The sequence below is a fragment of the Ranitomeya variabilis genome, chromosome 4 (assembly GCF_051348905.1).
Source record: "Ranitomeya variabilis isolate aRanVar5 chromosome 4, aRanVar5.hap1, whole genome shotgun sequence".
NCBI lineage: Eukaryota > Metazoa > Chordata > Amphibia > Anura > Dendrobatidae > Ranitomeya > Ranitomeya variabilis.
This window is the reverse complement of record NC_135235.1, coordinates 24,316,186-24,460,364: the sequence shown is the minus strand read 5'-3', so window position 1 is coordinate 24,460,364 and position 144,179 is coordinate 24,316,186. Positions and strand designations below refer to the sequence as shown.

The 144,179-nt window shown below is 45.4% G+C and overlaps 1 protein-coding gene and 1 non-coding gene across 2 annotated transcripts; one reads left to right on the top strand and one right to left on the bottom strand.

Moving 5' to 3' along the window:
• Positions 1–31,877: 31,877 nt before the first annotated feature.
• Positions 31,878–140,222, top strand: LOC143767548 (alpha-2-macroglobulin-like protein 1). The gene is made up of 35 exons (XM_077255957.1): positions 31,878–32,056; positions 32,253–32,439; positions 54,314–54,473; positions 54,554–54,606; positions 57,344–57,364; positions 57,912–58,071; positions 60,189–60,273; positions 60,879–60,981; positions 61,701–61,818; positions 95,278–95,387; positions 96,543–96,707; positions 97,298–97,522; positions 98,808–98,871; positions 101,611–101,756; positions 102,792–102,929; positions 103,263–103,424; positions 106,437–106,530; positions 107,296–107,401; positions 108,361–108,586; positions 113,788–113,917; positions 114,876–114,997; positions 115,104–115,155; positions 118,935–119,024; positions 120,137–120,313; positions 120,400–120,481; positions 121,867–122,023; positions 124,241–124,315; positions 124,574–124,736; positions 127,923–128,113; positions 128,188–128,403; positions 130,371–130,483; positions 131,412–131,502; positions 136,546–136,614; positions 137,839–137,944; positions 140,036–140,222. The coding sequence occupies exons 1-35, from the start codon at positions 31,878–31,880 to the stop codon at positions 140,080–140,082; spliced, it is 4,383 nt and encodes a 1,460-aa protein (XP_077112072.1). The 3' UTR covers positions 140,083–140,222.
• Positions 139,165–139,271, bottom strand: LOC143770833 (U6 spliceosomal RNA). Its single transcript, XR_013214746.1, has one exon. It is a non-coding gene; the product is annotated as a U6 spliceosomal RNA (small nuclear RNA).
• Positions 140,223–144,179: the final 3,957 nt, after the last annotated feature.

Genomic DNA, 144,179 nt, shown 5'->3' with positions numbered 1-144,179 from the left:
GTCTGTACTGCTACATACTTAGGCAGTTAACTGGTTCATGCAGCTTTACATGAACACCCAAGCCTTACACTATGGCTGGTCCAAATAACTAAAGCAATTGTTACCATCCACCTCTTGTGTCTCCCCTTTTCCTCATAGATTGTAAGCTTGCGAGCAGCAGGGCCCTCATTCCTCCTGGTATCTGTTTTGAATTGTGATTTCTGTTATGCTGTAATGTCTGTTGTCTGTATAAGTCCCCTCTATAAGTTGTAAAGCGCTGCGGAATATGTTGGCGCTATATAAATAAAATTATTATTATTATTATTATTACTGCCCCCTATGTACAAGAATATAACTACTATAATACAGCTCCTATGTACAAGAATATAACTACTATAATACTGCCCCTATGTACAAGAATATAACTACTATAATACTGCCCCTATGTACAAGAATATAACTACTATAATACTGCCCCTATGTACAAGAATATAACTACTATAATACTGCCCCCTATGTACAAGAATATAACTACTATAATACTGCCCCTATGTACAAGAATATAGCTACTATAATACTGCCCCTATGTACAAGAATATCACTACTATAATACTGCTCCTATGTACAAGAATATAACTACTATAATACTGCTCCTATGTACAAGAATATAACTACTATAATACTGCTCCTATGTACAAGAATATCACTACTATAATACTGCCCCCTATGTACAAGAATATAACTACTATAATACTGCTCCTATGTACAAGAATATAACTACTATAATACTCCCTTATGTATAAGAATATAACTACTATAATACTGCCCCCTATGTACAAGAATATAACTACTATAATACTGTCCCATGTACAAGAATATAACTACTATAATACTGCTCCTATATATGAGAATATAACTACTATAATACTGCCCCCTATGTACAAGAATATAACTACTATAATACTGCTCCTATGTATAAGAATATAACTACTATAATACTGCCTCCTATGTACAAGAATATAACTACTATAATACTGCCCCTATGTACAAGAATATAACTACTATAATACTGCCCCCTATGTACAAGAATATAACTACTATAATACTGTCCCATGTACAAGAATATAACTACTATAATACTGCTCCTATATATGAGAATATAACTACTATAATACTGCCCCCTATGTACAAGAATATAACTACTATAATACTGCTCCTATGTATAAGAATATAACTACTATAATACTGCCTCCTATGTACAAGAATATAACTACTATAATACTGCCTCCTATGTACAAGAATATAACTACTATAATACTGCCCCTATGTACAAGAATATAACTACTATAATACTGCCCCTATGTACAAGAATATAACTACTATAATACTGCCCCTATGTACAAGAATATAACTACTGTAATACTGCTCCTGTGTACAAGAATATAACTACTATAATACTGCCCCTATGTACAAGAATATAACTACTGTAATACTGCTCCTGTGTACAAGAATATAACTACTATAATACTGCTCCTATATACAAGAATATAACAACTATAATACTGCTCCTATGTACAAGAATATAAAACTACTATAATACTGTCCCTATGTACAAGAATATAACTACTATAATACTGCCCCTATGTACAAGAATATAACTACTGTAATACTGCCCCTATGTACAAGAATATAACTACTATAATACTGCCCCTATGTACAAGAATATAACTACTATAATACTGCTCCTATGTACAAGAATATAACTACTATAATACTGCTCCTGTGTACAAGAATATAACTACTGTAATACTGCTCCTGTGTACAAGAATATAACTACTGTAATACTGCCCCTATGTACAAGAATATAACTACTATAATACTGCCCCTATGTACAAGAATATAACTACTATAATACTGCTCCTGTGTACAAGAATATAACTACTGTAATACTGCTCCTGTGTACAAGAATATAACTACTATAATACTACCCTCCTATCTCCTACCCTGGAATAGCCACTGCACCCCTGAATCCCATGTACTTCTTTCCCTCTGTTCTAAGTGGTACTTTGCTGCTTTTTCCCTGACTTTTAATTCCTGTATCATTGTGAAAATTTTCTGACTGCATATTGACATATCTGTGCTCCTCACACCCAGCCCCACCTTTTGATCTTATCCTGCCTCTGTCTCCATCTTTGGTAGTCAAATCTTGTATTAACTGCAATCTGCTAATTGTCCCCTGCTGGGGACTTTCCTCCTCCTCCTTCCTCCCCTCCCTGTTTCACATGGCTTCATTTCTTGGTTATTAGAATGGTATAAGTTGCATGGAGCGGGTCAGTTCTGACTTTAGTCAGATATGACATAATTTCAAGTGACATATTTTAAGTGTATCATCTGAAATATACCAGAAATCGGCCAGACGGTAAGACTAATCACTGTATTCCAACTTAACGTTTCTTCCCTGCTCTTTAACCATGCTCACATTTCCCCCGCCGCTTTTGCTCCACTAATCCTCACTCTCCTCCACTAACCCCATACCCCTGCACCCTCAAACCACATAACTATCTCCCCCTCTCTCTTACCCCCCCCACCTCGCTCCATCTGCAGTCCTGCTTTCTAACCTCAGACCTCTGCCACCAAAATATAATATAAGCCAATCACTCTCCTTCACCCACCTGCTTCTTTCTCTGCTTATTCTCACTGGCGACACATCCCCCCAATCCTGCCCCCCCCGCCTCATTCATCACTAATCCTCACCCCTATCCTCCTCACACTATGAGAAACTATCGCAACCCCTCACACTTAAAATCTTTGCCACTGACCCCTCCCCCCTGCTTCCCCTCTCTGGGGCACTTTGGAATGCCCGCTCTGTCTGCAACAAGCTCCACATGGTCCATGATCTCTTCACCTCCCGCAACCTTTCCTTTCTGGCCCTCACTGAGACCTGGCTGACGTCCCCTGACACAGCCTCGCCTGCAGCACTGAGTTACGGTGGCCTCCACTTTACCCACACTCCTCGCTCTGGCAATAGACATGGTGGAGGAGTGGGTATCCTTCTTTCTAAAACTGTTCCTTCAACCCTATCCAACCCCCACCCTCCCTTATCCTCCCTTCTTTCGAGGTTCACTCTGTCCGTATCTACGCTTCCTCCAATCTCCAAATGGCTGTCATATATCGACCACCGGGCTCAGCCACTGCCTTCATCGACCAATTCTCCACCTGGCTCCTTCACTTTCTCTCTTCTGACATCACCACCATCATCATGGGTGACTTTAATATCCCTACTTGCACCCGCCAGCCAGCAGCCTCCAAGCTCCTGGCCCTTACTTCATCCTTTGGACTCACTCAGTGGTCCCCCACAGCCACCCATACAGACGGACATACTCTAGACCTCATCTTCACCTGCCTCTGTTCTACTTCCCCCTATGTATAAGAATATAACTACTATAATACTGCCCCTATGTATGAGAATATATTATAATACTGCTCCCATGTATGAGAATATTACTTTTATAGAATTATACATAGGAGCAGTATTATAGTAGTTATATTCTTGTACATAATGGCAGTATTATAGTAGTTATAGAATTATACATAGGATCAGTGTTATAACTACTATAATACTGCCATTATGTACAAGAATATAACTACTATAATACTGCTCCTATGCACAAGAATATAACTACTATAATACTGCTCCTATGTACAAGAATATAACTACTATAATACTGCCCCTATGTACAAGAATATAACTACTATAATACTGCCTCTATGTACAAGAATATAACTACTATAATACTGCCCCTATGTACAAGAATATAACTACTATAATACTGCTCCTATGTACAAGAATATAACTACTATAATACTGCCCCTATGTACAAGAATACAACTACTATAATACTGCTCCTATGTACAAGAATATAACTACTATAATACTGCCTCTATGTACAAGAATATAACTACTATAATACTGCCCCTATGTACAAGAATATAACTACTATAATACTGCCCCTATGTACAAGAATATAACTACTATAATACTGCTCCTATGTACAAGAATATAACTACTATAATACTGCTCCTATGTACAAGAATATAACTACTATAATACTGCCCCTATGTATGGGAATATATTATAATACTGCTCCTATGTATAATTTTATAACTGCCATAATACTTTGTACAAGACTATAACCGTGACTATAGTATACTATTGTAAAAATACCTAGATGCTGTAGATAGAATGTCATATGATTCTTTAACCTCTTTCTGACATCGGGCGTAATAAAAAATACACCGATGTTGGGTCTCCCCCAGTTTGGTGCAGGCTCCGGCAGTGAACCCACACTTTTCCGGTCAGATGTCAAATGATATATACAGGTGACATTTGCCCGCAACAGACGCGGGTGGAATCGCGATCGACCCGCGGTTGTTGACCCGTTAAATGCTGCTGTCAATCTCTGACAGCGGCATTTAACTCTCGTTTCCGGCAAGTACGTCGGAAATTCCGCTCATTGGTGACCGCATCACATGATCGCGGGTCACCGATGGGTCGGCATGACATCCAGACTTCTCCAGCAGACTTGTATGGTTGTCACAGCCAGATTGCTATGGGCGCCCTGTGGTCGGCGCTCATGGCAAGCCATGATCTGATCATCACCTGTATGTAGAAGAGGCGATCGGGTTATGGCAGCTTCTAGTCTTTCATGGAGACTATTGAAGCATACCAAAAGTTTTAAAAAAAATGTAAACAAATATTTTAAAAATAATAAAATATAAAAGTTCAAATCACCCTCCTTTCGCCTCATTCAAAATAAAATATACCCATATTTGCTATCGCTGCATTCAGAATCGCCCGATCTATCAATATGAAAAAAGAATTAACCCGATCGTTAAACCAGAATTGCACTTTTTTTCAATTTCACCGCAGTTGGATTTTTTTTTCCCGTTTTCCCAGTACACGATGAGCTAAAACCAATGGTGTCGTTCAAAAGTACAACTCGTCCCGCAAAAAAACGAGCCGCAACATGGCCACATTGACCAAATAAAAAAAAGTTATGGCTTTGGGAAGAAGTGGAGCAAAAAATGAAAATGCAAAAACAAAAATACCTTTTTTGTTGTTAAGGGGTTAAATCAGATTCTTATGTTAAATACTTTTTTATTGCAAGTTATTATCTGCTTTGAACAGTAATGTGGAAACGTTTTCTGCAGAAGTGTGTAAAAAAAAAAAAAAAAAAATGCTGTAAACCCATACGTTTTCAAAAATACAAGTGTTAGCAGTTTATTTTTTAAAACAGGAGCGCGATCCCGGGAAGTCTTTGTGGTTGAGATATGGACGCATCATCCACACGAATCAAGTAGGAGGGCGGCATCGTGAGAAGATGGGAGACGCTGGACTTGGATCTGCAACACCCATTGGCCCGTAGGTGAGTATAATAAAGGTCTTTTTCTTTTACAAGTCGGGTCGAGGACAGATATACAGTATAACATTATATATTGCTATATATGAGGCCTGAAAGGTGTTAGCCAGATCTTATATCGGCCAAATCTAGTGTCAAGTTCCCTTTAAACACTTTGCATGCTCCTCTGGGAAATTAAATATACAAATTGTCTCTTCATATTTCATTTCCCAGAGGAGCATGGAAGGTGTTTAAGTCTCCTCATACTGGCATGCCAAACCTGGCATGTCACTCTCTACAGGGAGAAATCTTACCTTTTACATCCCAGTCTCAGCCTCGCACCCAGCGAAATCAGGTTTCATACTTTGCATTGACGAGGGGCAATACCCCTAAACACCGTGCCTGCAAATTGAGATTCTGATTTGGCTTTTATCAGAAGTCATAATGCAAGGCTTGTTAAAGGGTTGATAACGACTTGTAGGATTGCTACTTCCAATAGGAGACACTAGAGTTTAAGTTCTCTTCCTCTCTGAAGAGACGATTTGCATATTTAATTTCCCAGAGGAGCATGAAAGGCATTTAAGTCTCCTCATACTGGCGTGCCAGACCTGGCATGTCACTCTCCGCAAGGAGAAACCTTACCCCTTAACCCTTTCACGACATGCGCTGTACTATTACTGCGCTTGTCGTGTCTCCCCCTTTGATGTGGGCTCCGGCAGTGAGCCCACATCAAAGTCGCGGCATGTCAGCTGTTGTGATTCACCCGCCGCTATTAACCTGTTTAAATGCCGCTGTCAAACGCAGACAGCGGCATTTATCCGGCCCTTCCGGCCGGGTGGCCGGAAATGACCTCATCGCCGACCCCCGTCACATGATCGGGGGTCGGCGATGCATCAGGATGGTAACCATAGAGGTCCTTGAGACCTCTATGGTTACTAATGCCGGCCTGCTGTGAGCGCCCCCCTGTGGTCGGCGCTCACAGCACACCTGCATTTCTGCTACATAGCAGCGAACATCAGATCGCTGCTATGTAGCAGAGCCGATCGGGCTGTGCCTGCTTCTAGCCTCCCATGGAGGCTATTGAAGCATGGCAAAAGTTTAAAAAAATGTTTTTAAAAATATGAAAAAAATAAAAAAAATGAAAGTTTAAATCACCCCCCTTTCACCCCATCCAAAATAAAACAATAAAAAAAATCAAATCTACACATATTTGGTATCACCGCGTTCAGAATCGCCCGATCTATCAATAAAAAAAAAGCATTAACCTGATCGCTAAACAGCATAGCGAGAAAAAAATTCGAAACTCCAGAATTACGTTTTTTTGGTCGCCGCAACATTGCATTAAAATGCAATAACGGGCGATCAAAAGAACGTATCTGTACAATTGTGGTATCATTAAAAAGGTCAGCTCAAAACACAAAAAATAAGCCCTCACACGACCCCAGATCACGAAAAAATTGAGACGCTACGGGTATCAGAAAATGGCGCATTTTTATTTTTTTTTTTAAGCAAAGTTTTGAATTTTTTTTCAACACTTAGATAAAAAATAACCTAGACATGTTTGGTGTCTATGAACTCGTAATGACCTGGAGAATCATAGTATCCAGTCCGTTTTAGCATTTAGTGAACCTAGCAAAAAAGCCAAGCAAAAAACAAGTGTGGGATTGCACTTTTTTTGCAATTTCACCACACTTGGAATTTTTTTCCCATTTTCTAGTACAAGACATGGTAAAACCAATGATGACTTTCAAAAGTACAACTCGTCCCGCATAAAACAAGCCTTCACATGGCCATATTGACGGAAAAATAAAAAAGTTATTGCTCTGGGAAGGAGAGGAGCAAAAAACGAAAACACAAACACGAAAAAGGGCCGCTGCATGAAGGGGTTAAATCTTCAGAAGGAAATTGAAGAGAACTTTAGCAAGTGAGAAAAAGAGATTTCAGCCATCAAAAAAAAGAAATATATGAGGGACTTGCACAATCCTGAAAAGAATCGGGTGTATTGTTGAAAGCAAAAAATAGTGCCCTTTCGGCATAGATCATCTTCCATGGCCTCTTTTTCATTAGAAAATTCACAGTCCACTATCTCAAGTGAAAAAAACTAACCAATATCCATCCAGGAGTGGGAAATGTACAAAAAGACTCAGACAGTGATTCAATATAATGATGATACACCATTTGAAAGGTAAACTTGCCCCCTTCAGCAGGAAAATAGCCACACAAACCACACATCCACGATGTCATCACAAAATACAGTTTAAAGATTAATTTTCATAAACCTACAGTAAGGAAAAATGACCTCCAGGTGGCATCACACTACCCCAAAGCACAATACCACAAAGCTGCTGACAAACATCACAAACAAATCCTAACATTTGCCTTGGGAGCCTTCCAGCTTGCCGAACTCCTTGCCTAGCCGATTTCAAGCACATTGGAGGATTGCACACTTCATTGCAGGTGAGTCACATATGCAAACACGTTTGTAAACATGCCTTGCCTATTCAATTGCACACTTGCTCCTTTTATACTCCACGGACACACATAAATGATGCACCATTTCAAAAGTCAAATTACCTGCAGGTGGCTTTTGCCTTGGGGTCTTTCCAGCTTGCCGAAGTACTTGCCCAGCATATTTCAGGTGAATCACGTATGCAAACACATTTGTAAACATGCACTGCTTTTTCGGTGATTACTTCGCCCCACACACGCAAATAATACACCATTTGAAAGGTAAACTTGCCCCCTTCAGCAAGAAAATACACAAGCAAACCACACATTCATGATTTGATCAATAAATACAGTTTAAACATTCATTTTCAGAAACCTGCAGTAAAAGCAATAACCTGCAGGTGGCACCACAACCTCAAGTTGCTCCGTTTATACTCCACCGACACACACAAATGATATACCATTTCAAAGGTCAAATTACCTGCAGGTGGCATTTGCCATGGGGGTCTTTCCAGCTTGCTGAAGTGCTTGCCCAGCCTATTTCAGGCAAATTCGAGGATTGCACACTTCACTGCAGGTAAGTCACATATGCAAATACATTTGTAAACATGCACTGCTTTTTCAGTGATTACTTCGCCCCACACACACAAATGGTGAGTCACATATACAAGCACATTTGTAAACATGCACTGCTTTTTTTGGTGATTACTTCGCCCCACACACACACATACACCATTTGAAAAGTAAACTTGCCCCCTTCAGCAAGAAAAGAAACAAACAAACCACACATTCACAATTTGATCAATCTATACAGTTTAAACATTTATTTTCAGAAACCTGCAGAAAAAAAACAATAACCTGCAGGTGGCACCACAACCTCAAGTAATTTTTTAGCCTCTACTTATCAAACCAATTTATTGTGTTACCAATCTACATATATAAATACCTCTGTGATCATCATCTCATTAAATAAATTAACATTTGACCAGTTTGATTTTCCTGAAATTACCTGCCCCCCGACAACCAATGTGTGAAAATTTCATACGGGCCGACTAGTGATTCAATATAAGAAAAAAAAGAGTAATCTTAAGAATGAAAATCCTCAATGTTAAGAGTAATAATATATCTAATGTTGTACTTACCAGGGATCGAATTGAAGTTCTCAGTTTGGACTTGTCTTTCTCACCTACATACAAATGACTGTTTTTTTTTTTTATAGTAAAGGATCTTCATTTTTTTTTTGCTCATAAAGTGGCATTTTAAAAAGATATTTGTTTCTGGAAAACATGCTGAAGGAACAAATGGAACCATCTTATAGGAAGTATCCGCAGCATTTATTGTCTAAATCTTTGACATTTCTTCAGTTTTCATCTAGATAAAACTCTTTGTTAAATTGGTTTCAGAAGATCTTATCGGTATTTCTAAGAGTATACAAGGGGCAATTGTACAAATAATCATCACAAAGCCCTTAAAGAGCTACATTTCTTATGAAAAGTCTTGATAACTAGATGGTGGCCCGATTCTAACGCATTGGGTATTCTAGAATATGTATACGTAGTGTATAGCACAGCCCAGGTAGTATATTGCGCAGCCCACGCAGTACATTGCGCAGCCCACGCAGTACATTGCGCAGCCCACGCAGTACATTGCGCAGCCCACGCAGTGCATTGCGCAGCCCACGTGGTACATTGCGCAGCTAACGTGGTACATTGTGCAGCCCACGTATATTGCGCAGCCCACGTAGTACATTGCGCAGCCCATGTAGTACATTACGCAGCCCACGTTGTACATTGCGCAGCCCACGTTGTACATTGCGCAGCCCACGTTGTACATTGTGCAGCCCACGTTGTACATTGCGCAGCCCACGTACTACATTGCGCAGCCCACGTACTACATTGCGCAGCCCACGTTGTACATTGCGCAGCCCACGTTGTACATTGCGTAGCCCACGTACTACATTGCGCAGCCCACGTACTACATTGCGCAGCCAACGTACTACATTGCGCAGCCCACGTAGTATATTGCGCAGCCCACGTAGTATATTGCGCAGCCCACGTAGTATATTGCGCAGCCCACGTAGTATATTGCGCAGCCCACGTAGTATATTGCGCAGCCCACGTATTATACTGCGCAGCCCACGTAGTATATTGCGCAGCCCACGTATTATACTGCGCAGCCCACGTAGTATATTGCCCAGCCCACGTAGTATATTGCGCAGGCCACGTTGTATATTGCGCAGCCCACGTATATAGCAATGTGGGCATGATATCCCTGTTAAAAAAAAGAATTAAAGTAAAAAATAGTTATATACTCACCTTCCGTTGGCGCCTGGATCCAGGAAGTGGTTATCGACGCTTGGGATCCGCCGAAGCTCCGCCGAGTCGCTGCCGCCGGCTGCCATCTTCCTTTCTCAGGATGCATTGCGAAATTAACCAGATGACTTAGCGGTCTCGCGAGACCGCTAAGTCTTCTGGGTAATTTCGCAATACATCGCTGGGAATGGAAGATGGAGGCCGGCGCCAGCGGCTCTGCGAACTACGGAGGGTGAGTATAGCAGGTTTTTTGTTTTTTTTAAATTATTTTTAACGTTACATTTTTTTTACTATTGATGCCGCAAAGGCAGCATCAATAGTAAAAAATTGGGGACACACAGGGTTAATAGCAGCGGTTACGGAGTGCGTTACCCGCGGCATAACGCGGTCCATTACCGCCGGCATTAACCCTGTGTGAGCGGTGACCGGACAGCGTATGCGGGCGCTGGGCAGTGAGTGCGGGGAGTAAGGAGCGGCCAGTTTCTTCCGGACTGTGCGCGTCGCTGATTGGTCGTGGCAATGGTCGTGGGCGTTTTGCCACGACCAATCAGCGACTTGGATTCCATAGCAGACAGAGGCCGCGACCAATGAATATCCGTGACAGAAAAAAAGCCAGACAGAAGGACAGACAGACGGAAGTGACCCTTAGACAATTATATAGTAGATGGTGATAACGTTGTGATATGGCCAATAAAATGTATGAATGTGGGATGTGTTATGGACCTGGTGGTTAGGAGCACCCGAAATGACCTGGTGGTTAAAACCGAAAACTTGGGTCAAGCTCTGAGGAGGTGGAAACTCTACTGACCGCAATCCCTAATCCTATCACACACACTAGAAATAGCCGTGGAGTGTACCTAACTCTCCCTAGATGCCTCTTCACAGCCTAAGAGCTAACTACCCCTAAAGATAGAAATAGAAGCCTACCTTGCCTCAGAGAAATTCCCCAAAGTAAAGGTAGCCCCCCACAAATATTGACTGTGAGTTAAGAGGAAAGTAACAAACACAGGAATGAAACAGATTTTAGCAAAGGAGGCCGAATCTTCTCTAGAAAGACAGAGGATAGGAAAGGGAACTATGCAGTCAGTATTAAAAACTACAAAAACCACGCAGAGTGTGCAAAAAGACCTTCACACCGACTCACGGTGTGGAGGTGCAGCTCTGCACCCCCAGAGCTTCCAGCTAGCAAGGAAATATCATAATAGCAAGCTGGACAAAAACATAGCATGTACTGAGAAATATATTCAAAAAACCAATGAACAGCAAATGGACAAGCAAGGACTTAGCTTCTGCTGGAGTAGACAGGTCATCAGAGAAATCCAAGAGAGATCTGAACCAGTACTGAGACATTGACAGCTGGCATGGACTAACGACCTGGGCAGTGTTAAATAGGGAAGCCAGCAGCAGCAATAAACGAGGGCAGTTGAGAAAGCCAACCTCAAAGATCAGCAGTTCCACTCAAAGCCACCAGAGGGTGTCCAAGGACAGAACTCACCAAAGTACCATTCACGACCACAGGAGGGAGCCCGAGAACGGAATTCACAACAGTACCCCCCCTTGAGGAGGGGTCACCGAACCCTCACCAGAGCCCCCAGGCCGATCAGGACGAGCCAAATGAAAGGCACGAACCAAATCGGCAGCATGGACATCGGATGCAACAACCCAGGAATTATCCTCCTGACCATAGCCCTTCCATTTAACCAGGTACTGAAGCTTCCGTCTCAAAATACGAGAATCTAAAATCTTCTCCACCACATACTCCAACTCCCCCTCAACCAACACCGGAGAAGGAGGATCAACTGAAGGAACCATAGGCGCCACATATCTCCGCAACAACGACCTATGGAACACATTATGGATAGCAAAAGAAGCTGGAAGGGCCAAACGAAACGACACAGGATTGATAATTTCAGAAATCTTATAAGGACCAATGAAACGAGGCTTGAACTTAGGAGAAGAAACCTTCATAGGAACAAAACAAGAAGACAACCAAACCAAATCCCCAACACGAAGTCTGGGACCAACACTGCGACGGCGGTTAGCAAAACGTTGCGCCTTCTCCTGAGACAACGTCAAATTGTCCACCACGTGAGTCCAAATTTGCTGCAACCTGTCCACCACAGAATCCACACCAGGACAGTCAGAAGGCTCAACCTGCCCTGAAGAAAAGCGAGGATGAAAACCAGAATTACAAAAAAAAGGCGAAACCAAAGTAGCAGAACTAGCCCGATTATTAAGGGCGAACTCGGCCAGTGGCAAGAAGGTCACCCAATCATCCTGATCAGCAGAAACAAAGCATCTCAGATAGGTCTCCAAGGTCTGATTGGTTCGTTCGGTTTGGCCATTTGTCTGAGGATGGAACGCTGAAGAAAAAGACAAATCAATGCCCATCTTAGCACAAAAGGACCGCCAAAACCTAGAAACAAACTGGGATCCTCTGTCCGACACAATGTTCTCCGGAATGCCATGCAAACGAACCACATGCTGAAAAAATAATGGAACCAAATCAGAGGAGGAAGGCAATTTAGGCAAGGGTACCAAATGGACCATCTTAGAAAACCGATCACAAACCACCCAGATGACAGACATCCTTTGAGAGACAGGAAGATCAGAAATAAAATCCATGGAAATATGCGTCCAGGGCCTCTTCACAACAACGCATTAGCACGAAGGACCTGGAACACCATCCTGACCTGCCTTACATGAGACTCCCAATCATCAGAAAAGACCAAAATATCATCCAAATATACGATCATGAACCTATCCAGATACTTCCGGAAGATGTCGTGCATAAAGGACTGAAACACAGATGGAGCATTAGGGTATGTGTCCACGGTCAGTAGACACTGCGTGTTTGACGCTGCAGCGTCAAACACGCAGCGTCCAGATGTTCCAGCATAGTGGAGGGGATTTTTTGAAATCCCGTGTCCACTATGCGTGGAAACCCGCACGCGGCTGCCCTGCGACTCCGGACATGCTGCGCGTCTTTTCAGATCGCAGCATGTCCGTGCTACCTGCGGCGACGCTGCGTCGCCGCAGGTAATATCACAGTGCCCTATGGCGAGGGGTGCGATGATCCCGGATGTGTACTGTACACATCCGGCATCATCGCGTCCCAGAAAGGGGGCGGGGCTTCGCCGCTCCAGCGATACCGCCGGCCATCCTGATCGTGGACACGCAGCCTTAGAAAGCCCGAATGGCATCACCAGGTACCTAAAATGGCCCTCGGGCGTATTAAATGCTGTTTTCCATTCATCGCCCTGTTTAATACACACAAGATTATACGCCCCTCGAAGGTCAATCTTGGTAAACCAACTAGCCCCCTTAATCCGAGCAAACAAATCAGACAACAGAGGCAAAGGGTACTGAAATTTGACCGTGATTTTATTGAGAAGGCGGTAATCTATACAGGGTCTCAGAAAGCCATCCTTCTTGGCCACAAAAAAGAACCCTGCTCCCAACGGCGACGAAGACGGGCGAATATGCCCTTTCTCCAAGGACTCCTTTACATAACTCCGCATAGCGGCATGTTCTGGCACAGATAAATTGAACAGTCGGCCCTTAGGAAACTTACTACCAGGAATCAAATTAATAGCGCAATCACAGTCCCTATGAGGAGGTAGGGCACTGGACTTGGGTTCATCAAATACATCCTGGTAATCCGACAAAAACTCAGGGACTTCAGAAGGAGTGGAAGAAGAAATTTACATCAAAGGAACATCACCATGTATCCCTTGACAACCCCAACTAGACACAGACATTGATTTCCAATCCAGTACTGGATTATGAACCTGTAACCATGGCAAACCCAACACGACAACATCATGCAAATTATGCAACACCAAAAAGCGAATATTTTCCTGATGTGCGGGAGCCATGCACATGGTCAGCTGAGTCCAGTACTGAGGTTTATTCTTGGCCAATGGCGTAGCATCAATCCCCCTTAAGGGAATAGGACTCTGCAAAGGCTCCAAGGAAAAACCACAACGCCTGGCAAACTCCAAGTCCATCAAGTTCAGGGCAGCGCCCGAATCCACAAATGCCATAACAGAGTAGGACGACAATGAGCAAATCAGAGTAACAGATAAGAGAAATTTAGGCTGCAAAGTACAAATGGTGACAGACCTAGCGAACCTCTTAGTGCGCTTAGGACAATCAGAGATAGCATGAGGAGTCACCACAGTAAAAACACAGCCCATTCTGACGTCTATGTTCTTGCCGTTCAGCTCTGGTCAAAGTCCTATCACATTGCATAGGCTCAGGCCTCCGCTCAGGACACCGCCAAATGGTGCACAACTTTGCGCTCGCGCAAACGCCGATCAATCTGAATGGCCACAGACATTGACTCATTCAGACCAGCAGGCGTGGGGAACCCCACCATAACATCCTTAAGGGCTTCAGAAAGACCCTTTCTGAAAATTGCTGCCAGGGCACACTCATTCCATTGGGTAAGCACAGACCACTTTCTAAACTTCTGGCAATACACTTCTGCTTCATCCTGACCCTGACATAGAGTCAGCAAGATCTTTTCTGCCTGATCCACAGAATTAGGTTCGTCATAAAGCAATCCAAGCGCTAGAAAAAATGCATCCACATTAAGCAATGCAGGATTTCCTGGCTCAAGAGAGAATGCCCAGTCTTGCGGGTCACCACGCAACAAAGAAATAATAATCTTTACTTGCTGAATGGGATCACCAGAGGAGCGGGGTTTCAGAGCAAGAAACAGTCTGCAATTATTTTTGAAATTCAAAAATTTAGATCTATCCCCAGAAAACAAATCAGGAATTGGAATTCTAGGCTCTAACATCGGATTCTGAACTACATAATCTTGAATACTTTGTACCCTTGCAGTGAGTTGATCCACACAAGAGGACAAACCTTGAATATCCATATCTACACCTGAGTCCTGAACCACCCAGAGGTTAAGGGGAAAAGAAAGACAAAACAAGCTGCAAAGAAAAAAAAAATTGACTCAGAACTTCTCTTATCCCTCTTTTGAGATGCATTAACACTTTGTGGCCAGCTGTACTGTTATGGACCTGGTGGTTAGGAGCACCCGAAATGACCTGGTGGTTAAAACCGAAAACCTGGGACAAGCTCTGTGGAGGTGGAAACTCTACTGACCGCAATCCCTAATCCTATCACACACACTAGAAATAGCCGTGGAGCGTACCTAACTCTCCCTAGACGCCTCTTCACAGCCTAAGAGCTAACTACCCCTAAAGATAGAAATAGAAGCCTACCTTGCCTCAGAGAAATTCCCCAAAGTAAAGGTAGCCCCCCACAAATATTGACTGTGAGTTAAGAGGAAAGTAACAAACACAGGAATGAAACAGATTTTAGCAAAGGAGGCCGAATCTTCTCTAGAAAGACAGAGGATAGGAAAGGGAACTATGCGGTCAGTATTAAAAACTACAAAAACCACGCAGAGTGTGCAAAAAGACCTCCACACCGACTCACGGTGTGGAGGTGCAGCTCTGCACCCCCAGAGCTTCCAGCTAGCAAGGAAATATCATAATAGCAAGCTGGACAAAAACATAGCATGTACTGAGAAATATATTCAAAAAAACAATGAACAGCAAATGGACAAGCAAGGACTTAGCTTCTGCTGGAGTAGACAGGTCATCAGAGAAATCCAAGAGAGATCTGAACCAGTACTGAAACATTGACAGCTGGCATGGACTAACGACCTGGGCAGTGTTAAATAGGGAAGTCAGCAGCAGCAATAAACGAGGGCAGCTGAGAGAGCCAACCTCAAAGATCAGCAGTTCCACTCAAAGCCACCAGAGGGTGTCCAAGGACAGAACTCACCAAAGTACCATTCACGACCACAGGAGGGAGCCTGAGAACGGAATTCACAACAGGGATGTTTCATCAACTTATGAATCCTAAATTTCACCAATATCTAAACCTTTTATCCTTAGCTAAGGTATAGAGTTGAATTGGACATGATTGTATACAGTGACATGTAAAAGTTTGGGCACCTCCATTCAAAATCTCTGTTATTGTGAACAGTTAGGTTGAATACGAAAGGATCTCCATAAGGGCTAAAGTTAAATACACATTTTCTTTGTGATTTAGGAAAAAAATAAAAAAAAAAAAAATAAAAAAAAATATATATATATATATATATATATATATATATATATATATATATATATATATATATATATATATATATACACATACTGTATATGTATGTATATATATATATATAATATACATATGTGTATATGTGCTGTATATATTACATTTTTTAAATTACAACCAGAAAATGGGCAGATGCAAAAGTTTGTGCACCCTGCATGGTTAATGCCCCGTAGCACCCCTTTTGCAAGTATCAGAGCTTGTAAATGCTTTTTGTAGCCAGACAAGAGGCTTTCAATTCTTGTTTGAGGGATTTTCATCCATTCTTCCTTGAAGAATTCCTCCAGTTCTGTGAGATTCCTGGGTCGTCTTCCATCCTCTGGTATTTTGAGGTTTAGCCACAGATTTTCAATGATGTTCAGATCAGGGGGACTGTGAGGGCCATTGTAAAACCTTCACCTTGCTTCTTTTCAGGTCATCTATCGTGGAGCTTGATGTGTGTTTAGGATCTGTCACAGGTTCCTTCTCAGGTATCACACAATCAACAGAGCAAGAGAATAGTGAACAATTCCAAGACCTTTATTTAGGCAAAACACGAAAGGTCCATATATACGATCCATCACACAAAGGATAAAATATTCCAGAACACGAATGCATTTCAGTAACAGGATAAAAGTCCAACAATCCAGCACAGAGGATAACAGTCCATATTCCCTTCTTTCTCTCTGATATGCTCTTCACATCATGGTTCCACATCAGGCTGATCTCTATGTCTCACCTACCTGATATTTACAAGTCTCCCCCCTCATTCACAGGCCAGGAGGGGGAAGGTCTCAGGGGCTCATTGTTTCAACAAGCTAGGTCAACATGTCATTAGCATATTAGCAAACAACATTATTCACTGACCCTTTGGAGAGATAACAATGCAGAACTGTGGGGAGAATATCAGATGGCAAATAACAAATCCTCCTACAAGATACAGTAACACCATGATAATCAGTAAAATAGAAATATACACAAAAATGATACCCACATAGGATATCACCCCATCACAGGATCATTATCCCATTTGTAGAAGCCATCCTCTTCCTCTTCCTCTTTTCATCTTCAGCTTTTTGTTTTGCAGATGGTGTTATGTTTGCATCAAGAATTTGTGGAATTTTTCATTGAATCCATTGTTCTATCTACCTTTGAAATGTTCCATGTGTCATTTGCTGCAACACAACCCCAACGCATGAATGATCTCCCCCATGCTTAATTGTTGGCGAGATGTTCTTTTCCTGAAATTCTTTTTTTTTTTCCCACACATACCTTTGATCATTGTGGTCAAAGAGTTCTATTTCACCCTCATCAGTCCACAGGACTTGTTTCCAAAATACATCAGGCTTGTTTAGATGTTCTTTTGTTTACTATTAACACTGCATTTTATGGTGAGGACACAAGAGGTTTTCTACTGGTGACTCTTATATGAAGGCGATATTTGTGCAGGTGTCTCTGAACAGTAGAACAATGTACCACAACTCCAGAGTCTGCTAAATCTTTCTGAAGGTCTTTTGCAGTCAAGCAGGGTTCTGATGAGCCTCTCTAGCAATCCTATGAGCAGCTCTCAATGAAATTGTGCTTGATCTTCCAGACATTATCTTGACCTCCACTGTTCCTGTTAACTGCAATTTCTTATAATTACATTTCGAATTGAGGAAAGGGCAACTTGAAAACACTTCGCTATGTTCTTATAGCCTTCTCATACTTTGTGGGCCTCCACCATTTTTATTTTCAGAGTGCTCGGCAGCTGCTTAAGGGCTTGTGCACACGCTGCAGATTCCATTGCGGAATTTTCCGCAGCGGATTTGATAAATCCTCAGTGCAAAACCGCTGCGGTTTTTACTGCGGATTTATCGCGGTTTCTATTGCGGTTTCCTCTGCGGGTTTTCACCTGCAGATTTCTACTGGAGCAGGTGTAAACCCGCAGCGGAATCCGCACAAAGAATTGACATGCTGCGGAATATAAACCGCTGCGTTTCCGCGCGTTTTTTTCTGCAGCATGTGCACTGCGGATTTCGTTTCCCATAGGTATACATTGTACTGTAAACTCATGGGAAACCGCTGCGGACACGCAGCTAAATCCGCAGCGTGTGCACATACCCTAAAAGAACCCATGGCTGCTGTTTTTTGGCTTCAGGTTAGAGGAGGTTGGGTTTTTATACACCTGGTAAATTTGCATCACCTGGCCTTTCCTAATGATGAGAGTGAACAAGCCATAACCCTAACAGGCTAATTAAGGTCTGAAACCTTGGTCAAAGTTATCTAAGCACACAAATCTCCAAGGGTGCCCAAACTTTAGCATTGGCCCAATTTACTTTTTGTAATTTTTAAAATGAGAAAAAAAAAACTGCATAATTTTGCCTTAAATACAGAGGAAATGTGTCATCTTTAACTCTAGCCGCCCTTTTAAATATCATTTCATGTTCACCTTGCTTAACTGTTCACAATAACAGTAATTTTGACCAGTGGTGCCCAAACCTTTATATGCCACTGTATTAAGCTCATACAACAGGCCTTCTATTCAAGAAACAGATGAAGGATTTATCATATCTGAACCTACGATCCCCATGAGTTATCTCCTTCCAAATATTCATAAGAATCCATTAAACCTTCCAGGAAGATCGATCTTCTCAGGTACTAATAATATTAGTGAACCACTCAGTAAACTGGTGGGCCACTGTTTGAGACCATGAGTGGATATTCGGCCCTCATACACAATGTATATGAAGCGCCCCCAATGGCAGAGTGGCACTCGATACCGGGTCCTTCGGTTCTCAGGGGGATGTCACGGTGGCTGACCCGGTCCGTGGCGCAGTGAAAAACGAGGACACAGTTGCAGTCTCTTTACCTTTACTGAAGGCTTCAGCATCCACAGTCCAGAGCACCAGATCACAGGGCAGACAGAGTCCGGCCGGTTTGGAGGCAAATCTAGAGTCCCCTTGTCCAGGTAGAAATCAGTAGCGTTCCACTAGCACCTTGGTGTTGTAGTACCTTATTGCTGAGCTCCTCATAAGGTCCTCACAGATGTTACAGATGTTATGTCTCTCTCTGTCCCTCAGATGGATAGGACAAACCCGTATGACCGGTGGCTTGAGGCGTTTTACAGGGAATCTATCATGCCCCAGCCTCTAAGGGGTGCCACCTTGCCTCCTGGGTGTAAGGGCGGACAGTTAACGTGAAATTAGCTGTCCTGCCGGTCTCTGGAGCAAGGCTTAAAGGATCGTTGCTCCCTCTGTGCCGGCTACCGGATTTCTGCACCTCAGAAGGAGGCAGCCTGCTCCTGGCTGATCTCCCTCTGATATCCTCTTCTTTGCTTTGCTTTCCTTCACGCTTGCTGCAATATGTTCTGCTTTCTATCCGTCTGTTTCCTAGTAGCTGCAGCACTTCAGGCCACAGGGCTCCTATGCTTCCTCTCCCTCTGTCTTCCTGACAGCAACTGAACCCTTTCCCTCCAGATCAGGATGTTCTTATAGGGGAGTTCACCTTAAACAGGCTTAGAGCTCCCCCTTTTGGTCTGGAGTGTGAGCATGTTGCATGCATTGTGTTACCTGACAAAGAGTTCCCCTTCATTGCCTCCGAACGTAACACCACTCCCCCCCTAGAGGAGAATATTACTGCAACGACCAGGACCCTGGGGCGCTGCATATACAGGTGATGCCATGCAAAAACTAAAATGTTGATATGGTATTGGTAACTTGTGATGTGGAATCGTTGTACATATCCATCAGCCATACTAACAGTATGGATGCTGAAAATCGCATCACTCAGGATCATAATCACTTGTGTATAAGAAGCAATTCTTCTCATACACAAGTTATTATGATCCGGAGATGTGCTATTTCCTGGTTACAGCTCTGGAATTTATCCTCACGCACAACTTATTTTAATTCAAATAAGTATTCTACCTACAGCTCCAGGGCACCGCTATGGGGGCATGTTATGTGCCCTCATATGCAAATTTGTTCCTGGGGCTGAGGGAAGAAAGGTTTTTTTTATCTGAACCTTCTACCTTTGTTGATAAAGTCCAATACCAGTTCAGATGTATTGATGCTCCTTTTCTTGCAAGAGACTATCAAAGAACTAGAAACCTTAAGTTGTCCTCTGACAGAGCTATCAGCTCTGCTGCACTCCCATCCTCCACACTGGTTACCAGTGACATGGAAGTTGAAGCACTATGAGAGGGCTGCAGCCTTATACCTTTTTGTAATGAGACAAATTTCACTTCTGCTGTACTGTCTTAGCTCTGCTGCACTGTGTTAGCGCTGTTGTACAGTGTTAGCTCTGCTGTACTGTGTTGGCTCTGATCTCACTACAGAACTGTGTGTGAATATGAAAGCAGTGTCAGTCATTACTTGGGTCACACTGTTAATGCTTATATCATTTAAACTAACCTGTGGAGTCTCTTTTGAGATCTATCTCCAGCCCATAGATCTTAACAGCTCATTTACATATAAGAAAAATGTGAATTTCTCTTCAATTAGAAATCAGATCATAGATATCAAAGTGTCACTTAATTCAGCTTCCTATGACCATGCCCATACAGATGCTTAGGGGGGTTGATCCTACTCGCTGAGTCCCTTTAAGCAAAATAAGACATTTTACAATTCTCACATTAGCCACTAGCTGTATTATCTGACACACATTACCATTCTGTATGCAGAATCCACCAGAGAGTCGATCTATTGCTGCCTATGTCCATGCGGCTGCTCTACAGAACAGGAAGCATGTATGATGTCAAGCGACCAGCTTTAAAATTGCAAGCGACTAAAAAATACGAAAAATTGCATATGAAAATACTTAAAAGTGAATTTAAGTTAAAAAGCTAATAAAACAATAGCTAGTCTTCTGATTTTCTGATGACACATTCCCTTTAAGGAAACACTCTAAACAGGATCATTTCCACTGGCGATAATAGTTATTTTTTTTAACAAAAGGCTTAAAGCGCTAGATCCTGGAATAATTTGGGTACTTATCCTTGGATATGGTCCACAGATCAGAGTATGAACAAAAACAATGGCACCGAGGTGTGATGAAGATTTACTAGTGTCACCTGTGTGGTATATATTATATTCACACTTGTACATTGAGAGGAGGAGTTGGGTTTGGAGCGTGTAGCAGAATGACATAAATACTGACTGACTAGCCGATGACTGAGAAGTTGGCTACTGCTACAGGGTTTGGAGATACAGAAGAAGATGCCCCGATACATGCAGTACCCCGTCCTCTTAGGATTTCTTCTAGGTTTTGTCTTGCTCCCTAGTGTTAATGGACAGGAGGAAGACATGATGGAAGAAATGTAAGTAGGTGTCTGCAACGACAGTGTCCTATTGTAGTTAATTGTTGACACACATGACTTATCCTTAAATGATCCTTAGCTACAGTCTGCATTCTACTCCAGAGCTGCACTCACTATTCTGCTGGTGCAGTTACTGTGTACATACATTACATTACTGATCCTGAGTTATATCCTGTATTATACTCCAGAGCTGCACTCACTATTCTGCTGGTGCAGTCACTGTGTACATACATTACATTACTGATCCTGAGTTATATCCTGTATTATACTCCAGAGCTGCACTCACTATTCTGCTGGTGCAGTCACTGTGTACATACATTACATTACTGATCCTGAGTCACATCCTGTATTATACCCCAGAGCTGCTCTCACTATTCTGCTGGTGCAGTTACTGTGTACATACATTACATTACTGATCCTGAGTTATATCCTGTATTATACTCCAGAGCTGCACTCACTATTCTGCTGGTGCAGTCACTGTGTACATACATTACATTACTGATCCTGAGTCACATCCTGTATTATACCCCAGAGCTGCTCTCACTATTCTGCTGGTGCAGTCACTGTGTACATACATTACATTACTGATCCTGAGTTACATCCTGTATTAAACACCACAGCTGCACTCACTATTCTGCTGGTGCAGTCACTGTGTACATACATTACTGATCCTGAGTTACATCCTGTATCATACTCCAGAGCTGCACTCACTATTCTGCTGGTGCAGTCACTGTGTACATACATTACATTACTGATCCTGAGTTATATCCTGTATTATACTCCAGAGCTGCACTCACTATTCTGCTGGTGCAGTCACTGTGTACATACATTACATTACTGATCCTGAGTCACATCCTGTATTATACCCCAGAGCTGCTCTCACTATTCTGCTGGTGCAGTCACTGTGTACATACATTACATTACTGATCCTGAGTTACATCCTGTATTAAACACCACAGCTGCACTCACTATTCTGCTGGTGCAGTCACTGTGTACATACATTACTGATCCTGAGTTACATCCTGTATTATACTCCAGAGCTGCACTCACTATTTTGCTGGTGCAGTCAATGTGTACATACATTACTGATCCTGAGTTACATCCTGTATTATACTCCAGAGCTGCACTCACTATTTTGCTGTTTTGTCTTGCTCCCTAGTGTTAAGGGACAGGAGGAAGACATGATGGAAGAAATGTAAGTAGGTGTCTGCAACGACAGTGTCCTATTGTAGTTAATTGTTGACACACATGACTTATCCTTAAATGATCCTTAGCTACAGTCTGCATTCTACTCCTGAGCTGCACTCCACTCACTATTCTGCTGGATCAGTCACTGTGTACATACATTACTGATCCTGAGTTACATCCCGTATTATACCCCAGAGCTGCACTCACTATTCTGCTGGTGCAGTCACTATGTACATACATTACATTACTGATCCTGTACTGATCCTGAGTTACGTAATGTATTATTTTCCAGAGCTGCACTCACTATTCACTGTCATTTCATACAATTTCTATATTACACCCACTTCTAACCCTAATAATTTCCATTTTTTGTTTGTTACTCATCATTCCCCTCGTAACTATCTAAACAATGCTAGCTGAATAAAAAGCCACGAGAATAGTAAATTAATTCTGCCTGCCCTTATACATTGTGAAAACTGAATATATCTGCACAGGCATGGCCGATTGTAGCTTTTTTGCTGCCTGAATTGAAAATTCAAATGACGCCCATACGTGCAGTGCAGTATAAACCAGCAGTATATGAACAAAGTTCCATGATTGTTTTTTTGGGGGGTTTCACTTTTAAAAGTATTAATTGCATAGTAAAACATCATTTTCCAAGTCAGGGCAATTATAGCAATACCAAACTTTCACTTATATTTTTTGCCAAAAAAACAAATATTTGATTTTGTAATACCATCATCACTGAAACCATTATCTATAGGTTAATACAGAGCCACCATCAGTACATGAAAACATCACCAGAGCAATCATGAGTGCATGAGTACATTACAAGAATCATCATCAGTACGTGAATACAACACCAGTACCATCATCAGTACATAAATACAAAATTAGAACCATCATGAGTTCATGAATATATCACAGAAACCACCAACAGTACATGAATACATCACAAGAACCATTATTCATCATTGAATATAGCACAAGAACCATCATCAGTGCATAAATATAACACAAGAACCACAGATGGTACATGAATATAGTAGCATAACCATCATCAGTACATGAATACCCCACCAGAACATCATCAGTACATGAATACAGCACCAGAACCACCATAAGTACATGAATATATTACCAGAACAATCATCTGTACATGAATACATCGCTTGAACCATCATCAGTAATTGAATATAGCAAAAGAACCATCATTAGTACATGACTACAGCTGCATAACCACCAGCAGTGCATGAATACACCACCAGAACCATCATCAATATATGAATACAGCATCAGAACCACCATCAGTTCATGAATATATTACCAGAACAATCGTCAGTACAGGAATACATCACCAGAACTATATCAGTAATTGAATATAGCACAAGAGCCATCATTAGTTCATGCATATAGCACCAGAACCATTATCAGTGCATGAATGCAGCACCATAACCATCAATAGTACATGAATTCACCACCAGAACCATCATCCATACATGAATACAGCACCAGAATGACCATAAGTACATGAGTACATCACCAGAACCATGATGAGTGCATGGGTACATCATCAGAACCATCATCGGTACATGAATACAGCACCAGTACCGTCATCTGTATCAGAGGCGTAGCTAGGGTTTTGGTTCGGGGGGGCGAAACTTCTGAGTGGGCCCTTAACCAGGTAACCTTGATTATAACTGGGTGACGCACCCTAATAGTGGAGGAGAACCTCAGCAGATGACCTTGCTGTTACTTTAGATAATCTCTATATAAAAACCAACATAGATATTAATGCCGTATGGTCAGTGGTAGATACCAGCCCTACAGAACATATAAGAGATCACAGCACAGTTACAGATAATGACTTACCGCTGACGTCCTTTCTGATGGAATCGTTCACTTTTCCCGTCTTTTCCATCTGGCCCAGACCAATATGACAACTTCTCCAGCCAGGACTCGGCTGCAGAGAATACAACAAAGACATATTTCACATCTCACATTCCAGCCATCATCATCTATTCCCAACCTGCACAAACTCCTCATCCTGCTAATACCCCAAATAATGAGCCGCTGCTGCCGTATGTGTCCCTATTACTGCCCCTGATACCCCAATACTGAGCCGCTGCTGCCGTATGTGTCCCTATTACTGCACCTGATACCCCAATACTGAGCCGCTGGCGCCATATGTGTCCCTATTACTGCACCTGATACCCCAATACTGAGCCGCTGCTGCCGTATGTGTCCCTATTATTGCCCCTGATACCCCAATACTGAGCCACTGCTGCCATATGTGTCCCTATTACTGCACCTGCTGTGTGGCTCTCTGTGCCCTCTAAATTCTAAAGCTCCCCTCTATAATATAGTAATGCCGGGTGCAGGTGCCCTAGAAAACAGAGCCCACATTTTGCCCCCTAGAAAGTAATATTGCCCTGTGTGCCCCTTTAATAGTCACAGTAACCTAAGTTCCCCTATAACAATAAGTGCCCACGTTACATTGAATAATGTCCCGAGTCTCCCCCCCCTGTACAACTCCCCTATACACAGTATGATGCTTTTATACACCGAATAATGACCCATCACTGTATAGTACCACCCACACAGTATACTGACCCCTTAGTAGCCTCCAAACTGTTTGATGGCTCCAGCACTGTATGATAGCCCCTTCACTGTAATCCCCATACTGTACGATGGCCCCCTCACTGTAATCCCCACACTGTACGATGGCCTCCATATAGTATAATGCACCAGATAGTCCTCAATATAGTATAATGCACTACCCATAGGCAGACTCTATAGCACAAGGTAGCACCCATAGGCAGACTCTGTAGTATAAGACAGCACCCCTCATAGGCAGACCCTGTAGTATAAGGCAGCACCCCATAGGCAGGTCCTGTAGTATAAGGCAGCACCCCATAGGCAGATTCTGTAGTATAAGGCAGCACCCTCATAGGCAGATCCTGTAGTATAAGACAGTACCCCATAGGCAGACCCTGTAGTATAAGACAGTACCCCTATAGGCAGACCCTGTAGTATAAGACAGTACCCTCATAGGCAGACCCTTTACTATAAGACAGTACCCCCATAGGCAGACCCTTTAGTACAAGACAGGACCCCTATAGGCAGACCCTGTAAGTATAAGGCAGCACCCCCATAGGTAGACCCTGTAGTATAAGACAGTACCCCCATAGGCAGACCCTGTAGTATAAGGCAGCCCCCATAAAAACCCAATAAATAAATACTCATCTGCCTTTCTCCTTGTTCCAGCGGTGCTCCGAGCTCCCGCTCATCTCCTGACAGCGGGCGCCAGGTGGTGATGTCACCGCGCCCACTGTCAGTGTCGGCTTCTGTGATGTCAGACGCTGACAGGGGGGTGATGGGAAAAGGAGCGCTGCACGCTCCTTCCCTCATCAATGCGGCCAGCTGTATCGGCTAAATGCAGATACAGCTGACCTTGCGGTGACAGGCGGGGGGATCCACTGCTGGCACCGGGCCCCCCCCGCCGACTGCTCAGGGGCCCCATAGCGGCCGGGCAGCAGAGCAGGGAGACTGATTCTCCCTGCTCAGCTGCAGAATTAAACTGTAGCGTAGCTCTGGGTGGGCCCCCTCTGAGCTCCAGGCCCAGGATGCTCGCACCCTCTGCCCCCCGGTAGCTACGCTACTGATCAGTAAAGAAATACAGAACCATCATAAATACATAACCAAAACCATCAGTACAGGAATACAGCACTAAAACCACCTTCAGCACATTAATACATCACCAGAGAAAAAGAAAAAAATGGTTTGCACTCACCAAGCCCGATAAAACAGATAAGACTTTATTAGGATATATGCAAAATGGACAAGGAGATCATGTTGACCATAGGATGACAGCTGTTTCGCGCACGCAGCGCTTCCACAGATCCCGATGATATATTTTTTTATTTTTTCTGGACATTAATACATCAACTGAACCACAATCAATACACGAATACATCACAAGAGCCACCATCAGTACATGAATACATTACCAGAACTACCATCATTTCAGGAATACATAGCCAGAACCATCATTAGCACATTAATACATAATCAGAACAACCGACAGTACATGAATACATCACCAAAACCACCATCAGAGCATAAAAACATCAGAACCACCATCAGTATATGACTACAGAACCAGAACCACCATCTGTACATGAATAGATCAATGGAACTTTCATCATTACATGAATTCATCACCAGAGAAACTATCAGTATGTTAATACAGCACCAAACTTAAAAGGGTTGCCACCTTTTAGACAATTCATATCCCCGGTTGCAGTTTGTTATAAAAAAAAAACAAACTGTGCTTTACACTTTGTCCCTGGATCCACTAGTGAGTTTCTGCTTTGTGCCTGGCGTTGGCTGCAGCAGGAATTTCAAGTTGACAGCATGACAGCTAGTCAGTAAGCTCTGTTGCTCTGCCAATGTAGATGGAACCCCCATTCAAAGCCAGGGAGCTCACCGATTGGCTACTGTGCTTTGATCTTATGTCAGCGCTTCAGCCAATTCCAGACACCAGAAACAGAAGTAGAGACTTGGAATTTTCTGAAAGAATACAGCCCCTTTAACACTGTGATCAACTGCAATGTCAGGACAGCTCCCACCATATACATTTGTATCCCATGAACCTACAACAACTAATAAGTCCTTAACAATGGTAAGGAGATACATGGAGCTGTTACCAACAGCCATCATGAGGCTGCGGACTATACAGCACCCAGAGTTCCCCACATGGTGGTCCCTCTTCATACTATCCCCCACAAGCTGTCCCTTTCTATACTGTCTGCCATATATTGCTTCTCCATATTGTCCTCCACAAGCTGCCTCCTCTTCATATTGTCCCGATGCACGCTGCCCCTCTCCATTCTGTCATGCCACAAGCTGCATAATCTTCATATTGTCCCGACACATGCTTCCCCTTCTCCATTCTGTCATGCCACAAGCTCTCCCACTACTTATTGTCCTCCACAAGCTGCCTTCTCGTCATATTGTCCCGACACACACTGCCCCACTCCATTCTGTCATGACACAAGCTGTCCTTCTGCATATTGTCCTCCACAAGCTGCTTCCTCTTCATATTGTCCTGACACACGCTGCCCCTCTCCATTCTGACATGCTACAAGCTGTCCTTCTGCATATTGTCCTCCACAAGCTGCCTCCTCTTCATATTGTCCCGACACACGCTGCCCCTCTCCATTCTGACATGCTACAAGCTGTCCTTCTGCATATTGTCCTCCACAAGCTGCTTCCTCTTCATATTGTCCTGACACACGCTGCCCCTCTCCATTCTGACATGCTACAAGCTGTCCTTCTGCATATTGTCCTCCACACGCTGCCTCCTCTTCATATTGTCCCGACACACGCTGCCCCTCTCCATTCTGACATGCTACAAGCTGTCCTTCTGCATATTGTCCTCCACAAGCTGCCTCCTCTTCATATTGTCCCGACACACACTGCCCCTCTCCATTCTGACATGCTATAAGCTGTCCTTCTGCATATTGTCCTCCACACGCTGCCTCCTCTTCATATTGTCCCGACACACGCTGCCCCTCTCCATTCTGACATGCTACAAGCTGTCCTTCTGCATACTGTCCTCCACACGCTGCCTCCTCTTCATATTGTCCTGACACATGTTGCCTCTCTCCATTCTGTCATGCCACAAGCTGTCCTTTATACTATCCCCAACATTCTGCCCCTCTTCAAATTGTCTTCAATAATCTAACCCTCTCCATACTAGCTGACTCCCCATACTGTCAGACAAGTTGCCTCTCTGCATACTGTCCTCCACATTTTGACCTCTTCATACTGTCCCTAACAAGTAGGCCCCCTCCATAACTTCACTCTCAAGCTAACCCTCTCTATACTGTCGCTCACAAGCTTACCTTCTCCATACTGTTTCTCAAAAGCTGACCCTTTCCATACTGGACAACACAATCTGACCCTCTCCATACTGTCCCACACAAGCTGACCCTCTCCATACTGTCCCACACAAGCTGATCCTCTCCATACTGTCCCACACAAACTGACCCTCTCCATACTGTCCCACACAAGCTGACCCTCTCCATACTGTCCCACACAAGCTGACCCTCTCCATACTGTCCCACACAAGCTGACCCTCTCCATACTGTCCCACACAAACTGACCCTCTCCATACTATGCCACACAAGCTGACACTTTCCATACTGGGCCACACAATCTGACCCTCTCCATACTGGCCCACACAAGCTGACCCTCTCCATTCTGTCCCACACAAGCTGACCCTCTCCATTCTGTCCCACACAAGTTGACCCTCTCCATACTGTCCCTCACAATCTGACACTCTCCATACTGTCCCACACAAGCTGACCCTTTCCATACTGTCCCACACAAGCTGACCCTCTCCATACTGTCCCACACAAGCTGACCCTTTCCATACTGTCCCACACAAGCTGACCCTTTCCATACTGTCCCACACAAGTTGACCCTCTCCATACTGTCCCACACAAGCTCACCCTCTCCATACTGTCCCACACAAGCTGACCCTCTCCATACTGTCCCTCACAATCTGACCCTCTCCATACTGTCCCACACAATCAGGCCCTCTCCATACTGTCCCACACAAGCTGACGCTCTCCATACTGTCCCACACAAGCTGACCCTCTCCATACTGTCCCACACAAGCTGACCCTCTCCATTCTGTCCCACACAATCTGACCCTCTCCATACTGTCCCACACAATCTGGCCCTCTCCATACTGTCCCACACAACCTGACCCTTTCCATACTGTCCCACACAAGCTGACCCTTTCCATTCTGTCCCACACAAGCTGACCCTCTCCATTCTGTCCCACACAATCTGACCCTCTCCATACTGTCTTTCACAATCTGACCCTCTCCATACTGTCTTTCACAATCTGACCCTCTCCATTCTGTCCCACACAAGCTGACCCTTTCCATACTGTCCCACACAAGCTGACCCTCTCCATACTGTCCCACACAAGCTGACCCTCTCCATTCTGTCCCACACAAGCTGACCCTCTCCATTCTGTCCCACACAACCTGACCCTTTCCATACTGTCCCACACAAGCTGACCCTCTCCATTCTGTCCCACACAATCTGACCCTCTCCATACTGTCTTTCACAATCTGACCCTCTCCATTCTGTCCCACACAAGCTGACCCTCTCCATACTGTTCCACACAAGCTGACCCTCTCCATACTGTCCCTCACAATCTGGCCCTCTCCATACTGTCCTACACAAGCTGACCCTCTCCATACTGTCCCTCACAATCTGACCCTCTCCATACTGTCCCACACAATCTGGCCCTCTCCATACTGTCCCACACAATCTGGCCCTCTCCATACTGTCCTACACAAGCTGACCCTCTCCATACTGTCCCTCACAATCTGACACTCTCCATTCTGTCCCACACAAGCTCACCCTCTCCATACTGTCCCACACAATCAGGCCCTCTCCATACTGTCCCACACAAGCTGACCCTCTCCATACTGTCCCACACAAGCTGACCCTCTCCATACTGTCCCACACAAGCTGACCCTCTCCATACTGTCCCACACAATCTGACCCTCTCCATACTGTCCCACACAAGCTGACCCTCTCCATTCTGTTCCACACAATCTGACCCTCTCCATACTGTCCCACACAAGCTGACCCTCTCCATTCTGTTCCACACAAGCTGACCCTCTCCATACTGTCCCACACAAGCTGACCCTCTCCATACTGTCCCTCACAAGCTGACCCTCTCCATACTGTCCCACACAAGTTGACCCTCTCCATACTGTCCCACACAAGCTGACCCTCTCCATACTGTCCCACACAAGCTGACCCTCTCCATACTGTCCCACACAAGTTGACCCTCTCCATACTGTCCCACACAAGCTCACCCTCTCCATACTGTCCCACACAAGCTGACCCTCTCCATACTGTCCCTCACAAGCTGACCCTCTCCATTCTGTCCCACACAAGCTGACCCTCTCCATACTGTCCCACACAATCTGGCCCTCTCCATACTGTCCCACACAACCTGACCCTTTCCATACTGTCCCACACAAGCTGACCCTTTCCATTCTGTCCCACACAAGCTGACCCTCTCCATTCTGTCCCACACAATCTGACCCTCTCCATACTGTCTTTCACAATCTGACCCTCTCCATTCTGTCCCACACAAGTTGACCCTCTCCATACTGTCCCACACAAGCTGACCCTTTCCATACTGTCCCACACAAGTTGACCCTCTCCATACTGTCCCACACAAGCTGACCCTCTCCATACTGTGCCACACAAGCTGACCCTCTCCATACTGTCCCACACAAGTTGACCCTCTCCATACTGTCCCACACAAGCTGATCCTCTCCATACTGTCCCACACAAGCTGACCCTTTCCATACTGTCCCACACAAGCTGACCCTTTCCATACTGTCCCACACAAGCTGACCCTCTCCATACTGTCCCACACAAGCTGACCCTCTCCATACTGTCCCACACAAGCTGACCCTCTCCATACTGTCCCACACAAGCTGACCCTCTCCATACTGTCCCACACAAGCTGACCCTCTCCATACTGTCCCACACAAGCTGACCCTCTCCATACTGTCCCACACAAGCTGACCCTCTCCATACTGTCCCACACAAGCTGACCCTCTCTATACTGTCCCACACAAGCTGACCCTCTCCATACTGTCCCACACAAGCTGACCCTCTCTATACTGTCCCACACAAGCTGACCCTCTCCATATCATTCTTCAACATTAACTCCACATGCTTCTTTCTCACATTTCTTCCCACTGTTGCACCCTTTCCCCCCCATACTACCTCCTCACACTAAAACCACCTACCCCCTCACCATCCCTCCCTGACTTTTGCTCCTCTAGAATCTTTACCATCTTGCCATCTTGCGGCACAGTTGTGACATCAGCAGCGGAGGGAGGAAAATGCCACCTGCAGGAAGACAGCTCAGACTGTCACCTAAGGCAAGATGCTCATCTCACCACATGGCAGAAGCGAGCCTGGAGGAAGATGTGGCAGATATTTATCTCAGATGATTGCCATATTGAATACAAATGTAACAAACTCTCAGCTCTGAACGATGTGAGAGTAGGCATGTATGGCCTAATACTTCTCACATCAAATACTTCTGAGGAGTCCAGTCTGGCAGCTAAACTCATAAGCAGCACACTTTGCTACAATGTATCAGCCGGCAGTCTGGACTCTTTGGCCAACAGAAGATTGAATAGACTGGATACAATTGTAGCAAACCCTCAGCTCAATTGTGTGCAGAAGTAAATTGTACAAGTTTTCAGTCTCTACTGGCAGAGAATGGGAATATTCAGTGAACAAGCAATCGGGGATCTAGAGAATGGTGAGGAAATGATACACACAGGTCATTAGAAAGCAGCAGAACCTCTTTTTAATGATCTCATTATATAGGAAAGAATTTCCCATTTAAGTGGTAATATATTCACCTCTCTGTTTTAGAAATTTTATTGTGCTAATCTCAGCTGAGCTGCACTATCCTTCCATAGAGAAATTCTGCCTGGTCCTGGAAGGGAACATTTTTACAATAAATTTAACTTTGACTGTGACCTTGGAGGTTCAAGGGCAAATATTCATATTACAGCAAAAGGATATTATAGAAAGTGGTTTACACTGTCAGGACTTTCAGGTGAGTAATTGTTTGTATATGTTACATTACTTACCATGTACTGATCCTGTGTTTCATACTTTTACACTCCAGAGCTGCACTCACTAGTCTGCTTGTGTAGTCACTGTGTACATACATTACTGATCCTGAGTTACATCCTGTATTATACTCCAGAGCTTCACTCACTATTCTGCTGGTGCAGTCACTGTGTACACACATTACATTACTGATCCTGAGTGACATCCTGTATTATACTCCAGAGCTGCGCTCACTATTCTGCTGGTGCAGTCACTGTGTACATACATTACATTACTGATCCTGAGTTACATCCTGTGTTATACTCCAGAGCTGCACTCACTATTCTGCTGGTGCAGTCACTGTGTACATACATTACTGATCCTGAGTTACATCCTGCATTATACCCCAGAGCTGCACTCACTATTCTGCTGGTGCAGTCACTGTGTACATATGTAGCGCCCCCACCGCCGCAGGGCCGAGGGGTGACCCGGTACCGGGCCTACGGGTCTCTGCTTCTGGGGTTGTCATGGCGGCTAGGCCCCGGTCCGTGACCCTGCCGTGGGGCGCACAGTTCTATAACAGGTGTGGATGACGGTAGTGGTGGTGCGGTGCAGTAAATAACGAGGACACCAGGTTGCAGTCTCTTTACCTCTTTACTGAAGATCTCTGGGTCCTCAGTCCAGAATACGGTTCACCAGGCTGCGCAAGTCCGGCCGGTCCGATGGCACCTCCAGAGCTCACTTCACAGGTGGAAATCGGTGCCTTCCTTCTAGCGCTATGTGTTGCGGTCCTTCCCTGCTGTGCTTACGGAAAGTCCCCACAACCGTTGTGTCTGTTTCTTAAGTTCCCTCACAACTCGATTAAATGATGTTCTTCTAATCCTCCGTCCCTCCCTGTTGTTCTGGTTGGGACGGCACCCGTTTGACGGGTAGGCTCGGAGCTCTTCCGGGACCCTAGAGTCGCCCCTCTCCACAAGGTGCCCCCCAAGACTTCATAGGTGATTTGTGTGAGACAGCCCGCCTTAGACTGACTGTCCTGCCGCTGTTTAGAGTATTGCTTGAAGCTGAATGTTATGATACTCCCTCGGCGTTCCGGCCACCGGTAGTGCGCCTCAGTAGGGTGTTGCTCCGGTCTTACAGCACGACTCCTACTGGTGTTCTCCTATCGCTTGATCTCGTTTCTCACTCAGCACAATCTATCTCGCTTCTAGTCCTTTCTTGGGTACCGCCGCTTCCCGGAGCAGGCGCGAACCCGTTACGTTCTTTCCAATGCCAAGCCTCTGTCAGGATCCCACCCCTGACAGAGACCCTACTGTCTCTTCCTCCACAACACCCTCTGCCACCAGGTGTTGCTTCGTCCAATCCAGTCAGCTTTCTGATCTAACTTCCTGCCTGACCCCCAGTTTACCCACTATGGTGGGGAGTGGCCTAATGAATAGCACCCTTAGCTCCCCCCGGAGGCCCAGCTGTGAAATGTATTGGTGTCTGTGATACCTGATCAGATGAACTCCTTCAGTGCCATCGGACGCACCGTAGCTCCCCATAGTGGCGGAGCCACAGTACTGCAACGACCAGGACTCTGGGGCGCTGCACTCCCCCCTGGTTAAACACAGTACTCCGGGACTGGGAAGAAAACAACAATACAAGTTAGCAAAAAGACATACAATTTTGTTGAGTGCAATAACAATAAGTATACTTTGAACAGAGCTTCCCTTTATGGGAGGTGAGGACACTTAAACGTTACAAACATGGTTAACATTATAAATTACAGGTTATAAATAACTCAAAATTGTTGAACAATAATTTAACTTTGCCTTTGAAGATATACACTCTTTATCCACTAAAGACCTTCCTATAATCACATTATAAGGTATTTTAACTTTTACATTCTCCTACTTTGGATCTGCAGGACCGCCTGTCCTATCGGCACCAGACCTACTGCCTCTCCTTTCTGTTACAGGACCGCCCCGTTCAGCCAGGGCCTTCTGCCTTTTCAACTACTATACACAGTATAGAACATAACATTACTTTCAGTTCAAGAGCACTGAGCCATCTCTACATGGCTCCTATGAGGACTCAGGGTTTACCTTCTATCCTAACTATCTGTCAACATTATCAAGCATTTTCTTTCAAACATTAAGCCTTCTCATTATCTTTCTTTCTTTCTTGCATGCATGCTGGACACCACATCTATCCCTACGGGTCCACTGCATCCTTCTTCTATCTTTCACCTTTTTCTTCTCAGACAACATCATTAACACTTCTTCACAATTAACCAGTTGAACACATATAACTTTCTTGTACAAACATTATCATCACTTTTCTCTCATCAACATTATTGCTACTTGTCTTAAGCAATATTACTATCGAAGTGCGGCAAATGAACATCCCCTTTAAGAGGGGACCAAGTCTCTGTGAGGTAGCGTATCTTCTCAAGCTACCAGTCCATACTCAGCAAAGGTTCCAGTGCGGTATCTTCGCAAAGAGTCCTTCTTTAAGTAAAACCAGTAGGGAGCGCCTTTAATAAGGTGCAAACTATATACAAGAAGTTCGGATCATGCACTGTTCATGATTTCAGCAGTTTTTTTTAAATAACGTAGAAAAATAGAAAATAACCAAAAACAATAGGGATCCCGGGTCAACAAAGGGATCCCTTTAAGAGTTTACCCTGAACGGGTTTAGCAAAATAACAGGAAAACAGCAACTATTTACAGATTCATGGTATCGAGGTTTATTCTCTTGGTAGGTTGCCAAACATCAGCTGATGGTGGACACCTCCCGACCGTGCAGGCTTCAGCCCTTGGTCCACGGCTGATGCAGCAATAGTTTGTTCCCTTTCTTTCCAGTCTTTCCATTGTAGGATCAAGTACCGCTTATATTGTTCCCAATTCAGCACGGCAATGGTGTGACCTTCTCTCCGGACTCCATCCAGCCCAATTCGGGGGGCCTCCCACCGGAGGATAACTCCCTCCGGGCTCACATCTACGAACTCCCCCGTCTGGGTCGGTGGCAGAGGTATCAGCCTCCCCGTTGCGCCGGGGGATAATACCCCTAGCCCCGCCAAGAGGAAACGGTTATTGTGGGGGCGGGGATCGATCGCAGGATCGGGATCGGTCGGGGGAGCAGGGACGCTTTCTATACCTGCGTCTGATGTGATTCCACCGATGTCGGTCCGTTCCATTAACGAGGACGCTGGAGTCGGCTGCAGCCCGGACCGCGGCTCCTCCCCGGCAGTCTCCGGATACGGCTCCGCTCCCCATAGCTCTTCTTCGGCTAGTTCCGAGATCGGGATAGGTAGGCTCAGCTCCGCTACCGGCTCCGAGGAACTCAGGTCCTCCCGCTGCGGTGGACGCGGGTCCTCTTCTGATGGATGAGGACAAGCCGGGTTCACCTCGCCGTTGTTCGGGCCCCCGCTGTTCATCGTCGCTGTCCGGCATTCGAGGGCAAGGCATGTATCTGACTCTGCCATTTCTCCAAGGTCGAGCTCCTCCTTCACCTCGTTCCCGCCATCGCAAGTCAGGGGGCGGTTCTCTGCTTTGAGGCAGGTCATCGCTTTGCAACAAGAGGCGCAGGGGGCGATCACCGTTTCTGGCGCCACTTCGGTAGTCTCCTCCCATGGCACGCCCTCCTGCTTCTCTGGTGTAACAATGGCGGCGGTTTTTGGCGGGAACTTTTGGCGGTAAATGGCGCAGCACAGTCTTTGCAACAAAGCACAGTCCAAGCACAACAAATCACAGTTCCAAGGCACACATGACCTGATTCTTCAGGCTTAAGTAGATCCTGTTCGTGACGCCAAGTTGTAGCGCCCCCACCGCCGCAGGGACGAGGGGTGACCCGGTACCGGGCCTACGGGTCTCTGCTTCTGGGGTTGTCACGGCGGCTAGGCCCCGGTCCGTGACCCTGCCGTGGGGCGCACAGTTCTATAACAGGTGTGGATGACGGTAGTGGTGGTGCGGTGCAGTAAATAACGAGGACACCAGGTTGCAGTCTCTTTACCTCTTTACTAGTGTTGAGCATTCCGATACCGCAAGTATCGGGTATCGGCCGATACTTGCGGTATCGGAATTCCGATACCGGGATTCCGATACTTGCCGCGTATCGGATACCGGAATCGGAAGTTCCAAGATTCAAAATGCAGAAATTCAGCCAATGAGAATGATTCCAAGTGTGGGCACATCCTGTTTAGCATGGAGGGCATGAAACTACTGGCAAGGCTGTGATTGGCTGCTGAAATGATGTCATGCTGCAGTTTAAAAGTCGCTGGCGCCATTTTGCGATCACTCTGCTGTGAATTCAGTTAGTGACAGGACGCTGTTTGCTGACTGAGGGACAGTTTAGAGATAGCGATTTGCTTCTTTGTGCTTTCCAAAGGCTAATTTAGCAACCGCTGTGTTCACCTACTATTCACCTTGCTTTTGCCTTGTAGCGCTGTTTTCACAGCGATCTGCAAGGTCTGTGTGTGTGTGTGTGAGTGAGTGCAGCCCACTCTCTAGTCTGAGTGCAGCCACATAGGCCATCCATAGCTGGTTGTATTCAGTTCAGGGAGGGTGGTTCATTGCCTCATACTGTTTTTTTTTTTTTTTTTTTTTTTTCAAGTAGTGTAGTCTGCTGCTCATTTTTTCAAAAAATTCCTATTAGTGTCTTTCCACCCGTCTCCAGCTAATTTGTGGAAAAACACTACATAGGATAAAGTAGAGGAGGGTTTTTGGGCCTTGCAGTGCCGTTTACGGCTGTCTGCACGGTCTCCGTGTGACTGCAGCTCGCCCTGTAGTCTGTGAGCAGCCATAGCCTGGTTGTCTCCAGCTCAGGGTTGTTCACTGCGTCATACCGCCAAATCAATTTTCATTTTTTTTCAAGTAGTGTAGTCTTCTGCTAATTTATTTAAAAAAATCCTATTAGTGTCTTTCCACCCGTCTCCAGCTAATTTGTGGAAAAACACTACATAGGATAAAGTAGAGGAGGGTTTTTGGGCCTTGCAGCGCCGTTTACGGCTGTCTGCACGGTCTCCGTGTGATTGCAGCTCGCCCTGTAGTCCGTGAGCAGCCATAGCCTGGTTGTCTCCAGCTCAGGGTTGTTCACTGCGTCATACCGCCAAATCAATTTTCTTTTTTTTTCAAGTAGTGTAGTCTGCTGCTAATTTATTAAAAAAAATCCTATTAGTGTCTTTCCACCCGTCTCCAGCTAATTTGTGGAAAAACACTACATAGGATAAAGTAGAGGAGGGTTTTTGGGCCTTGTAGCGCCGTTTACGGCTGTCTGCACGGTCTCCGTGTGATTGCAGCTCGCCCTGTAGTCTGTGAGCAGCCATAGCCTGGTTGTCTCCAGCTCAGGGTTGTTCACTGCGTCATACCGCCAAATCAATTTTCTTTTTTTTTTCAAGTAGTGTAGTCTGCTGCTAATTTATTTAAAAAAATCCTATTAGTGTCTTTCCACCCGTCTCCAGCTAATTTGTGGAAAAACACTACATAGGATAAAGTAGAGGAGGGTTTTTGGGCCTTGCAGCGCCGTTTACGGCTGTCTGCACGGTCTCCGTGTGATTGCAGCTCGCCCTGTAGTCTGTGAGCAGCCATAGCCTGGTTGTCTCCAGCTCAGGGTTGTTCACTGCGTCATACCGCCAAATCAATTTTCTTTTTTTTTTCAAGTAGTGTAGTCTGCTGCTAATTTATTTAAAAAAATCCTATTAGTGTCTTTCCACCCGTCTCCAGCTAATTTGTGGAAAAACACTACATAGGATAAAGTAGAGGAGGGTTTTTGGGCCTTGCAGCGCCGTTTACGGCTGTCTGCACGGTCTCCGTGTGATTGCAGCTCGCCCTGTAGTCTGTGAGCAGCCATAGCCTGGTTGTCTCCAGCTCAGGGTTGTTCACTGCGTCATACCGCCAAATCAATTTTCTTTTTTTTTCAAGTAGTGTAGGTTGCTGCTAATTTATTTAAAAAAATCCTATTAGTGTCTTTCCACCCGTCTCCAGCTAACTTGTGGAAAAACACTACATAGGATAACGTAGAGGAGGGTTTTTGGGCCTTGCAGCGCCGTTTACGTCTGTCTGCACGGTCTCCGTGTGACTGCAGCTCTATCTGTTGTCAGTTCAGCCCCCAAAAAAGAAATAAATAATAAAGTTCACCAAACACACCAGTTACACCACTTTACATTTGTGTAGGCCACATTAGCTCATATTAAAGTCTAGTCCACACTTTAGAAAATTAGTGTTTCTTATACCTGTTAGGAGGAGTTGCTCAGGAATAAGCACACAAATCCGTTAGTACTTTTCTGCTTATCTTTATCAGTCAACCAAGATGAAGAAGGCAGTGAGTAAGGCACGTGGGCGTGGGAGCCGTCGCGGAGCAGGGAGGGGACGTGGGGATTCTGTGCCTGCTGCCGGCACCGGTGACTCATCAGCACCCACTTTCACCAGGCAACAGTCATTCATGCGCAGCTTTGTGTCAGAGCGCCGTACACCGCTGCTGCGTGAAGAACAAATTGAAGCTGTTGTCGGATGGATGGCAGCTAATGCATCAACTTCCATTAGTGCCACATCCTCTCAGACACAGAGCACTGGAGAGCAGCCATCTGTCTCTTCACCACCTGCCAAATTGCCCAGGCAGACAGAGAGCCCAGGACAGGAGCCGTCTCTACTTCTGTTCTCTGAATCTCTTGGCTTGGAAACAGGGGGCCAGCCAAGCAGCATTGGAGAAATGGAAGAAGAGGCAGGGTGCAGTGATGCCCAACAGCTTTTTCTGTCTTCCTCTGAAGAGGCGGGTGGGCCAGTGGCTCCGGTCACCACATCGCAGGCCGAATCAGCTGATGATGACACTCAGGTGCCACTTACTGGTGCGTGCTCTGCTGCTGAGACTACCCAGGAGGAGCAGTTGGGGGCAGAGGGTAGTGTAGATGATGAGGTCCTCGACCCATCTTGGCGTGAGGGACAGGAAGGTGGTGGGAGCAGCTCTGAGGAAGAGATTCCCCGTACGGCCCAAAGAGGGAGAGGGAGGGGGAAGACTGCGGATCCTGCAGCCTCCGCTTTGGCACCCGTTAGGAGCATGTCTCTTCCAAAAGCCAAAAAGGGCGCTCCCAAGACTTGCAGTGCCTGGTCCTTTTTTGACACAGTTGCAGATGACATTTGCTATGTCAGATGCAAGGTGTGTCATCAAAAAGTCAAAAGAGGTCGAAATGTCAGCAACCTCAATACCTCCAACATGTGGAAACATGTGCGCAACAGGCACCCGGCGGAGTTAGAAAAGCACACTGAAGAGGTAGGCCAACCAACAGCGGCAGCTACCACCTCTTCAGCTTGTGTTGCCTCTTCCTCTAGCTCACACGCAGCTGGTTCGGCTTCCTCCCAGGATCGCCGTGGAAGAACCTCTGGCCCTGTTGTCCAGAGACCCGCTGTAATTCCACCCGCAGCACCACTTTCCCAGTCATCCACACACTCCCAGCCCAGTCTACAGCCATCGGTAGTACAGGCATGGGAGAAAAGGCGGCCTTTCTCGTCAAACCACCCATGAGCACAGGCTCTGACTGCAGGCATTGCCAAACTTCTGTCACTGGAAATGCTGTCATTCAGGCTGGTGGAGACTGACAGCTTCCGTGACTTGATGTCATTGGCAGTCCCACAGTACAATGTGCCCAGCCGCTTTTACTTCAGCAGGCAAGCCGTCCCTGCCCTGCACAAGCATGTGGAGGGACACATAAAACACGCGCTACTGAACGCCGTCAGTAGCAAGGTCCACCTCACCACCGATGCGTGGACCAGTCAACATGGACAGGGGCGATACCTTTCCCTCACTGCCCATTGGGTTAATGTCGTTGAGCCGGGTACAGACCGTGCGAGTGGCGCAGGACGTGTCCTGCCCACTCCAAGGATTGCAGGAATCCATTCTGTACGCATTGACTCCTCCTCTTACACCAGTTCCTCAGAATCATCGCTGCAGGAGCCGTCACAGTCCACCTCCACATGGACCCGTGATGAACGTGTACCTGTTACGACCGACATGAGCACAGCCGTGGCCAAACGTCAACAGGCCGTCTTGAAATTAATTTTTTTGGGGAATCGTAGCCACACAGCGCAGGAGCTCTGGAATGCCATCAAGCAGGAGAGCGATGTGTGGTTTGTGCCAGCGAATCTCCAGCCAGGCATGGTAGTGTGTGATAATGGCCGAAATCTGGTGGCAGCTCTGGGCCTCGGCAACCTCACTCACATCCCATGTCTGGCACATGTGCTCAATTTGGTCGTGCAGAGCTTTTTGAGGGACTATCCGGATCTTGATGCACTGCTGCACAAGGTCCGCCTAGAGTGTGCTCACTTGCGGCGTTCCAGCACGGCAAAAGCGCGCATTGCGGCTCTGCAGCGCCGACACCGCCTGCCGGAACATCGCATCATATGTGACCTACCTACCAGGTGGAATTCCACGTTACATATGTTGGAGCGGTTGTGTGAGCAGCAGCAAGCTGTAATGGAGTACCAGCTGCTTCAGGTGCAAAGAAGTCGCAGTCAGCGCCGTACAGACTTCACAACCACAGAGTGGGCCACTATGAATGTCTGCCAGGTTTTGCGTCCCTTTGATTATTCCACGCGGATGGCGAGTGCAGATGATGCACTAGTCAGCATGACTGTCCCCCTTATCTGCCTGCTTGAAAAATCACTGCAAGCGCTAAGGGATGATGTTGTGGAAGAGGTGGAGGATGAGGATTCACCATTTCCATCATCTTCTGGACAGTCAGCGCCACGTGGTTCCTCACAAACGCGTAGGCAGGGGACAGTTTGTGAGGAGGATGAGGAGGAGTCAATGGAGGAGGAAGACGTCCGTCCAGAGGAGGGAGTTACCGAATTGTCCAGTACTCAGTGTGTACAGCGAGGGTGGGGTGATGACGAGCAGGCAGAGATCACGCCTCCAGCAGGGGACAGCGTTTCTTGGGCAGTTGGCAGTCTGCAGCACATGGTGGATTACATGCTGCAGTGCCTGAGAAACGACCGCCGCATCGCCCACATTCTCAACATGTCTGATTATTGGGTGTTCACCCTCCTCGATCCTCGCTACCGGGACAACGTAGAAAGCCTCATCACACCGTTGAACCGGGAGCGAAAAATGCGGGAGTACCAAGACACACTGGTGAATTCCATCATCTTCTCCATTCCAACTGAGAGAAGTGCTGCTAGTGCATTCCAAAGCAGCTCAGTGCGTCCAGGCAGTGGTGGAGGCTCTGCACAAAGAGGGAGCAGAAGCAGTGCCTCTGCCCAAGGCAAGACCAGTATGGCCCAACTGTGGCACAGTTTTCTGTGCCCCCCACAAAAGTCTACACCATCACAGACGGCTCCAGTCAGCAGGAGGCAACGGTTCCGTCAGATGGTGACAGACTACATGTCTTGCCCTCTTGCTGTACTCCCAGACGGCTCTTCCCCTTTCAAGTTTTGGGTCTCAAAGCTGGATACATGGCCAGAGCTAAGCCAGTATGCATTGGAGGTGCTGTCTTGCCCTGCGGCCAGTGTATTATCGGAACGTGTCTTTAGTGCTGCAGGTGGTGTACTAACTGACCGTCGCATGCGACTATCCTCCGATAACGTTGACCGGCTTACTTTCCTGAAAATGAACAAGGCCTGGATCTCGCAGGAATTTGCCACTCCTCCTCCTGATTAAATAATTAGGTCACTGTATACGTTATCCAGGTCTCCTGTTGTGTTCATCTTTCTACCACCTGAACTTAAATTCCTGGGCTCCAACACCGCCAGTTGAGGCTCAGAAGTGCCGTCTGCACAGTCAAAACATACGACCCAGTGTTATTGGGTTTCAGTAACGTCAGCTGATCCCCAGCTGTGTAGCCGGCAATGTGTCATGCGACCGCCACGCTGACACAACAACTGAAATGTAAGGGAATCTGTCCCCCCCCCCCAAGGCGTTTGTTGCTGAAAGAGCCACCTTGTGCAGCAGTAATGCTGCACAAGGAAAAGGTAGCTATTTTTGTTTAGCTCCTTGCACACGCAGAACTTAACACTTATAAAATGTGTCCACTGATACCGTAAAACCGTCCCGGAGGTGGGACTTTCCTTCGTAATGTGACGCAGCACAGCCGTCATTCCTACCCCCCCGGCGCCGCGCACCGGCTCCTCAGCGTTGTTTGATTCCGTCCCGGAGCCTGCGCTGTTATGTTATCCCGTGGCCAGGCATACTTAGCGCTGCCCGTCTTCTGGCATCATTTGGTGTCAGGATGGCTGCGCCTGTGCGGCCGCGCTGGCAGAGAGCCCGCCTCGCAGTGTCTTCTGATTTAATCCCACTGGGGGCCTGGGATCCATGGACATGCGCAGTGCATATCTGAACCTCCACCTCTCACTCATCTCCCTATGGCTTCTTCAGACTGTTCGGTGTCAGCTGGTCCCTAATAGCATGCCACGGCCGTGACACCGCACAGTCTTAAGAAGCCGTAGGGAGGGGAGTGAGAGGCGAGGATATGCACTGCGCATGTCCATGGATCCCAGGCCCCCAGTGGGCTTAAATCAGAAGACACTGCGAGGCGGGCTCTCTGCCAGCGCGGCCGCACAGGCGCAGCCATCCTGACACCAAATGATGCCAGAAGACAGGCAGCGCTAAGTGTGCCTGGCCACGGGATAACATAACAGCGCAGGCTCCGGGACGGAATCAAACAACGCTGAGGAGCCGGTGCGCGGCGCCGGGGGGGTAGGAATGACGGCTGTGCTGCGTCACATTACGAAGGAAAGTCCCACCTCCGGGACGGTTTTACGGTTGCAGGGGACACATTTTATAAGTGTTTAGTTCTGTGTTTGCAAGGAGCATGATGAAAAGAGCCACCTTTTCCTTTTGCATCTTTTGTGCTGCACAAGCTGGCTCTTTCAGCTACAAACGCCTTGGGGGGGGGTTAAAGGTTCCCTTTCGACTTTCTCAGGCTTCGGCCTACATTGTGTTCCTCTGCTTTTCCACCTGTCCCTGGGCTCCAACACCGCCAGTTGCCGTCCAGAAGTGCTGTACACACAGTCAACAGTCCCTCCTCTGTTATTGGGGTTCAGTAACGTCAGCTGTTCCCCTGCTGTGTGTGTGGCAATCCCTCCAACCTCCTCCAACCTCCTCCTCCTCCACCTGTCCCTGGGCTCCAACACCGCCAGTTGCCGTCCAGAAGTGCTGTACGCACAGTCAACAGTCCCTCCTCTGTTATTGGGGTTCAGTAACGTCAGCTGTTCCCCTGCTGTGTGTGTGGCAATCCCTCCTACCTCCTCCAACCTCCTCCTCCTCCACCTGTCCCTGGGCTCCAACACCGCCAGTTGCCGTCCAGAAGTGCTGTACGCACAGTCAACAGTCCCTCCTCTGTTATTGGGGTTCAGTAACGTCAGCTGTTCCCCTGCTGTGTGTGTGGCAATCCCTCCAACCTCCTCCAACCTCCTCCTCCTCCACCTGTCCCTGGGCTCCAACACCGCCAGTTGCCGTCCAGAAGTGCTGTACGCACAGTCAACAGTCCCTCCTCTGTTATTGGGGTTCAGTAACGTCAGCTGTTCCCCTGCTGTGTGTGTGGCAATCCCTCCTACCTCCTCCAACCTCCTCCTCCTCCACCTGTCCCTGGGCTCCAACACCGCCAGTTGCCGTCCAGAAGTGCTGTACGCACAGTCAACAGTCGCTCCTCTGTTATTGGGGTTCAGTAACGTCAGCTGTTCCCCTGCTGTGTGTGTGGCAATCCCTCCTACCTCCTCCTACCTCCTCCTCCTCCTCCACCTGTCCCTGGGCTCCAACACCGCCAGTTGCCGTCCAGAAGTGCTGTACGCACAGTCAACAGTCCCTCCTCTGTTATTGGGGTTCAGTAACGTCAGCTGTTCCCCTGCTGTGTGTGTGGCAATCCCTCCTACCTCCTCCAACCTCCTCCTCCTCCACCTGTCCCTGGGCTCCAACACCGCCAGTTGCCGTCCAGAAGTGCTGTACGCACAGAGCCAAACACCTCGCCAATGTGTTAGTGGGGTTCAGCACCGCCAGCTGTTCCCCTGCTGTGTATACGGCAACGTGTACTGCGACCGCCACGCAGGCACAACAAGTTAAATTTAAGGGAACCTGTCCCCCCCCCCCAGGCGTTTGTTACTGAAGGAGCCACCTTGTGCAGCAGTAATGATGCAAAGGGAAAAAGTGCCTCTTTTCGTGGTGCTCCTTGCAGATGCTGAACCTAACACTTATGAAATGTGTCCCCTCACAGCGTTCAACCGTCCGGTAGGTGGAACTTTCCTTTGTCATGTGACGCAGCACAGCCGTCATTTTTACCCCCTTGTCGCCGTGCCCCGGCTCCTCAGCGTTGTTTGAATCTGTCCCGGAGCCTGCGCTGTTAGGTTACCCCTTGGCCATGCACACATTTCGCGCTGCCCGTCTTCTGACATCATTTGCTGTCAGGCTGGCTGCGCCTGTGTGGGTGCGCTGTCCGAGATTCAGCCTCGCGGTGTCATGTAATGTAATCCCACCACGGGCCTGGGATCCGTGGCCATGCGCAGTGCATATCCTCGCCTCTCACTCCCCTCCCTACGGCTTCTAAAGACTGTTCGGTGTCAGCTGATCCCTAATAGCATGCCACGGCCGTGACACCGCACAGTCTGAAGAAGCCGTAGGGAGGGGAGTGAGAGGCGAGGATATGCACTGCGCATGGCCACGGATCCCAGGCCCGCGGTGGGATTACATTACACGACACCGCGAGGCTGAATCTCGGACAGCGCACCCACACAGGCGCAGCCAGCCTGACAGCAAATGATGTCAGAAGACGGGCAGCGCGAAATGTGTGCATGGCCAAGGGGTAACCTAACAGCGCAGGCTCCGGGACAGATTCAAACAACGCTGAGGAGGCGGCGCACGGCGCCAAGGGGGTAAAAATGACGGCTGTGCTGCGTCACATGACAAAGGAAAGTTCCACCTACCGGACGGTTGAACGCTGTGAGGGGACACATTTCATAAGTGTTAGGTTCAGCATCTGCAAGGACCATAATTAAAAGGGCTAAGTTTACCTTTTCCAGCATTAGTGCTGTACACGATGGCTCTTCCAGCTACAAACGCCTGGGGGGGGGGGTTAAAGGTTTCCTTTCAACTTGCTCCAGTGCAGGCTTCGGCCTACACTCCGCTCCCCCTGCTCCTCCTGCTGACCCTGGGCTCTAACACCGCCAGTTGGGGCCCAGATGTGCTAGCTGCACAGAGAAAAACAACTCGCCAATGTGTCAGTGGGGTTCAGCACCGCCAGCTGTTCCCCTGCTGTGTAGCCGGCAACGTGTCCTGCGACCGCCACGCAGGCACAACAGACCCAAAGCTGCCGCCACTGCAGGCTTCGGCCTACACTCCCCTCCCCCTTGCTCCTCCTCCTGCTCCTCCTCCTGCTGACCCCGGGCTCTAACACCGCCAGTTGGGGCCCGGTACTGCTAGCTGCACAGAGAAAAACACCAGCCAATGTGTCAGTGGGGTCCAGCACCGCCAGCTGTTCCCCTGCTGTGCAGCCGGCATCGTGTCCTGCAAAAGCCACGCAGACACAAGAACTGAAATTGAAGGGAACCTGTCCCCCCTCCCCCAGGTGTTTCTATGTTTTACAGCCACCTTGTACAGCAGTAATGCTGCATGTGTGCAAGGTGGCTCAGAAACTTATTCTCCTTGCACTCGTGGAACTGAACACGTCTAAAATGTGTCCTCTGTGACCATTAAAACGTCCCTCAGGTGTGATTTTACTTTGTATTGACACGCAACAAGCTCCTTGGTAACGCTGCCCGTCTTCTGGCATCATTGTTTGGCTGGGTGCGCCTCTGCGGCCGCCTTGCCCCACACAACGCCCCTCGGTGTCTTATTTATTTTGACTGCGAGGGTGTGATTGACGGGCATGATCAGTGCATCAGTTCGCCTGTCCCTCATCTCCTTCCGCCTTCTTCGGACTGTGCGGCTTCATGGCCGTGGCATGCGATAAGGGATCAGCTGACGCCACATAGTCTGAAGCAGGTGTAAGAACCCAAGCGAGAGGCGAACATATGTACTGCGCCAGGCCATGAATCCCAGCCCCGCAGTGTTTTAACAATGTTAAGACACTGCGGGGCTGGGGTTCATGGTCATCGCGAACCGCACCGGCCGACATTAAATGATGCCAGAACATGGGCAGCGCTAACAGCGCTAGGCCAGGGGATAACACGACAGCGCAGACTCCTGTACAGCAAATAACAACGCTCAGGAGGCTGCACCCAGCACCAAGGTGGGATTCTTGACATCTGTGCTGCGTCTCATTACAAAGGGAACTCGCGCCTCCAACACAGTTTGACTGTATAAAGGGCTAAATGTTATACGTGTTTCATTCAGCGTGTGCAAGGAGCGAAATTAAAAGAGCAACCTTTGACTTGTGCAGCACTACTGCTGCATAAGCTGTGGCTCTTCTACTTTGTAACCCCTGAGGGGGGGTTAAAGGTTACCTTTGAAATTGGTTCAATTAGGCTTCGGCCTACACTCTGCTCCCCCTGCAGAGCCCTGGGCTCCAACACCGCCAGTTGGGGCCCGGTACTGCTAGCTGCACAGAGAAAAACACCAGCCAATGTGTCAGTGGGGTTCAGCACCGCCAGCTGTTCCCCTGCTGTGCAGCCGGCAACGTGTCCTGCAACTGCCACGCAGGCACAACAGACCCAAAAGCTGCCGCCAGTGCAGGCTTCGGCCTACACTCTGCTCCATCTCCTCCTCCTGCTGAACCCGGGCTCCAACACCGCCAGTTGGGGCCCGGTACTGCTAGCTGCACAGAGAAAAACACCAGCCAATGTGTCAGTGGGGTTCAGCACCGCCAGCTGTTCCCCTGCTGTGCAGCCGGCAACGTGTCCTGCAACTGCCACGCAGGCACAACAGACCCAAAAGCTGCCGCCAGTGCAGGCTTCGGCCTACACTCTGCTCCATCTCCTCCTCCTGCTGAACCCGGGCTCCAACACCGCCAGTTGGGGCCCGGTACTGCTAGCTGCACAGAGAAAAACACCAGCCAATGTGTCAGTGGGGTTCAGCACCGCCAGCTGTTCCCCTGCTGTGCAGCCGGCAACGTGTCCTGCAACTGCCACGCAGGCACAACAGACCCAAAAGCTGCCGCCAGTGCAGGCTTCGGCCTACACTCTGCTCCATCTCCTCCTCCTGCTGAACCCGGGCTCCAACACCGCCAGTTGGGGCCCGGTACTGCTAGCTGCACAGAGAAAAACACCAGCCAATGTGTCAGTGGGGTTCAGCACCGCCAGCTGTTCCCCTGCTGTGCAGCCGGCATCGTGTCCTGCAAAAGCCACGCAGACACAAGAACTGAAATTGAAGGGAACCTGTCCCCCCTCCCCCAGGCGTTTGTACGTTTTAAAGGCCACCTTGTACAGCGGTAATGCTGCATCTGTGCAAGGTGGCTCATAAACGTATTCTCCTCGCACATGTGGAACTGAAAACACGTCTAAAATGTGTCCTCTGTGTGACCATTTAACCGTCCCGGTGGTGTGACTTTCCTTTGTAATGACACGCTGCAACCCCCTTGGTAGCGCTGCCCGTCTTCTGGCATCATGGTTTGGCTGCCTGCGCCTCTGCGGCCGCCCTGACCCACACAACGCCCCTCGTTGTCTTATTTATTGGGACTGCGAGGGTGTGATTGATGGGCATGATCAGTGCATCAGTTCGCCTGTCCCTCATCTCCTTCCGCCTTCTGCGGACTGTGCGGCTTCATGGCCGTGGCATGCGATAAGGGATCAGATGACGCCGCACAGTCTGAAGCGGGTGTAAGGACCCGAGTGTGAGAGGCGAACATATGTTTTGCGCCAGGCCCTGAATCCCAGCCCCTGAATCCCAGCCCCGCAGTGTTTTAACAATGTTAAGACACTGCGGGGCTGGGGTTCATGGTCATCGCGAACCGCACCGGCCGACATTAAATGATGCCAGAACATGGGCAGCGCTAACAGCGCTAGGCCAGGGGATAACACGACAGCGCAGACTCCTGTACAGCAAATAACAACGCTCAGGAGGCTGCACCCAGCACCAAGGTGGGATTCTTGACATCTGTGCTGCGTCTCATTACAAAGGGAACTCGCGCCTCCAACACAGTTTGACTGTATAAAGGGCTAAATGTTATACGTGTTTCATTCAGCGTGTGCAAGGAGCGAAATTAAAAGAGCAACCTTTGACTTGTGCAGCACTACTGCTGCATAAGCTGTGGCTCTTCTACTTTGTAACCCCTGAGGGGGGGTTAAAGGTTACCTTTGAAATTGGTTCAATTAGGCTTCGGCCTACACTCTGCTCCCCCTGCAGAGCCCTGGGCTCCAACACCGCCAGTTGGGGCCCGGTACTGCTAGCTGCACAGAGAAAAACACCAGCCAATGTGTCAGTGGGGTTCAGCACCGCCAGCTGTTCCCCTGCTGTGCAGCCGGCATCGTGTCCTGCAAAAGCCACGCAGACACTTGCTCTTGTACCTTCTGCTCCCCATCCTGGTTCCAGTACCGTCAGCTGGTTCCGGGCAGAGCCTTTGGCTTAGGTGCCTCCCTCTGGGTATCCGAGTTCCACCAACGTCAGGTGGTCCTTGGTAGTGCTTTCAGGCACGGGTACCTCCTGCTTAGTAACCGGGTTCCAGTAGCGTCAGCTGGTCCTCGGTAGTTCCATTGGCTCTTGGACCTTCGGCTACCCATCCGGGTTCCAGCACCGTCAGCTGGTTCTCGGCACTGTCTTTTGCTCTTGTACCTTCTGCTCCCCATCCTGGTTCCAGTACCGTCAGCTGGTTCCGGGCAGAGCCTTTGGCTTAGGTGCCTCCCTCTGGGTATCCGAGTTCCACCAACGTCAGGTGGTCCTTGGTAGTGCTTTCAGGCACGGGTACCTCCTGCTTAGTAACCGGGTTCCAGTAACGTCAGCTGGTCCTCGGTAGTTCCATTGGCTCTTGGACCTTCGGCTACCCATCCGGGTTCCAGCACCGTCAGCTGGTTCTCGGCACTGTCTTTTGCTCTTGTACCTTCTGCTCCCCATCCTGGTTCCAGTACCGTCAGCTGGTTCCGGGCAGAGCCTTTGGCTTAGGTGCCTCCCTCTGGGTATCCGAGTTCCACCAACGTCAGGTGGTCCTTGGTAGTGCTTTCAGGCACGGGTACCTCCTGCTTAGTAACCGGGTTCCAGTAACGTCAGCTGGTCCTCGGTAGTTCCATTGGCTCTTGGACCTTCGGGTAGCCATCCGAGTTCCAGTTCCATCAGCTGGTTCTCGGCATTTTCTCAGCCTTCTTGTACCTTCTGCTACATTTCCAAGTTCAAGAGACTAAACACGATGACCCGGAAGAACACCCCTAAGATGACGACGACACCAGAGACGACAACCACCGTGATGACGACGACCCTGGAGACGATGACCCTGAAGACCACCGTGATGACGACGACCCCGGAGACGACGACCCTGAAGACCACCCCGATGACGACGACCCCGGAGACGACGACCCTGGAGACGACGACGACCTGGAAGACCGAGAAGCAGAAGAACAAGAGGCTGCAGAACAAAGAGCAGAAGAACATTAAGCATAACACTAAATATCAGAGCAAAAAATATTATCTAAATTATAAGCAGAAGAAGACTAAGCAGTGTATGGGGGTGAGTCCGTTCCTCCTCGTGGTGCCCCTGGATAAAGCCTGATGCTGCAGGCCAAACTGAACGCGGACAAATGTAACTGTTTTGTGACAGGCAGAACGGAAGGTGTAATCTTCAAACTTTTATAGATAACAACTACGGGAATGCCTGTCACAAATAAGAATATGATGAAGAAGTAGAATATGATGAAGATAATAGTAAAATAAAAAGAATATGAACAATGTAACCAAAAAAATAATAGGTAGAAGATGAAGAAGAAGATGAATAAGGTGAAGAAGTTGATGTCAAAGAAGCTGATGATGAGGATAATGAAGAAGAAAGCGTGGGAGAAGTAAAAAAGAAGGTGAAGGGCGTTGAAGTAGTGAAACATCAATATCTGACATAAAAAAAAATAAAAATAACATAGTCAAATTCTTTCTAACGCCGAACGTCATAAAAAAAAAAAAAAAAATCCTGCTATTCTATTACATTGGGCTAAACCTCTGTGCCTTTAATGTCTCCGCCACGTCCCCCAATACATCCTACATTATTCTTAGTTGTTTTCCTTCATGTAGAATGAACCTACAACTTTATAAAGGGTTTATTTTAATTCCGATATTTTCGTCCCATTGACTTGCATTGGGATCGGGTATCGGTATCGGATTGGATCCGATATTTTGACGGTATCGGCCGATACTTTCCGATACCGATACTTTCCGATATCGGAAAGTATCGCTCAACACTACTCTTTACTGAAGATCTCTGGGTCCTCAGTCCAGAATACGGTTCACCAGGCTGCGCAAGTCCGGCCGGTCCGATGGCACCTCCAGAGCTCACTTCACAGGTGGAAATCGGTGCCTTCCTTCTAGCGCTATGTGTTGCGGTCCTCCCCTGCTGTGCTTACGGAAAGTCCCCACAACCGTTGTGTCTGTTTCTTAAGTTCCCTCACAACTCGATTAAATGATGTTCTTCTAATCCTCCGTCCCTCCCTGTTGTTCTGGTTGGGACGGCACCCGTTTGACGGGTAGGCTCGGAGCTCTTCCGGGACCCTAGAGTCGCCCCTCTCCACAAGGTGCCCCCCAAGACTTCATAGGTGATTTGTGTGAGACAGCCCGCCTTAGACTGACTGTCCTGCCGCTGTTTAGAGTATTGCTTGAAGCTGAATGTTATGATACTCCCTCGGCGTTCCGGCCACCGGTTGTGCGCCTCAGTAGGGTGTTGCTCCGGTCTTACAGCACGACCCCTACTGGTATTCTCCTATCGCTTGATCTCGTTTCTCACTCAGCACAATATATCTCGCTTCTAGTCCTTTCTTGGGTACCGCCGCTTCCCGGAGCAGGCGCGAACCCGTTACGTTCTTTCCAATGCCAAGCCTCTGTCAGGATCCCACCCCTGACAGAGACCCTACTGTCTCTTCCTCCACAACACCCTCTGCCACCAGGTGTTGCTTCGTCCAATCCAGTCAGCTTTCTGATCTAACTTCCTGCCTGACCCCCAGTTTACCCACTATGGTGGGGAGTGGCCTAATGAATAGCACCCTTAGCTCCCCCCGGAGGCCCGGCTGTGAAACATATTGGTGTCTGTGATACCTGATCCGATGAGCTCCTTCAGTGCCATCAGACGCACCGTAGCTCCCCATAGTGGCGGAGCCACAGTACTGCAACGACCAGGACTCTGGGGCGCTGCACATACATTACTGATCCCGAGTTACATCCTGTATTATACTCCAGAGCTGCACTCACTATTCTGCTGCTGCAGTCACTGTGTACATACATTACATTACTGATCCCGAGTTACATCCTGTATTATACTCCAGAGCTGCACTCCCTATTCTGCTGGTGCAGTCACTGTGTACATACATTACATTACTGATCCTGAGTTACATCCTGTATTATACTCCAGAGCTGCACTCCCTATTCTGCTGGTGCAGTCACTGGGTACATACATTACATTACTGATCCAGAGTTACATCCTGTATTATACTCCAGAGCTGCACTCCCTATTCTGCTGGTGCAGTCACTGTGTACATACATTACATTACTGATCCTGAGTTACATCCTGTATTATACTCCAGAGCTGCACTCACTATTCTGCTGCTGCAGTCACTGTGTACATACATTACATTACTGATCCTGAGTTACATGCTGTATTATACTCCAGAGCTGCACTCACTATTCTGCTAGTGCAGTCACTGTGTACATACATTACATTACTGATCCTGAGTTACCTCCTTTATTATACCCCAGAGCTGTGCTCACTATTCTGCTGGTGCAGTCACTGTGTACATACATTACAATTCTGATCCTGAGTTACCTCCTGTACTATACTCCAGAGCTGCACTCACTATTCTGCTGGTGCAGTCACTGTGTACATTACCGATCCTGAGTTACATCCTATGTTATACTCCAGAGCTGCACTCACTATTCTGCTGGTGCAGTCACTATGTACATACATTACATTACTGATCCTGAGTTACGTCCTGTATTATACTCCAGAGCTGCACTCAGTATTCTGCTGGTGCAGTCACTGTGTACATACATTACATTACTGATCCTGAGTTACGTCCTGTATTATACTCCAGAGCTGCACTCACTATTCTGCTGGTGCAGTCACTGTGTACATACATCACATTACTGATCCTGAGTTACGTCCTGTATTATACTCCAGAGCTGCACTCACTATTCTGCTGGTGCAGTCACTGTGTACATACATTACATTACTGATCCTGAGTTACGTCCTGTATTATACTCCAGAGCTGCACTCACTATTCTGCTGGTGCAGTCACTGTGTACATACATTACATTACTGATCCTGAGTTACGTCCTGTATTATACCCCAGAGCTGCACTCACTATTCTGCTGGTGCAGTCACTGTGTACAAACATTACTGATCCTGAGTTACATCCTATGTTATACTCCAGAGCTGCACTCACTATTCTGCTGGTGCAGTCACTGTGTACATACATTACATTACTGATCCTGAGTTACATCCTGTATTATACTCCAGAGCTGCACTCACTATTCTGCTGGTGCAGTCACTGTGTACATACGTTACATTACTGATCCTGAGTTACATCCTGTATTATACCCCAGAGCTGCACTCACTATTCTGCTGGTGCAGTCACTGTGTACAAACATTACTGATCCTGAGTTACATCCTATGTTATACTCCAGAGCTGCACTCACTATTCTGCTGGTGCAGTCACTGTGTACATACATTACATTACTGATCCTGAGTTACATCCTGTATTATACTCCAGAGCTGCACTCACTATTCTGCTGGTGCAGTCACTGTGTACATACATTACATTACTGATCCTGAGTTACATCCTGTATTATACCCCAGAGCTGCACTCACTATTCTGCTGGTGCAGTCACTGTGTACATACATTACATTACTGATCCTGAGTTACATCCTATGTTATACTCCAGAGCTGCACTCACTATTCTGCTGGTGCAGTCACTGTGTACATACATTACATTACTGATCCTGAGTTACATCCTGTATTATACCCCAGAGCTGCACTCACTATTCTGCTGGTGCAGTCACTGTGTACAAACATTACTGATCCTGAGTTACATCCTATGTTATACTCCAGAGCTGCACTCACTATTCTGCTGGTGCAGTCACTGTGTACATACATTACATTACTGATCCTGAGTTACGTCCTGTATTATACTCCAGAGCTGCACTCACTATTCTGCTGGTGCAGTCACTGTGTACATACATTACATTACTGATCCTGAGTTACATCTTGTATTATACACCAGAGCTGCGCTCACTATTCTGCTGGTGCAGTCACTGTGTACATACGTTACATTACTGATCCTGAGTTACATCCTGTATTATACCCCAGAGCTGCACTCACTATTCTGCTGGTGCAGTCACTGTGTACATACATTACATTACTGATCCTGAGTTACATCCTATGTTATACTCCAGAGCTGCACTCACTATTCTGCTGGTGCAGTCACTGTGTACATACATTACATTACTGATCCTGAGTTACATCCTGTATTATACCCCAGAGCTGCACTCACTATTCTGCTGGTGCAGTCACTGTGTACATACATTACATTACTGATCCTGAGTTACATCCTGTATTATACCCCAGAGCTGCACTCACTATTCTGCTGGTTTTATATCTTGCAATGCTCTTCACATCTTGCTACATATAATCTTGTGGTTTTTTATTGATAGGATGTAGGCTCTGTAGCTTCTGAGCACAGTGTAAAATAACACCAATGATGGTATACGGTTTTGGGTGAATAGGTCGCACATTGTACGGCACTCACAGCCCATTATGCCGTCCGGACATTATACTGGTATTTGTGTCCTTCTTCATCCTCAGGTTCCTTCTCCTGGTGACTGCAGCTTAGTTGTCGCCACTGTGAGATTTGTCACTGAAGGAGACGTCTGCTTTGAAGAGAGTAAAGATGTTGTAATCAGGAGAATTGTGGATAAAGCTCTGATACAGACGGATAAGCCGCGCTACCGGCCTCGTGACCTCGGTAATGTGGGGGTCAGGAGGACCTGCCCCGGGGGGGTCGGAGGCATCAAACACTTCTAACTTCTGACTTTTCCTCTACAGTAAGATGCAGAATTGTGTGGCTGGATGTGAACTTTTTATGCAGCAAGATAAAGGTACAAAGTGCTAGTAGAATAAGCTGAAATGAATAATGTGGATCCCCATCTCCCCAAGAGATTCTGTCATGGAGAGGACCTGGATTTAGACATTAGGCGCCCTCTTTATAGGAGCGCAGCTGTGGGGAGGCGATCAGTCTGTGCCTGAAATGTAAGGTCCAGTGGGCACCACTAAGCGACTCTGAGCGGCCAGAATAGCGCATGAGAAACTGAATGATTGCCCCGGGGACATAAAGCCTCGCTGCACCTCTGCTCTGGACCCCAATTATGTTACCCCCGCTACATGCTGAAGGCCAGGCTGGAGCCGTACAACCGGACGAGGTGTTAGGGTACCTTTACACAGTGCAATTTTGATCGCTACAGCGGCACGATTTGTGACGTTCCAGCGATGCATTTACGATATCGTTGTGTCTGACACGCTACTGCGATCCGGATCCCCGCTGAGAATCGTACGTCGTAGCAGATCGTTTGAAACTTTCTTTCGTCGTCTAGTGTCCCGCTGTGGCGGCATGATTGCATCGTGTGACACAGGTTGTATACGATGTGCGCACAGTAACCAACTGCTTCTACATCGCAAATACGTCATGAAATTATCGCTCCAGCGCCGTGTATTGCAACGTGTGACCGCAGTATACGACGCTGGAGCGATAATTATACGACGCTGCAACGTCACGAATCGTGCCGTCGTAGCGATGAAAATGGCACTGTGTAAAGGTACCTTTAGTGATCTGTAGTAGTGTGCAATATGCAAAGTGACCAATAGTTTAATAGTTTATATACAGGTCCTTCTCAAAAAATTAGCATATAGTGTTAAATTTCATTATTTACCATAATGTAATGATTACAATTAAACTTTCATATATTATAGATTCATTATCCACCAACTGAAATTTGTCAGGTCTTTTATTGTTTTAATACTGATGATTTTGGCATACAACTCCTGATAACCCAAAAAAACTGTCTCAATAAATTAGCATATCAAGAAAAGGTTCTCTAAACGACCTATTACCCTAATCTTCTGAATCAACTAATTAACTCTAAACACATGGAAAAGATACCTGAGGCTTTTAAAAACTCCCTGCCTGGTTCATTACTCAAAACCCCCATCATGGGTAAGACTAGCGACCTGACAGATGTCAAGAAGGCCATCATTGACACCCTCAAGCAAGAGGGTAAGACCCAGAAAGAAATTTCTCAACAAATAAGGCTGTTCCCAGAGTGCTGTATCAAGGCACCTCAATGGTAAGTCTGTTGGAAGGAAACAATGTGGCAGAAAACGCTGTACAACGAGAAGAGGTGACCGGACCCTGAGGAAGATTGTGGAGAAGGACCGATTCCAGACCTTGGGGAACCTGAGGAAGCAGTGGACTGAGTCTGGTGTGGAAACATCCAGAGCCACCGTGCACAGGCGTGTGCAGGAAATGGGCTACAGAGAAGCAGCACTGGACTGTTGCTAAGTGGTCCCAAGTACTTTTTTCTGATGAAAGCAAATTTTGCATGTCATTCGGAAATCAAGGTGCCAGAGTCTGGAGGAAGACTGGGGAGAAGGAAATGCCAAAATGCCTGAAGTCCAGTGTCAAGTACCCACAGTCAGTGATGGTGTGGGGTGCCATGTCAGCTGCTGGTGTTGGTCCACTGTGTTTCATCAAGGGCAGGGTCAATGCAGCTAGCTATCAGGAGATTTTGGAGCACTTCATGCTTCCATCGGCTGAAATGCTTTATGGAGATGAAGATTTCATTTTTCAGCACGACCTGGCACCTGCTCACAGTGCCAAAACCACTGGTAAATGGTTTACTGACCATGGTATTACTGTGCTCAATTGGCCTGCCAACTCTCCTGACCTGAACCCCATAGAGAATCTGTGGGATATTGTGAAGAGAAAGTTGAGAGACGCAAGACCCAACACTCTGGATGAGCTTAAGGCCGCTATTGAAGCATCCTGGGCCTCCATAACATCTCAGCAGTGTCACAGGCTGATTGCCTCCATGCCACGCCGCATTGAAGCAGTCATTTCTGCCAAAGGATTCCCGACCAAGTATTGAGTGCATAACTGAACATTATTATTTGATGTTTTTTTTGTTTGGTATTAAAAAACACTTTTATTTGATTGGTCGGGTGAAATATGCTAATTTATTGAGACAGGTTTTTTGGGTTATCAGGAGTTGTATGCCAAAATCATCAGTATTAAAACAATAAAAGACCTGACAAATTTCAGTTGGTGGATAATGAATCTATAATATATGAAAGTTTAATTGTAATCATTACATTATGGTAAATAATGAAATTTAACACTATATGCTAATTTTTTGAGAAGGACCTGTAGTAGTGTGCCGTGGGGAAAGTGACCAAAACGTCATATAGTAGTGTGCCGTGGGGAAAGTGACCAGTATATTATTTAGTAGTGTGCCATGTGGAAAGTGACCAATATCTTATACAGTACTGTGCCATGGGGAAATTGACCAATACATTATATAGTGGTGTGCCAAGGGGAAAGTGACCAATATATTATATAGTAGTGTGCCAAGGGGAAAGTGACCAATATATTATATAGTAGTGTGCCAAGGGGAAAGTGACCAATATATTATAACTTTCCACCACTGTGCGACATCAGACGCAGCACACACCGACAGGAGGGACCCTCATCTGTGCTCTGTGGCGAATGCGAGCTGCTGAGTGCGACTATCGTGCGGCCATTTATTAGATTGGACACTAATTTTCCTCTTTTATCTCTTATAGGACTATAGTGTGAAACTATTGGTGAGTTATGATACTACTGCACGATATAGAAAGAAGGGGGTCTCTGCTAGAAGGGGCACCATGAATGACTTGGTCTGTTATCATTATTAGCAGGGCGGCATTATTTAGATATTATATAGCTCTACATTACTTTTACATGGTCACTGTATATCGGTATTACTTGAGCACTATACAGTATGGTGTTACTTAAGCAATTGTAAATGAAATATTTTTAGAAATGAATGGTTATTTTGGATACTACCGTATATAGAAGTGTTATTTGCCCAATATTAGATATTTTTGTTTGAGCCCCGTCCTGTAGACGCTGTATACTGTAGTTATCTGTACACTGTATGACGGTATACTATATTGGAAAAAGGGAGGCAACCGTATATATCACACATGAAGGTACCAAATCATGTCTCTGTATGTAAGGAACGGAATAACGATAATATACATAAATAAATGGGCAGATGATGTTTCTGCTGGACACTATGGAGATCTATAATCTAATCACATTGAATAATTAATCCATTCTCCTTATATCATTCCTATTCTTGCACATAAGGATCCTCAAGGTAATTGCCTCTATCAGTGGTCGAATGTGAATACCATAAAGTGCATTGCAGACCTGAGTTATAAATTGACCACCGAGCCCATACTGGGCACCTATACCATCACTGTGGAGAATGGGCTGGCATTTAAGACCTTTGTGGTTGAAGAGATCGGTGAGTTGGTTGCTTTTCCGCTGCAGATTCTATTCAAACACAGTAATGAAGATGCACTTAGATGCAGGGAATGCAGCAGTCACTTTGCAGTGGAAAGTGAGAGGACATCACAGCTAAGAGCTCAGCAACAGAAATCGGGATAAAAAGCCATACAATATTGAAGAAACTGTACAGCTGTCGTGTAGCAGTATTGCAGTGAAGAGTAGTGTGAGAGGAAAAGAGAGAAATACAAATGTAATTGATAGCAAGAGTGAGAGTTACTGTGTCTGTGAGGCGGGAGAGTCACTGTGTCTGTGAGCCGGGAGATTCACTGTGTCTATAAGGTAGAGTCACTGTGCTGGTGAGGCGGGAGAGTCACTATGTTGGTGAGGCAGGAGAGTCACTGTGTCTGTAAGGCAGGAGAGTCATTGTGTCTGTGAGGCGGGAGAGTCACTGTGTCTGTAAGGCAGGAGAGTCATTGTGTCTGTGAGGCGGGAGAGTCACTGTGTCTGTAAGGCAGGAGAGTCATTGTGTCTGTGAGGCGGGAGAGTCACTGTGTCTGTGAGGCAGAGAGTCACTGTGTCTATAAGGCAGGAGAGTCCTTGTGTCTGTGAGGCAGTAGAGTTAGTGTGGTTGTGAGGCAGGAAAATCATGGTGTCTGTGAGGCAAGAGAATCACTGTGTCTGTGAGGCAGAAGAGTTCTGTGTCTGTGAGACAGGAGAGTCAGTGTGTCTGTGAGGCAGAAGAGTTACTGTTTGTATGAGGCAGTACAGTCACTGTGTCTGTAAGGCAGTGCAGTCACTGTCTGTGAAGCAGTAGTCAGTGTGTATGTGAGGCGGTAGAGTCATTGTCTGTGAGACAGTAGAGTCATTATGTCTGTGAGGCAGGAGAGTTAAGGTACCTTCACACGAAGCGACGCTGCAGCGATAGCGACAACGATGCCGATCGCTGCGTCGCTGTTTGGTCGCTGGAGAGCTGTCACACAGACCGCTCTCCAGCGACCAACGATGCCGAGGTCCCCGGGTAACCAGGGTAAACATCGGGTTGCTAAGCGCAGGGCCGCGCTTAGTAACCCGATGTTTACCCTGGTTACCAGCGTAAAAGTAAAAATAACAAACATTACATGCTCACCTGCGCGTTCCCCAGCGTCCGCTTCCTGTACTGTGTGAGCGCCGGCCCCTAACAGCAGAGCGGTGACGTCACCGCTGTGCTTTTACTTTCACTTTAGGGCCGGCGCTCAGTCAGAGGACGGCAGGGGACGCGCAGGTGAGTATGTACTGTTTGTTTTTTTTACTTTTAACCTGGTAACCAGGGTAAACATCGGGTTACTAAGCGCGGGCCTGCGCTTAGTAACCCGATATTTACCCTGGTTACCAGTGTAAAACATTGCTGGTATCGTTGCTTTTGGTGTCAAACCTGACGATACACGCCGGTCTGACGACCAAATAAAGTTCTGAACTTTATTCAACGACCAGCGATATCACAGCAGGATCCAGATCGCTGCTGCGTGTCAAACTAAACGATATCGCTATCCAGGACGCTGCAACGTCACGGATCGTTGTCGTTCTCGTTGTAAAGTCGTTTCGTGTGAAGGTACCTTTAGTGTGTCTGTGAGGCGGCAGGATGGGCATATAGTTGGCAGCTGCTGCTTGATCAATGTAGTTAGTGCTAGTGTAATTCAACTACACACACGCCTTTTCAGGACAACTGGAGGCTTTAGAGTATTTTTGACTTGGAGTGGATTAACTTGCTGCAAATCAAATTTTCTCATTAAATTTGACAAAGCTGGGGAATATTAATTTCAGTAGATTCACTCATCACTAGTAACAATACAAGTTTTCTTGTAATTTACAGCAAAATGAATGGTCATCCACATGCTGGTAACATTGTCTGAATGCTTAGCTCTCTGGGACCTTCACCTTTCGGAGAAAGGGGTGGTGTGATCCATGGAAACAGTAGCCATACATATTGACACATGACTCCTATTCTCCCAAAAGGTGAGAGTCCAGCAGTGAGACTTACACCTATCAGCCATATATAAGATGGGGGTACCTCTTTACTTGTTCACTCTTGCATCTAAACTAGACCAGGACCCTGGATGGCCATGACTTGCACTTATCATCATGTTCATGTTTTAGTGCGTCCTCGCTGTGAAATCATGATTGTTGATCCCGTTATCATTTTTGCTGCGGATCCGACATTCACTGTGACCGTTTGTGGAAAGTAAGTAGAACCTAATGGTTTCCAATACATCTATGGCTCTGTTCACACTTGTGTAGTCCATTCACAATCGTAAACTCGACTCATCGCCTGAACATCACCATTCTTCAGCCAGATTTTAATAGAAACTTTAATGTAAGAAATTGAAATATGACTATGATGAATTATTTATAGAGAGAGAAAAAAAGCAGAGATTAGGAGATTGCATACTTGATTTTATTTTTGTGGACTGGGTTAAAAAAAAATAATGTCCAGAGTCTTAAAAAAGTCACCGATCGTCGCACCTTATCTCCCGGGCAGCTATACCAACCAAACTTCTACTTTAAGAAATTAAATATTGGGCTGACATAAGTAAAGTTAACTTTTAAAAGTTTGTTATAAACTGTTGGATGTGTCATGGCAGCCATATTGGTGGTCAATCGGATTTCCAAGGTTGCCGAATTCAGTCGGTTTCCCCCTAACTTGTTGATGACATCTCCAAAACCTGATATGTGACCCTGACTTTTGAGACATAAGGCGAATAATAGCTCATGAACACCAATACTATATAGGGTTGGATAAATAACGCATCACCCATTCATTATTTCATCTTGATAATTTTGTTGCAGATATTCTTATGGGAAAGTGGTGCGAGGAAGTCTGGAAATAGTCCTTTGTCGTAAGCAGTCCTGGTACTACAGTGCAAAATACTGCATTACTGTCAGTGGAAAGGTGAGCTCTTCTTAGAAAAATGTAGAGGAATTGGAAACTTTTTTCTTACTTTTAAACAACTTTTTGAAGGATCGGTATGGTTGTTTTGGAGGATTTAAGACTGAAGTGTCAACAGGCTGTTTGGTGTGACGAGTCACCATGGTGCACAGTGCCAAACAGGACCCCCGACAACAAACTATGCTTTGCCAAAATATAAGACCAGGGCAGCAGATAAAATAAGAACCTGACTCTTTTCTCTGGTTTGATTGGAGTCTACACATGCACCCTCGGTTCTATCAAGCAAAAATGGGTTTTCAGTGGGAAGCGGGAAAAATTTTGCTGCCGCAGTAATGGTTGTTCTCACCCTTAAAACAAAATGATCAGACATGTTGAAATTCAACATATCAGATCTGTCTTTTTCATTGACAAATGCTAATGATCATTTTTACACATTAGATGGTCTGCTGAACTTTTTGGCTATCATAAATCTAATGTATGTGGCCACCATGAGACTCAAACCACCCATGCTCGATTCTATATTTTGCCCCATAAAAATGGCAATATCTGCTCGGAGTTTATATCCGGATTCCTGAATACCATAATAAGTTTCCAAAATTTGAAAATAAAGGAAACTTGCTAGTCGGCGAATTAATGATTGTAAATTTACTTACCTCTGTTGACTTTAGTAAACTTTTTGAATTACTTATTTTTGCCTATTTTTGCCGTCTTTGTGTTACTAGACTGATGCCACCGGTTGCTTCAAAACAGAAATCAATGGATGTGACTTGGCTATCAATGATCCGGATCTTTGTTATTCGAATGTTGAGATAACGGCAGATTTGACAGAAGACGTCACAGGTGAGAGGACTCCAGCTCTGAAACATTTACTGATTTTTTTTTTTTATTTTTTTTTGTGTGGAGGGGCAATGTTATATTTTCACCTTAAACACCCATGATAAATGCCTTACCACCTAGATAATCACAGTATTCGCTAGTCAGCACTACAAAGGAAAAGTTGTGGAATGATGGAAATCACAGGATGGAGACTTTACTAATTGGCAAATGATGAAAAAATGGAAACAAATTTTTCAAAACATCTGGATTTCTTCATTCTGGTTCCAAAAAGATGGTGAGCGGCGATGATGCAATCAGCCGAGCAACGATTAAACATGAAGCTTTGCATGCGGACCAGGTGGAGATGGAGGAAGATACGAGATGGATACTAGCCAGCCTAGCCTCATCTCATCTGCTCAGCGTGGATTGGGTATCAAAGAGGAGATGAAGGCTGAGGAGGAACAGGAGCTGGCGCAATAGAGGCTAGTACTCACACAAGCTTTGTCCCATGTGGATTGCCCAAGCAATGGAATGAGGAGACAAAGATGGAGGAAGAATGGAGGAAGAGCAGATGAAGAGAAGTCATCATGGTGGAGACAGGGAAGTATTGGCTTTAGAGAACTTGGCACATATGGCCGACTTTATGTAACGCTGCCTTTACCGTAATCCTCGCGTTACATTCATCTAGGTCGAAAAAGATAGACCCACATTACAAGGAGAACCTGGCATCTCTCCTTCCTGAGGCGTGTGAATAAGGTCCTGGGAAAGAGGATGAGGGGGAAAAGAGAGGGAGAGCGCTATCTAAGTGTAGTAAATGAGTCATTCTTACTGAAAAGTACAACTTGAATCTTACTCGCCTGATGTGGTTGTGCAAGGAGGCACAACACTAGGAAAAGTTTTCAAACAAGAGTGATCCTTCCACTGGTATGCTGCCCATCTGTAGCAGCATGGAGGTGATTTTCCTCTCCCAGAGCAAAAAATCCTCCATGTGGATGAATATGAATAAGGATGTTTAATAGTGCTTCCTTCGGATCTTTTGAAGGAAGCGCCCTTAAACATCCTTATTCACATCCTTCCTGAGATGGAGAGGTCTACTAAAATGGTGCTATGCCGGAAGGCCATTGTGGAAAATATGCTGAAAAAATTCCCGTCATACACCGCCGGCAACAGGGGTCAAGACACACACCGGGTACAGCAGAGGCAGGGGTACACTGAGAAAGCCCTGGGCCAATTTCATGACACCCTCCCAGCATATAGGCCCTGATGACCAGGTATTTTGGACAAGGAGGTAAAAGTTTAACCCCTTCACCCCTGAGCCTGTTTTCACCTTCATGACTGGAATCGCCAAAAAACCACCTTCACATTAGGCCAATAAAATTTACACATAATCTTTATTAAACATTATAAAAACAGGTATCAACAGAAAAATATATTACCACAAGCACAGGCAAAAACAGTGGGTAACCCAGGTACTAACCCCAGATGGAAAATGGTATACAGGTAACAAATCAAATACTACAGTCCATGTACAAAAGTGCTGTGTGACCATGTACAAACATGCACAAATGGTAAATAGTATAGTAATCATACAAGTGTATATGACAGTACAATAGTAAAAGTATAATTACCAATGGAGTACTTCTGGGGACCCACTGTTGTGAACTCTGTGTTCAGGCTCCCTCTTGTGGTCACTGGTGGTATGGTGTGACTTTTGCTTTGGGCTCCCCCTGGTGGCTTTGCCTGTTATCCTGCTGGTCTCTGGCTATCAGCTGGTTCGTTATTCTCTGGGAGGTTCCTATATAGCTCTGTTTTACTTCCACTTGTTGCCGGCTGTCGATGTAATCAGTGCTACTCAGATTCCTTCTGACTACCTTGCTCCCAGTCCATCCAGGATAAGCTAGTTTTGTTTGCTCATTTTTTTTGATCAGCAGTGTTTATCATGTTTTCTGTTCCAGCTTGCTAAAATGTAATTCCCTCGCTTGCTGGTTGCTCTAGTGGGCTGAGTTTCTCCCCATACACCGTTAGTTGGTGTGTGGGTTCTTGAAATCTCAGGATGGATATTTTGTAAGGGTTTTTTATTGATCGCATAGACCCCTGCTCTATTTTCTGCTTTCTAGTACTAGTGGGCCTCTTTTGCTGAATCTGATTTCATCCCTATGTATGTGCCTTCTTCTAACTTCACCGTTAATATTTGTTGGGGGCTTCTATATCTTTGGGGATTATTTCTCTGGAGGCAAGCGAGGTCTTTCTTTCTCTTTAGGGGTAGCTAGTTCCTCAGGCTGGCTCGAGACGTCTAGGAATTTTTTAGGCACGTTCACCGGCTACCTCTAGTTGTTTTGGATAGGTTCAGATTTGCGATCAGTCCAGTTACCATCTCCCTAGAGCTCGTCCTTAGTTTAATCACTTGCTGATCTATTTGTGATCCTCAGCCACTAGGGATCATAACAGTACAGCCGGCCCGCAAAGTGTTAATTGCATGGCAGAAGCAGGAGAAAAGAAGCCTTGAGACATTTTTTTTTTTTTTTCTTGTTGTTGCCGTGTGTCTAGCTGCTGTGCTAGCTTCTCTCCTCCTCTTAATCTTGGTGTGGCTCTGAGTTCAGCTGCTGACATGGATGTCCAGAGCTTGGCTTCCAGTCTGGATCATCTTGCTGCTAGAGTTCAGAGTATTCAGGATTTTGTTGTTCACAGTCCTATGTCTGAGCCTAGGATACCTATTCCGGAGTTGTTTTCTGGAGATAGATCTAGGTTCCTAAATTTTAAGAACAATTGTAAGTTGTTTCTTTCTTTGAAACCTCGTTCCTCTGGTGATGCCGTTCAGCAAGTTAGGATTGTTATTTCCTTTTTGCGTGGTGACCCTCAAGATTGGGCCTTCGCATTGGCGCCAGGGGATCCTGCATTGCTCCGTGTGGATGCGTTTTTTCTGGCCCTTGGATTGCTCTATGAGGAACCTAATCTTGAGAACCAGGCTGAAAAAGCGTTGTTGGCCCTCTCGCAGGGGCAAGATGAAGCAGAGGTGTACTGCCAGAAAGTTCGGAAATGGTCGGTGCTTACTCAGTGGAATGAGTGTGCCCTGGCTGCAAATTTCAGAGAAGGTCTTTCTGAAGCCATTAGGAATGTCATGGTGGGGTTCCCTACGCCTGCAGGTCTGAGTGAGTCAATGACTCTGGCCATTCAGATTGATCGGCGGTTGCGGGAGCGCAAACCTGTGCACCATTTGGCGGTGTCTTCTGAACAGACACCTGAGTCTATGCAATGTGACAGAATTCTGACCAGAAGTGAACGGCAAAATTATAGACGGCAAAATGGGTTGTGCTTTTACTGTGGTGACTCAGCTCATGTTATCTCAGCATGCTCTAAGCGCAAAAAAAAGGTTGATAAATCTGTCACCATTGGTACTTTGCAGCCTAAGTTCATTTTGTCTGTTACCCTGATTTGTTCCCTGTCATCTTACCCGGTTAATGCCTTTGTAGATTCAGGTGCTGCCCTGAGTCTGATGGATTGATCATTTGCCAGGCGCTGTGGTTTTGATTTGGAGCCTTTAAAATTCCCTATTCCACTAAGGGGAATTGACTCTACGCCATTGGCTACGAATAGGCCTCAGTGCTGGACACAGGTGACCATGTGCATGACTCCTGTTCATCAGGAGGTGATTCGCTTTCTTGTATTGCATAATTTGCATGATGTTGTCGTGTTGGGTCTACCATGGTTGCAGACTCATAATCCAGTCCTGGATTGGAAAGCGATGTCTGTGTCAAGTTGGGGTTATCAGGGAATTCATGGTGACGCTCCTGTGGTGTCAATTGCTTCGTCCACTCCTTCTGAAGTCCCTACGTTTTTGTCAGACTACCAGGATGTATTTGAGGAGCCCAAACTCAATTCTCTACCTCCTCATAGGGACTGTGATTGTGCTATAAATTTGATTCCTGGTAGTAAGTTTCCTAAGGGACGACTTTTCAATTTATCTGTGCCGGAGCATGCTGCCATGCGGAGTTATATAAAGGAGTCTTTGGAGAAGGGACATATTCGCCTGTCCTCTTCCCCTCTTGGTGCGGGGTTCTTTTTTTGTGGCTAAGAAGGATGGTTCTCTGAGACCTTGTATTGATTATCACCTTTTGAATAAAATCACGGTCAAATTTCAGTATCCTTTGCCATTGTTAACTGATTTGTTTGCTCGCATTAGGGGGTCTAGTTGGTTCACCAAGATAGATCTTCGTGGTGCGTATATGCAGCGCCCCAGAGTCCTGGTCGTTGCAGTACTGTGGCTCCGCCACTATGGGGAGCCATGGTGCGTCCGATGGCACTGAAGGAGTTCATCTGATCAGGTATCACAGACACCAATAGATTTCACAGCTGGGCCTCCGGGGGGAGCTAAGGGTTTTATTCATTAGGCCACTCCCCACCATAGTGGGTAAACTGGGGGTCAGGCAGGAAGTTAGAGGAGAAAGCTGACTGGATTGGACGAAGCAACACCTAGTGGCAGAGGGTGTTGTGGAGGAAGAGACAGTAGGGTCTCTGTCAGGGGTGGGATCCTGACAGAGGCTTGGCATTGAAAAGAACGTAACGGGTCCGCGCCAGCTCCGGGAAGCGGCGGGACCCAGGAAAGGACTAGAAGCGAGATAGATTGTGCTGAGTGAGAAACGAGATCAAGCAATAGGAGAATACCAGTAGGGGTCGTGCTGTAAGACCGGAGCAACATCCTACTGAGGCGCACTACCGGCGGCCGGAACGCCGAGGGAGTATTTCATTAGACAGCTTCAAGCAATACTCTAAACAGCGGCAGGACAGTCAGTCTCAGGCGGGCTGTCTCACCTAAATCACCTATGAAGTCTTGGGAGGCAATTGCGGGAGAGGGGCGTCTCTAGGGTCCCGGAAGAACTCCAGGCCTACCCGACAAACGGGTGCCGTTCTAACTGTAACATCAGGAAGGGACGGAAGATTAGCAGATCATCAGTTAATCGAGTTGTGAGGGAACCCGAGAAACAGACACAACGGTTGTGGGGTACTTTCCGTAAGCACAGCAGGGAAGGACTACAACACATAGCGCTAAGAAGGAAGGCACCGATTTCCACCTGTGAAGTGAACTCTGGAGGTGCCATTGGACCAGCCGGACTTGCGCAGCCTGGTGAACCGTATTCTGGACTGAGGACTCAGAGATCTCCAGTAAAGAGGTAAAGAGACTGCAACCTGGTGTCCTCATTATTTACCGCGACCTGCACCCCACAACTGCACCACCAACATCCACACCTATCATTCACTGTGCGCCCCACGGCAGGGTCACGGGCCGGGGCCTAGCCGCCGTGACAACCCCAGAAGCAGAGACTCAGAGGCCCGGTACCGGGTACCCCTCGGCCCTGCGGCAGTGGGGGCGCTACAACTTGGCGTCACGAACAGGATCTACTTAAGCCTGAAGAATCAGGTCATGTGTGCCTTGGAACTGTGATTTATTGTGCTTGGACTGTACTTTATTGAAAAGACTGTGTGCTGTGCCATTTGCCGCCAAAATTCGCCATTGCCGCGCACAGAGGGAGGAGCCTTAGCTACGTGGGCGGAACCAGCCAAAAGAAGCGCGGAACGGAAAGCGCGGTAAGGCGCCAATCCCGGAAGAGGAACTCCGACCTCCGGCAGGTTAGTGGGAGTTAGATACAGCCATGTCCGAGTCGGGAGGAGAGGAGGTGGCAGCCGCGGACGCAGGGGCAGCTCCGGTCCACGCAGCAGGCGAAGCCGCGGCCCTAATACCACCACCGGTTGCCGCAGTACCCGCTGTTCCCCTCAGCCAGCCGGACACTGCCGCTAGCACAAAAGCCATAATGCCCTTTTCTATGCCGTACCTGCCCGGAGCGGCCTGGCTCCCACGATACTCTGGGGAGTCGCATACATTCACTGACTTTAAGGAAGGGCTCTGCAGCCTGCTCGAGTTCTATCCCCTGACAGAGCCCCAGAAGGTTCATATGATAATCGGCCAACTCTTTGGGGCGGCTCTGAGAGAATTGAAATCCTGGCCCGCTGAGGATAAAGGAACTGCACAACAGATTTTTGCCAAGCTTAAAGCCACCTTTGATACTCGCACTGCTACGGAAATTAAACTGACTTTTTATGGATGCAAACAGAGGCCACAGGATAGCTTGCGGGACTATGCCCTTAATCTCCAGGAGGCGATGCGGGCCATTAAGCAGAGTGACCCCGGCAGCATGCAGGATGAGGATAAACTTCTGAAGGAGCGGTTCATTGAGGGGCTCCTGTGCAGTCACCAGCGGGGCCAATTGCACTTCCTGGCCATGCAAAATCCAGACTTGACTTTTGCGCAGTTCAAAGATAAAGCTATCCAGGCATTGCAGGAGCGACAGCCCAGCCGTGCAATACCATCCAGGCGCCCCGCTCTCACATACCACCAGGAGGTGGCATCGGATACCCCAGTTGCCGCGGAGGCCGACGCCCAGAGCTTCGAGGACGACTCCCCTGCAGGATTCCGTCTTCAGATGCAGGAGCTGACCAAGAGCGTTGCTGCCCTAGCCCGGACGGTGCAGTCCCTACAGGAGGCCCCCAAGAAAAAGATCCAGCTAGCCTCCGGACCAGAGGATGTTCCCTGGACGCGACAGAAGAGGACCCCATCGACCAGAGGCCGGGACAGCGATCGTTTCCATCAGGACGGACGACCCATCTGCCGCCGATGTCACCAGGTGGGCCATCTTGCAAGGTACTGTCCTTTAAACGAGCAACCCCTGGGGCAAAGGGCCAACCCCCAGGAGTAGGACGGTCAGGCCCGCAGCATTGGAGAACCAAGTATATTGGAGGACGACCAGTTCTCCCTGTAGTGATTGATGGAATCCCCTTGAAAGCTTTGCTGGACACCGGTTCTCAGGTGACGACTATACCTTACGTGCTCTACAAACGGTATTGGGAGGACGCTGATATTACTCGTGGCCCTGATGATGATTTCACCATAATCGCCAGTAATGGTCAGCCGTTGCCACAAGTGGGGTATAAGGAGGTCACCATCAAAGTGGGGCGGGTGGAATTGAAAGCCCAAGGGATTGTGATTGTTGATATTGATCGTCGAGAATGTAATCCCATGATGACTCTTGGTACTAATGTTATAGAAAATTGTCTTGCAGAAGTGATTGTTTTGTTGCAACAGGTGGCAGAAACCGCTGGCCACAGTGAGCAACGTGCCCTGCAGAAGGAAATCAGAGCTCTGATGCAGAGACAGCAGGTAGAGCTGACTGGTGGTGAGATTGGTCGTGTCACTGTGAGTGATTCAAACCCCATCGCGATACCCCCCCAAGAGTGAAATGTTAATATGGTGTAGAGCAGCCATAGGCCTCAGGGGTAAGGACTACCAGGCCTTGGTAGAACCTGTATATTCAGACAATAGGCCTACTGTTCTGACAGCCCGGGGGGTGGTCGACGTCCGTCAGGGGAGAGTGCCCGTACGTGTCCTCAATTGTGGGGAGGAAGAGGTCCACCTAACCAAGTATACCACGCTCGCCAATCTGTTCACTGTCAATAATAGTGTAATACAGACACCTGAACCCTTGGTCCCGTCAAACGTGGCGGAGAACAAAGGTTCTGCAGAGCACTCGAAAGACTGGTGTCGGGAATTGCATGTGGGCACTGACTCTACCCCATCTCATCAAATACAGGGGGCTTACAGGGTGGTACACGAGTACGAACAGGTATTCAGCAAACACCAGTCAGATTTTGGGCAGGTGAAAGGGATCCAACATCACATCCCCACGGGAGATCACCGACCCATAAAAGAGAGATATCGCCCTGTACCCCCAGCTCATTACCAGTGTGCCAAGGACATGTTGCGGGAAATGAAGGAGGCTGGGGTGGTGAGAGACAGCTGTAGCCCCTGGGCAGCTCCGTTAGTCCTTGTTAAAAAGAAAGATGGTACAATGAGGATGTGTGTTGATTACAGGCAGTTGAATTGCATTACACATAAGGACGCATACCCACTGCCCAGGATAGAGGAGTCTCTGGCTGCCTTAAAATCTGCTAACTACTTCTCTACCTTAGATCTCACCAGTGGGTACTGGCAGGTTCCTGTAGCGAAGGCGGACAAAGAGAAGACGGCCTTCACGACGCCAATGGGTCTCTGTGAGTTCAACTACATGCCCTTCGGATTGTGCAATTGTAGCGCCCCCACCGCCGCAGGGCCGAGGGGTACCCGGTACCGGGCCTCTGAGTCTCTGCTTCTGGGGTTGTCACGGCGGCTAGGCCCCGGTCCGTGACCCTGCCGTGGGGCGCACAGTGAATAATAGGTGTGGATGTTGGTGGTGCAGTTGTGGGGTGCAGGTCGCGGTAAATAACGAGGACACCAGGTTGCAGTCTCTTTACCTCTTTACTGGAGATCTGAGTCCTCAGTCCAGAATACGGTTCACCAGGCTGCGCAAGTCCGGCCGGTCCAATGGCACCTCCAGAGTTCACTTCACAAGTGGAAATCGGTGCCTTCCTTCTTAGCGCTATGTGTTGTAGTCCTTCCCTGCTGTGCTTACGGAAAGTACCCCACAACCATTGTGTCTGTTTCTTAAGTTCCCTCACAACTCGATTAAATGATGTTCTGCTAATCTTCCGTCCCTTCCTGATGTTACAGTTAGAACGGCACCCGTTTGTCGGGTAGGCCTGGAGTTCTTCCGGGACCCTAGAGACGCCCCTCTCCCGCAATTGCCTCCCAAGACTTCATAGGTGATATGTGTTAGACAGCCCGCCTTAAACTGACTGTCCTGCCGCTGTTTAGAGTATTGCTTGAAGCTGAATGTTATAATACTCCCTCGGCGTTCCGGCCACCGGTGGTGCGCCTCAGTAGGGTGTTGCTCCGGTCTTACAGCACGACCCCTACTGGAATTCTCCTATCGCTTGATCTCGTTTCTCACTCAGCACAATCCATCTCACCTCTAGTCCTTTCCTGGGCCCCGCCGCTTCCCGGAGCTGGCGCGGACCCGTTACGTTCTTTCCAATGCCAAGCCTCTGTCAGGATCCCACCCCTGACAGAGACCCTACTGTCTCTTCCTCCACAACACCCTCTGCCACTAGGTGTTGCTTCGTCCAATCCAGTCAGCTTTCTGATCTAACTTCCTGCCTGACCCCCAGTTTACCCACTATGGTGGGGAGTGGCCTAATGAATAGAACCCTTAGCTCCCCCCGGAGGCCCAGCTGTGAAATGTATTGGTGTCTGTGATACCTGATCAGAGGAACTCCTTCAGTGCCATCGGACGCACCGTAGCTCCCCTTAGTGGCGGAGCCACAGTACTGCAACGACCAGGACTCTGGGGCGCTGCACAATGCTCCCGGAACGTTCCAGAGGATGATGGAGTGCTGCCTGGGACACCTGAACTTTGAAACCGTGCTGCTATATCTGGATGACGTCATAGTCTTCTCTAAAACCTACGAAGACCATCTGAAGCACCTGGCCGAGGTGTTTGAAGCCTTGTCCAACTTCGGCCTAAAAGTGAAACCGTCCAAGTGTCATCTGCTGAAACCTAAAGTGCAGTACCTGGGCCATGTGGTGAGCGCTGAAGGAGTGGCCCCAGACCCCGACAAGGTCACAGTGATCAAGGACTGGCCAAAGCCCAGTGACCTCCACGAAGTCCGGCAGTTCCTCGGGCTGGTAGGCTACTACCGGAGGTTCATTAAAGACTTCACCAAGAAGGCCGCACCCTTGCAAAACCTGTTGGTGGGCCAACCAAAGAAGACCAAGGGGAAGAACACCCCCTTTGACTGGAACGGGGAGCTGGAGGAGTCCTTCACCTGCTTGAAGTCGGCGCTGACGGGAGAAGAGGTACTGGCTTACCCCGAATACGACCAACCGTTTGTGCTGTACACAGATGCCAGTAATGTGGGACTAGGAGCCGTGCTGTCTCAAGTCCAGAAAGGCAAAGAAAGAGTGATCGCTTACGCCAGCAGGAAACTCCGTCCCACGGAAAGGAACCCTGACAACTACAGTTCCTTCAAACTGGAATTCCTTGCCCTTGTCTGGGCAGTGACAGAGAGGTTCAAGCACTACCTGGCCTCCGCGAAATTCACAGTCTTCACGGACAACAATCCGCTAACGCATCTGGGTACTGCCAAACTCGGGGCTTTGGAACAGCGGTGGATGGCCCGGCTGTCCAACTATGATTTCACCATCAAATATCGGGCAGGACACCAGAATGCTGATGCCCTGTCCCGAATGCCCAATTTACCAGAAGTGGGAGAAGACCCGGAGGCACTTGAAGAGGTGGAGCTGCCTGCCTTCCATCGCCCCAAAGCCACTCAGAACTCCCACCATGTGAAGAACAGGCACAAGAACCAACCGGATGCCACGCTGAATCCCCTGCCCCACCACGGATGGGCAGAAACCCAGGATAGTGACCCCGCGGTCCGTCAGGTGAAGGAGCTCTTGACGCAGGCTGGGTTGCACCCTGGCCCAGATGATCCACAAGAAACCCAACAGCTGTGGAAGGGGAGAAGCAAACTGTTTATCCATGATGGCAAGCTGTGCAGGAGGAGCATCGACCCACGTACTCATGAATTGGTGTGGCAGATAGTGGTGCCAAGGCGAGATGCGCCCATGGTTCTGGGAGCCTACCATGATGGAGCCGGACACTTCGGATGGAGGAAGCTGGAGAAGCTGCTCCGAGGGAGGTTCTATTGGATTGGCATGAAGAGAACCATTGAGAAGTGGTGTCGGGAGTGTGGTCCATGTAGCCTGCGCAGGAAGGACCGTGACAGTCAACGGGCTCCTCTGCGGCCTATCGTCACCAAACGGCCGCTTGAACTGGTCGCGCTGGATCATGTGAAGCTGACACCTAGCCGGTCGGGCTATATCTATGCCCTTACCATCGTGGACCACTACTCCCGGTTTTTGGTGGTTGTGCCTGTCAGGAATCTAACGGCTAGGACTGCCGCCAGGGCCTTCCAGCAGCACTTTTGTAGGCCCCATGGCTACCCAGAGAAAGTACTGACCGATCAGGGGCCTGCATTCGAAGCGGAAGTGTTCCAAGAATTCTGCCAGCTGTACGGGTGTAAGAAGATCAGAACCACCCCGTACCATCCTCAAACCAACGGGATGTGCGAGAAGATGAACCAGGTAGTAATCGATTTATTGAAGACCTTGCCTGTGGAGGAACGGAATCTGTGGCCGACAAAGTTGCCTGATCTGGTGGATATGTACAACCACATCCCAGTAAGTTCCACCAACTGTACTCCAGCGTACCTGATGCGAGGAAGGTCTAGTCGGTTACCCGTTGATCTGGACATGGGGGTCCTAGTACCCGAAGATACCTCGCCGGAGGCAGATTGGGATACAGAAAGGCAGCGAAGATACCGCGAAGTACAGGAGTGTGTAGAGAGAAGTCTCGCCCAGGCTAGGCAGAAACAAGAAAAGGAACTACAATCAACACGCTCCTGCGATTCCCCTGTCACCTGGTGAGCAAGTTCTTAAACGAAAGAGGAGGTTACACAAGCTCGATGACCAATGGGAAGCGGAACCGTATACCATCTTGCCATCCGACTTCGACAACACTAAGGTCTGTCTCATCAGCAAGGACAGAGGGGAGACCTCGACAGCGGTATCCAGGGATCACCTTAAGGTCTGCCCCGATAAGTTGAAAGAGAGGGGCACGGCCCCAGAAATCTCCCCGCCGGTGGAAAAGGAGAAAATGTTCCATACTGTCCTTGGTGACTTTCCCCAGTCCTGGACTCAGATAAACCAAGCCGTTGTGGTACCTGTCGTAATGTTTCAACAGCCGGACCCGCCAGAAACAATGGTGGTACCAGATCATCTGGCTCCACTACCTCAACAAGCCTTACCTGATGAAGCCCTGCCAACCGTTGAACCGGCAAATCCTCCCTCTGCTATCAGTGAATCTGCTGTACCCACTGTTGATAACCGCAGCTCTGAGAGCCCCAACCTGCCAGTGCTACCCAGACTCACTAGAAGTGTAGTTAGAAGACAGCGCACTACACCAGCGGTAGCAAGCATAGCGGGCCCTGTTAGGCCAATAGCAACCCCTGCGCTGCGAAGGTCCACACGCAGCACTCAAAACCAAACTCCCCTCCGCTACAAAACTTGGAGGTATTAATAAGGGCTGCTCTTTAGTTGAGAATGTTTTGTATATATCTTTTGTTACAGGTTTTAAATGGACGGTGAATTGCTCAAAAACTTTCAAAAAGGGGGGGGGGACCCCTTTGTTTACCCGGGGTCCCCGCTGTTTCAACCACTGAACTGAGAGTCATAAACTGTGCATGACCTAACTTTTGCAACGTTCAAGAATCCTCACCTCCCGTAAAGGGAAGCATTGTTATGTTCAATTGTTATGCTATTTCAAAAATTTGTGTGTTTTCTGTTAACATGTATTATTGTTCTTGTTTTCCCAGTCCCGGAGTACTGGATTTAACCGGGGGGGAGTGCAGCACCCCAGAGTCCTGGTTGTTGCAGTACTGTGGCTCCGCCACTATGGGGAGCTATGGTACGTCTGATTGCACTAAGGAGTTTCTCTGACCAGGTAACACCTCACTACACTTCACACTCCGGCCACCAGGGGGGGTGGTCCTATCTAGTAGGCCACTCCTCACACTATGGTAAAACTGGGGGTTGGACAGGAAGACAGGGAGAAGTAGCTGGGAAGAGCTAGTGAGAGGACCTGTCAGGGATGGGATCCTGGCAGACTCCTCAGAGCAGAACTAACCAGTGCACAACGGGAATACAGTAAGAAGTATTGGGACCAGAAGGAGTCGTGCTGTTAGACCGAGGCAACGTCCTTCTGAGGCACAAACAGTCGGCGGCCGGAACGCCGAGCAAGTAAGAGACTTTAAGTACACTGCAAACCACGGCCGGACAGCTAATTACAGGTTGGCTGTCTCACTTAACACCTAAGCAGACAACGGAGGCAGCTGTGGGAGAGGGGCGACTCTAGGGTCCCGGAAGAACTCCAGGCCTACCCCGTCATATGGGTGCGTCCTACCATATCACCTGGAGGACGAAGAGAACGAGCAATAGAGACAGACAGATACAGTTGTGAGGACTGTCCCGGGAGCTCAGCAGGGAAGAACTACAACACCCAGCGCTAGAAGGTAGACACTGATTCCCACCTGTAAAGAGAACTCCTGATGTGCCTTTGGACCAGCCGGTCTCTGACAACCCGGTTAACAGCGCTCTGGACTGAGGTCTCCAAAACCTTCAGTAAAAAAGGTAAAGAGACTGCAACCTGGTTTCCTTGTTATTCACCACGACTTGCACCCCACAACTGCACCATCATCACCGATTATTGCACCATACGTCCCCCACTGACACACAGGGCCACGGACCGGGTCTAGCCACCGTGAGAACCCCAGGACTGAGACCTAGTAGCCCGGCTCCGGGTACCCCTCGGCACTGCGGCGGTGTGGGGGCGCTCCAAATCGGCGGTGTGGGGGCGCTCCAAATCTTGGCGTCACGAACAGGATCTACTTAAGCCTGAAGAATCGGGTCATGTGTGCCTTGGAACTGTAATATTGTTGTGCTTGGACTGTACTTTATTGCAAAGACTGTGTTGCGCCATTTACCGCCAAAATCCGCCGCCATTGCAGCGCTGAAGAGAGAAGGGGCGTGAAGTAGGCGTAGATAAGCTGGAGAGCGCGAACAGCGATGACCGCCCAGTCTAAGTATTTCTGTGTCCTGAGGACGTGCCCGTCAACAGCCGAGGTCCGCCTCCTGATCCTGGTTGGAGGGTGGAGACCATGGGGACGGGGCCGCCCACTAAAGAGACCGCGGGAAGAAGACATTGGAGGAGAGGCCAAGATGGCGACACCAGGAGCACCACACGGGGCTGACCCGGTCCGGCCTGAGGCTGCGCAACCTGACATAGCCCCAGAAACGCCAACGCTGCGGGGTCTGACCCTCACAGCGTCACCGATGGGCTGACCCCCTCTGCCGCTGTCTGAGGAATGTGTGGCTGCAGCCGAGGCCCGACAGCTAGCCCGCAGGCTGGAGGCTGATGCCCGCGTGCTTACTCGGCTAGGCCAGCCCACGGAGATCCGTTTGTCCCCAGTGTCCCCTGCTCCTTCCCACCTGGCCGCGGCTGAAGGTACGCTACAGACGCCGGGCCTGAAGATCATGCCGGACGCCGAACATCTACGGCGTCTGATGGCAGCGTGGCGGAGCCGGCCCCAGCCTGCAGAGCAGATTGATTTAATTAGCGCTCCGGAGATCCCGCCATCACACTGGGGTGTAGTGGTGGCCTTTAACCCTCAGTGTGGAAGAGGAGTGATCCAGGAGATCGGGGAGCCGCTACAAGTCCACGTAGACCGGGAGGAGGTGGAGCCCTGCAGCGGGAGATTCACTCGTGATCTGGAGCCAGGTGATGCCATAACCTACACGAGGTGGAGGAGGGACGCTGGCGAGACGGGCTGGGTCGCCCGAGGCGTCCAGCGATGCATCGCCCTCCAGGCTGCTGCCGAAACACCGGAAGAAGGTGATCCCAGGGGGAAAGCAGCAGAGCCCGGCCCCGCGGAACCTCGAGAAGCCCGGCCTCGCTGTGCCCCGGAGGAACGTGTGCGCCTGCCAACGAGAAGGGCCTCCCGGCGAGGGATTTTATCGCTGCTGGACCGGAACCGCTTCCTGGCTCACCAGTGCGATCCGTTGGCCTGGTGAGGCCAGATCGGAGACCACCACAGTAAGATTCTACTGTACTTTCTTACTTGTAAAATAGTTACTGTTTTATTGCCTTTTATGATTGCTAAAACCCGTCCAGGGTAAATTCTTAAGGGGATCCTTCTATGGACCTGGGATCCCTTTTGTTTTTGGTTATTTTCTATTTTTCTACGTTACTTCAAAAACTGTGAAATCATGAACAGTGCATGATCCGAACTTTTTTGTAAATAGTTTGTGAAGCGCCCCCACACCGCCGCAGGGCCGAGGGGTACCCGGAGCCGGGCCTCTAGGTCTCAGTCCTGGGGTTGTCACGGTGGCTAGACCCGGTCCGTGGCCCTGTCTGTCAGTGGGGGACGTCCGGTGCAATAAGGGGTGTTGTAACGGTGCAGTTGTGAGGTGCAGGTTGCGGTAAATAACAAGGACACCAGGTTGCAGTCTCTTTACCTCTTTACTGAAGGTTTTTGGAGACCTCAGTCAAAGTCTCTTACTTGCTCGGCGTTCCGGCCACCGACTGTTTGCGCCTCAGAAGGATGTTGCCTCGGTCTAACAGCACGACTCCTTCTGGTCCCAATACTTCTTTACTGTATTCCCGTTGTGCGCTGGTTAGTTCTGTTCTGAAGAGTCTGCCAGGATCCCATCCCTGACAGGTCTTCTCACTAGCTCTTCCCAGCTACTTCTCCCTGTCTTCCTGTCCAACCCCCAGTTTTACCAGAGTTGTGAGGAGTGGCCTACTAGATAGGACCACCCCCCCTGGTGGCCGGAGTGTGAAGTGTGGTGTGAGTGTACCTGATCAGAGAAACTCCTTAGTGCAATCAGACGTACCATAGCTCCCCATAGTGGCGGAGCCACAGTACTGCAACAACCAGGACTCTGGGGTGCTGCACTCCCCCCCGGTTAAATCCAGTACTCCGGGACTGGGAAAACAAGAACAATAATACATGTTAACAGAAAACACACAAATTTTTGAAATAGCATAACAATTGAACATAACAATGCTTCCCTTTAAGGGAGGTGAGGATTCTTGAACGTTGCAAAAGTTAGGTCATGCACAGTTTATGACTCTCAGTTCAGTGGTTGAAACTGCGGGGACCCCGGGTAAACAAAGGGGTCCCCCCTTATGAAAGTTTTTGAGCAATTCACCGTCCATTACTCTATTGTCCATTTAAAACCTGTAACAAAAATACACACAAAAACATTCTTAACTAAAGAGCAGCCCTTAATAATAACTCCAAGGTTTGTGGCAGAGGGGAGTTTGGTTTTGAGTGCTGCGTGTGGACCTTCGCAGCACAGGGGTTGCTATTGGCCTAACAGGGCCCGCTACGCTTGCTACCGCTGGTGTAGTGCACCGTCTTCTAGCTACACTTCTAGTGAGTCGGGGTAGCACTGGCAGGTTAGGGCTCTCAGAGCTGCTGCTATCAACAGTGGGTACAGCAGATTCACTGATAGCAGAGGGAGGATTTGCCAGTTCAACGGTTGGCATGGTTTCATCAGGTAAGGCTTGTTGAGGTAGCGGGGCCGGCTGATCTGATACCACCATTGTTTCTGGTGGGTCCGGCTGTTGGAACATTAGAACAGGCACCGCGATGGCTTGGTTTATCTGAGTCCAGGATTGGGGAAAGTCACCAAGGACGGTATGGAACATTTTCTCCTTTTCCACCGGCGGGGAGATTTCTGGGGCCGTGCCCCTCTCTTTCAACTTATCGGGGCAGACCTTAAGGTGATCCCTGGATACCGCTGTCGAGGTCTCCCCTCTGTCCTTGCTGATGAGACAGACCTTTGTGTTGTCGAAGTCGGATGGCAGGATGGTATATGGTTCCGCTTCCCATTGGTCATCGAGCTTATGTAATCTCCTCTTTCGTTTAAGTACCTGCTCACCAGGTGACAGGGGAATCGCAGGAGCGTGTTGATTGTAGTCCTTTTCTTGTTTCTGCCTAGCCTGGGCGAGACTTCTCTCTACACACTCCTGTACTTCGCGGTATCTTTGCTGCCTTTCTGTATCCCAATCTGCCTCCGGCGAGGTATCTTCGGGTACTAGGACCCCCATGTCCAGATCAACGGGTAACCGACTAGACCTTCCTCGCATCAGGTACGCTGGAGTACAGTTGGTGGAACTTACTGGGATGTGGTTGTACATATCCACCAGGTCAGGCAACTTTGTCGGCCACAGGTTCCGTTCCTCCACAGGCAAGGTCTTCAATAAATCGATCACTACCTGGTTCATCTTCTCGCACATCCCGTTGGTTTGAGGGTGGTACGGGGTGGTTCTGATCTTCTTACACCCGTACAGCTGGCAGAATTCTTGGAACACTTCTGCTTCAAAGGCAGGTCCCTGGTCGGTCAGTACCTTCTCTGGGTAGCCATGGGGTCTACAAAAGTGCTGCTGGAAGGCCCTGGCGGCAGTCCTGGCCGTTAGGTCTTTAACAGGCACAACCACCAAAAACCTGGAGTAGTGGTCCACGATGGTAAGGGCGTAGATATAGCCCGACCGGCTAGGTGTCAGCTTCACATGATCCAGCGCGACCAGTTCAAGCGGCCGTTTGGTGATGATAGGCCGCAGGGGAGCCCGTTGACTGTCACGGTCCTTTCTGCGCAGACTACATGGACCACACTCCCGACACCACTTCTCAATGGTTCTCTTCATGCCAATCCAATAGAACCTCCCTCGGAGTAGCTTCTCCAGCTTCTTCCATCCGAAGTGTCCGGCTCCATCATGGTAGGCTCCCAGAACCATGGGCGCATCTCGCCTTGGCACCACTATCTGCCACACCAATTCATGAGTACGTGGGTCGATGCTCCTCCTGCACAGCTTGCCATCATGGATAAACAGCTTGCTTCTCCCCTTCCACAGCTGTTGGGTTTCTTGTGGATCATCTGGGCCAGGGTGCAACCCAGCCTGCGTCAAGAGCTCCTTCACCTGACGGACCGCGGGGTCACTATCCTGGGTTTCTGCCCATCCGTGGTGGGGCAGGGGATTCAGCGTGGCATCCGGTTGGTTCTTGTGCCTGTTCTTCACATGGTGAGAGTGCTGAGTGGCTTTGGGGCGATGGATGGCAGGCAGCTCCACCTCTTCAAGTGCCTCTGGGTCTTCTCCCACTTCTGGTAAATTGGGCATTCGGGACAGAGCATCGGCATTGGCATTCTGGTGTCCTGCCCGGTATTTGATGGTGAAATCATAGTTGGACAGCCGGGCCATCCACCGCTGTTCCAAAGCCCCGAGTTTGGCAGTACCCAGATGCGTTAGCGGATTGTTGTCCGTGAAGACGGTGAATTTCGCGGAGGCCAGGTAGTGCTTAAACCTCTCTGTCACTGCCCAGACAAGGGCAAGGAATTCCAGTTTGAAGGAACTGTAGTTATCAGGGTTCCTTTCCGTGGGACGGAGTTTCCTGCTGGCGTAAGCGATCACTCTTTCCTTGCCTTTCTGGACTTGAGACAGCACGGCTCCTAGTCCCACATTACTGGCATCTGTGTACAGCACAAACGGTTGGTCGTATTCGGGGTAAGCCAGTACCTCTTCTCCCGTCAGTGCCGACTTCAAACAGGTGAAGGATTCCTCCAGCTCTTCGTTCCAATCAAAGGGGGTGTTCCTCCCCTTGGTCTTCTTTGGTTGGCCCACCAACAGGTTTTGCAAGGGTGCGGCCTTCTTGGTGAAGTCCTTAATGAACCTCCGGTAATAGCCTACCAGCCCGAGGAACTGCCGGACTTCGTGGAGGTCACTGGGCTTTGGCCAGTCCTTAATCACTGTGACCTTGTCGGGGTCTGGGGCCACTCCTTCAGCGCTCACCACATGGCCCATGTACTGCACTTTAGGTTTCAGCAGATGACACTTGGACGGTTTCACCTTTAAGCCGAAGTTGGATAGGGCTTCAAACACCTCGGCCAGGTGCTTCAGGTGGTCTTCGTAGGTCTTAGAGAAGACAATGACATCATCCAAATATAGCAGCACGGTTTCAAAGTTCAGGTGTCCCAGGCAGCACTCCATCATCCTCTGGAACGTTCCGGGAGCATTGCACAATCCGAAGGGCATGTAGTTGAACTCACAGAGACCCATTGGCGTCGTGAAGGCCGTCTTCTCCTTGTCCGCCTCCGCTACAGGAACCTGCCAGTACCCGCTGGTGAGATCTAAGGTAGAGAAGTAATTAGCAGATTTTAAGGCAGCCAGAGACTCCTCTATCCTAGGTAGTGGGTATGCGTCCTTATGTGTAATGCGATTCAACTGCCTGTAATCAACGCACATCCTCATTGTACCATCTTTCTTTTTAACAAGGACTAACGGAGCTGCCCAGGGGCTACAGCTGTCTCTCACCACCCCAGCCTCCTTCATTTCCCGCAACATGTCCTTGGCACACTGGTAATGAGCTGGGGGTACAGGGCGATATCTCTTTTATGGGTCGGTGATCTCCCGTGGGGATGTGATGTTGGATCCCTTTCACCTGCCCAAAATCTGAGGGGTGTTTGCTGAATATCTGCTCGTACTCGTGTACCACCCTGTAGGCCCCCTGTTTTTGATGGGATGGGGTAGAGTCAGTGCCCACATGCAATTCCCGACACCAGTCCTTCGAGGGCTCTGCAGAACCTTTGTTCTCCGCCAAGTTTGACGGGACCAAGGGTTCAGGTGTCTGTATCACATTATTAACAGTGAACAATTTGGCGAGCGTGGTATACTTGGTGAGGTGAACCTCTTCCTCCCCACAATTGAGGACACGTACGGGCACTCTCCCCTGACGGACGTCGACCACCCCCCGGGCTGTCAGAACAGTAGGCCTATGGTCTGAATATAAGGGTTCTACCAAGGCCTGGTAGTCCCTACCCCTGAGGCCTATGGCTGCTCGACACCATATTAACATTTCACTCTTGGGGGGTATCGCGATGGGGTTTGAATCACTCAGTGACACGACCAATCTCACCACCAGTCAGCTCTACCTGCTGTCTCTGCATCAGAGCTCTGATTTCCTTCTGCAGGGCACGTTGCTCACTGTGGCCAGCAGTTTCTGCCACCTGTTGCAACAAAACAATCACTTCTGCAAGACAATTTTCTATAACATTAGTACCAAGAGTCATCATGGGATTACATTCTCGACGATCAATATCAACAATCACAATCCCTTGGGCTTTCAATTCCACCCGCCCCACTTTGATGGTGACCTCCTTATACCCCACTTGTGGCAACGGCTGACCATTACTGGCGATTATGGTGAAATCATCGTCAGGGCCACGAGTAATATCAGCGTCCTCCCAATACCGTTTGTAGAGCACGTAAGGTATAGTCGTCACCTGAGAACCGGTGTCCAGCAAAGCTTTCAAGGGGATTCCATCAATCACTACAGGGAGAACTGGTCGTCCTCCAATATACTTGGTTCTCCAATGCTGCGGGCCTGACCGTCCTACTCCTGGGGGTTGGCCCTTTGCCCCAGGGGTTGCTCGTTTAAAGGACAGTACCTTGCAAGATGGCCCACCTGGTGACAGCGGCGGCAGATGGGTCGTCCATCCTGGTGGAAGCGATCGTCGGGCCGGCTCCTGGTCGGCGGAGTCCTCCTCTGTCGCATCCAAGGGACATCCTCCGGGCTGGAAGCCAACTGGATCTTCTCTTTGGGGGCCTCCTGTAGGGACTGCACCGTCCGGGCCAGGGCAGCAACGCTCTTGGTTAGCTCTTGCATCTGGAGACGGAGTCCTGCAGGGGAGTCGTCCTCGAAGCTCTGGGCGTCGGCCTCCGCGGCAACTGGGGTATCCGATGCCACCTCCTGGTGGTATGTGAGAGCGGGGCGCCTGGGTGGTACTGCGCGGCTGGGCTGTCGCTCCTGCAATGCCTGGATAGCTTTATCTTTAAACTGCGCAAAAGTCAAGTCTGGATTTTGCATGGCCAGGAAGTGCAATTGGCCCCGCTGGTGACTGCACAGGAGCCCCTCAATGAACCGCTCCTTCAGGATTTTATCCTCATCCTGCATGCTGCTGGGGTCACTCTGCTTAATGGCCCGCATCGCTTCCTGGAGATTAAGGGCATAGTCCCGTAAGCTATCCTGTGGCCTTTGTTTGCATCCATAAAAAGTCAGTTTAATTTCTGTAGCAGTGCGAGTATCAAAGGTGGCTTTAAGCTTGGCAAAAATCTGTTGTGCAGTTTCTTTATCCTCAGCGGGCCAGGATTTCAATTCTCTCAGAGCCGCCCCAAAGAGTTGGCCGGCTATCATATGGACCTTCTGAGGCTCGGTTAGGGGATAGAACTCGAGCAGGCTGCAGAGCCCCTCTTTAAAGTCAGTGAACGTATGCGACTCCCCAGAGTATCGCGGAAGCCAAGCCGCTCCGGGCAGGTACGGCATAGAGAAGGGCATTATGGCTTTTGTGTTAGCGGCAGCGTCCGGCTGGTTGGGAGGAACAGCGGGTTCTGCGGCTACCGGTGGTGATATTAGGGCCGCGGCTCCGTCCGCTGCGGGGACCGGAGCTGCCCCTGCGTCCGCGGCTGCGACCGCCACCTCCTCTCCTCCCGACTCAGACATGGCTGTCCCTTCCTCCCACGAACCTGCTGGAGGTCGGAGTTCCTCTTCCGGGATTGGCGCCTTACCGCGCTTTCCGTTCCGCGCTTCTTTTGGCTGATTCCGCCCACGTAGCTAAGGCTCCTCCCTCCGTGCGCGGCAATGGCGAATTTTTGGCGGTAAATGGTGATACACAGTCTTTTCAATAAAGTACAATTCAAGCGCAATAAATCACAGTTCCAAGGCACACATGACCTGATTCTTCAGGCTTAAGTAGATCCTGTTCGTGACGCCAAGTTTGAAGCGCCCCCACACCGCCGCAGGGCCGAGGGGTACCCGGAGCCGGGCCTCTAGGTCTCAGTCCTGGGGATGTCACGGTGGCTAGACCCGGTCCGTGACCCTGTCTGTCAGTGGGGGACGTCCGGTGCAATAAGGGGTGTTGTAACGGTGCAGTTGTGAGGTGCAGGTCGCGGTAAATAACAAGGACACCAGGTTGCAGTCTCTTTACCTCTTTACTGAAGGTTTTTGGAGACCTCAGTCCAGAGCGCTGTTAACTGGGTTGTCAGAGACCGGCCGGTCCAAAGGCACATCAGGAGTTCTCTTTACAGGTGGGAATCGGTGTCTACCTGCTAGCGCTGGGTGTTGTAGTTCTTCCCTGCTGAGCTCCTGGGATAGTCCTCACAACTGTTTCTGTCTGTCTCTATTGTTCGTTCTCTTCGTCCTCCAGGTGATATGGTAGGACGCACCCGTATGACGGGGTAGGCCTGGAGTTCTTCCGGGACCCTAGAGTCGCCCCTCTCCCACAGCTGCCTCCGTTGTCTGCTTAGGTGTTAAGTGAGACAGCCAACCTGTAATTAGCTGTCCGGCCGTGGTTTGCAGTGTACTTAAAGTCTCTTACTTGCTCGGCGTTCCGGCCACCGACTGTTTGCGCCTCAGAAGGATGTTGCCTCGGTCTAACAGCACGACTCCTTCTGGTCCCAATACTTCTTTACTGTATTCCCGTTGTGCGCTGGTTAGTTCTGTTCTGAAGAGTCTGCCAGGATCCCATCCCTGACAGGTCTTCTCACTAGCTCTTCCCAGCTACTTCTCCCTGTCTTCCTGTCCAACCCCCAGTTTTACCAGAGTTGTGAGGAGTGGCCTACTAGATAGGACCACCCCCCCTGGTGGCCGGAGTGTGAAGTGTGGTGTGAGCGTACCTGATCAGAGAAACTCCTTAGTGCAATCAGACGTACCATAGCTCCCCATAGTGGCGGAGCCACAGTACTGCAACAACCAGGACTCTCGTTGTAGTACTGTGGCTCCGCCACTATGGGGAGCCATGGTGCGTCCGATGGCACTGAAGGAGTTCATCTGATCAGGTATCACAGACACCAATAGATTTCACAGCTGGGCCTCCGGGGGGAGCTAAGGGTTCTATTCATTAGGCCACTCCCCACCATAGTGGGTAAACTGGGGGTCAGGCAGGAAGTTAGAGGAGAAAGCTGACTGGATTGGACGAAGCAACACCTAGTGGCAGAGGGTGTTGTGGAGGAAGAGACAGTAGGGTCTCTGTCAGGGGTGGGATCCTGACAGAGGCTTGGCATTGAAAAGAACGTAACGGGTCCGCGCCAGCTCCGGGAAGCGGCGGGACCCAGGAAAGGACTAGAAGCGAGATAGATTGTGCTGAGTGAGAAACGAGATCAAGCAATAGGAGAATACCAGTAGGGGTCGTGCTGTAAGACCGGAGCAACATCCTACTGAGGCGCACTACCGGCGGCCGGAACGCCGAGGGAGTATTTCATTAGACAGCTTCAAGCAATACTCTAAACAGCGGCAGGACAGTCAGTCTCAGGCGGGCTGTCTCACCTAAATCACCTATGAAGTCTTGGGAGGCAATTGCGGGAGAGGGGCGTCTCTAGGGTCCCGGAAGAACTCCAGGCCTACCCGACAAACGGGTGCCGTTCTAACTGTAACATCAGGAAGGGACGGAAGATTAGCAGAAGATCAGTTAATCGAGTTGTGAGGGAACACGAGAAACAGACACAACGGTTGTGGGGTACTTTCCGTAAGCATAGCAGGGAAGGACTACAACACATAGCGCTAAGAAGGAAGGCACCGATTTCCACCTGTGAAGTGAACTCTGGAGGTGCCATTGGACCGGCCGGACTTGTGCAGCCTGGTGAACCGTATTCTGGACTGAGGACTCAGAGATCTCCAGTAAAGAGGTAAAGAGACTGCAACCTGGTGTCCTCATTATTTACCGCGACCTGCACCCCACAACTGCACCACCAACATCCACACCTATCATTCACTGTGCGCCCCACGGCAGGGTCACGGGCCGGGGCCTAGCCGCCGTGACAACCCCAGAAGCAGAGACAGAGGCCCGGTACCGGGTACCCCTCGGCCCTGCGGCAGTGGGGGCGCTACATATAACCTTGTGCATATAAAACAGGGTGATGAATGGAAAACTGCATTTAATACGCCTGAAGGCCATTTTGAGTACCTGGTGATGCCTTTTGGACTTTCTAATGCTCCTTCAGTCTTTCAGTCCTTTATGCACGACATCTTCCGTGAATATCTGGATAAGTTTATGATTGTGTATCTGGATGATATTCTGTTTTTTTCGGATGATTGGGAGTCTCATGTTAAGCAGGTCAGGATGGTCTTTCAGGTCCTGCGTGACAATGCTTTATTTGTGAAGGGCTCAAAATGTCTTTTTGGAGTCCAGAAGATTTCTTTTTTGGGTTTCATTTTTTCTCCTTCTACTATTGAGATGGACCCAGTCAAGGTTCAGGCTATTCATGACTGGACGCAGCCTACATCGGTTAAGAGTCTTCAGAAGTTCTTGGGTTTTGCTAATTTTTACCGTCGCTTCATAGCTAATTTTTCTGGTGTTGTTAAGCCTTTGACGGATTTGACCAGGAAAGGTTCTGATGTGACTAATTGGTCCTCTGCGGCTGTGGAGGCCTTTTGGGAGCTGAAGTGCCGGTTTTCTTCGGCTCCGGACTTATGTCAGCCAGATGTCTCACTTCCCTTCCAGGTGGAGGTTGATGCTTCCGAGATTGGAGCGGGGGCTGTTTTGTCGCAGAGAAGCTCCGATGACTCTGTGATGAAGCCATGTGCTTTCTTTTCAAGAAAGTTTTCGCCTGCCGAGCGGAATTATGATGTCGGTAATCGGGAGTTGTTGGCTATGAAGTGGGCATTTGAGGAGTGGCGACATTGGCTCGAGGGAGCTAAGCATCGTGTGGTGGTCTTGACTGATGACAAGAATTTGATTTATCTCGAGTCGGCCAAGCGGCTGAATCCCAGACAGGCTCGTTGGTCGTTGTTTTTTCTCTCGTTTTGATTTCGTGGTTTCGTACCTGCCTAGTTCGAAGAATGTGAAGGCTGATGCTCTTTCTAGGAGTTTTGTGCCTGACTCTCCTGGAGATTCAGAGCCGGCTGGTATTCTTAGAGAAGGGGTGATTTTGTCTGCCATCTCCCCAGATTTTCGACGTGTGCTGCAAGAGTTTCATGCGGATAGACCTGATCACTGTCCACCGGAGAGACTGTTTGTCCTGGATAGATGGACCAACAGAGTCATCTCCGAGGTTCATTCTTCGGTGTTGGCGGGCCATCCTGGAATATTTGGTACCAGAGACTTGGTGGCCAGGTCTTTTTGGTGGCCTTCCTTGTCGCGGGATGTGCGTTCCTTTGTGCAGTCTTGTGGAATTTGTGCTCGGGCTAAGCCTTGCTGTTCTCGAGCCAGTGGTTTGCTGTTACCTTTGCCTGTCCCGAAGAGGCCTTGGACGCACATTTCCATGGATTTTATTTCAGATCTCCCTGTCTCTCAGAGAATGTCTGTCATCTGGGTGGTGTGTGATCGTTTTTCTAAGATGGTCCATTTGGTGCCCTTGCCTAAGTTGCCTTCCTCCTCCGAGTTGGTTCCACTGTTTTTTCAAAATGTGGTTCGTTTGCACGGGATTCCTGAGAACATTGTTTCTGACAGAGGATCCCAGTTTGTGTCTAGATTTTGGCGGACCTTTTGTGCTAAATTGGGCATTGATTTGTCTTTTTCGTCGGCCTTCCATCCTCAGACGAATGGCCAAACCGAGCGAACTAATCAGACCTTGGAGACTTATTTAAGATGTTTTGTTTCTGCTGATCAGGACGACTGGGTTACTTTTTTGCCGTTGGCCGAGTTTGCCCTTAATAATCTGGCTAGTTCTGCTACTTTGGTTTCTCCTTTCTTTTGTAATTCGGGGTTTCATCCTCGTTTTTCCTCGGGTCAGGTGGAGCCTTCTGACTGTCCTGGAGTGGATGTTGTGGTTGATAGGTTCTATCAGATTTGGAATCAGGTGGTGGACAATTTGAAGCTGTCTCAAGAGAAGGCTCAGCTCTTTGCCAACCGCCGTCGCTGTGTGGGTCCCCGACTTTGCGTTGGGGACTTGGTGTGGTTGTCTTCTCGCTTCGTTCCTATGAAGGTCTCCTCTCCTAAGTTCAAGCCTCGGTTTATCGGTCCTTATAAGATTCTGGAAGTCCTTGGCCCTGTGTCATTTCGTCTGGACCTCCCGGCATCATTTGCTATTCATAATGTGTTCCATCGCTCGTTGTTGCGGAGGTATGTGGTGCCTGTGGTTCCTCCGGTTGAGCCTCCTGCCCCGGTGCTGGTTGAGGGAGAATTGGAATACGTGGTGGAGAAGATCTTGGATTCTCGTATTTCTAGACGGAGGCTCCAGTATTTGGTTAAATGGAAGGGCTATGGTCAGGAGGATAATTCTTGGGTTGTCGCCTCTGATGTTCATGCAGCCGATTTGGTTCGTGGCTTCCATGTGGCTCATCCTGATCGCCCTGGTGGTTTTCATGAGGGTTCGGTGACCCCTCCTCAAGGGGGGGGGTACTGTTGTGAACTCTGTGTTCAGGCTCCCTCTTGTGGTCACTGGTGGTATGGTGTGACTTTTGCTTTGGGCTCCCCCTGGTGGCTTTGCCTGTTATCCTGCTGGTCTCTGGCTATCAGCTGGTTCGTTATCCTCTGGGAGGTTCCTATATAGCTCTGTTTTACTTCCACTTGTTGCCGGCTGTCGATGTAATCAGTGCTACTCAGATTCCTTCTGACTACCTTGCTCCCAGTCCATCCAGGATAAGCTAAGTTTTGTTTGCTCATTTTTTGATCAGCAGTGTTTATCATGTTTTCTGTTCCAGCTTGCTAAAATGTAATTCCCTCGCTTTCTGGTTGCTCTAGTGGGCTGAGTTTCTCCCCACACACCGTTAGTTGGTGTGTGGGTTCTTGAAATCTCAGGATGGATATTTTGTAAGGGTTTTTTATTGATCGCATAGACCCCTGCTCTATTTTCTGCTTTCTAGTACTAGTGGGCCTCTTTTGCTGAATCTGATTTCATCCCTATGTATGTGCCTTCTTCTAACTTCACCGTTAATATTTGTTGGGGGCTTCTATATCTTTGGGGATTATTTCTCTGGAGGCAAGCGAGGTCTTTCTTTCTCTTTAGGGGTAGCTAGTTCCTTAGGCTGGCTCGAGACGTCTAGGAATTTTTTAGGCACGTTCACCGGCTACCTCTAGTTGTTTTGGATAGGTTCAGATTTGCGATCAGTCCAGTTACCATCTCCCTAGAGCTCGTCCTTAGTTTAATCACTTGCTGATCTATTTGTGATCCTCAGCCACTAGGGATCATAACAACCCACCACACCCGACGCGAGTTTCGCACTGAAATGCTTCGTCCAGGGCTTCATGACTGGGCCAAATTTTACAATTCTGACCAATGTCACTTTATGTGGTAATAACTCTGGGAGGCTTCAATGGATTTAATTGATTCTGAGAATGTTTTTTTCTTGACATATTGTACTTCGTGACAGTGGTAAAATGTTGTCTATGACTTGAATTTATTTGTGAAAAAATTGGAAATTCGGTGAAAATTTAGCAATTTTCAAACTTCTAATTTTTATGCCCTTAAATCAGAAAGTGGTATCACACAAAATAGTTAATAAATAACATTTCCCACATGTCTACTTTACATCAGCACAATTTTTAAAACATAATTTTTTTGTTAGGACGTTATAAGGGTTAAAAGTTAACCAGCGATTTCTCATTTTTCCAACAAAATTAACAAAACTATTTTTTAGGGAACACCTTACATTTGAAGTGACTTTGAGGGGTCTGTATGATAGAAAATACTCAAAAATGACACCATTCTAAAAACTGCAGCTGTGAAGAAGTTTATTAACCCTTCAGGTGCTTCACAGGAATTTTTGGAATGTGCAAGGAAAAAATGAACATTTAACTTTGTCACAAAAATTTTACTTCAAACTCCAAATTTTTTATTTTCGCAAGGATAACAGGAAAATATGAACCCTAAAATTTGTTGTGCAATTTCTCCTGAGCATGCAGATACTCCATATGTGGGGGAAAACTACTGTTTGGGCGCATGGCAGGACTTGGAAGGGAACGAACGCAATTTGACTTTTTGAATGTAAAATTTGTTGTAATAATTAGCGGACGCCATGTTGCGTTTTGAGAGCCCCTGATGTGCCTAAACCATGAAAACCCCTCACAAATGACACCATTTTGGAAACTAGAGCATTCAGGGAACTTATCTAGATGTGTGATGTGCACAAGAGATGAGCAAATATCTTTGGCTCCCTCCTTATTTGGCAAGCTATAGTGCTTACCGAATAAGCTGCAGAGGGAACCCGGATACCTGGAGCGCTCCGGCTAAGCAGCTGTTCAGTGCCGTACCTGCATGTGTTGTGGCTGTGTGACAGTCACAACACATGCATGGATAGAATGTTTTTTTGGCTGATGGAGCTGTACGGCGGCTTGATTTTTGAGGGACAAGATTACAGTTTCAGCTGTACCTTTTTATTTACATTCATCTTTTTTTATCGCATTTTGTTCCACTTTTGGTTTAGTGGTATGATAATAAAGCATCATTTTTGCCTCTTTTTTTTTAGTTTTTTTTTATGGTGTTCACTAAAGGGGTTAACTAGTGGGACAGTTTTATAGGTCGGGTCGCTCCAGAGCATAATGTTTTTAAATTTTTTTGTACTTATATTGTGATTTAAAAAAATATATTTTTACAACTTTTTCTCACTTTGTTTTTGTTTCTACTATGCGACTTTCACTTTCTGCAATCTGATCGCAGTTATAAGGGATAGCAATGCAGGAGCATTGTTATACCTTATAGCCTGTCAGCCCTATAGACAGAAGTTAGTTAGATCATGCACTGCGCATAATCAAACTAACTTCATAGTGCCTGGTGACCCGGACGACGTCCAGGTCACCATGGCAAAGATCGGGAAACAATGGTGACGTTGTGGGATCTCCGATCCAAGGGCAGAGGTTCTGTCTTCCCTCTGCGCCCCTCAGCCCGCTTGCTAACTGCTGTGATTGACTTAGATCACGACATTTAGGGGGATAAAGTGCCGGGAGCGATGCAGGACCGCTCCTGGCACTGAGAGCCTGGTGTAAGCTGTCAGTATCAACCCCCTTTGCGTGGGCGTTCGCCATGACGTACAGTACAGACCAAAAGTTTGGACACACCTTCTCATTTAAAGATTTTTCTGTATTTTCATGACTATGAAAATTGTAAATTCACACTGAAGGCATCAAAACTATGAATTAACACATGTGGAATTATATACTTAACAAAAAGTGTGAAACAACTGAAAATATGTCTTATATTCTAGGTTCTTCAAAGTAGCCACCTTTTGCTTTGATGACTGCTTTGCACACTCTTAGCATTCTCTTGATGAGCTTCAAGAGGTAGTCACCCGGAATAGTTCTCACTTCACAGGTGTGCCCTGTCAGGTTTAACCCTGCTGTTCTGTTCGGGTCATAGTGACCCGAACAGACTTTTTGCGGCCCTGTAGATTTTTTTCTGTAAGTCTCTAAAACTTGAGACTCCTTGACTTTTCCTCATTTGGGGGGACCTACATATGAGTATATATATATATATTTTTTTTTTCGTTTACTTTTTGCTACACGAAAAAAGTTACACTAGTTCTGTTCGGGTCATAGTGACCCGGCATCGTTTTTTACAGCTGTGAGGCCATATTTTCAGTGAAATAAAGGACTTATAACCTCAGTTGGGTCTATTTATTGCATCTACTATTGTATATCAATTGATTTTTTTCCTAAATTATTTCAATGGGGTCGTACGCGCGCTCTACCGGGGGTATGCATTGAGATCTGCGCACCATAAAAATGGCTTTATATTGATTATTTTTGGTGCGCAGTCTATTCTAAAATGTAGAGTGCATCCGGAGAGATCACTAGGTGTGCACTACACGTGTATATTTTGCGCAGAACGGACTGCTCAGAACGCGCTGTCTAAGACGGTTTTTGTTTGTAAATCTGAGCTGTAAAGTCTTGCAAATAATTTTTTTGGCTAAGTAAGTCTGTCTTCCTGGCTTATCTGCTTGTTTTCAAAATGTTTGATTTGATTGTTTTGATTTTTTTTTTTTTTTACAAAAATGTGTATTTTTCTATTTTCGTTTTGCTCATTGATCTGTTTTTTCAGAATAAAAACAAAAAAAAAAGATTTCTGTTTCATTTTTCTTTTTTTTACTACCAAACATGTTCACAAACAGTCTAGTAAGCAAAAAGTTATAAAATAAAATGAGTTAGAGTGTCTAAAATCAAGGTTTAATAAGCCGGGTCATAGTGACCCGAACAGAACTAGTGTATAGTAAATGCGAACAGAACAGCAGGGTTAAGAAGTGGGATTTCTTGCCTTATAAATGGTGTTGGGACCATCAGTTGTGTTGTGCAGAAGTCTGGTGGATACACAGCTGATAGTCCTACTGAATAGACTGTTAGAATTTGTATTAAGGCAAGAAAATAGCAGCTAAGTAAAGAAAAACGAGTGGCCATCATTACTTTAAGAAATGAAGGTCAGTCAGTCCGAAAAATTGGGAAAACTTTGAAAGTGTCCCCAAGTGCAGTGGCAAAAAACAGCAAGCGCTACAAAGAAACTGCCTCACATGATGACCGCCCCAGGAAAGGAAGACCAAAAGTCACCTCTGCTTCTGAGGATAAGATTAACTGAGTCACCAGCCTCAGAAATCGCAGGTTAACAGCAGCTCAGATTAGAGACCAGGTCACTGCCACACAGAGTTCTAGCAGCAGGCACATCTCTACAACAGCTGTTAAGAGGAGACTTTGTGCAGCAGGCCTTCATGGTAAAATAGCTGCTAGGAAACCAATGCTAAGGACAGGCAACAAGCAGAAGAGACTTGTTTGGGCTAAAGAACACAAGGAATGGACATTAGACCAGTGGAAATCTGTGCTTTGGTCTGATGAGTCCAAATTTGAGATCTTTGGTTCCAACCACCGTGTCTTTGTGCGACGCAGAAAAGGTGAACGGATGGACTCTACATGCCTGGTTCCCACCGTGAAGCGTGGAGGAGGAGGTGTGGGGGTGCTTTGCTGGTGACACTGTTGGGGATTTATTCAAAATTGAAGGCATACTGAACCAGCATGGCTACCACAGCATCTTGCAGCGGCATGCTATTCCATCCGGTTTGCGTTTAGTTGGACCATCATTTATTTTTCAACAAGACAATGACCCCAAACACACCTCCAGGCTGTATAAGGGCTATTTAACCAGGAAGGAGAGTGATGGGGTGCTACGCCAGATGACCTGGCCTCCACAGTCACCAGACCTGAACCCAATCGAGATGTTTGGGGTGAGCTGGACCGCAGAGTGAAGGCAAAAGGGCCAACAAGTGCTAAGCATCTCTGGGAACTCCTTCAAGATTGTTGGAAGACCATTCCTGATGACTACCTCTTGAAGCTCATCAAGAGAATGCCAAGAGTGTGCAAAGCAGTCATCAAAGCAAGCTACTTTGAAGAACCTAGAATATAAGACATAATTTCAGTTGTTTCACACTTTTTCCACATGTGTTAATTCATAGTTTTGATGCCTTCAGTGTGAATTTACAATTTTCATAGTCATGAAAATACAGAAAAATCTTTAAATGAGAAGGTGCCCAAACTTTTGGTCTGTACTGTACATGTACTGCATCGGTTGGGAATTCCTTCCTGATCATAACGTACATGTATTGAAAATATTGGGAAGGGGTTACAAATGGTCAAGTAATACCTGGCCAACAAAACCAGCTTACTCCCTAATTCCTCTGTGACCTTCAGCTATTGGGTCTCAAAGCTGGACACCTGGCATGAGCTGTCCCTCTATGCCTTGGAGGTATTGTACTGCCCTGTGACTAGCGTCTTTTTGGAGCTGGATTTTAGTGTTGGGGTGTCAGAACAGACAGGCATTTTTGCCTGTCAACAGAAAGTTTCTCAGTTAACAAAGCCTGGATTAGTCCCGACTTTTCCACACCACCAGATGACAGTAGCACATAAGCTGTTTTTAATCTTCAATATTTGAATGAGGCTGGACAGTTGTGTCCTTCAAGGATCTATGGATGTGGAGCGCCCCCAGATGCAGGGCCGCGGGGTACTCGGTACCGGGCCTCTCTGTCTCGGTCCTGGGGTTGTCACGGTGGCTAGACCTGGTCCGTGACCCTGCTAAGGGGCGTCCAATGAAAGGTGTGATGGTGGTGTGTGGTGCAAGTCGCGATGAATAACGAGGACACAGGGTTGCAGTCTCTTTACCTCTTTACTGAAGGCTTCAGGATCCGCAATCCAGAGCACTGCTAACAGGGCTGGCTGAGACCGGCCGGTCCGAAGGCACATCCAGAGTTCCCTTTGCAGGTGGAAATCAGTGCCTACCTTCTAGCGCCTGTGTGTTGTAGTACCTCCCTGCTGAGCACCACGGGATAGTCCTCACAACTGTTGTGTCTGTTTCTGATGTTCTTTCTCACAACTCTCGTTTCTGTTCTGATGTTCTTCTCCGTCCCCCAGATGATATGGATAGGATGCACCCATATGACGGGTAGGCCTGGAGTTCTTCCGGGACCCTAGAGACGCCCCTCTCCCACAATTGCCTCCTATGTCTGCTTAGGTGATTAAGGTGAGACAGCCAACCTAAAGTCAACTGCCCTGCCGCTGTTTGAAGTAATGCTTGGAGCCCAATACTTCCTCGGCGTTCCGGCCACCGGCTACGCACCTCAGTAGGATGTTGCCACGATCTTAAGGCACGACTCCTACTGGTTCTATTCTCCTTTGTGCTGTGATCTCGTTTCTCACTTCTCCACAATAAACCTCGCTTCTTATCCTTTCTTAAGATACCGCCGCAATCAGGTGCAGGCGCGGTTCCGTAACGATCTGTCCTTTTCGCTAGGCCTCTGTCAGGATCCCACCCCTGACAGGGACCCCCCTGAATCTTCCCCTGCAACACCCTCTGCCACAGGATGTTGCCTGGATCAAACCCAGTCAGCTTCTCACTAACTTCCTATCCAACCCCCAGTTTTACCAGATTGTGAGGAGTGGCCTAATACATAGCACCCTTTGCTCCCCCTGGAGGCCAGACTGTGAAGTGTATTGGTGTCTGTGATACCTGGTCAGGTGAACTCCTTCAGTGCCATCAGACGTACCATCACTCCCCTTAGTGGCGGAGCGTCAGTACTGCAACAACCAGGACTCTGGGGCGCTGCAGATGACTGAATGACCCTACTTAACGAGCATCTGAGCATTAGGAATTGCTTTGTTCAAGTAATGAGCACCCGAGCATTTTAGTGCTCGCTCATCCCTAATTAAATACAATTTACAGGTTGGGGGCCAATCTCTTCAATTGTGTAGTGCCGCTTATTTGTTAGTGTTTCCTTTTTCATAGGTTGTACTGTTCTCCTGTTTTCTAATTGGCTGTAGATGGAGCATGTGACTTGTCCATCATCCTCCAGCAATTATAAGGCAGAGTTTTTCCAACTGGAGGAGGCTGATGGATGCGACTGTTGGACTGTGTTGTGACCATTAACATGTAGTAATGAGACCGTGGAAAAAAATCCAACTCTATAGGATTTTTAATCTCAAGTTGCCCACATACAGTTGAAGTCGCATATGACTTGTGTGAGCTTTTCACGATTCTTACAGGCCACGAGTTCAAAAAGGCTAACTCGGAAAGACTTGTCACAAGCCACTCCATTTGGCAGATTTTAGAGGAACCGCGACCGCCGACCACCTTTCACAAGTAACAAAGGCGCTCAGCTGCCCAGCGGCCAAAGCAGGAACAGAGGAGGCATGAATCGGCCTAGATGTTACAGTACTATCTGTGAATTAAAACTTTTTATGTTAAGTCAAATCCCAGGTCTAAAATAATCATGCTAAAGGAATTCACACAAATCTTTTTGGTGTTGCAACTTGTTCGATAATTGCTGTTGCATGACAATTGTCTCCATGTACAGTATCTCTAACCTAAGATGGACAGCCAGCCTTATCAAAATGGGCAGGTATAACCAACTTTATTAAGTATGGGGCTTGAATTTTTGCTCCTCAATATGCTTGTTTATGCTTTTTTTTTTTTTTTACAGGAATCGTGTTCTGTGCCACTCGTGAAGTTACAATTTCATTTGTATTTATAATTCTAAAATTTCAAGAAATGGATTCTTTTTACAAGTGTGGACATCCATATAACATAACTGTAAGGAACAGTTTAACAAATTAATATAGAATTTTTATTGCCTATTTTGTGTATATATCATAAATTCTTAAATTGGGAATATACACTTTTAGAGACCAATCTTGTAAAATAAGTCTAAATATTGAAGTTTGTGAGTTCACAAAAAAATTGTTTCTTAGCACTTGCAAACTATTATTCATGATCAGTACTGTAGTTTTTGAAAAACCTGTGCAGTGATAATGAGATCATGGAGATTCTGTAAGTGCTTATAGGATGCAGTGGTTATGGAAGTGGGGACCGTAATGGGGACCGAAAATACCCCTTGTCTGTTGGTTGAAAGTTATGACCACCAGGTGTTTCAAATGACTACATTTTAATTAACTTTACACAGAAACTAAACCTTATTGTCTCAATACAGACTCTAAGGGATAAGGTTTCTCTTTGTAAATAGTGGCATTCCAGGTCTGGCATGCCAGTATAAGGAGATTTAAATGCCTTGAATGCTTCTCTGGGAAATTAAATGTGCAAATTATCTCTTCAAAGAGGAGTAGGACTTGAACTCTAGTGCCTCCTATTGGAAGTAGAAATTCTAAAAGTTATTATCAACCCTTTAAGGAGTCTTGAAATATGACTAAGGATAAAAGCCAAATCAGAATCTCAATTTGTAGACCTGGTGTTTCAGGGTATTGCCCCATGTCAGTACAAAGTATGAGATCTGATTTGGTTGGGTGGGAGGCTAAGACTGGGATCTAAGGGGGAAGTTTTCTTCTTGTGGAGAGTGACATGCCAGGTCTGGCATACCAGTATGAGGAGACTTAAGTACGTTGAATGCTCCTCTAGGAAATTAAGTCTACAAATTGTCTCTTCAGAGAGGTACAGGATTTGACCTCTAGTGTCACGTATTGGAAGTAGTAATCTTACAAGTCATTATCAATGTATTAAGGAGCTTTGAAGGATGATTTAGGATTTCAAGACTCGTTAAAGGGTCGAACTCCACTTATAGGACGTCTATGTTGTCTGGAGATATATGGATTGAGATATGAGGCAACCAGCTCCCAACATCACTATAGCAGCTTGTTCTGCCCTTTAAAATTACGGAATAAAATCACATTCTGCTTGTGCTAATGCTGCTCATGTAATGCTCTGTAAGGTGATGCTTTTTTTTTTTTATCTTAGCTGTTAGTGCAAGATCGGAGTGGCTGCGCGCTTCCGTTTATTATGGTATCCGTGGAAGTGACATTTGAATACCATGTGTGCATTTTAGAAGAAATAACGGATGACATGGGGCGAGCACAATTCACTCTGGACACGTCTGAATGGAAAGGGCAAGTCCAAATCCGAGTAAGAGACCTGATGTCGTTTTGTCATCTATTAGTCTTATTTTTATATTCAATGTATGCCATTGCTTTTCTTTGTAAATTTTCAGATTAAAGGGCAACTTTGGTGAAAACCGTAGTTTCCTAGGTGACTTCTTATATCTTCTGCTTCTTGTAGGTTTCTTCTGATTAGTAAAACATCTGGCTGAATGTGCAAAAAATTGAATGTCAAGGGCAAATCTTTTTGATTCCATCTAGTTTGATTATGTTAATAAATCTCGTCCTGACCAGAAACTATTTTCTTTAAGTAAAAATATTACCAGACAGTCATCTTTACCCTCCCTGCCATAAGCCAGTTTGCTGTCAAGGTGCCGGCGCAGCGACACTAAACGTGGTCTCTAACCCCTCATGTGCTTTAGTAGCGCACCTTGGTTACGATGATGTTCCTGATTCATGATCCGAATGCCAGAAACAAGAAACTGTCGGAGTTACTATGACACATAGAGATACACGGGTGCAGGGAAAAGTAATTAAATGCAGTGATACATGTGAATTCGGTAATCTTGTCTCAAATGTCACCGCTGGAAATACATCTAATGTGTTTCTCATATTTAGGGATACATAAGAAATGACACAGAGGACGCTGAAAAGTCGGATGGCACAGTTACTGATGTTACACACAAAGTGCGCCCCTATTACAATGAAGCTACCAGTTTCCTAAAGCTGGAACCAATTTATGGAACCATACCATGCGGAGAAGAAGTGCACATACGTGTAAAATATAATATTATCCAAAGCGAACTGAGGAGATACTGTAGAATAATCAGATTCTATTATTTGGTAAGAACTGCCCAGCGGGCGGAAGTAAACAATTTTTTTTACCAGTATTAAAATAGTTAGAATTATAGTAGTTATATTCTTGTACATAGGAGCAATATTATAGTAGTTCTATTCTTGTACATAGGGGCAGTATTATAGTAGTTATATTCTTGTACATAGGAGCAGTATTATAGTAGTTATATTCTTGTACATAGGGGCAGTATTATAGTAGTTATATTCTTGTACATAGGAGCAGTATTATAGTAGTTATATTCTTGTACATAGGAGCAGTATTATAGTAGTTATATTCTTGTACATAGGAGCAGTATTATAGTAGTTATATTCTTGTACATAGGAGCAGTATTATAGTAGTTATATTCTTGTACATAGGAGCAGTATTATAGTAGTTATATTCTTGTACATAGGAGCAGTATTATAGTAGTTATATTCTTGTACATAGGAACAGTATTATAGTAGTTATATTCTTGTACATAGGAGCAGTATTATAGTAGTTATATTCTTGTACATAGGAGCAGTATTATAGTAGTTATATTCTTGTACATAGGAGCAGTATTATAGTAGTTATATTCTTGTACATAGGGGCAGTATTATAGTAGTTATATTCTTGTACATAGGAGCAGTATTATAGTAGTTATATTCTTGTACATAGGAGCAGTATTATAGTAGTTATATTCTTGTACATAGGGGCAGTATTATAGTAGTTATATTCTTGTACATAGGAGCAGTATTATAGTAGTTATATTCTTGTACATAGGAGCAGTATTATAGTAGTTATATTCTCATATATAGGGGCAGTATTATAGTAGCTATATTTTAAACATAGGAGCAGTATTATAGCAATTATATTTTTGTAATAGTGACAGTATTAAAGTTATGTTCTTGCACATACAAGTGGATTTTTAGCAGTTGTATTCCTGTACATAGGGCAGTAGACTTGGATAGGGTTAGCAAAGTTATCTGAATGTAATAATTAAAAATGAAGTTTAAGGAGAGATGACAGGTTTATTGTACAGCAGGATGCTTTGAGAAGACTTTTTTGCCACTCTTTTGTCTTGGTGAGCACTGTTTTTCATTTTTTCTTGGAGACTCCCAAAGACTCCCATGTCAAAGAATCCTATGTACCATAAGCACATGCACCTACAAATGCAATGGTGAAATAAAGTATGTGCTTTATGTGCTCTTATAAGTACACCCCTTGGGAAGTTTGATAAAAAAAAATAATAGTTACAATATTTACATACAATGTACCAACTGCATTTATTCTTCTGATCGTTTTGTCTCACAGTTTATAGGTAAAAAGGGGATCATGCAGCATGGACAAATAACAATTATAGCGGATGAAAATTCCCGTAAGTGCATAAAGAATATAAGATAGAACATTGTATGTAATAAGGGATGGTATTGTACATAATAAGGAAGAAAACTGTATGTACCGTAATTAGAGATGGCGTTATAAAAATATATAATTACAATTACATAATAATCGTGAGGTACAATATACATAGTATATGTTTTTAATAGAGGACCCTGTATGTGATAAGGGATATACATAATAAGGGAGGACACTGTCTGAAACAAAAAAAGGGCACTATTGGTAATGAGGGGGACACTTTATGCAATAGATAATGCCATACAAAATAAGGGAGAACACTGTATGTAGTAAAGGAAATGCTTTACTAAAAATAAGGAATGGCCTTAAACTAGTAAGTGAGGATACGGAATGTAATAAGGGAATGCACTTTATATAATGACAGCACAATACATATTAGGGACATTGACGTACAAAACAAAGGCAGTCACGTTATGTAATAAGAGGTGATCCTAATCATAATAAGGTAGAGCATTGTATGCAATAAGCGATAAGGAGAACAGTATTTAATAATGAAAAATGTTATGCATAATAAATGAGGACACTGTATGTAATAATTGACAGAACTTTACATAATAAGAGACAATATTGTATGTAATAAGGGACCATGCTACACATAATAAGGGAGGACACTGGGTGTAAATACAGATGGAGTGATGCGTAATAATAATAGTGGATACTGTATACAATGGACAACACAGTAGATAATATCAAAACTAGGAACTGAATGGAGCAGCAACAAACCACCAGAAGATCGGTATACATATAATATTTATTATGGAAAATCAGATTAAAATCAGACTAAATATGATACATGTAAACATAGACAATACACATAAATGGAGGAGACATGAAGCTAGGCAAGTGATAGGTTAGGGGTCAAAAATTGAACCTCAGGAAGCTGGGCAAGTAAATATTACAAATGCATATAGGTGACACCAAATGAAGGCAATGTAGATACTATTAGTGTGTATCTGTATGTCAGTAACATGAAAAGCCACAGCACATGAACAGCTGCTTACCCATATTAGTCCTGACCACTACAACCTCTCTTGCAGCCCCTGACGCGTGTTTTCCGTGCTTGCTTTCTCAAAGGGGAGTAGATAGCATGTCCTGTCTTACACTGGCTTAGATGTGTCTCCGTATAATAATGGAGACACATATAAAAAATATCATGCTATAAAATGTAAATAAGGTATGGAATCATGTGGCCCCAATTCAATTCCGGTGGCCCCAAATATGGCTGTTTCCCCTGTGATTCAGCTTCCCCAGGTTCTAGTTTTGACCGCTAACCTTTCCCTTGCCTACCTTCATGTCTCCTCCATTTGTGTCTATTATGTTTATATGTGTCATGTCTAGTCTGATTTTAATGTGATTTTTCCATATTAAATATTATATGTATTCTGATCTTCTGGTGGTTTGTTGCTACTCCGTTCAGTTCCCAGTTTTGATAAGTTATTTGGAGTACTCCACTGTTGCACTTATATTCTGGTTACACTTTCGGAGAGCTTGACTTTAATAAGCTCTCAGCCCCAATACTTACAGTGGGGGAAATAAGTATTTGATCCCTTGCTGATTTTGTAAGTTTGCCCAATGGCAAAGACATGAACAGTCTATAATTTTAAGAGTATGTTAATTTTAACATCGAGACATAGAATATCAAAAATAAAATCCAGAAAATCACATTGTATAAATTATATAAATTTATTTGCATTTGTGGGCAAACTTACAAAATCAGCAAGGGATCAAATACTTATTTCCCCCCACTGTATATCGTGCCTTTTTATTACTGATTTAGACCGTAGATAATATGCAGGGACGCTGATAAAATTACTTTCCCGGCTACACGGTGTGTCCCTCGGCGTTCTCCCTGCTGCCTAGATCTCTGTCTTCTTGGCGGAGCGCCTAGTGGCTCCCAGCCAATGGCTAGGAGGCATCCTTTATTAAAAGTCACCCTCCCCAATAAGGAGTTGCCAAAGCAACATTAAGTCATTATTGAGGGAGGTGTTCTCCTAGTGAATTGTTAGGACCCCTGGTCCTGGTGTGGCTAGTGTACTGGACCTGAAGTCCCTGGTCCATGCTTTGCCAGTCTTGAACCTGTAGTCTTTGGTCCTTGCTTGGCCAGTGCCTGAGCTCTTAAACTGCTCCAGGGGTACCTGAATCTGTATCCTAGACCCGTGTATCTGAACGTGTGCCTATCCAAGTATTTGGTGTGTCCTGACTGCTAAAACCAGTCTCCGAATCAACCACTTCTGAGACTCCGTGTCAGTAACCATTCTGTCTGAGGATCCAGAACCTAGTATTCTGAACGTAGCCCAAGTCCTAATCCATGTCTGCAGCTACAGTACCGGGGACTGCCTAGGAGTGGTACCTGGCAGATATCTGCAGCCAAGCCTGACTCCACCGTCAGAAGCTCCAGTGAACACCAGATAGCCACTTACCTACGTCTCTCCTAGGTAAGCTCAGCCACGTGGCACAGTGGATCCACGATCCACGTGCGCTACCTGTGTGCGTGAAAAATCTCCATCAATGAATTGCATAATAAAATGTGAATATGTAGTTACAACCCATGGTTCCTTACAAGTGCTCCTTCACACAGTATTACATTTAGCATCCCAAAATTTCAACCAATGGTCCCAAACTTACGTAAAATATTAATTATATTACTTACTGATATTTAGATGACTAGTCTAACATTGCTCTTCCACTTCCTCTCCAGCCCTTTATGGATGTATCACAGTCCCAATTATTTTCACACCTGAGTTTGGACCCGCTCCCAAAATGGTAGGCTTCATTCTACTGAGAGATGGATTAGTGACTGCTGACAGACTGGTCTTCGATGTGGAAAAGTGTTTCCCAAATTGGGTAAGACCTTAACTATGACTGCCTTTGACTTGGTGTAGAAAGCATTCTTATTTTCTTTAGATCTAGGCATTTGAGAGAGTCTTTGGCTCGGCTCATGGGGTCATATAAGAATCAGTATGTAGAAAATCCTTTCACCATCTTGGAAATGTATTGAGAAATGTGTCATGTCCCGAATCTTGATGAAGTTCTAATTTTCCAATCCAAATCCATTATACAATGATAAGGTTTTATATTTGTGTGTTATAACACTTGTAGGCTCTTATTTAAATGTAGAAACTTCATTCACAGCAGAGAAGGTTAAACAGGTCATCGAGGACTTGTATATCAATGACTTATCCCTAGGATCAAATCTTTGGAGGTCCAACGCTCAGCAACATCACTGACCAGCGTTTTTCAGCTTCTACTGTGACTAGATATTGAGAATGTCTGGATACTTGAATGGAGTAGTGGTCCCACAAGTGAACTGCCACTCCATCATAACCAAGAAACATATTTTGGTTCCAATAGCTGTCATTGATTATAATTGTTGGATATTTCAATCCAAGTTAAGCTTCTGGATCCAGTCTTGAACTTTTCTCGACAACGGGTCTACTGACTACAAAATTCTTGAAGTAAGAAATTTTTGAAAATTCTGATGGAGAATGATTATTGAAAAGCTTTTATTTAATTGGGTTATATTTATAATTTTGGGAGTAAATCTTCTTCATGCTTTTGTAGACAGTGTAACTGGGCTGAGACCTCCACCGATCACTAAAATGGAAGAGCAGGAGCCTTCACTCGATTGGTGCTCTCCTCCATCTCTCAAAATGAGTTCATAGACTTACTTATGGAAGGAGATTAGAGCTCTAATGTTTTTAACTAGATCCCTATCGATCCAAACTTCTTATATCAAAGTTACGCGGCAACGTAATTGGTAAATCGACATTGTGTTTCAGCTATTTTGTTTAATACATAAAGTCGTAAACCTCTACTACAGTCAGAGTTTTCACTATAAGTTTCTCACTCCTTCGTGCCTATGGTCTGTTTGTTGGACAGGCTTCCTTAAAATTTTCAAAGAAAGTTGCTCTGCCGAAAGAGAGTCTGCGTCTCAAAATATTTTCTTCGGCTGGATCTGTGTGCTCAATCCGAGCTGTGGATAAAAGCAACAATGAAGACGAGTTGAGTCTAGAAAAGGTAAGAAATGGTTGGAAAGCTGGATGCTATGACTTCTGTCTCCCATCCCTTTGCTACTGGGTGGTAAGTACCTGTGCAGGACTCACCTGTCCAAGTTGGTTGGGATTAGTTCTAGAATCATGGGAATAAAATATGGAGGGGAAACGAATATCCTATACATCATGCTGCCTGCAGAATGGACCTATGTATCCTGCTGCCTGCAGAGTGGACCTATATATCATGCTTCCTGCAGAATGGACCTATATGTCATGCCGCCTGTAGAATGGACCGTTTGTTCACTGTTTCAGGGTCCCTTTAATGAAAAGCAATTTGTTTTATATTTCACCCTTTCAGTTGTTTGATATGTTGTGCCAAGATTCAATAAGAGGTGGCTATCCGGACATCGTAGATGAGGACCTATACCGCTTCTTCAAATGCAGGTGGCCTTGGTATTACTACAAGTCTTTTATCCGACATTTGGGAAATGATTATGTGGATGTGCACAGCTTATTTAAGGTATGTAAAATATCTTGTCAAAATCCACCTTCTGCTCTTCCATGAGCGACATCTTGTTTTTCTGTTTTGTTTGTCCCCTTTTGGTCCTCTTAAGCTTGTCTTTCCACAAAAATGAGAGAAATTTGAAACTTGCCAAATTTAAATCAAAAGTACTACGAAGCTTCCCATTACCCTGTAAAACATAAATTACATTATTCTTTTTCCCTCAAACACTAATCTTCTTAATTTTTTTTTATACTGTACGCATTGTACAATTTGTTCACTGTTTTATGCCTTTCTCTTCCCCATCTCTGTACCTAAGCTCACCCTCCAGATTCACTATAAAGTGGCTGCTGCATTCCCTGCTTGGCTTTTATACAGACTGCGATGGCTTTTACCCATTAGTTGTGCTATACTATGTGATGTGATAACTGCAAGACATTATGGGGAAGCCCGCCTAGAGTAATGTGATTATATTCTGGCTGATGTGAAAAATAATTGGCTGGCTATTTTAGGCAATTCGTGCAAATTGCATAAAGAATCCTTCCCATCACGTGATTAAAAATTGACGAGCTGAATTCTTCTAAGCTCTATGTAGAAACAGGAGGTCAATTTTCCCTGCATGACTCGTCACTGCAAAAGTCCCCGGAAGGGGAGAAGAGGAAGCAACTGGGTCAGGAGTCGAAGAGGGGAATGATAAATGCAGGGTCAAGAGACTTCCTGTTTGTACATAGAACAGAGGAAAGAGAAGAATTATCTGGGTAGAAAGGCAAAATGAGCAATTGTAAGTGCACAGTGCTGTATAATATGATGACTGCAATATATTAAGCAGGATGAAAAGTTTGATAGAAGGAGGAAGAGGAGGGCTTCTTTAATTTCACCAGTTCTAGTGAATTCATATCTACGTCAAACATATTTATTTTATTTATATAACAGTCTTCGGCTCGGCCTTGAATCATGGCGGCTTGATGGATGAACGTCCTATAGAGAGTTTGATCTTGTGCAAGCCTAGATAGTAAAATGTAAATAATGAAATTAAACTCAGGTCATAGGTTATGCTTTTTCAGATGTTGTTTTTATTTAAATGCAGTATACAGCTTTGTTCACACGTTGTGGTTTTTTTTTTGCTGCTTTTTTATGCAAATTTTCAGCTGCGTTTCACAGTACCAGCAAAGTCTGAGATTTAAGAAATCTCCTGCACACACCTTGGGTTTTTTTTACTGCATTTTTGCAAAATACAGCATGTCCCTTCTTTCAGCATTATTTCACCGTTTTTGCAGCATTTTTCATCCATTGAAAGCAATGGGTAGTGCAAAAAAAGCTACAAAAACACTGCAAAAAATGCAGGTATCGGGTTTTGCTGTGTTTTTGGTGCCAAAACCTGATGAAGTTGAATCACAATATTTTTTTTATGCACTAAACATTATCAGCATGCACAAGAACAAATGTACCCAGACAAAAAGGCAGCAATAAAAACGCATCATAAAAAGGCAACAAAAACGAAGCAAGAAGCGCAGCAAAAACTAAGAAAAACGTGCTTTTTGTAAGCAGCCCCTTCACCCCCGGAGCTTTTTCCGTTTTCGTTTTTCGCTCCCCTCCTTCCCAGAGCCATAACTTTTTTATTATTCCGTCAATTTGGCCATGTGAGGGCTTATTTTTTGCGGGACGAGTTGTACTTTTGAACGACATCATTGGTTTTAGCATGTCGTGTACTAGAAAACGGGAAAAAAATTCCAAGTGCAGTGAAATTGCAAAAAAAGTGCAATCCCACACTTGTTTTTTGCTTGCCTATTTTGCTAGGTTCACTAAATGCTAAAACTGACCTGGCATTATGATTCTCCAGGTCACTACGAGTTCATAGACACCTAACATGACTAGGTTATTTTTCACCTAAGTGGTGAAAAAAATTCCAAACTTTGCAAAAAACAAAACAAAACAAAATTGCGCCATTTTCCGATACTCGTAGCGTCTCCATTTTTCGTGATCTGGGGTCAGGGGAGGGCTTATTTTTCGCGTGCCGAGCTGGCGTTTTTAATGATAGCATTTTGGTGTAGATACGTTCTTTTGATCGCCCGTTATTGCATTTTAATGCAATGTCGTGGCGACCAAAAAAACGTAAATCTGGCGTTTCGAATTTTTTTCTCATTACGCCATTTAGCGATCAGGTTAATGCTTTTTTTTTATTGATAGATCGGGCGATTCTGAACGCGGCGATACCAAATATGTGTAGGTTGGGGTTTTTTTTTATTGATTTATTTTGATTGGGGCGAAAGGGGGGTGATTTAAACTTTTATATTTTTTTTATTTTTTTCACATTTTTAAAAACTTTTTTTTTTTACTTTTGCCATGCTTCTATAGCCTCCATGGGAGGCTAGAAGCAGGCATAGCCCGATCAGCTCTGCTACATAACAGCGATCATCAGATCGCTGTTATGTAGCTAAAATGCAGGTGTGCTGTGAGCGCCGACCACAGGGGGGCGCTCACAGCCACCGGCGATCAGTAACCATAGAGGTCTCCAGGACCTCTATGGTTACAATGTACAAGCATCGCCGACCTCCGATCATGTGACGGGGGTCGGCGATGCGCTCATATCCGGCCGCACGGCCGGATGCGGAAGTTAAATGCCGCTGTCTGCGTTTGACAGCGGCATTTAACTAGTTAATAGCGGCGGGTGATCGCGATTTCACCCGCCGCTATTGCGCGCACATGTCAGCTGTAAAAAACAGCTGACATGTCGCGACTTTGATGTGCGCTCACCGCCGGAGCCCACATCAAAGCGGGGGTCCCGACATGTGACGTACTATTCCGTCACATGTCGGGAAGGGGTTTTAAAGTTGCAAAAATGCAACGTGTGAACATAGCCTACTCTACGTTTTTTCTTCTAATTGATGCCATTTTTATCACATAGACCTGTATTTTTTTTTTTACTTAGTTAAAAAAAAGATTGTTAAAGCGATTGTCATTTACACATTACATAAGATTTTATTTTAGAATCCCATGAAATGTTCTTTATTCCTTTGTATCTTCTACCAGGATGCTGGAGTGAAAGTGCTGACGAATTGTGAAATTGTGCAGCCACAGAAGAAGCTGAGACCCTGCTCTTTTCCTGAATTATTCGTTCCTGACGGTTGGAGAAGTATTTTAACTTTTTTTTTTTTTTCTTTTGTTGATGGCTTTACGTCATTATGATTTTGCATTAAGCATTGGAAAGAGTAAAATCCAGGGTGATTTCTGCATCATAAAGTGACAGCGTGTGAATGAGATTCCATAAAGCCTCATTCCCAATATTTTTAATGAGTATTTGGTGCAGCGCTTTTTAATGCGTCTTTTTTTTTTTTTTTTTTTTACAGAAAAGCTTTGCATTTATAAAACACAGCTGCATTTTTTAGAGCATTAAAAAGCCTATAGAGGAAAAAATGCACTAAAAAATGGCACAATTCAACAGTGTCTTTAAATGCACAGAGGGCAGGAGTTTCATGAAGTCACATCCAGTTTCATGGACCGTTAAATTAATTTAAAAAAATGCAACGTTTACTCTACTTTGGAACATGGGCTTTAGCATTGGGTTCATTGAGCAACTTGTTCACTCTTTCCAATCACCTTCAGCAGAATTGTGCATGCAGCTGTGAAGACAAATGCTAAATGTGAAGTCCAAAGCAACGTCACATATTTAGCAGGAGAGAGAAGCCAAATTATTGTCTGTTTCCAGAAATTTACTACGGGCAGAATCTCGCTCATAGTTAAAAAGTGACTTAACTTTATGAAACTTTATATAAATTATGAAAACTGTAAAATAAAGAATTTGAGATTTTCAAATTTACAAACTCTAAATTACGCATTGATCAAATTCTATAAAGAGGCAACTTTCAATGGTTTTTGCAATTTTCCATAGCAGAAAAAGAGCCGGAGATGGCACCTGAAAGTTTTCCTCATGGCAGGACGGATTTGGGCAGGAAACACCTCTCTGAAATCTGGCTCTTTGAACTTGTCTTCATTGGGTAAGTACCGTTAGGAAAATAAGGCTTGCGTTGCTAAAGTTTTATCATTTTCCTCCGTACTGGGCACTCCATATTTTCATGAAAAATGTAAAAGTAGTTTCCCTGTTACTTATAGGAGACACGGGAGAGAGTTTTAGAGAACTAATGTGAAAACTTTTTCCTTCCCTGTAAAGCTCCAGTGGGATCTCTCCAAAAAGAATCAATACTTAGAATTAGACCAGGGCCACACTTGCGAGTGCAATGTGAAAAACTTTCTCGAGTCTCTTGCCTCAATACCCGGCACTGCCGCCGGCACTCGGGACCGGAGCGTTCAGCTGCATAGAATCCCGAGTGCCGGCGGCAGTTCCGGGTATTGATGCGAGTTTCTCGCATTGCATCCTCAAGTGTGACCCCGGCCTTAAATTGTTAGTCTGTCCTGAAACGGCCATTGTTAATTAAAAAACAATGTAAATTAACCCCCTTTCACGACATCCGCTGTACGTCGAGTGGGCTCACGGGGTGGATCATGGCTGTGTGTTACACCCAGGACCTCCCCCTAATGATCGCGAGTGGAGTGGAGCTCAGCTCACGATTGTTAACCTATTAAATGCCACTGTCAAACTCTGATGTCCTGATCAGAACCATCCATATCTAGGTACACCTTGACGTGGTTGGATGTTCTTTGATCAATATGTAGGGCAGGTAAACTCTCGTTAAAAGGACTTCATTTTGAAAATAATGGTAATACTCATGCTTGACTGCCATTGCATTCAAATGCGGGACTCTTCACCCCCATGCCCATGAACGGAAGAGATCCCAGCTCTGAGACCCCCAATGATCAAGGAGTCATCTATGCTTTGCATACAAACACCTTCTGGATTGCTTGGTTTCTTGTTCAGACTTAATGGACATACTGTCTTGTACGTATGCTTTTTTTAATCATTATTTTTTTTTCTCCTTAACTGACTCTTTTTCTTCAGTGACTCTGATGAAACAGACATATCAGTCATCGCACCAGACACCATCACACAATTCAGTGCCAGAGTCTTCTGCGTTGGAGACATTGGTTTCGGCCTCTCCTCTGACGCTTGTATAACGATCTTCAAACCCTTCGTTGTAAACATTGATCTGCCATACTCAATCGTCCTCGGAGAGATACTCGTCCTCAAAGTCAATGTCTTTAATAATCTTGATTACTGTATAAAGGTGAGTTATAAAAAAGATTCCTGCAAAACATTGCCACATTTTTCCACTGCAGATTTCACCACAAATCCATCTCGGACAAAAATTTTGCCATCAATTTCGTCCTGGATTTGCCACATGATTTTACTCTGTGTTGCGAATTGTGAAATCTGTGATGAAAATCGGTATCATATCTTGTGGAATTAAAATGTGCAACATTTCCTCTGTAGATTTTATAAAAATCTCACCCACTTTCTTGGCTACAGTAATTTATTGCCAATTTTCCACCCACAAGCTGAGATGCAAAATCTGCCATATGTGGACTTACCGGACATACCCTTAGGGTCCCTTTCCACTTGCGAGGAAAACGGATGCGTGCAATCCGATTAAAAATCGGATTGCACTCTGACCAATGTTATTTAATAGGTGGCTTTTCATTTGCGATTTTTTTCTCAGCCGAAATCGGACTGTGAAAAATCTGGATCGGCTGAGAAAAAAATCGCAGCATGCTGCGTATTGCTGCGATTCTCGGACGAGACTCGCCAATGCAAGTCAATGGGTGCGAGAAAAAAATCGCACAGCACTCGCACCATGCGAGTTCTGTCCGATTTTTACGCACCGGTGTCCTTTGAAAAGCCGGTAATTCAGCGCGGTGTACAGTAAAATCACACTGACAGGTTAGAATAGACTAGATATATACACATAGAATAGGTATATATACATATATATATGTCAGTGAGACACCTATATATGTATATTTATATTTAATGCAGCGCTAGATAGCATTAAAGCCGCTAATTCAATTGCCGGCTTCTAATTTCTCCTGCACAAACCCGACAGGATATGAGACATGGTTTACATATAGTAAACCATCTCATATCCCCCTTTTTTTTGCATATTCCACATTACTAATGTTAGTAGTGTGTATGTGCAAAATTTCAGCGCTGTAGCTGCTGAAATAAAGGGTTAAATGGCGGAAAAAATTGGCGTGGGCTCCCGCGCAATTTTCTCCGCCAGAGTGGTAAAGCCAGTGACTGAGGGCAGATATTAATAGCCAGGAGAGGGTCCATGGTTATTGGCCCCCCCCTGGCTACAAACATCTGCCCCCAGCCACCCCAGAAAAGGCACATCTGGAAGATGCGCCTATTCTGGCACTTGGCCACTCTCTTCCCACTCCCTGTAGCGGTGGGATATGGGGTAATGAAGGGTTAATGCCACCTTGCTATTGTAAGGTGACATTAAGCCAGATTAATAATGGAGAGGCGTCAATTATGACACCTATCCATTATTAATCCAATTGTAGGAAAGGGTTAAAAAACACACACACACATGATTTAAAAGTATTTTAATGAAAAAAACACAGCGGTTGTTGTAATAATTTATTGTACTCTCAGTCCATCAGGAACACCCTCGCTTGGAAAAATAATAAACGCACAAGATACATACCTTCTGCTGTCAGATCAGGTCCCACGAAGTAATCCATCTGAAGGGGTTAACTAATATTACAGGCAGAGCTGCGATAATCCACTCGCTCTGCCTGTAATCCCCGGGTGCTGAAAGGAAAGCAGTGATCTATACTTACATTGAGTCGCGGTGAGGCGCCCTCTGGTGGATGTTCTCATAAACTGCAGCCTGGGAACTTTTTCCCACGCTCCAGGTCATATGAGGACATCCACCAGGGGGCGCATCACCGCGACTGAGGGAAATGTAGGTCAATGACCTACATTTCATTCATTCGCAGGGGAATTACAAGCACGGAGCACAGCTGCATTTGCAGGGCTCCTGCCTGTAATATTAGTTAACCCCTTCAGATGGATTACATCGTGGGACATGATCGGACATCTGAGGGTATGTATCTTGTGCGTTTATTATGTTGCCAAGCGAGGGTGTTCCTGATGGATTGAGAGAGCAATAAATTATTACAACAACCGCTGTCTTTATTTCATTAAACTACTTTGTAATCATGTGTGTGTGTGTTTTTTAACCCTTTCCTACAATTGGATTAATAATGGATAGGTGTCATAATTGACGCCTCTCCATTATTAATCTGGCTTAATGTCACCTTCCAATAGCAAGGTGGCATTAACCCTTCATTACCCCATATCCCACCGCTACAGGGAGTGGGAAGAGAGTGGCCAAGTGCCAGAATAGGCGCATCTTCCAGATGTGCCTTTTCTGGGGTGGCTGGGGGCAGATGTTTTTAGCCATGGGGGGGCCAATAACCATGGACCCTCTCCTGGCTATTAATATCTGCCCTCAGTCACTGGCTTTACCGCTCTGGCGGAGAAAATTGCGCGGGAGCCCACGCCAATTTTTTCCGCGAGTTAACCCTTAAATTTAATAGCTACAGCGCTGAAATTTTGCACATACACACTACTAACATTAGTAGTGTGGAATATGCAAAAAAAAGGGGGATATGAGATGGTTTACTGTATGTAAACCATGTCTCATATCCTGTCGGGTTTGGGAAGGAGAAATTAAAAGCCGGCAATTGAATTAGCGGCTTTTATGCTATCTTGCGCTGCATTAAATATAAATATACATATATAGGTGTCTCACTGACATATATATATGTATATATACCTATTCTATGTGTATATATCTAGTCTATTCTAACCTGTCAGTGTGATTTTACTGTACACTGCGCTGAATTGCCGGCTTTTCAAAGGACACCGGTGCGTACAAATCGGACAGTAATACGGATGTCATACGGATGATGCGATTATAAAAAACGGATGATGCGATTAAAAATCGCATTGTACTCGCATGACACTCGCATGAAAATCGCATACGTTCCATCCGTTTTTTCGGTCCAGATTACGGACCGTTTTTTATCTTGCAAGTGGAAAGGGACCCTAATAGTTAAGATTTGGATATGTTAACACATAAAAATATTTCTTGTTGGATTTTTCTGCAAATCTGCATTAAAATCCAGACTTGTGAATTTTGACATGGATTCTGCACTGCAAATGGTGAAATTTTCATGCAAAATTTGCAGCCTAAATTGGCCAATTTCAATCCATTTTGTTCACTTGTGACAAAACATCCTTGCAGATTTTGGAGCAGATTTCAAATATTAAATTACATTCCCATGAGGAGTTTCTGGTGAGTTTTTGACGCTGTTTTTTTTATCGAAGCGTCTTACAATTCTAGCAGAATCGATGGGATTAGTCTCATTCCCACTATGTTTTTTTTTTATGGTGCAAGAAACTGACCTGCGGTGTATTTTTCAAATTTGCATCAGGTCAATCCCTCTTGCCGGTATATACGCATGCGTTTTCAGTGCCTTTCTGCTGTGGAAACGCGCTACAAATGCATGTAATTCGCACATGACTGTATCAATAAAGTTTTGTCTATGCCAAATACCAGGAAGTATCAAGAATCTGGCAGTTTAATTTAAAACATTACATGGCACAGAAAAAGAGAGAAAAAACGCAGAGTAAAAAACATGATAAAAACGCACAGAAAAAAATGCAATAAAAAACGCAATGAACAAAAAAAGCAAGTAATCTACTTTAGCTAAAAGATGCAGAAATATCTGCTACATCAAAAATGTACTAGTGATGAGCGAACGTGCTGGGATAAGTTGTCATCTGATCATGCTTGGGTGCTGAGTGATTTCGACGCGCTCGAAAAAAAATGTTCAATGTTCCGCAGTGAAAACCGCAGGTTTTGCAATGCGAATTTTGCAAAGCCGCTGCAAAAAAATCCGCAGCAGAATCCGCAGCATGTGCACATACCCTCTTTTCTGACATGTGCCGTGATAATACACACATGTCGGTGTCTCCCTGTTTGGTGACAGCTGACATGTGCCTGCAACAGCCGCAGGTGGAATCGCGATCCACCTGTGGCTGTTAACTAGTTAACTCACGCATACAGGCAGCTCGTCACTGGCTCAGCCAATCGGTGACCCCGTCACATGATCGTGAGTTGGCATGACAACCAGAGGTCTGCAGCAGACCTCTGCGGTTGTCATTGCCAGATTGCTGTGAGAACCGCCCTGTGGTCGGCGATCATTCATAGCAAGTCAGCAATTCTGCTACATACAGGTGGTCTGATCATCGCCTGTGTGTAGCAGAGCCGATCGGGTTTGGCAGCTTCTAGACTCCCATGGAGACTGTTGAAGCATGCAAAAAGTAAAAAAAAATGTTTTTAAAAATAAAAAAATATAAAAGTTCAACTCGCCCCACTCTCACCCCATTCAAATTAAAACAATAAAATCTTAAATATAAACATATTTAGTATCGCTGCATTCAGAATTGCCTGATCTATCAATATAAAAAAGAATTAGCCCAATTGCTAAATGGCGTAACGAGAAAAAGAAATTAAAAACGTCACAATTAAGTTTTTTTTGGTCGCTGCTACATTGCAATAAAAAGCAGTAACGGGCGATCAAAACATTGTATCTACACCAAACTTGTATCAATAAAAACGTCAGCTTTTCAAGAACTAAGCCCTCACCCAGCCCCAGGTCACGAAAAAGGGAGACGCTACATGTCTCGGAACATGGCGCCACTTTTTTAAAAAACAAATTTTGGTGGATTTTTTTTCAACACTTAAATGAAAACGAACCTTGACATGTTTGGTGTCTGTGAACTCGAAATGAACTGGAGAATCATAATAGCAGGTCAGGTTTAGCATTTGGTGTACATGGCAAACCCCGACCCCCCCAAAAAAAAACAACAACAAACAAACAGTTGTGGAATTGCACTTTTTTTGCTATTTCGCAGCACTTGGAATTTTTTCCCGTTTTCCAGTACACGATATGTTAAAACCAATGATGTCATTCAAAAGAACAACTTGTCATGCCAAAAACAAGCCCTCACATGGCCGTATTGAATGAAAAAAAAAAAAGTTACAGTTGTGGAAAAAGGAGGAGCAAAAAGCAGAAACGGAAAATGGCCCGGGGATCAAGGGGTTAAAGGCAGATGAATTTCCGCCCATTTATATTGTCACCAGCACACTTTTGGCGTCTCGCTCACTTTGCTGTTACGGTAACATGAGGTGGGTTTTACATCCTTTGATGCAGAAGGACAGTAGCAGCGAGTCTGCGATATGTGCTCGCACCGTTTACAGATCACTAAATCATTCCAAATTCTAAACTTCATTGAGTCCCAAATATAAATGTAATAAATGCCGAAATTAATTAATAGGAATGAAAACTATCTTTTATATGTTCTTTACCGTAAAGTAACCTTCTGTAATTTACCATTTATGTCACGTAGATCCTGATAACCCTGATGAGTTCCCAAAATTTCACGGTGCAAGGATGCCAGCCGCCATGTGTAAATTCTAGCTGTATCTGTCCCAATGGAACATTGACCTTCATCTGGAATATCACCGCCATCACCACAGGTAAATGCCGCCGGGCTCCTGTCTGGCACATGCTACCGGTTTATGGTGGAGCTCCTTTACTTGTTTTGCAAAGACTTTGATGTAAACCATATGTTATACTCTGCTCCCGTCCACACCCATGTATTCCGCATGTGTCTGGCTTCTGGTTAGCAGTGACCTGACATCTCCTGATGGCACTACTTCTGCACCATTTCTCTTGGCTAAACATACCCTGAGATGAGTGGTGCAAGCGGGCCAATTTTTATACTAACCTGATTTTGCGATACTCTGTTGGGAGATGTTTGTGTCAAGGAGGATGAAAACAAGGGCAAAGGGGATTATTCAGCTCACCGGGTGCAGTACAATTGAGGCCTCCATCAAGAGCATGCGATGTGCGGACTCCAGACCGGCAGATGGCCAACAAGCAGAGGAAAAACAAGGGGGTACAAGCATCCGCTAAATTGTGGGGAGTTAAAATATGACTTTTAATGACAAAAAAAATGTAAATTATAATAACAAAAACATGGCAAACAAAAAATGGGGGAGAACACAGGACAGTGAGGAGGAGGTGGATAAGGCTGAGCTCCTGCGAAGATTTCTATATACATTTCCCAATTTTAAATGTGATATGATACAAAATAAAATAAAAAGAAGAAAAATATGAAAATTTGGAAAATAATTATTGGGGTATTTTTTTCCGTGTTTTGTGTATGGTTGGGTGTTAACAGAGTCCGATTCTGGCAGCCCGGATTGGAAACTGTCAGCGTGTAGGGACAGCCCCCCGACTGGTAACACCCAGGTGTCCATTTACTCAAACATTGCCAGGAGGAGTGAAAGAGGCACCGATCTGATACAGTGTTCTCCCAAATTTCCTGTGAAAAAGAATAATTTAGTAAAATCAGTGGGTCGGGGGTAGTGATACGACCCCTTTTTGAGATATTTTTATGATGTATTTCATGGGGGTTTTATGTGTTTGTAGGCTTGATAGACATCGTTGTGAGAGTTGAAGCCGTGGCCAGCGATGAACCCTGTGACGGGAGACCGATAGTTGTGCCCCATGAGGGACATCTAGACATAGTGGAAAGAAAACTTCTGGTAAAAGTAAGATCTTAGGAGGCGTATACGTATCAAGTACTACAAGTAACAGCGGGAAGGATTGGAACATGGTTCACATTTACATGGTTTATCATTCTTCTCTGTTATCCAGGCCAGAGGCGTCCCAAAAGAACATGCTGAAAATGCGTACATATGTCCGAACGGTAACACTCAGATCATGTACAGATCATATATATATCTATACAGCTTGGTTGTGGGTTTTGAGAGGATCAGGCAAAAATCGAATTCACCTGATCTTGCAATTTTTTTTCGAGAAATTAGCGGAGACGTTATTCTCTAAAAATTTAATGTTCCTTATTATGCTGTGGGGGTCTCTCCAGACCCTAGAGTGTAATAAATATAGTGTGTAAAAAAATAATAAAAATCGTTATTCCCACCTTCCACTCACTTTTCTGGCCTCCCCACTACTCACCGCAACCCATCCGGTCCTCGCCGGATCATCTGACCCCCAGCTGGTGTCAATCTTGGGCCCTTTCGCACTCCACCGGACTTCCGGCTTTCAGGGCGCCCGGGAGGGTCCTTCAAAGCCTCTTGGGAGGTCAGAGGTGCACGTTGTGATGTTATGACACTGTTGACTTCCCGTACATCTGTGCAGAACAATCCTGGGGGCAATGACCCACTTAAGGCCGGTGCAGCGCGAGAGACTCGATGGTTCCAGCGTACATGAGACAATGCAGCGAGGGGCGGACGGGTGGCGATGAGTAGTTGAGGGGCCGGAAAAGTGAGCAGTGAGTTGAGTATATGATTTAAATTTTTTTTTTTTTTAATGGATTGAGGACACTTTATAGTTCAGAAAATGGCCATTTTGTTGAATCCTCGCAAGAGCAAATAAAAAAAAAAAATCCACATTTTGACCAATGTGGATCTTTGTAAAATTTAACTAGAATTCAATCCCACTTCAATTTATTTACTCCCCTCTAGCAGAGAGCCTGATTCCAGTGATGTCACTTTCTCAGCAGCTTGATATAGTTTCAATACAATCAGTGTTTTATCAGCAGGAGATTATCACTGCAGGACTAAGTGTCACCTGCAAGCCAGCCAGGCTAATCTGTGTAACCCTGCCCCCACCACGGATTGGCAGCTTGCTGACAGTGTGCACAGTAAGCTGCCATTGAGCTGTTATACACAGCTCAGCGTTCGGAGCACTGCAACATCTGCAGCTGCAAAAACAGGGATTGTTTGAATACTGCAGCCCAGTAAGTGACACATTGCTTGAATCAGGGTCTCTGCCCCTTCATCATGCTTCTCTTACATATCATAGTAAGAACTTGCTGACGGATTCCCTTTAAGTTTTTTTTTCTCTAAGCTTCGTTATAGCACTAGAGCGTAAAGAATGTCAGCAAAAAAAGAAAAAACTATGAAAAATTGTCTTAGTTCACATTAATTTTTTATACAGTTTTTCTGTAGTTTTCATTGTTTGTTTGTTTTTTTGTATGAAATCACTTCATTCTGTTTCCAAATAATTTAATGGGCAAGTTTGTAGTGTTCTCCATGCCGAAAACACACTAATATAATTGGCATTGCGGTTTTTTTCATGCGCGAAAGAAACAATGATAAAAAATGAGTTGTGTCCAATACAGGTACATTGTTCCATTGAAATCAATCGGAAATCAGTTTTAAGCATTTTTTTTTTCACAAAAAAACTGTTTGGGAACATAAAGTTGTTTTCCCACTGTATTTTTTGCAGTGTTTTTTTCTTTCCGAATAAAATGTTATGACTTTCATGTGTATTTTTTTTTGTTTTATAAATGCCCTTTTGAATGTTTTTTTTTTTTTCTTTTTAGAGAAGCCTGTGGGAAAACACATGGAAAACAAATCTGCACTTAGAGCATGCACTTAGTGGCAAAAATGCACAAAAATACAGCAAAAATAATGGAAAACTGCTGCAAATAAAACATTAAGTTTGCTAAAATAGAACAGTGGAAAAGACTTTCAGTCGAACGTTTCTCTTTATAACATGAAGTAGAATTCACAATACAAACTGTGTACATTATGAAATAGATCTGTGACCTGATGGGTTTGTGTACTTACTGGAACAATCTGTCAGACTGTCCCGCTATAGAGTGAGAGCTCATGAGTCCAAGTGTATTCAGTCTCCGCTCGTCCTTTCTGACTGGCAGGTGCAGCTTGTACTGAGCAGTGTGAGAATGGCAGGGAGGAGGGACACTGGGGAGCTGTCAATCAGGCTAGGTGGGCGGAGATTTGGCAGTAGGGAGGAAGGAGGGACACTGATGAACTGGTAATTGGATGAGGTAAGTTTAGATTTAGCAGCAGAAGGGACACAGATGAGCCGCCAATCAGGCTAGGTGGGTGGAGACTCAGCAGCAGAAGGAAGGAGGTACATTGAGCAGTTGACAATTAGGTTGGGTGGGCTGATTGAAAGCAGCTGGGAGGAGGGACACTGAGGAGCTGTCAATCAAAGTAGGTATGTGGATATCCAGTAGCAGGAAGGAGGTACCTTGAGGAGCTCTCAATCAGGTTAGGTGGGCGGAGATTGAGTTGAAACAGTCAAACAGTATTTTCACAGCAAGTACACCATTCTCATGAGGTCTGAGATCTATTTAATCATGTATGACTTTCTATACATACAGGAGCTTCTCACAAAATTAGAATGTAATCAAAAAGTTAATTTATTTCAGTTCTTCAATACAAAGAGTGAATCTCACATATTATATCGAGTCATTACACACAGAGTGATCTATTTTACATGTTTATTTCTGTTTATATTGATGATTATGGCTTACAGCCAATGAAAACCCAAAAGTCATCATCTCAGTAAATTAGAATACTTTATAACACCAGCTTGAAAAATGATTGTAAAATCGGAAATGTTCCCTACTGAAATGTATGTTCAGTAAATGCCCTCAATACTTGGTCGGGGCTCCTTTCGCATCAATTAGTGCATCAATGCTGCGTGACCTGGAGGCGATCGGCCTGTGGCACTGCTGAGGGGTTATGGAAGCCCAGGTTGCTTTGATAGCAGCCTTCAGCTCATCTGCATTGTTGGGTCTGGTGTCTCTCATCTTCCTCTTGACCTACATGCAACCTCCGATCCTCTCAAGATCTCCTTTTCTATTCCCCTCTCATCTCTTCTTCTCATAACCGCATCCAAGACTTCTCCCGTGCTTCCCCCATACTCTGGAACTCTCTACCCCAACACATCAGACTCTCGCCTACCATAGAAACCTTTGTAAAGAACCTGAAGACCCACCTCTTCCGACAAGCCTACAGCCTGCAGTGATCCTCAACCTACTGAACCGCCGCACAACCAGCTCTACCCTCTCCTAGTGTATCCTCACCCATCCCCAGCAGACTGTGAGCCCTCGCGGGCAGGGTCCTCTCTCCTTATGTACCTCTGTGCCTTGTTTTTTGCTCATGTTTAATGTATTTGTCTATATTTGCCCTGTATTCACATGTAAAGCACCATGGAATAAATGGCGCTATAAAAATGTATAATAATAAATAAAAATAATACCCTCCTTGTGGAGTGTGTCAGTGACGCCTTTTGGACATCTGTCAGGTCAGCAGTCGTCCCCATGATTGTGGAGCTACTGAAACAGACTAAGGGACCTTTATAAACACTTAGGAAGCCTTTGTAGGAGTTTTTTTTTTATTAATTATTCTAATTTACTGAGTTAATGACTTTTGGGTTTTCATTGGCTGTAAGCCATAATCATCAACATTAACAGAAATAAACACGTGAAATGCATCACTGTGTGTAATGACTCTATAGAATATGAGTTCCACTTTTTGTATTGAAGGATTGAAATAAATTAACGTTTTGATGATAGTCTAATTTTGTGAGAAGCACCTGTAGATAGACAACTATTAAAAAAAGAATTTAATTTTAGTTACATTTTGTTCTTTTGTTTAACATTACTTTTGGGAGACTTGGTAACCATATCTGTTCTTCTTTTTCTAGATACTGTTCCCAGAATAGATAGATCATTCGCAGTTTCTCTTCCAAGAGTATGGGTGGAGAATACTCAGAGCGCGAGTATTGTCGTGATGGGTAAGATGACACATATTCCATCAAAGATCTAAGAGCTAAATCGATGTGTTATGTATTAAATGTACAAACCGGCCAAAGTGAAGTTTACCTAAAAACTTTGGAAATAACTTTGTATATTTCGGATTGATCTTGGCTTCCATTGCGCTCTATACTCGGGTCACAGACCTTTAGGGTTTCTTGCCTGTAATGATTGTAATCAAGCTCATTTGTAGATAATAATAATAATAATAATAATTTTATTTATATAGCGCCAACATATTCCGCAGCGCTTTACAACTTATAGAGGGGACTTATACAGACAACAGACATTACAGCATAACAGAAATCACAGTTCAAAACAGATACCAGGAGGAATGAGGGCCCTGCTGCTCACAAGCTTACAATCTATGAGGAAAAGGGGAGACACGAGAGGTGGATGGTAACAATTGCTTTAGTTATTTGGACCAGCCATAGTGTAAGGCTCGGGTGTTCATGTAAAGCTGCATGAACCAGTTAACTGCCTAAGTATGTAACAGTACAGACACAGAGGGCTATTAACTGCATAAAGTGTATGAGAACATGATGGAGGAACGTGATTATGTTGTTGTTTTTTATTAATAGGCCACACAGGGATAGTTAGGTTAATGCGTTGAGGCGGTAGGCCAATCTGAACAAATGAGTTTTTAGTGCACGCTTAAGACTGGGGATTGGGGATTAATTGTATTAACCTAGGTAGTGCATTCCAAAGAATCGGCGCCGCACGTGTAAAGTCTTGGAGACGGGAGTGGGAGGTTCTGATTATTGAGGATGCTAACCTGACGTCATTAGCGGAGCGGAGGGCACGGGTAGGTTGGTAGACTGAGACCAGAGAGGAGATGTAGGGTGGTGCTGAGCCATGGAGTGCTTTGTGGATGAGGGTAGTAGTTTTGTACTGGATTCTGGATTGGATGGGTAGCCAGTGTAATGACTGGCACAAGGTAGAGGCATCGGTGTAACGGTTGGCGAGGAATATGATCCTGGCAGCAGCATTCAGGACAGATTGGAGCGGGGAGAGTCTGGTAAAAGGTAGGCCAATTAGTAGAGAGTTACAATAGTCCAGACGAGAATCCCAACTTCTGAACATTTTGTCGCAGGGGACGGTCTTGGGCTATCACTGCAAAACCTTGACAATCTAATAACAATGCCCTACGGCTGCGGAGAGCAGAATATGATAACCGTTTGCCCTATGGTAAGTGTGCTCTTGTATCTGGACGTCACCGGACAGTTGACTACTACACAAAGAGATACCATCATATCCTACCTGCAAGATGGTGAGTTATTTCTATTCTCAGAGGTTCTCTATAGCAAAGTCCTTGTACAGTCCCCTAACCACTATCCCAATGTCACCCATCCCCAGGATATGCTCGACAGCTCCAATACAAACACCCTGATGGCTCATTTAGTGTATTTGGGATGAGTGATCCAGAAGGAAGTACTTGGTGAATATATTTCCTCTCCTCTCACTTGACTTTAACTTTCTTTTCTCCAAGTATACAATAAAAAAAGCGCAAAAAAGCAAATTTTGCAAATTTTGCAAAATGCAACTGAATTTCCCTCCTTCCCACTCTCCCTGACTTCTACTTAGAGAGAACCTGTCACCAGGTTTGACCGATATGAGATACGGTCACCGCCTTTCACCCCTGATATGCAGCATTCTATAACGTTGTATATCTGCCCCCAACCTAGAAAAAGACCTTTTATTATCCTCACCTGCGGGGCGGTCCGGTCTGAGGGGTGTCGCTCCTCTTGGTCCGGCATCTCCCATCTTCTTCAGATGCCGTCCGCACTTCTCTGCCCTAATAAGTCCTACAAGAAGAAGGAAGAAATATATATATATATTGGCAATAACCCGGAATACCAAAATAAACAGAAAACCAAAAAAGGGACAATATCACAAATAATATGACAATACTTTGTTAAAGAAATATACATACATAAAGACGTAGACATAAAAAGAATAAAACACATAAGACAAGGACACATAAACAATGATGATAACACAACAGATCAGGAGGGGAGAGGGGTATGTCCATCACGAGGAGAAGGGAAGAGCCGGACCAAGACCAGCGACGCCCCTCGGGCCGGACCGCCCCGAAAGTGAGTATAATAAGTTATTTTCCTTGTCCTGCAGGTAGGGTTGGGGACAGATATACAATATCATAAAATGCTGTACATCAGGCCTGAAAGGTGGTGGCCGTATCTCATATTGGCCAAACCTGGTGACAGGTTCCCTTTAACTTATTAACCTACACAAAGCTTTGGTTAATATTGCCCTGATTCATCAAGATTGCCATTTTCTTCGCCGGTCTTGATGAATTTGGTGCATCTTGCTCCAGTGCACACCTCATCAGGACTGCGCACCTCTTAATGAATGTGGTGCTTCTTTAGGTGCTGCTTGGAACCGCCATATACTTCGGTTGCAGTTTACGTCACTCTTATGGAGTAAATGATGATGAATTTGTTGGGCTTGTTTGGCCATGCGCCTTTCCATGAGTTGGCCGAGTTTGCCATCACTTGTGAAAAAGCCAAAAGCAGAAAAAAGTTTTGCACAATTGCGAGTAGCACAAAAATTTTGCAACATTTCAAGCAATTTTGCAGCAGAAAACTGGTGTAATCTGCTTGATTGTTCAGCCCTCTATGGACAGAAAGGGAATATCGTCATCCACCGGCAGACTTTCTCCCCACCAAGATCTGTGTCTTCCTATTTTCCTCTCGGGCAGCTTTATATTCCATTTCCACAATGTCCGATGTTTTCCATTCTACTCTGATTTACTCTAAGGATTTTCATCCTACTTGTCACTTATAGAACTGTCTGTGTCCCTAGGCTCTCCGCACTCGTGGTTAAGTGTTTCTGGAAGGCCTTCTTCTACATGTTTATTGATATTAATGTGATAAACGAGGCTTTGGTATGGCTCGGGCAACAGCAGCAACCGGATGGCTGCTTCATCATTCGAGGGATAGTGATTCACACAAACATGAAGGTAACACTGATAAAAGAACACAAGCTTCGCCTTATGTAGCCACAAAGTCACACATTAACAAACACAGCTGTAATTAAGGTGAAATCATTCACAATACCACAATCAGCTCAACTGATTTTGAACCTCTTGGACAGAAGCATAATTATATTTTTCCCATTATGAACAAGAATTTGACTAAGATTATATTGCTCCACATGTACAAGAGTACAACTACTGTAATACTCCCCTCTGTGTACAAGAATATAGCTACTATAATACTGCCCCTATGTACAAGAATATAACTACTATAATACTGCCCCTATGTACAAGAATATAACTACTATAATACTGCTCCTATGTACAAGAATATAACTACTATAATACTGCCCCTATGTACAAGAATATAACTACTATAATACTGCTTCTATGTACAAGAATATAACTACTATAATACTGCTCCTATGTACAAGAATATAACTACTATAATACTGCTCCTATGTACAAGAATATAACTACTATAATACTGCCTCCTATATACAAGAATATAACTACTATAATACTGCCTCCTATGTACAAGAATATAACTACTATAATACTGCTCCTATGTACAAGAATATAACTACTATAATACTGCCTCCTATGTACAAGAATATAACTACTATAATACTGCTCCTATGTACAAGAATATAACTACTATAATACTGCCTCCTATATACAAGAATATAACTACTATAATACTGCCCCTATGTACAAGAATATAACTACTATAATACTGCCTCCTATGTACAAGAATATAACTACTATAATACTGCCCCTATGTACAAGAATATAGCTACTATAATACTGCCCCTATGTACAAGAATATAACTACTATAATACTGCCCCTATGTACAAGAATATAACTACTATAATACTGCCTCCTATATACAAGAATATAGCTACTATAATACTGCCCCTATGTACAAGAATATAACTACTATAATACTGCCCCTATGTACAAGAATATAACTACTATAATACTGCTCCTATGTACAAGAATATAACTACTATAATACTGCTCCTATGTACAAGAATATAACTACTATAATACTGCTCCTATGTACAAGAATATAACTACTATAATACTGCCTCCTATATACAAGAATATAACTACTATAATACTGCCCCTATGTACAAGAATATAACTACTATAATACTGCCCCTATGTACAAGAATATAACTACTATAATACTGCTCCTATGTACAAGAATATAACTGCTATAATACTGCCCCTATGTACAAGAATATAACTACTATAATACTGCCCCTATGTACAAGAATATAACTACTATAATACTACTCCTATGTACAAGAATATAACTACTATAATACTGCCCCCTATGTACAAGAATATAACTACTATAATACTGCTCCTATGTACAAGAATATAACTACTATAATACTGCCCCTATGTACAAGAATATAACTACCATAATACTGCTCCTATGTACAAGAATATAACTACTATAATACTGCCCCCTATGTACAAGAATATAACTACTATAATACTGCTCCCTATGTACAAGAATATAACTACTATAATACTGCCTCCTGTATACAAGAATATAACTACTATAATACTGCCCCTATGTAAAAGAATATAACTACTATAATACTGCCCCTATGTACAAGAATATAACTACTATAATACTGCCCCTATGTACAAGAACATAACTGCTATAATACTGCCTCTTGTATACAAGAATATAACTACTATAATACTGCCCCTATATACAAGAATATAACTACTATAATACTGCTCCTATGTACAATAATATAACTACTATAATACTGCTCCTATGTACAAGAATATAACTACTATAATACTGCCCCTATGTACAAGAACATAACTACTATAATACTGCCTCCTGTATACAAGAATATCACTACTATAATACTGCCCCCTATATACAAGAATATAACTACTATAATACTGCTCCTATGTACGAGAATATAACTACTATAATACTGCCCCTATGTACGAGAATATAACTACTGTAATACTGCCCCTATGTACAAGAATACAACTACTATAATACTGCTCCTATGTATTGTTGCATGAGTAGCCTTATATGAGAACTAGTAATAAATTTGTAGATTTTAACTTGAATTCTAGAATTTTAATAAATATATAATGAAACGAGAGCCTGATATAAAGTTCCCTGTGACTGTGATATGAATATATTGTATTCGTTCCAGGGTGGGGTGGAAGACGACGTCTCACACAGCTGTTATCTCATGACGGCTTTCTTGGAAGCTGGCAAGCCGTCCACTGTGAGTAAAATGAAGGGCATGTTTCCCTGATACCTGGCGGGTAGTGCAGAAGTATGGAACAGGGGCATGCATCCACATTTTAGGGCCATAGTGAAAACACTGGCTTTGCATTCCCGCTAAAAAGGGCGACGATTGAGACACTTTTTTTTGTTCAAAATGTCAGTATCGTTAATGTCATCCATGGGTGTTATAGGATGCAGAAAACATAGGAAATAATAATAATAATAATAATAATAATGTGTCTCCTAAATCTACCAGGACCCTATAGTGGCTCTGGGGCTCTCATGTTTGATAATCCTAGCTCCGGACATTACCAATCCGTACACCATGGCGCTGATGGCGTACACCTTTGCACTGGCCGATGACGTGGCAACCAAGCAGATGCTTCTGAACAAACTTTTTCTAGTTGCGGAGTCCTCAGGTAACCAGGGTGTGTGGGCGACGGGGTATCATGTATGATGGCGGCCATAGATTTGTAGAGTAAGTGGCACTGCGGGGTAGTTGTCGGATGATTACGCCATTCCCATCAATGTTGTGGTGGAAAGGGCATTTCTTCTTCTTTACCAAGTTATGGAACTGTTGGTTGGGAAGGACAGGGGACTTGTCCTCCTTAAACAACTCTGGGTATTGGTATGGCAAGAATTTTGAAATTGCATTTTATACGCCCCCTATAAGTAATGTGGCACATAGTATTGCCATAGAGCCTTCCGTGGTTTTAGAACATGTTCACACAGGGAAGATACAATGTGGAATTTGTGTCCGAATTTTGGAGGAATTTTTGAGTCGGTAGCATCAAAATGGATGAGATTTTAACAAATCTCATTCCCACAGTGCAAAAAAAATCTGCTCCCAAATGGTTTTACATTAAATATGTTAAATCAGTAGAAAATTAATGTTGGGAATTTATTGTGAATTTTCATCGAGTTAGGTGGTGAAATCTAAATCCACTGCTGTGTTCAAAGGAAAGTCTAGAAAATGTTTCTTTCAAAAAGTTTAAAGTGGGAAAAAAAAAAAAACAAAATAAATTTGAAATTTGGAAAACCCTGTCTTAATGGCTTCAGTTTGCTTGAAAAAAAAAACGTGGAGTCTCCAACGCTGCTCCCGGTGTCTGTTATTGTCCGCAGCGCCTACAATATATCAACAGCACTGCAGCCAATAAGTAAGCGCAGCCGCTCTGCCTGAGATGACCGCACGAGACACTGGGCTCCGTTATTGTCTGCAGCGCTGTCAACGTGACATCAGTGCTGCAGACAACCATAGTCACTTGGAGCAACAGCAGAGACTCAGTGCTGGACCTGGGAAGGGTGAGTAAGGCTTTTTTTTTTTTTTAAAGTAAACTGCTGTGGGGAAACAGAGATTGTCTAAGACCTGAAACTCTCTGAGAGGTCCTTTGACCGATCCCTGCTAGTCTTTATGCATCTGTTCTCCTGTGATGATGTCTCCTTCCATGTCACTAATCCAATTAGAGATGTTGAAACATTATTGCAGAAGGCCGGTTGTACAAAGGGGATCAGGCAAAGCTTTCACGGAAGCACCAGGAGAGAAGTGTATAGTTTTTTTTTTTTGTATTTTACTCATCTACAGTAGCAAAATCTGTAAGGAAGTTCTGCCACATGGAAACATGTTTTCACAATGAATTTGACTTTTTGTAGCACCTACAGATGCGATGGAGATGATTCAACCCTCATTGCTAATTCAGTTTACCAGCAAAATTTGCAAAATTTTCTTCTTTTGGAAATGAACAAGGAAAAGAGAAAATTTTCTATGATCACCAGAAATCAGTACACCCCCTTTAAAAAGTTAGATGACAACTTGTCTCTTCTGAATTCCACATAAGTGTTCGGTTGGGGTCAGATCAGGAGACACTTGGCCACTGAATCGCATTCACCCTGTTCTTCAGAAATGCAGCAGTGGCCTTAGACGTGTGTTTTGGATCAGTCATGTTGCAGAAGTGCACGTCTGCCAAGGGACTTTGGACTCCTCACCTTTACACCATACAATTTTGAAACCATCCGTTCCAAAAACAGTTATCTTGGTCTCATCCCTCCAGAGTATAATGTTCCAGTAGTCTTCATATTTTTCAGCATGGACCCTGGCAAATAATAGGTGGCTTTTTTGTGCATGGACTTTAGGAGAGGCTTCCTTCATGGACGACACCCGTGCATGGGTGACGGGAAACACTCACCCCCATTTGGCTTTCTACTTCTTTAGTTAACTGCAGTGAACTTGCTTGCAACCTTCAACCTGTTTAGGTAGTAACTTCTGTGGTCACCTGGACACCTCTCTGAGATTGTTGCAGTTGTAGACACCGCCATGATTCACTATAGACATAACCAAGTCCTTGCAATGTTTCATTGTCTTCATCGCCAAGCCACCACCATACTTCACAGTAGGCAGCATTGAGCTATCGTCATACTTCACTGTAGGCATCAGTAAGCCATCAGCAGCCTTCACTGTAGGCATCACCGAGCCATCACCACGTTTCTCTGTAGTCATCTGAGTCACTGCCATGTTTCCCTGTAGTCATCAATAATCTAATTGCTTCTTCTGACCCTGGAAACTTATGCGTCACTGTAGACCACCGAACACTGCTATACTTCACTGTAGGGTCATTTTAGGCAACGTGCCACTGCTATTCATCACTGTAGGCATCCCCAAACTGCCACCAATCATTTTAGTGAGGTTGTCCTTTTCAGCATCGGCTTCATTCTTCCTTTTTTCAAACTTATCGCTGACCTATAAGCCTGAAAAGTTAATGTTTTGATTAATCAGTCGACACGAAAGAGCGGCTAAACTTGTGTGGCTTATTTATATGGTTTTGAACATATTGAAGGTGATTTTTTGTGTGCTTTGAGTCAGTGGAGGTGGCGTCTTGAAGTTCGGACAAAAGGAACTTCATTGTTTAATATGTACCATACTATGCACACTGAAACCTGCTTCAGGTGGTTTGTAGTTACTTGAAAACTTTGACCAATGTCCTAACTTCTTGGACCACTCTCTTGACAACCGAAAAATATTAGCAACCAGGAGGCCATATCCCACGAGCAATGGGCTAAGATTCCACAGGAACGCTGCTAGATGCTGCTGTCTGGCTATGCATCAGGTCACGACAGTCAGAGGGTCAGCAAGTCATAAGAGCTAGAAAGGCTCTGCTAAGTATTAAAGACGCTGGTCATGAAGGGTGTGCACTATTCTGAGACTGTAGTAGTCAGTAAAAGTGGCATTTCGTGCTGAATTTGGAGAAAGCATTTGTTATAGTAGTCGTGTTGAGCTACTGTAGTTGTGGTGTTCTTGTTTCATTAGTTTATTGCAAACAGCAGAAACTTTGTAAATTTTGCTAATAAATCTTAGGGATAATTTTTGATGTCAACTGTAGGTTAAAATTGATAGGAATACTTGAATTAAAACCACTATATAATTCTACATGATGGATATGGAGATTGACTGTGGATTTAGGTCCGCAGTGGTTGTTTTTTGCCAGGTGAGAAAATGTCGGAAATCTTCCATTTTTGTAGTGGTGGTTGGATAAAGTTTTTTTTTTTTATCCCTATGTCATCAAATATATTATGCCTGTTGTTGACGTCCACGCGGCATGTCTCTCACTCAGGAGACGACTTGTACTGGACGTACTCTCTTCAGAACTATCAAGGCACCGCCAGCGTGGAGTTAAGCGCATACGTTGTGCTGGCGTTACTTACTGGCTCCGCGATTACGGCAAGTGACATCAGTAAAGCCCGTCGAATTGTCATTTGGTTGATCAAACAGCAGAGTCCCCAGGGGGGATATGGCTCCACGCAGGTAAAGTTTCCAGAATGTTTGGCGTCTTTTGCGCCATCTTCTTCTTGTACAGTATTAATCTCTGCCTCTCACAGGACACGGTCGTTGCCATTCAGGCTGTGGCCAAGTACATGGCTCTTACGTTCAACTCGGGAAGTTCCTTGGGCATTACGGTTTATAACGGCAAGACAACTGTGGCGACGTTCAGGGTGGATCAAACCAATCGTCTTGTCCTCCAGAAGTCGCCACTACCAAACCTCCCCGGGAAATACAGGCTGCTCGTCGAAGGAAATGGATGCGTGCATGTCCAGGTGACTCACGAAGGGCTTCATATATGCATTTGTGGGTCCCAAGCACTGACCCCCTGAGAGGACTATAAGATAAACTGCCACAGCAACCAATCACAGCGCAGCTTATAGTTTGCCAGAACTGCATAAAAAAGTGAAAGCCAGGCTCAGTTTTCATAAATGAGGCCTAAAATGTTCTTTGTACCGAATAAAGCCGCATTCATCACATCTGTCACCCAGTAAACCGATCGTCCATAGCAACCAATCCCAGCGCTGCTTTTATTTTACCAGAGCTGTTTAAAAAAATGAAACCTGAGCTGTTAATGGTTACTCTAGCAAAATGAAAGATGGACATTGATTGTTTGTATGAGATACAAAGATAGTTCTCCTTTTAGACTGTTTTGATGAATGGGGCCTAGTTTTCTTGTGAAGTTTGCACAGGATGATGCTTATCGGGAATCATTTATCAGAACTGGTCTACAGTAAAAGTGTTGCTAATAGTAGTCAATCAGAGTTCAGTTTTCATTTTACCTGCCCTGTGTCCGCAGCTCACTCACCCTGGGCCTCCAGCTCACCCATCCTGGGGCTCCAGTTCACCCGTCCTGGGCCCGCAGCTCACTTGCCCTGTGCCCACAGTTCTCACACCCTGGGCCCAAAGTTCACCTCTTCCAGGCCACCAGCTCACTTATCCTGGGTCTGCAGCTTACCTGTCCTGTGCCCGCAGCTCTCCTACCCTGGGCCCACAGCTCACCTGCCCTGGGACCGCAGCTCATCTTCTCTGTGCCCACAGTTCCTACACCGTGGGCATACAGCTCACCCGTCCTGGGCCCGCTGCTCACCCGCCCTGGGCCCGCAGCTCACATGCCCTGTGGTCGCAGCTCACCTGCCCAGGGCCCACAGTTCTCACCCTGGGACCAAAGTTCACCTTTCCTGGGCCACCAGCTCACTTGTCCTGTGCCCTCAGCTCTCCTACCCTGTGCCCTCATCTCTCCTACCCTGTGCCCGCAGTTCACCTGCCCTGTGCCTGCAGCTTATCTTCCTTGTGCCCACAGTTCCCACACCATGGGCATACAGCTCACCCGCCCTGGGTCCGGAGCTCACCTGCCCTGTGCTTGCAGCTCCCCTGCCCTGTGCCCACAGTTCTCACACCCTGGGCCCAAAGCTCACCTGTCCTAGACCACCAGCTCACTCATCCTGTGCCCGCAGCTTACCAGCTCTGTGCCCGCAGCTCATCTGCCCTGTGCCAGCAGTTCCCACACCCTAGGCCCACATCTCATCCGTCCTGAGCCTGTAGCTCACCCTCCCTAACACCACAGCATTCTTGCCTTGTCCTCCACTCTTCAGAACAGTTTTCAGTGTGGGTCTTCTGGCAATAATAAGTTCTCATGTGGTCACATGTCAAAAGATCCAGACTGAAACTAATCCGAAGCAGTCCGAGGACCAGTTGGGGAGCTGCGGCAGCAGGACTGATGAGAGGTGTGCTTGGCATGGGTTATTATAATCCTGTTTAAAGTTTATTTTCATCCCTTCATGTCCCTCAAAAAAAAAAATCAAGAAAATTACATCCAGCAGGCTATCTGCCGTTTTTCTGGATTCAGGTGAAAGGGAATCTCTTAAATGTCAGATTCCAACGAATCTGGAGAGCTGAGAGGACTGAGCTAAAGACAAAGTCAGGACAGATCTAGGCCGGGAACAGAAGGGTAAATGTTGGATCCAAAACTTGTATTGGAAGGTGGAGTCAGAAAGTCGGGAAGGGGATGGTGAAAGCGAAGTTGGCCCACAAGACTCAGCCCAAGGGCACATAACCAAGCACTGCGATATTAGAGTGATTTCCTCAGAAGCTCCAGGTTTTGAGCACATTGCAGGTAGAGGTGATACATGGCAGCTGCAATGTTTGGGAGACTTGTTGTTCTTGTTAATTTTCCTTTTAATTTAACTTTTTTTTTTCATTTCTATTACATCAGTCACCTCCTGACCTTTATTTTTTACAGAGCGTCACAAAATACAATTTGGAGCCAGTGAAAGTCCGATCAGCATTTACTATTGATTTCAGAGTTTTTGGTGACTGGAATTCTTGTATTTTTACTATTGTTATAACAGTCAGGTAATCTATTTATCAAAATATAAATGAACCACAGAAATAAAAATACCACTGACCTAAAGATGAACAAAAAACTACAACAGCAACAGCGCTCAACTAATAACAGAAAATATGTAGAGAAAAGTGCGAGTTGGTCAAATTATTGTGATTGATCGTTCAGTTTATTTATCTTTCTATAATATCTCTAGCTCTCTATTAGCTATCTATTATCTATGTATCATCTATCTATTATCTATTATCTATTTATCTATCATCTTTCTATTATCTATCAATCATCTATTAGATAAATAGATAAATAGATAATCGATATATCTATTATCTATCATTTATCTTTCTATCTATTATCTATCTAATATCTATTTATTATATATCTATCTATTTATTATCTGTCTATCATATATCATTTATCTATTATCTAGCTATCATCTACATATCTATTTATCTATCTACTATCTATTATCTATCTATTATCTATCAAATAGATTGACAATAGACAGCTAATAGATAATAGAGAGATAGATAATAGATAGATGATACATAGATGATAGATTATTATCAATCTAATTATCTATTTTCTATCATCTATGTATTATCTATCTGTTGTCTATCTATCATCTATTATCTATCATTTATCTATCTATCTATCTATCTATCTATCATCTAGCTATTTATCTATCTATTATCTTTCTATCAATCATTTCTGTTGCTCCTTCACAGTATCCCTTTTGCACAGTGGCGCACCCGACCACCCAATGCTACGCTTCTCCATTCTCATTCATGGGACCTGATGTGGTTCCCTGTCAGATGGCCGGGTGCGCAGCTGGGAAGGAAAACCATGAAGGCCCCTTCATTCTCATCATCGGAAGGTTGTCCCTGATGTCAGATGACTGAAATATCCTTAAAACATGACCTGTAATTTCTTTTGCCACAGTTACATTGGACTAAGAAATGTGACTAATATGGTTGTTATTGAAATGGGAATGCTATCAGGATTCATAATATGGGACCAAACGGAAATAAAGGTAATACAACAGCACTGGTACCTTGATTTGCTTCCATAATTAGTAAAATTAGGTAAGATTAGGGCAGATATGTATGGAGGTGATAGGTTATATACTGGAGATTATGTGTGGAGGTATCAGGAGATTAGGGCAGAGATGTATGGAGAGGACCGGTTATATGCTGGAGATTATGTGTGGGGAGGTATCAGGAGATTAGGACAGAGACGTATGGAGGACAGGTGATATACTGGAGATTGTGTGGGAGGTATCAGGAGATTAGGACAGAGATGTATGGAGAGGACAGGTTATAAACTGGAGATTATGTGTGGGGAGGTATCAGGAGATTAGGGCAGAGATGTATGGAGAGGACAGGTTATATACTGGAGATTATGTGTGGGGAGGTATCAGGAGATTAGGGCAGAGATGTGTGGAGAGGACAGGTGTCACCGGTTCCTTCTCCAGTATCACACAATCAACAGAGCAAGAGAATAGTGAACAATTCCAGAATCTTTATTTAGGCAAAACACGAAAGGTCCATATAATCCACCACTCTGAGGATACAACAGTCCAGAACACGAATGCAGTTCAGTAACTGGATAAAAGTCCAACAATCCAGCAGAGAGGATAACATAGTCCATATACTCTTCTTTCTCTCTGATATCCTCTTCACATCATGGTTCCACACCAGACTGATCTGTGTCTCACCTCCCTGATATTTACAAGTCTCCCTCCTCATTCACAGGTCAGGAGGGGGAAGGTCTCAGGGGCTCATTGTTTCAACAAGTTAGGTCAACATGTCATTAGCATATTAGCAAACAGCATTATTCACTGACCCTGTGGAGAGATAACAATACAGAACTGTGGGGAGAATATCAGATGGCAAATAACTCATCCTACAAGAGAACACCATGAAAATAATTAAAATAGAAATATACACAATAATGATACCCACATAGCATATCACACCATCACAACCGGTTATATACTGGAGATTGTCCTAATCTCCTAATACCTCCCCACACACAATCTCCAGTATATAACCGGTTGTGATGGTGTGATATGCTATGTGGGTATCATTATTGTGTATATTTCTATTTTAATTATTTTCATGGTGTTCTCTTGTAGGATGAGTTATTTGCCATCTGATATTCTCCCCACAGTTCTGTATTGTTATCTCTCCACAGGGTCAGTGAATAATGCTGTTTGCTAATATGCTAATGACATGTTGACCTAACTTGTTGAAACAATGAGCCCCTGAGACCTTCCCCCTCCTGACCTGTGAATGAGGAGGGAGACTTGTAAATATCAGGGAGGTGAGAGACAGATCAGTCTGGTGTGGAACCATGATGTGAAGAGGATATCAGAGAGAAAGAAGAGTATATGGACTATGTTATCCTCTCTGCTGGATTGTTGGACTTTTATCCAGTTACTGAACTGCATTCGTGTTCTGGACTGTTGTATCCTCAGAGTGGTGGATTATATGGACCTTTCGTGTTTTGCCTAAATAAAGATTCTGGAATTGTTCACTATTCTCTTGCTCTGTTGATTGTGTGATACTGGAGAAGGAACCGGTGACACCTGTCCTCTCCACACATCTCTGCCCTAATCTCCTGATACCTCCCCACACATAATCTCCAGTATATAACCTGTCCTCTCCATACATCTCTGCCCTAATCTCCTGATACCTCCATACATAATCTCCGGTATATAACCTGTCCTCTGCATACATCTCTGTCCTAATCTCCTGATACCTCCATACATAATCTCCAGTATATAACCTGTCCTCTCCATACATCTCTGTCCTAATCTCCTAATACCTCCCCACACACAGAGATGTATGGAGAGGACAGGTTATATACTGGAGATTATGTATGGAGGTATCAGGAGATTAGGACAGAGATGTATGCAGAGGACAGGTTATATACCGGAGATTATGTATGGAGGTATCAGGAGATTAGGACAGAGATGTATGCAGAGGACAGGTTATATACTGGAGATTATGTATGGAGGTATCAGGAGATTAGGACAGAGATGTATGAAGAGGACAGGTTATATACTGGAGATTATGTGTGGGAGGTATCAGGAGATTAGGGCAGAGATGTATGGAGAGGACAGGTTATATACTGGAGATTGTGTATGGAGGTATCAGGAGATTAGGACCGAGATGTATGGAGAGGACAAGTTATATACTGGAGATTACATGTGGAGAGGTATCAGGAGATTAGGGCAGACGTGTATGGAGAGGACAGGTTATATCCTGGAGATTGTGTGGAGACGTATCTGGAGATTAGGACAGAGATGTATGGAGAGGAAAGGTTATACACTGGAGATTACATGTGGAGAGTTATCAGGAGATTAGGGCAGAGATGTGTGGAGAGGACAAGGTATATACTGGAGATTGTGTGGGGAGGTACCAGGAGATTAGGACAGATGTATGGAGAGGACAAGTTACATACTGGAGAATATGTATGAGGAGGTATCAGGAGATTAGGGCAGAGATGTATGGAGAGGACACGTTATATACTGGAGATTATGTGTGGGGAGATATCAGGTGATTAGGGCAGAGATGTATGGAGAGGACAGGTTATATACTGGAGATTGTGTGGGGAGATATCAGGAGATTAGGGCAGAGATGTATGGAGAGGAGAGGTTATATACTGAAGATTGTGTGGGGAGATATTAGGAGATTAGGGCAGAGATGTATGGAGAAGACAGGTTATATACTGGAGATTGTGTGGAGGGGGTATCAGGAGATCAGGACAGATGTATGGAGAGGACAGGTTATATACTGGAGATTGTGTGTGGAGGAATCAGGAGATTAGGACAGATGCATGGAGAGGACAGGTTATATACTGGAGATTGTGTGGGGAGGTATCAGGAGATTAGGACAGAGATGTATGGAAAGGACAGGTTATATACTGGAGATTATGTGTGGGGAGGTATCAGGAGATTAGGGCAGAGACGTATGGAGAGGACAAGTTATATACTGGAGATTACATGTGGAGAGGTATCAGGAGATTAGTGAAGACGTGTATGGAGAGGACAGGTTATATCCTGGAGATTGTGTGGAGACTGAGGTATCTGGAGATTGGGACAGAGATGTATGGAGAGGACAGGTTATATACTGTAGATTACATGTGGAGAGGTATCAGGAGATTAGGGCAGAGATGTATGGAGAGGACAGGTTATATACTGGAGAATATGTATGGGAAGGTGTCAGGAGATTAGGGCAGAGATGTGTGGAGAGGACAGGTTATATACTGGAGATTGTGTGGGGAGGTATCAGGAGATTAGGGCAGAGATGTATGGAGAGGAGAGGTTATATACTGGAGATTGTGTGGGGAGATATCAGGAGATTAGGACAGATGTATGGAGAGGTTATATACTGGAGATTGTGTGGGGAGGTATCAGGAGATTAGGGCAGAGATGTATGGAGAGGAGAGGTTATATACTGGAGATTGTGTGGGGAGATATCAGGAGATTAGGACAGATGTATGGAGAGGTTATATACTGGAGATTGTGTGGGGAGGAATCAGGAGATTAGGACAGAGATGTATGAAGAGGACTGGTTATATACTGGAGATTATGTGTGAAGAATTATCAGGAGATTAGGGCAGAGATGTTTGGGTAGGACAGGTTATATACTGGAGATTGTGTGGGGAGGTATCAGGAGATTAGGACAAAGATGTATGGAGAGGACAGGTTATATACTGGAGATTATGTGTGGAGGTATTAGGAGGTTATGGCAGAGATGTGTGGAGAGGACAGGTTATATACTGGAGATTGTGTGTGGATTTATCAGGAGATTAGGGCAGAGATGTATGGAGAGGACAGGTATCAGGAGATTAGGGCAGAGATGTATGGAGAGGACAGGTTATATACTGGAGATTATGTGTGCGGATTTATCAGGAGATTAGGGCAGAGATGTATGGAGAGGACAGGTTATATACTGGAGATTATGTGTGGGAGGTATCAGGAGATTAGGGCAGAGATGTATGGAGAGGACAGGTATCAGGAGATTAGGGCAGAGATGTATGGAGAGGACAGGTTATATACTGGAGATTTTGTGTGCGGATTTATCAGGAGATTAGGGCAGAGATGTGTGGAGAGGATGGGTTATATACTGGAGATTATGTGTGTGGAGGTATTAGGAGATTATGGCAGAGGTGTATGGAGAGGACATGTTATATACTGGAGATTATGTGTGGGGAGGTATCAGGAGATTAGGGCAGAGATGTATGGAGAAGAGAGGTTATATACTGGAAGTTGTGTGGGGAGGTATCCAGAGATTAGGTCAGATGTATGGAGAGGACAGGTTACATACTGGAGATTGGGTGGGGAAGTATTAGGAGATTAGGGCAGAGATGTATAGAGAGGACAGGTTATATACTGGAGATTGTGTGGGAGGTATCAGGAGATTAGGGCAGAGATGTATGGACAGGACAGGTTATATACTGGAGATTGTGTGGGAGGTATCAGGAGATTAGGGCAGAGATGTATGGAGAGGAGAGGTTATATACTGGAGATTATGTGTGCGGATTTATCAGGAGATTAGGGCAGAGATGTATGGGGAGGACAGGTTATATACTGGAGATTGTGTGGAGGTATCAGGAGATTAGGACAGAGATGTATGGAGAGGACAGGTTATATACTGGAGATTGTGTGGAGGCACAGTATCAGTAGATTAGGGCAGATGTGTATGGAGAGGACAGTTATAGGCAGTGGAGTTTTGTAAATTGACTTGATGGTGGATTAGAGGGATGAAAAACTGTTAGTGCGGAGGCCACAAATGGAGATATTTCAGTATAGACGTGATGAGGCATGTACAAGACGTTTGGTTGGAAACATTGAATTGGTGACATATTTTTGGCTGCAGGGGCAGGTGATTGTACGTTTGAAATTTGTGCTCTAAAGCTTGAAGCAAAATTGTATGTTACATTTGTGGCTTTCCACTTCTCGAGCATGCACTGACAGCGCAGTCATAGATTGGGGACAGTTGGTAAAGAAAATAGGACACAACCAAATACATTGAAAGAAATATATTTACATTCCAACCTTTTACAGCTCCTGAAATTAGATGTGGTGAAGAAAGTTTCCTTCCAGAAAGGCGTTTTTATCATTTACCTAGACGAGGTGAGTGAATGTCCCGTCACATGAGAAATGATTGTATGGTGAAGTAAGGAAATTCACGTGTTGGGTCCTTATGTGACTGGATCATCTCTACGACTGCGCAGTGGACGATCCAGTGGGGTGATTGATTTGGGACAGTATCTTTCTTACAGTACAGGATTCCATTTAAATAAATGCAGCAAATATGAGGACAATTTAAAACAAGTCATCGTAATGGCCACCCAGGTTTTGCTAACATCATGTTTTTCTTTAAATAATGATTATTACATGCAAATAAAAGGCGCAACAATGGGCTCAGGATTCTCACCATTCCTCATTATTCTATATGTGGCATGGTGGGAAGAAAGTAACCCTTTCATGGCTGACGTGTTTCGGTACGGTCGGTACGTGGATGATTTCCTGGTCTTAAGGTGGGAGTGACTGTGCCGAAATTCATTGGATATTTGAACCACAATGAATTAAATTTCTCTTATTCAAATGAAAAACGATGTTTTTGGGATATTTTGATGGAAGCTGAAACACTCAATACTATATTACATATTACTATATACCGCAGTCCTTTCTGCAGCAAGTGACCTTGCTCAGAAAGGGGAGGTGATTGGCGCAAAAAAATTATTAATGCGAGAAATATATTGGATTCTGCTTCTAAACACCAAACGGCCTAATGGGTTAAATTATAGAAATGATACAAGTGTTTACAAAATTAATTATGCACATTACGTGCTTGTTCACATGTGATTGGTTCTTACTGGTTTTAAATATCGTCACAGTTTAAGGTGAATTATCTCTGACTAAGGGCGTGCGAAACGCCGGACATGCATCAGAGGGTTAACAACATGGAACTGCACGTGTGATTTTTTTTTAAACTAATTTATCAATAAAGAAGATCCTGGTTTTTCAATCTCTCCTGGGAATGCCAATCCCTTTCCCTTGAATTTTCATTACAAGATTCCCACATCCCCGGAGCCTGTAAACGTAGGATGGGGAACTTAATTCATTCATCTGCCCCTACATAGTTTAAACCCGTATAAGAGGGTTATAAACAAACGCCGATCGATTATTAACCATTAATTGGCATTGGTCATGAGCAAAAGTCTGGTACATTTGCTGCTTCTCATATTATGGGATGATCAATTAATTTCTTAATTTGTTAATCAGTTCCATTTATTGAAAGTTGCCTGATATACTGCTGTTCGCATAACATCCATCTTGTTTATCTGTCTTAAGCTCTATTTAGAAGAACAACATGAATTCTCCATTTCAATAAAGCAGGAGATCTGTGTCCGTGCCTTGAAACCAGCAAATATTATAATATACGACTATTATATGCCAGGTAAGAAACCATCTAGAAGTCAAAAGGGGTCTCGACTTTGGACAATTACCACTTGTTAGACGAATTCTGGACAATTACCACTTGTTAGACGAATTCCTTACAAAAAAAGCCAGGCCCAAAGTGTTAATCTGTTGGGAGTCCTGGTAATATACATCTAGTTTCGCTGCATTGCCACCTCAGGGGGGCATTAAATATTACACAGTGTCCATTTACATCTATAGGATCTCTGTGTAAGTCAAGACAGGACAGGTCTTCCAAAGTTAGACACTGTGTGTATGTAACCAAAAATGAAGACCCAATTCATGTTAATGCCGGTGTTGAATGAGGGCGTGTGCTGGAGATATGTCTCGTGACAAATCTTACTCTACTCAGCGATTGGAGTAACATTTCTAGAGTAAAGTACCCCACATCTCATCATCATGAATTAGATGACCTGTAACGTCACTCCATAACTCTTCGCATTTGGGCTGAAACTGGCATGAAAATGCCAAAACTCGCAACATTTTTGTGGTGCAAACTTGCGTTGCGCAAATATTTTGCGACTTAACAAAGTGTGTTCTGACAGATTTCTGACAAAAAGACTTTAATGAATCGAGGCTTAAGAGTCTTGAAAAGAGGATTTGCTGCTATGATATCTTCAGACTTCAGAAAAATCCATTATGTAAGGGCAATGATGGAATCTACAGAGAATCGAATTTGCCAAAACACGTGGATCTTACAGGGAAATTCGATTTGAGCCGCAGTTACTTGATGTAAATTGAATGTTCTCCAGAACCCAGAGCATAATATATGAGGATGTAAACATAATAAGACATCAATACTTACCTCACCTCCCACCTGCCGGATGTCCACACAGCCTGGCGCCAAGACCTCAACACCTCTTCTGTCCCTCTTGTCATGCTCAACTTCATTAGACGCCTCACTCGTGGCTGTGGTTTCAGACACATCTAGTCCTCTGATGTCACCGCGTGCCACATGTTGTGATGTCACTCATGCTACGAGCACCGTAACATCATTGCATCACGATCTGCACATACTGTAGATGTTAGAGGCTCAGTCGCACCATAAGCTATGGTCTAGAGTGAAGTGGACAAAGAGGTTGCGTGCTACGGGGAAAAGGGAGAGGTGCAGGTGACCGGTCGGTGCACTTCTGTGACTATTTTTGATTTTATAACCATTTATTGGACTCTCTATGTTTTTTTTTTTTTTTTTTTTTTTTTTTAAATATGGAACGCTTCACGAATTTGCGTGTCATCCTTGCGCAGGGGCCATGCTAATCTTCTCTGTATCGTTCCAATTTTAGTATATGTGCTGCCGAAGCGAGCACGGACTCTCTATGGTTTAACATAACGGCTGAACCTCCGTTTTGCTGAATTTCTGTAGAGCAAATCACAAAAACTCTATTCGGGTGAATCTGAATTTTTGTAAAATTCAAGGGGATTTAAATTCCACTTTAATATATTCACTCATATCTACTTGCTTTTACCTTCTCTGTGCAGCTCCTCACCTAGTTCTCACAATTCCAGTCCACTCCTTTCTTCTCATCACAGGTCTTGGGTCTCCATCCATTCAGTCTTGGTCCAGTCTTCTTCTCCTCTGGCTCTGAATAGGCCTTGTAACGTCATGGCGTCACAGAAGGACGCACTTCATAGGCCTACTATGCCTCACTAGACGTCACCATCCCATGGTGTCATGATGTTGTGAGGCATGGTCAGGGCTTGAGGGGCTGAAGACCAGACAGGTCAGGGACTGCACAGAGAAGGTGAATCTTGTGAACCAGTGAAAGGTGAGTATAATAAACCCTACATATATTGTGCTCTGAGAGGCCTTAAAATTGCATTTCCCAGTTGAATTTGCGTGAATGTAATGAATTTGCATTTCCCCCGAGTCACTCATCTTTACCGGCAACCAGTTGACATCCTGTCTGGATGTGGAACTAGGGAAATGTGTCATGGCATCCCATTCAGTTCTACTGATTAGCTGAGAATATTTTCAGAAGCTTTTGAGACCCAGATCCTTTTACGTGAAGCTTTTTAATATTCTGGTGCTGCTATATTGATGTATTGTCTTTTTTTCTTTATTTTACTACAGAGGAAAATGCTGAAACTTCGTACAATGTTCCAGACCGTAATCTGTAATATATAATTGATATAATGGGACAATATTATAGTGAATGGGACTGTAGTGATGATGTAAGCCTCAGCTGGGTCCATGGGTGAATACTTGTAAAGCGACTATCTATACATGATGGATCAAAATAAAACTGCATTATTACTGCAAATATTTGTGTCATTTTTTAAGAACTGTACTGACTGACAGGCAATGGCTTAAAGGGGAGGCAGGAGTTAATTTTGAGCCTGAGTCATAAAGACTGGGGGGCCCAAAAGGTTCTTATGATTCATAAAGGAAAACCAATTCTATATAATAGTTGGAGATTTTGTTTTGGGACCCATGATCTTTGGTTATGTCATTGTTCCCTACTTGCTGGGGGTCTGATCAATGGACCCCATTGATCCTAAGAATAGGGCTCTAATGCCTCGATAGAATGGAGAAGTGGCTGCGTATGTAAGCCAGAGCTTCATTTATTGACCGCGTGTCATGGAGATAGCCAATCGCTAAAACTTGACTTTCTCTGGCAGACCTATAGACAAAGAATAGAGTAGGGATGCCCACGCATGGCCCTGAGGTTGGACCCCCAGTTATTAACAAGTTATCACACACCGAGTTGAGTGAATTGAATGAGTTTCACAAAAAAATGCTAGTTGGGAATAATCCAATTTTCTTTGCAATTTTGCTGGATTTTTTCTTATAAGACCTGGAAAGGGTTACAAGATACAAAACTACTAAACTAATTTCGCCACTCACCTGTCCCACCACTGCAGCTTCCCGCATGGTTATCTGCTGACTCCCCCGTTCTTGTCTACTCTCCAGTCTTCACTGTTGTGTGCTCAATAGGCCTCACAGATCATGTCATGATGACAACACGTGAGCCATAATGGGTGCCAAAGAGTGAAGGCTAAAGAGAAGACCAGAGCCAAAGGGAAGGCGGGACACAGTGGAAGAACGGATGAGTGTCCCATATGATTTTATTTCCGATTCGTCATGCACCTAGAAAATCCATGAGAGTTATGGAGTATATAAGAGACGTCTGTTGTAGATAATGGGGTGTTAAAATCATGGAGAAAACTAGGATTTCAAGGAGCCAAGAGGAATAATGTATCTGGATTGTTTTTGTATGGTAGAGGAGGTCAAAGGAGGGTGTCAAATCATGAAGGCTCAAGAAGAGAGGGATGCTTGGGTTGGAGTTTAGACTCTCAAATCCAGAAAAAGTATAAAAAGGTTTTACTGTAATTAGAAAGGATGGTATATGGTGCTTGAATGTTCAAGAGAATGTGAGTTGGAGGTGCAAATGCTTTGCTGGTTACACTTTTGGTAATTTACAAAGGAAGAATCGCTCACCAACAGTGAAAGCTCCAGCTTCACAGAATAAAGGAAAACCACAAGATCCACGGACCATTTATTTATTTATTTTACTCACATATATAGCTCCATTAATTCCACAGCGCTTTACAAACATTATCATCGCTGTCTCCATTGGGACTCACAATCTATATCCCGTATCAGTATGTCTTTGGAGTGTGGGAGGAAACCGGAGAACCCGGAGGAAACCCACACAAACACGGGGAGAACATACAAGCTCCTTGCAGATGTTGTCCTTGGTGGCATTTGAACCCAGGACTCCAGCGCTGCAAGGCTGCAGTGCTAACCACTGAGCCACCGTGCTGCCCATCAAACTATCCCCTAGTGCAGGCATCAAGAGGCGCAGGTAATGGTGCTCAGTTTACAGAAAGTAATGACTAATAATCCAGAAGGAGAAATTTAGTGGCTCTCGATATGATAAACATTCATATGAGGCCTTGAGAAAGCGCGTGCTCATGCGGAAAAGCGTTGTCTGACTGGGGCTCTCTGTCTTCCCTGCTATGTCTATTCAGGCTAAAATAAAGTTAGTGCCAATAAATTTCTCCTTCTGACTTTTGATAATTTTACTTAAAATTGTAGGAAAACTATGGTGGTTAGTTGTAGAGGGTGTGGTGGCAACAGTTGCATCAGGCGTTGGTGCCGAAGGCCAAAAGGATTCCTACTTCCCTAAGAAGTTTTAGTTTGGGAATAATTGTATGTATCTTTATTTCATTTCTTATCTTTTATCTATGTTTCCCCACCTGTCTATTGTAAAGGTACCGTCACACTAGGCGATATCGCCAGCGATCCGTGACGTTGCAGCGACCTGGATAGCGATATCGCTGTATTTGACACGCAGCAGCGATCTGGATCCCGCTGTGAAATTGCTGGTCGCTGCTAGAAGGTCTGCACATTATTTGGTCGCTAGGTCGCCGTGTATCGCCGTGTTTGACAGCAAAAGCAAGGATACCAGCGATATTTTACACTGGTAACCAGGGTAAACATCGGGTTACTAAGCGCAGGGCCGCGCTTAGTAACCCGATGTTTACCCTGGTTACCAGCGTAAAAGTTAAAAAAACAAACAGCACATACTCACCAGCGCGTCCCCCAGCCTCTGCTTCCTGACACTGACTGAGCGCCGGCCCTAAACTGAAAGTGAAAGCACAGCGGTGACGTCACCGCTGTGCTGTTAGGGCCCGGAGCTCAGTCAGTGTCAGGAAGCAGAGGCTGGGGGACGCGCTGGTGAGTATGTGCTGTTTGTTTTTTTAACTTTTACGCTGGTAACCAGGGTAAACATCGGGTTACTAAGCGCGGCCCTGCGCTTAGCAACCCGATGCTTACCCTGGTTACCCGGGGACCTCGGCATCGTTGGTCGCTGGAGAGCGGTCTGTGTGACAGCTCTCCGGCGACCAAACAGCGACACTGCAGCGATCGGCATCGCTGTCGCTATCGCTGCAGCGTCGCTTAATGTGACGGTACCTTAAGGGACATCCAGGGAAGACAGGGTCAGTCTTCGTTGAGTGGGGGCGCCAATAAACATACTCCTTAGTGTGTCAACCTCCACAGATAGGCAGGAGTCAGTCAGGACTATTATAGGGTTCTTGCAGGTATTTTGTAGGTTTATCAAGTCCATGCTTTTATTAATGGTATGGTTATTTTTAACCATTGTTTGTTACACTAGGTAGGTGTTTTTTAATTCTTATAATTAAAATTTGCTTTTAAAGGGATTGCATGTTGACACACAATCTATTATTTCCTAGTTTGTTTACGATTTTTTCATATACAAAAGGATCTCTGCCAAAAATACATAAATGGCAAAAAGTAGGTTACAAACCTGGTACAGAATTTGCACCAGGGACACAGGAAATTCATGTTATGTCTTTGGAAAATATCGATTGGCTTGTCTACCTAATCAGTATCATGAAAACCAAGCAACACACCAGACAGGTCAGGTATAACGTTGTAGAGAAGAATAAAGTAGGGGTAGGTTCTAAATAAATAACCCATGCATCTTACGGAGCACTGTTCAATCCATTTTTCAAAAATGGAAGGAGGACGGCACAATAGGCAATTTATCAAAACATAGCCGCCCACCGAAACTGACATCCCAAGCAAGAAGAGTACTAATTAGAGAAGCAGCCAAGAAGCCCACGGTCACTCTGGAGGAGCTTCAGAGATCCACAGCTCGGGTGGGAGAATCTGTGCATAGGATAACTATTAGTTGTATACGCGACAAATCTGGCCTTTATGCAAGAGTGGCAAGAAGAAAGAGATTTTTAAATGCCATAAGAAGTTACGTTTTCAGTTAGCGCACAGTTATGTAAGGGGCACAGCTAGCATGTGAAAGAAAGGGCTCTGGTCAGATGAGATTAAGTGATAACTGTTTGGGCTAAATGCAAAACACTATGTATGGCAGAAAACTAACATTGCAGATCACCCTGAAAACACAATCCCCACCATCAGACATGGTGGTGTCAGCATCCTGCTGTGGGGAGGGTTTTCTTCAGCAGGCACAGAGAAGCTGGTCAGAGTTGATGGGAAAATTTATGGAGCTAAATACAGGGCAATCCTGGAAGAAAACATGTTAGAGGTTGCAAAATACTTGACAATGGGGCGTATGTTCACATTGCAGCAGGACAACAACTCTAAACATCCTGCCAGAGCTACAATGGAGGGTTTAGGTCAAAGCATATTTCTGTGTGTGAACGGCCCAGTCACAGTCCAGACCAAAATCTAATTAGGAATCTGAGGCAAGATTTGAACATTGCTGATCACA

Excerpts from the sequence above, each read along its gene's own strand:
- LOC143767548 (XM_077255957.1), top strand. The coding sequence starts at position 31,878 with ATGTATGGCCTAATACTTCTCACATCAAATACTTCTGAGGAGTCCAGT. Across the intron at positions 106,531-107,295 it reads TGAATTATTCGTTCCTGACG|CAGAAAAAGAGCCGGAGATG; the intron begins GTTGGAGAAGTA and ends AATTTTCCATAG. Across the intron at positions 114,998-115,103 it reads AAAGAAAACTTCTGGTAAAA|GCCAGAGGCGTCCCAAAAGA; the intron begins GTAAGATCTTAG and ends TCTGTTATCCAG.